The 143,130-nt window shown below is 42.8% G+C and overlaps 8 protein-coding genes across 15 annotated transcripts; 4 read left to right on the top strand and 4 right to left on the bottom strand.

The window, feature by feature from the left end:
* Positions 1-1,664: 1,664 nt before the first annotated feature.
* On the top strand, positions 1,665-12,735 carry asns (asparagine synthetase). The gene is made up of 12 exons (XM_035621156.2): positions 1,665-1,855; positions 3,405-3,660; positions 5,337-5,574; positions 5,684-5,869; positions 5,950-6,051; positions 6,444-6,571; positions 6,686-6,812; positions 7,934-8,040; positions 8,979-9,079; positions 11,332-11,413; positions 11,525-11,680; positions 12,178-12,735. Exons 2-12 carry the CDS (start codon positions 3,412-3,414, stop codon positions 12,385-12,387), a joined length of 1,686 nt encoding a protein of 561 aa, XP_035477049.1. The 5' UTR covers positions 1,665-1,855; positions 3,405-3,411; the 3' UTR covers positions 12,388-12,735.
* A 1,114-nt stretch (positions 12,736-13,849) lies between these two features.
* Positions 13,850-18,784, bottom strand: tac1 (tachykinin precursor 1). Its single transcript, XM_035620981.2, has 5 exons — positions 18,298-18,784; positions 16,816-16,918; positions 16,695-16,718; positions 14,552-14,608; positions 13,850-14,449 (listed from the first exon to the last, which is right to left on the bottom strand). Exons 1-5 carry the CDS (start codon positions 18,412-18,414, stop codon positions 14,403-14,405), a joined length of 348 nt encoding a protein of 115 aa, XP_035476874.1. The 5' UTR covers positions 18,415-18,784; the 3' UTR covers positions 13,850-14,402.
* A 37,109-nt stretch (positions 18,785-55,893) lies between these two features.
* On the bottom strand, positions 55,894-62,275 carry sdhaf3 (succinate dehydrogenase complex assembly factor 3). Its single transcript, XM_035620980.2, has 2 exons — positions 61,948-62,275; positions 55,894-56,677 (listed from the first exon to the last, which is right to left on the bottom strand). Exons 1-2 carry the CDS (start codon positions 62,122-62,124, stop codon positions 56,483-56,485), a joined length of 372 nt encoding a protein of 123 aa, XP_035476873.1. The 5' UTR covers positions 62,125-62,275; the 3' UTR covers positions 55,894-56,482.
* Positions 62,276-63,508: 1,233 nt separating this feature from the next.
* On the top strand, positions 63,509-67,341 carry si:dkey-202e17.1 (uncharacterized protein LOC555344 homolog). 2 transcript variants are annotated; one of them, XM_035619993.2, is made up of 4 exons: positions 63,509-63,694; positions 63,834-64,038; positions 65,029-65,693; positions 66,927-67,341. In XM_035619993.2, exons 2-4 carry the CDS (start codon positions 63,855-63,857, stop codon positions 67,077-67,079), a joined length of 1,002 nt encoding a protein of 333 aa, XP_035475886.2. In that variant the 5' UTR covers positions 63,509-63,694; positions 63,834-63,854; the 3' UTR covers positions 67,080-67,341. The 2 variants fall into 2 exon arrangements, with proteins under 2 accessions (XP_035475886.2, XP_035475885.2); XM_035619992.2 differs by having other exon boundaries at positions 63,515-63,694; positions 63,842-64,038.
* Positions 67,342-69,101: 1,760 nt separating this feature from the next.
* col28a1a (collagen, type XXVIII, alpha 1a) lies at positions 69,102-100,326 on the bottom strand. Of its 3 annotated transcripts, XM_035619986.2 has the most exons (38): positions 100,196-100,326; positions 99,653-99,885; positions 97,136-97,367; positions 92,553-92,734; positions 91,358-91,515; positions 89,504-90,069; positions 88,768-88,788; positions 88,515-88,574; positions 87,725-87,778; positions 87,583-87,627; positions 85,913-85,939; positions 85,566-85,610; positions 85,418-85,462; positions 82,475-82,528; positions 82,312-82,380; positions 82,150-82,218; positions 81,270-81,338; positions 81,098-81,166; positions 80,922-80,990; positions 80,764-80,832; positions 79,989-80,057; positions 79,829-79,900; positions 79,307-79,375; positions 78,904-78,975; positions 78,493-78,561; positions 77,233-77,301; positions 76,911-76,979; positions 76,755-76,823; positions 76,318-76,386; positions 76,123-76,191; positions 75,784-75,852; positions 75,606-75,686; positions 74,884-74,919; positions 74,748-74,784; positions 73,917-74,471; positions 72,912-73,060; positions 71,661-71,940; positions 69,102-70,526 (listed from the first exon to the last, which is right to left on the bottom strand). In XM_035619986.2, exons 5-38 carry the CDS (start codon positions 91,485-91,487, stop codon positions 70,354-70,356), a joined length of 3,537 nt encoding a protein of 1,178 aa, XP_035475879.2. In that variant the 5' UTR covers positions 91,488-91,515; positions 92,553-92,734; positions 97,136-97,367; positions 99,653-99,885; positions 100,196-100,326; the 3' UTR covers positions 69,102-70,353. The 3 variants fall into 3 exon arrangements, with proteins under 3 accessions (XP_035475879.2, XP_047186139.1, XP_047186138.1); XM_047330183.1 differs by lacking the exon at positions 100,196-100,326 and having other exon boundaries at positions 72,918-73,060; positions 99,653-99,962; XM_047330182.1 differs by lacking the exon at positions 100,196-100,326 and having other exon boundaries at positions 97,136-97,280; positions 99,653-99,961.
* Positions 100,327-101,665: 1,339 nt separating this feature from the next.
* On the bottom strand, positions 101,666-104,441 carry rpa3 (replication protein A3). The gene is made up of 4 exons (XM_035619995.2): positions 104,241-104,441; positions 104,053-104,127; positions 101,970-102,081; positions 101,666-101,881 (listed from the first exon to the last, which is right to left on the bottom strand). The coding sequence occupies exons 1-4, from the start codon at positions 104,337-104,339 to the stop codon at positions 101,799-101,801; spliced, it is 369 nt and encodes a 122-aa protein (XP_035475888.2). The 5' UTR covers positions 104,340-104,441; the 3' UTR covers positions 101,666-101,798.
* A 193-nt stretch (positions 104,442-104,634) lies between these two features.
* umad1 (UBAP1-MVB12-associated (UMA) domain containing 1) lies at positions 104,635-112,596 on the top strand. Its single transcript, XM_035619994.2, has 4 exons — positions 104,635-104,935; positions 105,287-105,377; positions 107,821-107,906; positions 109,460-112,596. Exons 2-4 carry the CDS (start codon positions 105,296-105,298, stop codon positions 109,730-109,732), a joined length of 441 nt encoding a protein of 146 aa, XP_035475887.1. The 5' UTR covers positions 104,635-104,935; positions 105,287-105,295; the 3' UTR covers positions 109,733-112,596.
* A 512-nt stretch (positions 112,597-113,108) lies between these two features.
* Positions 113,109-131,037, top strand: glcci1a (glucocorticoid induced 1a). 5 transcript variants are annotated; one of them, XM_035619987.2, is made up of 8 exons: positions 113,109-113,862; positions 120,783-120,934; positions 122,650-122,739; positions 125,169-125,324; positions 126,238-126,390; positions 126,496-126,706; positions 127,680-127,800; positions 127,874-131,037. In XM_035619987.2, the coding sequence occupies exons 1-8, from the start codon at positions 113,490-113,492 to the stop codon at positions 128,193-128,195; spliced, it is 1,578 nt and encodes a 525-aa protein (XP_035475880.2). In that variant the 5' UTR covers positions 113,109-113,489; the 3' UTR covers positions 128,196-131,037. The 5 variants fall into 5 exon arrangements, with proteins under 5 accessions (XP_035475880.2, XP_035475884.2, XP_035475883.2 ...); XM_035619988.2 differs by having other exon boundaries at positions 113,110-113,862; positions 125,172-125,324; XM_035619989.2 differs by having other exon boundaries at positions 113,110-113,862; positions 127,877-131,037.
* The last annotated feature ends 12,093 nt before the right edge of the window (positions 131,038-143,130 follow it).

Below are 143,130 nucleotides of genomic sequence, written 5' to 3'. Positions count from 1 at the left end.
GTATGAAGTGACTTGATTTTAAGGCGTAGAGCTCAGTTAAAGACACAAAAAAAGGCAGAACAACCACAAAGTCTGTACTATGGACTCGTCATCGGCAATTGCAAAGATCACGTCCTGGTTACCATCATTCTGATCCTTGGGAAATGAATTTTGATTCATTTTTCAAATCAAATATCTTAATCCACATGAATGCATCTCATGAAAACACATGGTTCTGCGGGGTTGTAGAAATACAAGTTGCGCAAGTTGTGCAATGTGTTGCTGAGATTTACAGCTGTGCAGGATCTTCAGGAGAAGATCGCCATCCTGCTATGGTGGGGTAGGGGGGCATTGCTGTGGGCTTTTTTTGGGGGGGTGGGGGGGTGTGAGCTGGAGAGTGGAGTCATGGGGGATGGTTTCAGGAGTGTCGCACTAGTCTTTTAAAGCGATAGTAAAACTCACGGGTGAATTTTTTATGGAGCAGGGGGGCCTTAGGTTTGAAGTTTATGATCTGTCTGAGCCCCTTCCAGACAGGAGCAGAGTCGTTAGCTGAGAACTGTTTTTGTAGTTTTTAGTCGCAGTTCCTCAGGTCCAACATGTTAACTAGTCTGCGGCATGCAAACAGGATACGACAAAATCCTCAGTCCACATTGGTTGGCATCTTTTATTTTGAATTTCAAAGCCAATACAAAAGGTCAATGCATGCTTCTCCCCCACCTCCTCATTAGCATTTTTTGCACTAGTGAAAGTTTTGAGGTCCACTTATTCAACTAGTAAACACTTTTAGTAGTAGTAGTTAACTAGTGATGTCAGAAAGCACTCAAACCAGTTAACCAGTAGGCATTTTGTCTTCCACTAGTTTTACTAGTAAACATTTTTTTTGCTCTCACTAGTGAACCAGTATAGATAGTTGTATGTCAGTAGTCAACTGGTGGATATGTGCTTGACTAGTTGACATGTTAGAGCTTTTGCATCTCATCGCATTTGATTTTGCTGCAGTACCACGCGTGGCCACTGCTAAAAAGAATTGCAAGGCTGAAGCGGCGGTACGGCGTCCAGTTCATGTAATAACGCTGGATGTCCACTGGATGCGGAACGGCTGCGAAACGGCCGCGCAGGGTGTCGGTTGCGTGTTTCGCCGTCCGCCAATCCCCACCGCCTCCGCCACAGTGGTGCGCTGCGGTGCGGCCATGACGTCACGAGGACCCACGAGATCTCGCGAATTCACGTGTGATCGTGAATATAGCGATATAACAGGGTGTAGTTTCTATAAAGAGAATCACAAACCAACAAGTTATTTCCATCATAAATGATTTGGTGATTTTGGACTTGAATGATCAGCATCTCCTCATCCATGGTGTCAACGGGGTGAACTGGTCGGTGAAAACCTCTGACCTGTTGACTTCAGGGCTGTCTCCGCCCATTATGAGGATTTCAAGGTGTAGTGCAGGGAAATATGATCCGCCGTGAGCACGGTGTATTTTATTTTGACAGTTAAAGTATGTTTTATTTTTGTTTCTGTGCTCGACTTCCTGTCCCGCACGACCTGTTTTGTGCTGAATTGCAGCGTGTGTGCCCTGGTTTGTGATTCTCTTTATAGAAACTACACCCTGTTATATCGCGCGATCACACGCGAATTCGCGAGATCTCGTGGGTCCTCGTGACGTCATGGCCGCACAGCAGCGCATCACTGTGGCGGAGGCGCCGGGGATTGGCGGACGGCGAGACACGCAACCGACACGCTGCGCCGCCGTTCCGCAACCAGTGGAAATCCTTTACATCCACGACTCCCCCCTCATCCGGCAGAGCTGTTGCATCAGTTGCCAGTGCAACGAGTAGGGCCGCCACAAGTGCCGGGAAGCATTCGAAGGAAAAGGTGAGTGACTGAGCTCGGCAAAAAAACACACCTGTTCACCGTTTCTCTTTTAACTTCGGTCATTGGTAAAATAAAAAGAAACAAATGAAAGAAAAGAAAAAGCACTAGCACATAGAGTATGGCGCTTCAGATAACTCGGCATGTGTATAATAATAATAATAATAATCATTATCATTATCATTATCATTATCATTACCATTATCATCATTATTATTATCATCTTCGAACGCATTATCTGGCAGGCTGTTTCGTCCATCACATCGCTGACCCCTCCGACAGGTCCGCCGTGACACCCCGACGATCAGCCGCCGGATACTTCCGGAGCAACAGCTGCTCAAGTCGTCTGTGCCGAGTCGAACAATGCAACGTAACACGTTGTGAGCGTGCCACCCGTTTTAATTTAAATCTATGCGTGCCACTCGAGGTGGCATAGTCGCGGGGAGATGACGACATTAGCCGGAGCTAACCACACTACAGAGACCGGGGATGGGCAGACTATCTTGGGAACCTGCTCTCAGAATAAATACTTCTGCTTAAGACATCCACGGATTCCGTCTTTCCTGAATCTGCATCCACTCCATCAATTATTCTATTTCAATTAACCCTTACCCCCCCCCCCAATTTAAAAAAATAAAATAAAATAAATAATAATAATAATTGACCGCAACCTTTGAGGAATTATTTCCGACCACCCTCGAAGAAAAATGCCCTGTTATTCTCCATTATAATTCGAAATTCCACGTATTCTATTTTTAATCTCGTTATCTTCAGTTTATTGCTGACTGTTTGTTTTGTTCTGTAATACTTGTATTTTGCGCTTTGACAATAAGGTTTATCAACCCCAAAAAAAAATCGAGAAAGAAAAAAACAAACAAGAATCCCTGAAGTGTACAGGGATATGTCTTAATTCCATCACAGCACACAGTTTTCTAGTTCAAAGTAAACAGAACTTTATTTGACTTTCAATGGTTCAACGTCTAATATATGAGCAGCTTGTGCCGGGTGCCCTTACCAGTTTCTTTTCCCTTCTTTCTCCCCAGTTTGAAAATCCACAGTACCGCTGTGTTATTTAGGAGCCTCTCCCTGGGCGTCTCATGTAATGGAATGTGGCTGTGTGTTACCCCCTGGGTCAGCCCCTTTCTCTTTCACAGATTTAGTACCTGTTAAGACTCTTTTTTTTGGTCGTGGGAAATAGACCCTTCAGCTAACTGGAGCCAGCTGGGACAGGATGTCTCTGCAGAATAGAGTCCTCCCTCTGTAATGAACCTGCTGTAGAACAGGAGTAACCACCCCGCTCACTGTGGTCCCCTTACTGTTGCTTTAACCCCTCATGGTAACGCTGACAGTAGCTCTTTGGTTCAACCATCCCTGGCTGGGGGGTCTCACTATTCCGATTTGTTTTACAGCAGGTTTGAGACATCCTTATTTTTCCGTTTTTTTGGTACTGGTCTCCAGTTAGTTCGTATGCCACTGTTAATTTAAATGTCACATTGTTATTATTATTATTGTTATGACACTTAATATGACTCTTTCTGTCCGTCCTCCACAGCTTTGAGATGTGTGGTATCTGGGCTTTGTTTGGCAGCGATGACTGCCTGTCAGTTCAGTGCACCAGTGCCATGAAAATTGCTCACCGGGGCCCCGATGCCTTCCGCTTTGAGAACGTCAACGGCTTCACCAACTGCTGCTTCGGCTTCCACCGGCTGGCCATCGTGGACCAGCTGCACGGCATGCAGCCCTTGCGTATCAAGAAGTTTCCTTTCCTGTGGCTCTGCTACAATGGAGAAATTTACAACCATCACACGGTAAGGATGTGCTACAGCTACAGGGCGTTTCTGCTCAATTCCACAGTTGACACCTTGACACTGTTGAGTAACAGAGATTATAATTTATACTATGTCAAATGGTGTTAAGTGCTCTTAATTTGTGGGAAAAGGTGATACACAGTAGATGATGATGAGCAAACGGTTTTTAGCACTTTTGTTGGTGTCATTTAGAGCTGCAACAGTTAATCGATTAATCCATCAGTAATCGACTACTAAATTAATTGCCAACTATTTTGGGATTTGATTAATCGCTTTAAGTGTTTTTTTATGGAAAAAAAAGTCTTTTTTTTTATTTCAGCCTGTTAAATGGATATTAAATTTGATATTGTCTGGTTTCTTTGCTCTTCTATCACAGTCAACTAAATATCTTTGGTGTGTGGACAAAAAAAATCAACCCACCATCTCAGGGTTTGCAAAACACGATCGCCATTCTTCACCATTTTATGGACCAAACAACTAAGCGATTAATCGAGAAAATAATTGACAGATTAATCGATAATGAAACTATTCGTTAGTTGCAGCTCTAGTGTCATTGCTGATACAAGCCTAGATTTTAGGCGCACAGTGGTAGAGATGAAAAGGTGTGACAATTAATATCATGTTGTCATTATTATGGTATTATTGAAAAGTATTAAACATTTTCATAAAGTTCTAGTATGCACAATTGAATATATTCATTATTATTTGTTTTCTCTCACTGCTATATCTTGTGTTGCATGTGCAATGTCCCTATGCACAGTTTATACAAATACAAATGAGTAAGAAGTGAATGGTCAGCACTGTTGCCTCACAGCAAGAAGGTTCAATTCAATTTTATTTGTATAGCCCCAAATCACCACATATATTGTCTCGAGTCACTTTAGATACTAATGTTGAGTCCTAATAATGTTACGGAGATACCCAACAGTTCCCACAGCGAGAAAGCAGTTGAGCAGCGACTGTCGAGAAAAAAAACAAGAACTTCTTTTTAACTGGGAGAAATTCCGAGCAGAACCGGACTCGGTTGTTGGGGTGAGAGGAGAAAAAATGTGGGTGGAAAGAAGGGGAGAGAAGAGGGAGAGACCAGGAACAGTTGTGTAACCGTTGTGTTTGAAACTCAGTCAGATTAGACTTTAAAAGAATCCCTGAATTTTCCTTGGTGTCATTTGTCAGGTCAAAATATAAATTTGTTTAATGACCAATTACCTGCAACACTAAATCTTTATGTGCATTAAAGCTTTTATTATGGAGTTTCTTTCATAATGAGGGTATCAGTTCTTCATTTCCCATTCCGATTTTGTAATGTTTTCCCTCTCCCTTACACAGCCCCCCGCTCTCGTGCCGATTTGAATAAATAATCTTCGCCAAAATGAAAGGCCAATGAAGAATATAAAGATGGAAAAAAAAACTCCATATCTCCCTCCGTTGTTCATTCGGCTGAATCAACATGATTTTTGCATTTGAAAAGATTTCACATTTGAATTAAGGGGGTTTAATCTATCATTGGAAAACAAAGAATCAGCTTTTGCCCTGACACCACACTATAGAGAGAATGTGGTGTGACAGGGCACATGTCTGGGTTTGATCTAATCCAGTGTTATGTCAGAGATACAGTAGAGAGGGATGAACTTTCTCTGTGAAGAAACCAATGTCTCAATGTCTCTTCCTCGTTTCAGCTGAAGCAGCAGTTTGAGTTTGATCACCAGACCAAAGTGGACGGTGAAGTTTTGCTCCATCTGTATGACCGCTTTGGCATCCAGAAGATGGCTTCCCTGCTGGATGGCGTGTTTGCTTTCGTTCTGCTGGACACTGCCAACAAAAAAGTCTTTCTGGGACGGGACACGTACGGCGTGCGGCCTCTGTTCAAACTCCTCACAGATGATGGATTCCTTGCGGTCTGCTCAGAGGCTAAAGGTCATGGAATAGTTTATTACACCCCCCCCCCCCCCCCCCCCCTTCAACCTGTGTCTTTTATACTCTAATGAGAAAGCGCTGCTTAACTTGTTATTATTCCAAACCACAGGCCTGACAGACGTTACCCATGCAATGGCCAGCCCTGCCGACATTGTCCCGTTTCTCCCTGGGCACTTTGAGGTCTTTGATTTGAAGCAGAATGGCAAAGTTCAGTCTATTCAGATGGAGCAGTTCCACTGCTGCACACAGGAGCCTGCTCACGCCATCTACGACACCGCGGAGAGACTGCCTACAAGTACGTCATTGGTCATTGTCGCTCGATGTTAATTTGGCCCTATTCGTTGCAAATTTTAAAACCGGTCGGTGTCTCCGCAGGCTTCAACGAGGAAACCGTGAAGAGCAACATCAGAACCCTGTTCGAGAGTGCCGTGAGGAAACGTCTCATGGCTCAGAGGAGAATCGGATGTCTCCTGTCAGGTAATTTAAAATGCTGCCATTCACAGTGTGAACGGGAGCACGAGTGGCTGTTTGTCACATGAACGACCTGCAGATACACTTTGCAGGGCATCCGCACGCTCCGCTTGATTTCACACACACGCACAGACCTGATCGTTCCATAGTGGTTTTCCTGCACGTGTGAAATCACACCTACTGTGACAGCTTCCTGCACAACACTACCAAAGTATTCATCAGCTTGTGTGATGTTGCTGTTGGTCAGACCTTGCGCTTTTCACTACACGTCACAGTCCAGCTGTTGTCATCAACTTTGCCCGAATCTGGACATTTCTTTAAAGGTGTGTTTGCTGAAACGTGTAGGATTGGTTGTGGTCTGTGTTAATGACCCTCCTCCATGCTGCGTGTTGTTCAAGGTGGCCTGGACTCCAGTTTGGTCGCCGCTACACTGGTGAAACTGGCCAAAGAGGAGAAGCTGCAGTATCCCATTCAGACGTTCTCAATCGGCTCGGAGGACAGTCCAGACGTCATAGCTGCTCGCAAGGTCTCTCGGGTCATGTTGCATCCCCCAGCACCAATGTGAAAGGGTCTCTTGGTATGAGAAACCTGGAATTCGATTTTTAATTTTTTTTTGTCATCGTTGTTTTGTGCCCTTCAGGTTGCGGCTCACATTGGCAGCGAACACCATGAAGTGAACTTCAGCGTGGAAGAAGGCATCCAGGCAGTGGAGGAAGTCATCTTCCACCTGGAGACCTATGACATCACCACCATACGTGCCTCTGTTGGTGAGTGCAGCGTGAGAGGCACTGAAGAAAATGTGCGGCTTTGTTTAGAATGTAAATGAAACAGTCACGCTAAACTGCTGCTGGGCAAACGGGAATTGTAAACTGTGTCCATGTTGCTGGACACATTTGAAGTCAAATGTATTTAATGTGAAGCAGTTGTGAAAAACAACAGGTCTGTTATGTTGCGTCATACAGCACCGTACAGGTTTACTTCACCAACTGGCGCTGTATGTGATAACTGGATTTATCATGTGCACTTTGGTCCCTCACAAATCTATGAAATTATCACACCAAATAATAAATATATAGTATCTTCAAATAAAAATGACCACAATCAAGTGATATGATAATGTTCCACCACAAACCTTGTATTTTAAAAAACAATTATTGGTTTAAAGGTACTTTAAACATTATTTACCATCTTAACATTGTGTAACCTATATGTGGTGTCTCCTCAGGCTTGTGCTTTTCTTCCCAGTGCTATTTTTTCAGCAGAGCTTCTCTCCTGACACAACTACTCACTCACCTTTGTTATATTTGATGTGGGTCCATATATGATCTGTTTTGTTCTTTTTCCCATCTCATACAGTGATAGAGTTTAAGTGCATAGCTAGGTCCAGTCTAACACTGGAGAGAGGTTTTTTAAATTTTTTTAAACAATATTTTAGTCTCATATTTTTTCCATCAATGATGGTGCATGTTGATGTAGTCAGTTATTGTTTGATGATGTGCCATACCTAATTTATGACACAAATCATATCCAAAAGACTAATAAATACTGAGAGATCATTTATAGATTTAAAATTGATCAATTGAATGATTCACATTCTGGTTTTATAATTTAATATGGATATTTGTTATTTGAGGTTGCGATCATATTATTGGATTTTTGATTTCAAATTCACCATTTTATTATCCGTTGCTGGAATTTGCCAGAGAAAGTGCTTTATATGAGCGTTGGTTGTAATGTGTGGCTCTCTCAAAACATCCTAAAAAAAACAACTAGCCACCTTTCAGAGAATCCTTTAAGCCCTACATATGCACTAGCTTTCTAATAAGCTCATTTTGTGTGCTGCTGCCTGCTTGTAATGAAACCTCTCCTTCTGTATGTTCCACTGTAGGGATGTACTTGGTTTCAAAGTTCATCAAGGAGAAGTCAGACAGTGTGGTGATCTTCTCTGGTGAGGGTTCCGATGAGCTGACTCAGGGATACATTTACTTCCACAAGGCAAGTCCTCAGTAACTGAACCAGTCAAACAAAGGTTTGATTCATGTCTTTCGTTGTTGTTTTGCAAGGCAATGATTTCAATTGTGAGGACTCGACTGTACAACTCAAACAAAAGGAGTAAAAAGTTTAAAACAGTTTACCTGGCAGTGGTTGGCAGCAGGCAGGGAGCTCCCCCCCAAAAATGGTAAGAGGTCAAAACAGACAGAAAAAAATGGATGTAAGGATGTAAAGTCACAGCTGGGATGCTGGGATTTAAGTTCTTTGGCCTTGTGATGTCAGTAGGTGGCAGTATTTGGCTGTGAATTCACTAAGAACCAGCATAAGTGTTGGTGAGCAAAGAACCGTCCATGGCTCTGGAAACCGGCCACTACATTCACTCACTGCTCTTTACACCTGTCTCCAGGTCAGCGATAATGTAAAAGCAGAAACAACATGAAACTCATATAAAAATGTTGAGCAACTGTATCATTGGTTTTACGATTGCGGTTTGTTAAAATTGTGTTGAAGTAAAGTAAGCCGTTTAATGGCTGATGGAGTTCCTCTAGTGTTGGTTGTGACAACACTAGGGGAACTCTACTTCTATTAATTAAGAAAAAGTCTTTTTGTATGTCGTTTGCCACTGGATCTGTACTTTGGCACCAAACCAATAACCAATCAGTTAACTTCTTAGATAGGCGTGGAGTCGCCCTCTGCTGGTCTTTTCAGGGAATACAGGCCTTCAGGCGCGTCCATTTTTAAAAACAGCCTATGGTTGCGGTGAAAGTGATACAGAAATGCCATAAGGTCCGAGCTAGTAAGATTGTTGTCATGCGTGCGACTTGGCTGTTAATTCAGAGAAGCCGGCAGATACGTTTCCGTCACATCAACTCGAAGGGTTGTGTGTCTGCAAGGGGCTGTGATAAAGTGTAAATACTCATAGATGTGTGCTCCTCCCCCAGGCTCCAACTCCCAAAGCAGCGGCAGAGGACAGTGTTCGACTGATGAAGGAACTCTACCTGTTTGACGTTCTCCGCGCTGATCGCACCACTTCTGCACATGGGTAAGCATCAGACGAGAAACTGGTTTATAACTCATTCGTTAGGGAAGGGCACAGTGGTGTCAATCAGAGAATTCATCAACAGACCTCAGAGTTATTTAATTTGCAGTGTTATACATTAATGAAAAGTAAATACATGGAAAAATAAATAATTTTTTGAATTTTTGCCTGATTGAACAACCAATAAGCTGTTTGAACTTCTGTTGATTAACTAATTGATCTACAAATTGTTTCAGCTCTGTTGAAATGTAGTATACTCTGTCTATAAACTGCTGGTGAAAACCAAAAAACATTTAATTCAATTATTTTGGTTTTGTCATAATGAAAAAATGATTTTTCATGGCTGAATCTCTGTACTCAGATTATGCGCCATCAGTGCAATTTTTTTTTCTGTTTTTAATTAGGAAGTCAATCAGAATTTGGGCAAAAACCCCACACAATTAATGGACTAATGTTAGAAATCAAGCAAATTAGTTAACAATACATCTACTGATGCACAGACTTGGACACATCATCAGTGTTGTTTCCTGGAGTCACTGTGTGTTTCGGGTCTTACAACAGACACCCTCCTCCAGGCGACCCGACCGAGGCTGATCAGACCCCGGCCTGTGTCCAAGTGGCATTCTACTGCCCCCACTGCTCTCCCCTCTTCAACCAGAGCCCCCACTGCTCTCCCCTCTTCAACCAGAGCCCCCACTGCTCTCCCCTCTTCAACCAGAGCCATCTGGAGGCTTTTTCCGCTGCCTCCACGTTGTTGCCTATGGCTCTTCTTCGGTTTGCACCTCTTATTCCCAGTGTGCTGTGGGCTTTGCTCAGGGAGTGACTGGCAAACCCCCGACTGCCCACCTCCACTGGCACACACCTGGTCTTCCACCCGTTCCTCCGACAATCCTCCACCAGCTCATGGTACTTCTCCCTCTTTCTTTCTTGAGCCTGCTCCATCCTCTCCTCCCATGGAACCGTCAGCTCCAGCAAGAAGAGTTGTTTTGTGGCCTCTGAGACCAAGATGATGTCGGGTCTCAATCTGGACTGGGTGATGTGTGGTGGAATATTCAGCTGTTTCTCAAGGTCAACTGACATCACCCAGTCTTGGGCCATGGGGAGCAAAACAGCAGAGCGGTTCTTTGGTGTTTTCTCCGGCCTTTGTCCTTCCTTGACAAAGTGAATGACCTTAGCTGTGGCTTGGGTGTGTCGGCTGCCCTTGATCCCCTTGCTGATTGCTTCAGCGATGGACTTGAGGACGTGGTCGTGCCTCCGTCGATACCGGCCCTCACCCAGCGCCTTGGAGCGGCTGCTCAGGATGTGTTCCAGTGTTCCTATCTTGGAACACAGGGGGCATGCAGGTGTTTCTGCTTTGCCCCATAGGCACAGGTTGGATGGGCTCGGGAGGACATCATCACCTGAATCAAGAACTCGATCCTCTGGGGGTTCCACTGCCAGATATCCTTCCAGGTGACACTCCGCTCCATCTCCTGCTCCCACTTCATCCAGGCGCCCTGCTGCCGCATGGTCACTGCTCTGCTGGTTCGCTCTGCCTCGACTGAAGCTCGCACCTCCTCCTGCACCAACCTTTGCCTCTCCCTTCCGCTGGCAGAGTCATATCGGGCCGCTGCTAGGCTCCCAAGTCCGGCTCTGCCTTGCGCCACTGTTCCAAGGATGGCCTTGTGCTTCAGTCGAGTTTCTGCTTGCTGGACTGCATCCGCTGCCCTCCACTTCCTCCCTGTCCTCACAACAATCCCTGCCCCGGACACTTTGGCGTCTCTGGATACAGAGTACTGCAGATGTTCCCGTGCTCGTGCCGCGATGAACTCCTCCCTGACTGAGCTGAAGGGGAGCCTGAGCTTATTGGTGTTCCCGCACAGTACGGGTAATATTGTGCAACAGCTTTTAGAAATGTAAATCTTCAGTAGACCTGATGAAACACCTGAGATCTCGCTTTCAGTTTATCCACAGAAAGGCAAATCCGTCATAAGATGGAAAAGACAAAGTGGTATTAAAAAATATAATCTATTGTAGTAAAAATTGCGATATAATCACAGCACAATGTGAGTGAAATCCTCAAAAATCCATAAGGTATATATTGTGGTGTATATAAATAACATCATTTAAGTACTGTTAGTTTTGTTGGTTTGACAATGGAAAACTGAATGTTCTTTATCCTATACCCATATGCCCAGCGGTCATCATCCCACCTCTTTATCTACAGAGATCACATAGTGAGTTAATGACTTTGTGAACGTCTTTCCGCCCCAAAGTCTGGAGCTCCGAGTGCCCTTTCTGGACCACAGATTCACAGCATACTACATGTCCCTGCCTGAGGAGATGAGGATTGCTAAGGTCAGTTGTCGGGACCGAGAGGGCGATGTGTCCAAAATGTTATCAAAATTCATTCATTCAATCATTCTGTCATTTTAAAATGTAATGGTGTGGTGTATCCTGTGTGAGCAGCATGGAGTGGAGAAGCACCTTCTGAGGGATTCCTTCAAAGGTCTCGACTTGATCCCCGATGAGATCCTGTGGAGGCGCAAAGAAGCCTTCAGCGATGGCATGATGTCGCTGAAGAAGTCCTGGTACACCTGCCTGCAGGAACACCTAGGATCCGTGGTATGTACTTCGGGACCAAGACAGATGATGCAGTGGCTGATGATGGTGTTTAATTAACAACCTTTCATGTCGAGAAGAGGAGGAATATTTTGAGCCAAATCAGTACAAACGTTTTCAAGGAGATTTTAAGTCCGTATTGGCTTTCAAACTGAGCCTGCCTGTCATTAGTTCAGTTTGGACCGTGGAAACAAAGGTTGACAGAACAAAAATCGCCTCAGAGGTTATTTGTGCAATTTTCACCGTCACTCGATGTCACACTGGCACCGGCATCTCCGATTGCTTAATCGGCCACGCCTCCTTCTCCATTCGTGTTGTCGGCAGTTGTTGCCTGTACAGTCTATGTGTGTTATGAATCCCACTGAAAGTGGGTCCTAAACACACAACCAGGAGCACAACTGAATAGGAATCACACCGTGTACAGAAGAGCCCCCCCCCCCCCCCCAATTAAAAACCCCAAATCCAGACTGGTGAAAGATCTGCTATCTGTGTTCCCTCAGGTGAACGACGACCAGATGGAGAAGGCTCACAAGACCTTCCGTCACTTGCCTCCGTGCACCAAAGAGGCCTACTACTTCAGACAGGTGTTCGAGAAGCACTTCCCAGGCCGGGCTGAGTGGCTCTCCCATTACTGGATGCCTCGCTGGATCAACGCCACCGACCCGTCAGCCCGAACGCTGTCCATCTATAAACCACATAAAGACCAGTGATCGACTGTGTCTGTCAGTCAGCTATAGGATGGCCTCCATATTCAATTTGTCATTCATAGCGTGAACTTGGTTGAATTCGGATCCAATTGAACTTAGTAGGATTTAGCTTGTGTTGCCTTACTGTACATGTCGCTCGTCAATACCATGATTGAGTTTGTCACACTGTCTGATAAAGCTGTACTCTGTCAGACCCACTGATTTCTCATCTGATTTTGGGACGTGTCACAGCTTTTAAGACATTTGAAGGCAGCGAGGCCGACGTATGAGCTCCATCTGCAGCCTGTCATTTCAGAACTGTAATGCATTTCTATTGATTTGTACAACCTATTAAAGGCTTTTTCAAACAAAGTTCACAAAGTGTTTTCACATTCATGTATAGTACATAGATACATAAATCAGAGATCAGAAAGAAAGATTTTTTTTTTAAACACACCCAAGCCGGAACAACAACTTTAAAACTCGGGATCTGTTTCATTTTTTACCTACTGCAACAGCTGCCTTCGGATCTCAGCCCACAAAAAAATCAAACCCCAAATTATTATAAATATCTTACATTAATAATTTCCTCTCCATAAAACTCAATTGGAAGGAAAAGGCTTAACGTGATTCGATGTGCCAAAGCAATGATCGATTAGCACCAAATTTCTCTCGGATATGTTGAACGCGTAAGATAACGTCCATAATTATAGGATTTTGGGTTTACGTAAGAAATGCGATAATCAGATAATCTGACCATGTACCTTCGATTGCGAGCAACTTCCTTTTTCACGGCGAACTGAAAGTAGATGTGGCCTTGCTTGAAGACAGCTGATAAATATGTACATCCTTACCTCAAAGACTTTGACCTAAGGAAATAAGCTCCATAACTACAAATCTACTTTGCTGCCAAAGAAAAGACGTTGATCGTAAGTATTTAAACAACACGGCTGACGTCATTATGAAGCTCCTTGAACAGTAGTATTCTAACTTTTTTTTTTAACATTCATTTTGCTGATGCTTTTGTCCAAGGTGACTTACAATCATACATCTTTGACTCAGATCAGAGGTGGGCAGGTCGCATTAAGGGCCACACTAGATTTTAGCCAAGCCCTGACCGCTTGCTTATGGCAGTCCATCGATTTCGATGATGACGTTGCTCCAAATTAAATGCATGGACAGTACCCTGACCTTCTGTACCAAAGTCAGCAGTGTGAGCCATTAAAACAGACTCTGTGTCTTCCTATATTTCTTCCATTTGTACAATGTGAGCAGACACAGTCAGAACGCGGGTCAATTGAAATAAATTACGTCATCATTCCTCATCAGGCATTGGTTAATTATCCAACCTCATAACTGATAATGACTCACTTTACTTTCTTTCTCCCTGTATATTAATCATGGCTTCAGTGCTGGGAGTAGCCCTGCACACACACACACACACACACACACACAGTAAAGGAATCCACAACTTGCAAGCGGAAGATGAACCAGTAAAGAAAATAATTTTAATATTTGTCAAACAATCAAAACACACAGGTATCCTGTCATGTCAAATCACATGTGCAGGTGTAGAACGCGACGGCTGGTCTGAAGTCACTCGAAAGCCAAAAAATGAGAGCCCGTCCCAGTGTGTTGTAGTTATAGAACAATCAGCTGCAATCAAACAGTTATGAGGCACTATACAGTGACTTTGGCAGTGCAATTTTCAGCATACCGTGGGGTACAGCCTTGCTTTGATGCTCCACAACAACATGTAGTCTTTGCGGCGAAAACACTCACAGAAAGCACCGACACTGATAAGGAACCATCCCCCCCCCCCCCCCCCCCCCCTTATCTTACCCCAATCTGCTGGGACAAATGAAACTGGCACAGGTACATCAATGCTACGTCACTACAATGTGGAAACAGAATCATTTTTAATTTCACTGATAGCTAAACACAGTCCGGAGAATCTGTCAGGGGCCCCTCCCCCCCCCCTCCCCTCCCGTGGATGAGGAACGGCTAGATGGCGAGCAGGCAGGTGGAGAGGTGACTGTTCAGCGGCGCCTGTCATACGTCTGTATCGTGCTCCACTCGTACGAGTCTGCAGAGGGAGAGAGCCTGTTAGCTTCAGCACTCAGTTTACTGTTCGCGACGGCGTCATGAAGTCAACGCTACCAGAGGAGTTTGATCCAACGTCACTTACCTGGCTCCTCTTGGCTTCTTTTTCCCATCAGTCCAACGAAAGAGTTGACTTTATGCCCTTCAAAGAAATGATATTTTAGTTTGAAACCACAAGTATCATTTAGTTTACTACAACCAGGGCCCTCGATTATAGGACTACTGAGGTCAACAGTTACCCCAGCACAACCCCACCCCGACAAACGTTACGGGAAAAATCGGATCCCTTTTTTATTACCTTATTTATTTTAGTGATCATTTCATGAGATATTTTATATTTTATATTTATTTCTCAATTTATTAATTGTCTTGTTGTCAAGTTAATTAATTAATGAACTTGTATTCTCGCCTGCTTGTAGGTTCTGGAGATGTGATGATGAGGCCAGCTTTCTAATTGAACTTGTCAGCTGATGGTTACAATGTGAGACGTCCTTCACAAGGTATGCTTGGCGTTCAGGTGGTCATGTTGAAGTAAAAAAACTGATCCAAGGCAACGGCAACATGGATGCTAATATGACATTGCTGTCAGGTAACAACGCGAATGCAGGTAACAAATCAAAGACATATTGGCAGCAAGAAAAGAGGAGACTGTTGGAATATCATCGGTTGCATCGCAGATTGACCGGGGCTCCTGTCAGTTGCCGTTAATGGACAGTGAAATGAGCATGGCGACGGGTAGGGGGGTTGGCAGTATTGGGCTTGAGTGCTATGAAGCTATGGAGAGCCCTGAGGGAATATTTTAGAATACAAACATCAATATTTGCATTAGACTGATTAGAGTACACTGTAAATATGTAGAATACGCCCTTCTCACTCAACCCCCCCCCCCCCAACCTTGAATGTACAGGAGAGATATAACATGAAACATGAGTCTTCCCTTGTTTGTCTTATTTTTTATATGTTGTCTAACAAATTGTAAGGGTTGAAGCCTGTGAAGCCTCCTTGGTGGGAGTCCTCGCTGTAGGTGAAGGGTAAAATATGTTGCTCCCTCAATCCATCACAGACGTAAACAATCCAATTTACCTCTCACGTCCTTGGGGCACTGATCCCAGCACTCTCCCTTTTCCCTAACGATGAGTGACTTATACTCGTGCCTACATAAGGGGAATACATTAGATGTATGCCTACTTACTATGCTGCACGGTGTTGCATCACTTGGACAAAAGGAAAACCCTGACAGAGAAGAGGGAAAATCTCCTCCCCCTCACCTCCCTTTTTTTCCCCTCCAATCTTTATCTCTTCCCTCTTTATCACACACAGACGTCTGCTCGGCACCGCCGACGGCATGCTGACAAATTAATGTGGTCCCGCATTCAAAAGAGCAGCACAAACGGTGACGCAACACTCTGCTGTCGGTTAATTAAAAACCCTGTGAATTCCTTTGCCCTCTCCAATTTGAACAAATATAAATATCCATATATATCATATCAGTTAGTAAAAATGTGGGCAAAATCTGTAAGCATTTGTTGTTTCCCATTGTGCCTTACACTATCTGTTGGAATGGAGCAGTTTAATCCAAATGGCCTCTTTTAGTGGGAATGAGTTTTTGATCTTACAAGGCTTTAATAGTGCACAATGTGCCCCCGAACACCCGCCATTGATTTCAGTTAAACTCTAATCACCCTGAAAGCCCACATTCTCATTCCATTGAAATAATATGGCTCTTCTCATGAACAAGACAAGAGTGGGCTCGTAGTTTGTCAATTGTCATTGTCACTGCTGGTTTATGCTCCAGCACAAAGCGATTTAGATAATTCACTAGGTTAGTTTGAAGTGTAGCAACCAATGAGACTTTATTTCTAATTGACTTTATTTCAAATTTTAGAAGTTTGGATGTTTAAGTGACCTGGTGGGGGTTTGCATTGCGTGTTGATTATTTCATAGAGTTAATATTTTTTTTTAATATTTTACTACTTTTCGGCTGAAAAAAATAATGAATTTAGTGTGGAGAAGACTTTGAGACAGCACCTAAAGAACAAAGCTGGGGAGTAAAGAAAAACACGGGGCCACAGCACATCTCAAATCCTGGCTATGGCCCTGCACATAATTCCTTGAATCCGGTAGAGAGCCTTTAAAACAGCTGGTGTTACAAAAAAGTGCCGGCAATGTCTTTGGAGAAAAAAAAAGAGAAGAAGATTGATTGAGTGTGATACGTCTGCAGTACTTACTTTTGCGGGTGATCTGTGAATTTGCTGTACAAGGAAAGACAAGGCAAAGTTAGAAAAAAAAAACTGGACAACAGAAGGACACAAAAGCTGTATGATGTTGGCACTGAGAGCGAGCTCTTACCCATAGAGCGCTTCCCCATCAGACCGATGAACTGATGCGGCCGAGGCTTTCTCCTCATCCTCAGGAGGATTTCTCTGAAGGGATCACTGGAAAGCCAGCCGTCCTGAGGGGGGGGGGGGGGAAACTCAATGAATCTTCACGGAGACCCAGGCTGGCAAAGATGTATCACCGTACAGTACCGGTGTCTAATGTACTGTAGTGCGGAGTCTTTTTCGACATCTTGTTTATATGAACATATAGAGTTTCTATGGTCTTGATTCTTGCTCTTAGGCTGATTAACTGGAAAAATGCCAGATATCCGACTCGAGCATAAAATTGTCATTTTCTGAAAAATGATGCCACATTAGCCTTGAATTTCCAACTTTCATTTAATGTTTCTACTTCCATCTCAGGGGATGTTTCTAAAGTGTGCACTAGTCTGCCTGAGATGTGCTCCCGGGGGGCACACCAAGTTGGAAGGATTTATAGTGGATTCATTCATCTGCAAAATGGCGGCCGGTCTACAGTCTATAGGTATAAGCTGGGGAGCTTGGCTCGTCTCCAGCTCACAATGTCAAACACAGGATGGAGACGGTTTGGGCTTCACTTTCATACTGTACTGTGCACGCCAGGGGCTTACTTCAGTTCCTACTAGAGGAATGCAACAATCGTCTGCAGATCGGCCATTACTGACTCTTAAAACCCTATTTTTCTTTTACTAGGTTTCACCTGATTGGTTATGCAAGTCAGAAAGTCATAATTGTCTACAGTCAAAATCATTATTGCATTGAGAGTCTGTTGACGCGTTCGTCTTCTGGATTCTGTGTATCTCAATGTACTGACACGCATCTGGGTAAAACATTAGGACAGAATGATAGCCTGCTGCTGGCAGATGCAGTGTGTTTTTTGGTGTCAGCCTTTAGCCCTGAGGGTTGAAAATGGAAACTCAAAATTCAATCAAAGGGTCGACTTGAGTGCGATTTATCGTCGTGGCAGATCGAGTGCACGTCTGCTCCTAAGTCTTTTACTTTTTACTCAGCGGGCATGCTCAGTTCAATATGATGGCGAATGGAGAGAGTAAAGAACGAGCACAAATGGCCCAAAGCCATCTTAAAAAACAACAAGTGTTCCTAACAAGTTGACATCTAACCTGCAGTGTCTAACAGCCATATGTCTATCATCACCGTCATTGCTCCACTTCATGTACAGAAACGCGAATGTAATGGAAATGTATTCGATTCTGCGATTTCCACTTCAGATGCACTGCTCCTGAAGCGGTTTGTGCATCCTGCGTGTGGGTTGAACCTTAACCTCGGTGAACTGACATCCATCACATCAACAGGGCGTCTTTCCTACTTTGGTTAAACAAAACTTATAGAGCAAAAGACGTTCAGCCAACTTTCATCCAAAGAGAGACAGACACTCATAGTCTATCAGCCTGACTCCAATACTCAAACTTTTATGAATGATGGAGGGGATGGTTGAGGAGACTGTCCCACCTACCTGCATTTGATTACTACTCGTCCAGTAGTCCGCCTCTTCTTTTGGCGCGTTGTCTTCGCAAAAGACTTGGGCGACTGCGAAAACAGCCATTACGACTGGTAAAAGCAGCAGCTTCATGGTGCCGAGCGTGCGCGTGCGTGCGTGTGGCCGCGGTGCAATTCAGTCAGATTCACTGTTTGAAAAAAAAAACTCAACTTTATGAAAATGAAAAGTCAACTGGTGAGGTTTTAGGCACGGGCAGCAGCTGCACTGCACTGTACTGTGCGCGCACGGACTCTCCCCCGTTTACAGAGCCCGGTCACTGTCGTAGTCCATAGCGCGCGCGCGTGCGTGAGTTGTGCTGCGTCGGGCTCCGGTGGCCAGTCGTCTCCAAAGCTCGCGCGCTCCGCCTCTGCAGCAGACTTCTTCTGCTCTCACGCGCGCCCTCCTGTCCACAGACGCATCCCCGGCGCTCCTATATAGCAGCGTGCGGCACGGTTGCCCTGGCAACGACGCCACGGCGGCGCGAGTGCTCTCGGCCAATCACAAGTGCGCCGGAGGTAACGGTACTTTAAGGTTAGTTAACGGTCAGTGGCGCCGCCCGCAGAGTTGCATGTAGCATTATGCATAATATGCTACACGGTGGTGAAATGCTTCTATCTGATATTTTACATTGGGGACTGTACATTTAAATCAATTTAGTATATTTTTATAATAGTTAAATAGTATAGATAGGTCTAAGTACAATAGTAAATAAAAACAAATGCAGCCAGCCCAGCAGCTTGTATTTGATATATACAAGAGCAGCAGAATTATAGTAAATTCTGCTTTTAACTGACATTTCCCTTTGGATAAAATATATTTTACATTAGTTACTATACATTTCAACCAATAAAGTATATTTTTTATAATAGTTAAATAGTATAGCTAGGTTTAAGTGTCACGGGTTAGTAGGAGCAGGACCCAAATGAAGGTAAGAAGGAAAAGGAGTATTTAATAACTAAGGTAACAAAAAATAGACTCAAATAAACAAAATCCAACTCTCCAAACCTCAAATTGAAAACTCCAAAATATATTACAACGGCATAGTATAATTCCTCAAATTTAGTTATGGCTCACCCCATCTCTAATTCAGTGGAGCAGCCTCATGAAGGGTGGGGCATGTATGCAAGCTAGTTATTGCTGTATTCATGATAGTATTTGGATTTTTTGATTTTATTACGTGAGTTCAAATTTTAGAGCAAAAATGAAAGTTGCATCACTAAATGGGAAATCAATATGACTCTATCATCATCATCATCATCAACATCCTCATTTTTGATTATTAAATTGTATTCTGTTGAAATCTTAAAAGTAGAAAAAATCCGCATCAAGTCTGTGATGACGCATGTGCAGCTTTAACGTTAAACTTATTTAAGGTCTGCAAACCCGTTTGAACCGAGATGTCATTCATTGTATCGGATTTTTGCATTTGTTTTGGTCATATGTCAAAGTCCACAGTCGCTGCCTTTCATATTGGGTTACGTGATTTCCTACAGCTCAGAGAGAACAGTGTATGCACCGCCCTCGTATCAAAGGCTGAATGAGAGGGAGAGGGGGGCCTGTGACCCCGGGGTGCCACTGATTTCCATTAGAAAAGCTGTGTTCTTTAGCTGTGGGATGCTGCGGATGAATAGAGGACTGCGCTGCCACACCAAGTTCAGCGTCGACGCACCTCAACGAGTGCTCGATTTGCCTGAGTGCCTTTATTCCATCAACAATAAGTCCATTTTTATTTACTCATGTGCTACTGGCAAATGCAAATGTTTTCCTTGGGCTGGGAAGGGTGGGACGTCTGTCCGTCTTCTACAGCAAGCATTATTCATCGGTTTCGTGGAATCGATCCAAGGTGCAACCGCAATTTACATGAACAGGCATATATTTGAAGGGATGCTCTGCATTGACTGGCTCCATTTGACCTGGACGTTCTGTGCATTTTGTTATCGTATTTTCTGAGAGCACAGAGCATCGAATTCAAACCCCCGGAACGAGATTATATTTCCTTTTCTAAATTCCCTTCGAGTCTGATTCTATAATTCTCACGACGCATTAAGCGAAGAGGTCCAGTTGAACTCCTCCTGTGCAGGTGAAGGGACTGTGGATAGATTTACGCCAGAAATTCATTGCTTATCTTTACCAGGGGGTGCTGCGTGGTCACGGGAGCACTCTGGACTGGAACTTAATCATCGTCACAACTGCGACAGCTCATCCGATTAACAGATGGAAGGGGGAGGTGAGGAGAGAGAGCTGGGAAAGAGAGAGACCATGAGAGGGAGTTACCACGAAGGAGGAGGATCGAGGAGGAAGGAAGACGTAGGAGGTGACGAGAGCAGGGCACCATTGAAGTTGAGGCCCGGAGATTAACATATATGCAGGGGGGGGGGGGGGGGGGGGGGGGGGGGGGCACATATAGGACATCAGTCCGCTGTGGCCAGAAGGCGTTCGTTTCTGCTGCACGGGTAATGCGATCAGCTGGATGGTGTCGTGGGACACCCAGGGCACTAACTTTGATAAGGCATCCATCCAGCAGCCAATGGGACTCTGACATGCTGACACGAGGCAAGAATACATTGGGGCACGAGTCCATTTCATGCATGGAATGAATCCAAAGCAGACCATTTGTTGGAGGAGCGACACTGTGCCAGTGGTTGATGCACGAGCTTGAATGAGGAAGATCCGATACATTTCAATTAAAACGGCCTAGGAGATTCTAAATAAAAACAAGAGTTGTTAAAATATTTAACAGTGTGGTCAGGATATTATAGCAAGGCTTTTTTTTGTTTAATCCTCAGTTAAAATCTACTCAGAAGATAAGGCCTAGTTTCTTGGTTAAACTGCAACACTTGCCTCGTACTGTACGCAACGTAATGTGTCACATTGCCAAACGAGAGATGGAGGCAATTCATTTTATTGTAATTACACTGTCTGGCAATTAATGTGGTAATAATTTATTGATGTTAGAAACATGGAGCCATTACCCAACTCCGTGAGACTTGCTACAGACTTTCAGAGCACACACATCTTTTTTTTTTTTTTTTTTTTTTTTCATTCTCTCAAATTAAAGATGCTGGGATAATTTACGGTCGGGTCACATGTTGATTTACTCTGCGGGCGTGACGTGCTCTGCAGATTTGTCCCAGCAGGAGCTCAAGCAGTTTGTCTTCCAGCGGGAGAACCTGCTGGCGGGTGATTGATACAGTATGAGCTGAAACGAGAGTGTAATGCAGATGTGCCAGACCAAACAAGACACTATATGATACAAATCTGTCACGACGTTCCAAAAATGACCCAACTGAATAACAGTAGTGTCTTCTATAATGCATGTGACCAGTACAAATCTCATCAATGTGTGAGGTTTTTAGTCATTAATTACTGGGTTTAAGGGAGGGGCAGACAAATCTGTTGAATGTACTGGAGGACAGTATATGTACACTCTATTCAGTATTTCCATTTTGTGCAATATTATGCTTCTACTTCGTTACAGTTCAGAGGGAAATGTTGGAATTGTCTGCAGCTCCATCAGATGGACATTTCAATTCAAGTCACATTTGACGCAATTTACTTAGCCCCAATATCACACTTTACCTCAAGATGCTTAATCTGTACAGCATGTGCAACACCCTCGGTCCTTAGACCCCTGAACTCGACAGGGAAAAACTCGTCCCCAAAAAAACACGAAAACAACGCAAACAACCAGTGGAAGAAACCCGAGGAAGAACAACAAGGGAGGCATCCCACGTCCCGGAGGGTCAGACATGCAATATATGTCGTTTGCACAGAGTAGAGCGACAGAGCAGATTTATGGTATCGGGAAACAATCAGGGTGACAACTTTATAGGTCGTATACATTGTGAAGGTAATCTGGAATGATCTGGGATGACATCATGCAACTTCCAGGTGCCATCCACCATGAAGACCCATGGAATAAGAGCACCATGCAGGACAACGTGATATTGGACTGAGCTGGCTTTATTGCTCAGTAAAACTATACCTTCCAGAACCATGTGGCTAACATTTTATATATACAATTTTTTATAGGTTTGCTAAGCACACACATGCTCTGTCCCATTATTATTTACTTTATTCTGCATTCATAAAACGGATGTGTGTTCACATCTCGGTGCTAGCCGGTTCAGCTCCTGCTGGTGGCCACTCAGGAGCCTTTAATTAAAATGACAAGTGAGGTTCCTTTCTCCTGTGGTTCACACACTGGTGTGCATGCGTCGCCAGGGACTAAGTCTCCAAGCAAAAGATTAATCAAATCTCACTACTGTTCAATTCCCCACGTTTGGTTGTATTACTGTAGATCCCGGGAGCACAAATATCAGATAAATGTCAGAAATGACCTGGTTCAGCAGCACAAAGTGAGAATGTTTACGATTCACTGGAATGGACTGATCACATTTGTGCGCTGCTGCTGCCGCTGGTCTGACATGAGATCTGCTGTGGATGTCAATGGTCCCCAATGGAACGCTCGCAATATTCCTGGTGAGCTTGTGATCAATGGTATTGCGACACAGTCTGGATAAGATTCTTACGTGTGAAACCTGCGTACGAGTCTGTGCCAACAAAATACTCCTATTATCCTTCTCATACGTGGGATCCTATGCTACATATGTCACACACAGATGTAAGCATTGTTTATGTGAGCTTTGAAACTCAAAGCTGCGGAAAACTGACCAACGACAGCTGAACCAGATGAGGAAGGACCGGAGCTAAAGCACATCTTGTGATGGAAACTGTTAAGTCTTAAAATGGGGTGCTCAGCATAACAAGCTGAGTCTACAATGTCCCATAAGCTGGTATATTATTGTTATGGCACGTCACTCCCCATAAGGTTTTAAGGTGGACTCTAATGGCTGAACACAGGAGCGCAGTTAAAAAGGTTCAATAAACAAAAGGAGTGACAGAATGAAGGCGTCAAATACTGAGAATGTGCTGGAGTCTCTGATTCCAACAGGATGCTCTGCAGATCCAGATCCAGTATGGAGAAATGCAGAGTGAAATGATGATGATAAAGATTTGTTACAATCATTTTAAGCCACAAGTGCGACCCAGTTCAAGATGGAAGCCATTTAGTCTAATAATTTGTGCATGTAAAAACCACGCACGCGCATTTGACAGGAGTTGTGCAATACCTGCTCACGAGTATGGTTTTGCGCTTGCGGATACAGTTCTGTCAATCACACATTTTTTCGGCTAACCTCCCGTTTCCGCTTTTCTCTGTTTGCTCCCAAACATCTGTATGTCATTAATTTGCATTAAAGTTTTAAAGCTACAAAAAGTAGTGTTCACCAGCTTGTTCAGAATGAAGTTTCTTCCTGTACTTAAAAAAAAAAAAGGGCCTGTGATCAAGTTTGGATTATGAACAAAACCTTCTCTGTTCCTTTGTGGCAGAATTGCTTTCTACGCTTAGGGTTCGGTCGCATGAACAATACTGCGACCTTCTGATGGAGTTGGCCCCCTGGGCTCCATCTAGGTAATGGATACTCACTAGTGGGCGATTGGCTGATGTGAATGGAATATTGATAACTGTCTGAGATAAGGAGGAAATGAGCTTCACCATAGAAACTAATGTTAAACTTGTTGCTCAGGACAGGTGTAGGGTTACCTTTTCTGTTAGAAAGTATAACTTGCAAGACGAAACCACCCTATGATGCTTAAAGAGGAAGTTACAAGAAGGTGATGAGAAAATCTGAAAGGATACAGTATTACAGCAAATTAGCACAGTGATCATCGTCCTGCTGTAGGTACTGCAGTGAAAACAAAACACAATATGATTAATGAAAATGGATGTACAGTATGATCTCTAGCCTGACTCACACTGCAGGTTGAGGGGGGCACTTATTGACTGCATGGACACCTTCCAAATCAGGAAACCCATAGCTCATTTTTCTTACTTTGAGGTGCAGGTTTCTAAATGTCTGAACTCCATCCCAGGGTGAAGAAACCTAATTTCAACAACCAGAATTCACAATCTGACACTTCCAGTATTCAGTCGTGACAGCTGTGATGCAAGTCAGCATCTGAGATCTTCACCGTCAGACCCAGCTCCCTCTACCAACCAACCAACCAAAAAACTTAAAAACACTTAAAAACTAACTGACGCCCTTTAAAAATCTGAAAACATGAGGATATGGTATGGCTGATTAGGGCCTTTCAGCACCGTCATGCCCATTCGTACAGTTGGTCACATTTGTGCTGTGACGGCAGGCTTCAAGTTTTAAAACCTAGGGGTTTTTTTAAGATGTCAACTTCTCTGTGGATCTGGATTGTTGGTGCGAAGGTTTCCCCCTCGGAACTGGCAGACCAGGTCTCCTTCCAAAAGTTCTAGACAAGTTGTACAACGACAAGTTGCAGTAACTAACTTGGCTCTTTGCTAACTCAACTCATCAGTCTCCTCATACCATTCCTGAAGCTCCCTCTTGTCAGCGTCTGTCTGAAACACACGGGGCGCCGTCGAAATGTCCTTCCTATCTACTACTCCTTCACCTCAGTGGAAAACGTCATGAGGTCAAGGACAGGTGTATAGGAGGACTGATAGGACTTAGGAAAAGCCAACAGCGGTCTTCAGACAATGCACCCTGACTTTCACCATACTATGTCATCACGCGACGGCGGAGGTTATTGACGTGCGTCTGCCGTGGTGAAACTACAATTTTCCGAAGATGGACTACAAAAAACGCAGCGGCTCCATCAGCATGTTTCAGTGCGTTTCACCACCGTGTGATATCAGATATAAATGATTCATATGTAACAGTAACTTACATGATGACGTGCATCTCTTCAGGGACATATTCATACTCTTCTACTTCTTCTTCTACTTACATTTGCGCATGGCGCGTCACGTTAAATATCGCTGCAGCAATGAATTGTGGGGCGTCTATATCTCCTTTCCTTTCGCATAGGAAGGTCCAGTATAGCCTATGCTAAAGGAGATAGGACAGGAAGCATTGAGGAGGAGCTCACTTTACTGCAGACTTTTGGCTTTTTAACCTTGCAAACCTTTTACACACTCACAAAAAATAAACCTAGGGAAAAAATGTAAAAAGCCTAATGTGTCTCCTTTAAACATTTTAACCCACAGACTTAGATTCAATTACACAACTTTCCATAACCACGATTGAACAATGTTCCCCAAACTTAAAAAAAAAACCCACCCTCCCACAAGTCATGACTTTTGTAAAAGTCAAGTGATGCAACGTGAAGTGACTGTGCTCAGCCGACAAGCACTTAGCAGCGCCAGGAGCCTGAGAGGCGGTTGAACAAACCGATGAACAATTGTCATCTGTACTCGACACCGTCAACTTCAGTTCGCGATTGTTATCCGCTAAATGCCAAGTACACTGCAGGATGAAAGCAGCAGTGGGGGGAACGACATCATGTTGTGTGCGGAGAAAAACCATTTTTTTCCAACTCGTTCAAAAGTGGACACAAACGTGCTGTACACGCAGAGAGCACAACGCACAACTTCAAGTTTGAAGGTTGTGAGGATGTTTTATTTGTCTTGGGCGCTACAAGAGTGTGACATCTGTCCCATTGTCAGCTGTAGCCACAAACGGTGTCTCAGGACCTGTGTCCGAGACTTTACAGTGGGTGTCCATCTTTCTGGTTCCTGGAATTAAATGAGGTGTACAAAGAGTTGTGCTTAGTGAGTAAAAAGCTGAGCAGTATATTGATCTCAAAGGTTTTATTGGTCTCCATTTAATTATTGATGATTATGTGTTACCAATATTTCTGAACTGAACCTGTAATAGTGTATTTGATATTACTGTATACACACACATGCTGTATACAATATGTATGAATATTTTAATCATTTAACAAGTCGAACACAAATTGAGACTGGTTTGTAGAACAATATTCTCTGTGTTGCGGTCACTGGACTGCACATAATCCTGTTATATATGCTCCATGGCACTTCATGGGTTGTGTGTTGTCTTTTAACACACACACACACACCCTCGTGTTTTTTAAGAGTGCATAAGTGCATCCACATTGACAATTACAGTATGGCAACATGCTGTGCATTATTAGTTCCTGGATGGTGCAAACAGTCAAAAGTTGATTTTAAAATGCTGACGCGCAACAGTCGCCATCATGGCAAAGGGAGGGACCACCAGAACAGGTAGAAAAGAAGGAGGCCGAGGAAGAAGGACACGTCACTGGCGCTGGTGGTGGTGCAACTTCCATCTCTTGTGAAACAGAGGTCACAAAGTTTAGCGAGCAAAGCAGCTGGCAGACATTTTAGCGGGCGACAATTGCGGTCACATGTTGCAATTTTCAGTCAGTGCACGAGAGCAGTGTTTGATTTGGGACTTGTCAGAATTCACACTCACTGAGCATATGGCGTGTACACTGTGTGTCAGATTTGAGATACTGCTAGGCATGCAAGGTTTGGTGAGGCGGCATGGAGATATTTTACTATCTTTATTCAAGAGCGTGGTCTTTCGGTTTGAGCGCAATTATTTACTGATTTCACATTCAGATTTGTCCTTCTTTCCTTCAAACTCTGCCCTCGCGCTCAAATAGCTCCTTCTTGTGCTCCAATATTTTCTTCTTGCATATTCACATTTATTCTGCTTCTGCTCAAACTGTACGCTTGTGCGCGAATATATTGTTGCTCGATTTCTGCTGCGCGCTTGGATTTTGTGTGTGACAACCCTATCAAAAATCATCAACCGATAGGATTCCAGGTGTAGTGTCAGTTAAGGGCTGTGACTTTTGGAACACCTTCCAAATGTACAGTAAACATGCAAAATGCTGAACACATTACCGATATCTGAGTATGAATAAAATTAAGATTTTTGGTAAACAGAAACAGCAGCTTATATTTCCTGTAGAAATTAACATCACACAGTAAGTGACGAGAGTCATTCCTGCTTCGGTGACTCACAATGTTCCTGCAGTTTTGAATGACTGCACCGCTGAGTGAAGTCACTTCAGTTGTTTCTGTGAGCAATGACGACGAGGACAAAGCCCAGACATTATCAATCCCACTCAGACAGGGAAATACGCAGGAGCTCCCCTGGCACCACTGCCACTACAGTGAGGACAGCGAGCGTAAGAGGGAGGGCGCGGTCCTCATTCAGCACCTCGCTGTCGCAGTCTTTAACTCAATTGATAGAAAGAAAAAAGAAAAAAGCCCTCCTGCGTCAGAATGTCTAAGTGTTCCTGTAACGGCATTTGACGACCACTTTTTGTGTCTTTTGCTTCTGTATACTTAAAGGAAGCGGGAGAATGCTGGTTCACTCTCTGACGCTTCCACAGTATCGAACCCCGTCGGGCCAGGATGAAACACGCACTGCATACCAAGAACACTGTGTCCAATCTGGGTAATGAATTTCATACTGCTGCAGTCCACTTTTCAGAATGAATGCCAATGCATTTTTTGTTGTTGTTATATTGTCCTGAAGGATTTCAATGGGGCTTTTACGTATTGAAATACTCACTTTGATTTACTCGTACTTGCATTCATTCAGTAAGTCATCATTTCTAGTGCAGCCACTCTCTAGTAGCCTCGCAGTAAAATGTAACTTCCTGATGTTTAACAGATGCAAGGACTCTATCAACAGCCTGATGTTTTTGTGCTTCTTCAGAGCGCTTCTCTCAAGCGCATATCGTCGACATTGGTTGCAAAAGACGTCGTCAATAGCGCCCCCGCATTCCCTCGCTGTGAACATCGAGTCTTTCCAGTTTGCTTCACAAAGATGACCTCAAACGAGGGAAGGATATCATATCCTGTGACAGAAGACTCTCACCTGACATCCCGACAGACGTGGCAACACCCCACCCCGCGCTTGATTTACAATATTGATTCATGGTAACCCTTCAATGCCTGTGGACACAGTCCCTTAATGAGGTCGTGAATATCTGTGACGTGGACTGACAGCCATTGTTGACAGTGGTTTTTGTCTTGAGTCCTGCTCCATTCGTAATTTTAATTGTTCAGTGAGAGAGAAGTGACATTGACAAGCTCTGTGTTCCGAAAGGGCCGTAAAATCAAAACCATGGGCTAAAAGGTGGTTAAAAAACAGCAGAGTTGGAAGATAATATTATCTTTTGAGTGATCCATTAGTCATCTGACCAATTGTTATTAGATTAATATTAATTCCTCCCTTCAGGTTCGCAATCTGAAGTGGAGGAGAATACATGTCTGTCCTGTGGTTCGTGAACTTGATGACGATGACCGGTGATGAAATGAGATCTGGAATACAAGTGGTGGAAATGAGTTTCCCCAGTAGAGGTGGCTGGGCTCGTCCTTTATAGATAGTGTAAGAAGCTCGGACATGCAGTGCTGCTCCTTTGCGTCCAAGGCCAGTTGAAGTGGTTTGGGCGTCTGATCATTTGAGGGTTTCTGGACATGTTCAACTGGCAGGAGACCCCATGCAGGGAAGACCCGGAACACACTGGAGAGACACTGGCATCCGGCCCCGGGAACACCATGGGCACCTCCAGGAACAAATGGTCCACATTGGAGAGGAGAGAGGGACATCTGACTCGTGCAACCGTGTCCCAACTCTGGATCAGTCGCAGAAACTTTGTGGATGGATGGAGAAACACCAGACTTAAACTGATATCATATTCTTTGTTTTGAAAAAAAAATATGGATATTGAGAACCCTTTTTAGGTTCTATATGATGGAGAGAACAAAATGAAATATAACATAAATCATTGATCATATTTTTAATTTGTACTTAAAAGATCAATATGTGGTAGACTGATTATTCATGAACAAATTGCAACTGATCAATGCAGCGCTTAATTCAATTACGCACATCACATGCATTCAATTCATCAATTAATAGCCTGCTGCCCTTGGTCGTCAAGGACATCCACCCACATGCCACTACAGATACTACACGGTTTTCTACTTTTTACACGTGCTATCTCCTGCTTGCTCTTTTCTTTGTGCGGACACAGGACAAGGTTCCCCCTCTGGAGTATTTTTGCCTTGACTGTCAATACGTGAATGAACACGCTGCCGGGTCTCTGGCTCCAGAATTATTCCCTCTGCAAGTTTTTTCTGTCAAGACCACATGTTTACATTCTATGAAAACATTTTTCAAAAGGCCGCAGCTTGACTGTAATTTCCAGAGGTGCCTTCCACGGGCAGGTTTTGTAGTTTGGAGCCAATCTCTGCATTTATCTTGTTTGATGACTTTTAAGGTGAACGGTTTGAACGTTCATGTCAATATGTCGGTATGAAAAGGTCTTGCTAAGTCTCATCATATCGTACGGTTTGAAATGTTCATCTGTGTTTCAATTTCCTGCCTCCTGATGTTTTATCATCGTACATCTCAGCCACTAATTAAAAATAATATTGGAGTTCTGTGTGAAAACAGGTGACACACAATTTAAATACTATTATAATACTATTATATTATATCGATGACTCATTTAAACTTTAATAATTGTTGCTTTTGTTTACCTTCAGATTAGCTCTTGTGCTGCTTCTGACAGTGTCAGCAAGTCTACGTTTTCAGACTAAAAGAACAACAACCCTGTATGCATAAAATGATGTAATTAATATGCAGATGCCACCATATGTGATTAAAGGAACACTGTCACAAATGCTTGTTGCATTCCTACGCAGAGTCTGTGTCTGGTGGCTGCTGATAGGTCAGGTCTCATCTTGCAATGTGTTGAAAGTGCAAGAAAAATGTCTCTATATTTTACACTCAGTGGGTTAACCCCCCCCCCCCCCCCCCCCCACTGTCCCTAACTTTAAACAAAATTGCAATAGATAAAACACAAAAAGCTCAAAAGGTGTTGACATGATGATGTCCTGAAAATGGTGGGATATTTATATGCAATCCCATGATATTAAGGAGTGAACAATGTCACGTCCTTGGAGCTTGGAGCGTTGCCATGGTTCTCTTTGCCACGGTGCTAACTGGATGTGTGCAGAGTGGGTCTGTGCTATTTTCATATCGCATGAAGTGTTACCAGGGCCCGGTGGACATTTTGGGAGAGTCTATATGAACAATTTTTGATGCAAATGGAAGAAACAGCTGACGAATGAGCCACCAATAGTGAAGCATGAAGGAAGCAGTCAACCGATGCAAGTGAAGCTGACGCCATTTTTTTTTGTGCCAGTCCATGTGTGCTCAGACTGAAAAACAGCTCTGAGGTGAAAAGGTTTGTGCACCAATAGAATTATATTACAAATATTTAGAAAGAGAGAGAGAGAAAGAAAAATTTAGAATGTTTCAACATTTTTACCAGGCCCTCTACATTTCCACTCCAGCGGCGCAACCAGCTCCTGACGTTAATGTTCTCATCAGTTGCATGTGTCGAAATTAATGTTTTATTTACAAGAATAAATGGATTAGCCATATAAATGAATGACAATCACGTCTCTGATATGGCAGAATCGCCATCCATTGTGCAGGATTAACAGAAAATGGTTTTCTCTGAAGGCTGAGTGATTGTCAGTGGCACCTCAGTGGGCCCCAGACAGGAGGCCTGATCTGCTGTTGGCTCCAGGGGTATTTTTTCAAAATATTGACATAAAAACCTTAATTTCCTGGTCGCATGATGATGTGGAACAGAAGGTAGCGGCACAGGTCTTCTGAACAAATACCGCTCACGAACTTTATAGTTTAGTCTGGAACCTGCAAAATGATTCCCAGGGGAGATAAAGGGAGGCGAGATGGGTAAAGTTAATTTATGACTATAATGAGGACTTCTATCACTCATAAAAAAGTTTATCCCTTCACAACGGAAATTGCGGTCCTTGTTTAACTATGTATTTATCATTTGTTGGGTCATTATGATGGTAATTAGATCTTAGATTTACCATCCATGGTAAAACCCCTTCATCTGGTCTACGCGAGGATGTGTTCCATTTACTGTGCTGTACCTCGGCTGCAAGAACAAGAGACACGACAAACGAATCGTGATATCTACTTAACACTTTGAAAAACAACCTTTGCACTCTCTATCAAAATGTAAATTAATCAGAATCAGTCGCAGTGTCTTCTAAAACTGCAAAACTGCACCAGTGCTATTGTACTGTGCGCACCGCATTCACCACGTTTGATCATGATCATGGCTCTAAGAGCTGCTGGTGAGCTCTTGTTGTTTCCATCAAATAAATCTACAATACACTTTACCAGCAGCCGTCACAGAAGTGGTGTCAAGAAAAATAATTTAAGGTGTCAAGTAAAGTGCTCACACTCCCATTTAGCAAACCAGCGAGCTTCAGTTCAGCACATGAAGTATTGGCCATTAATTGACTCATGTGCACATGTGAATGTTCATCATGGAAAATAAAAAAGAGAAAGATGAAAAAAGAAAAGAAAAGTGCATGACAGCCGCTGAAACGGTGCCGCTGCAAATCTCTAACCTGGGAGAAGACTAAATCTGTCACATCACATGAATATTCATGACTTCAGTAAGTCAGTATCGTGCCCAACTAATGCTGTGGATCAGGATCTCGATGTGGCCTCTTCTACTTTGCTAATGAGAGGCTTTAGTGTCTCTGACGGACTGCTATTCTCCATGATCCTCGTTGTGTTCTGGGGAGACTAGAATGCATCATTTCACTCTTACGGGACTTCTGAGTATGACGAAACGCTTGTTTTTAGAACTGTTTGTATACAGGAACACAACGTTTTTTAATACGCTCACTCTGGTGTACACATAAATGTGAAAAAAAGCATGGGTACTGCATGCATGAGGAGAGCAGACGCGCTGTCACAAGGTTTAACGATAGTGGCAACTTATTAACATGTAAAAAAAAAAATGTCCTGAGCACTTTCATAACCAATACACGGAAAGAAGTTTGCATGTGTTTTTTCGGTCCCAACACCAAAACAAAAAAGGACTAGATAATAAAATAAGATAATAAAATGAAAAAGAGATGTGAAAAGGATAAAGATAAAAGATATCCATGCATCCATCCATCAGCTGGAATTGCCTCCCCCATAAGCCAGTCCCAGCAAATGGATGGAAGAGCTCTCCCTCCCTCGTCTCCATCTTTGTCTCTCAGTCCCCCTCATCTTGTCCCGTATCTCTTCTCCTCCCAAAGCTGAGCCTTTGCTAATTCACTCAAGTGACACTAACTAGCCTGGATCATGATCGACAGCCACTATTTTACGTAGCACGACGACACACTGGGCTTGATTGTCAGGCGGCATCTGGGGGATGAAAGGCATCGAACTACAAAGAACCACCGCGTCGAGTCAACCCACGCACAAGCCACGATGTCGTGATCCGATGAGAAAGTCAATTATCTTTCTCCTGTAAAGTATCTTTGCAGCAATAAAGCAAAGTTATTTTCGGGCAAACCTTGTGAAAAACGTACCAAGGTCCGGACCTGGACGGTGGATACGGCCATAGAGTCCAAAACATCGAATAGGTGTTTGGTTATTTGTGGACGGTCACACAGTGACTTGGGAGAAATAGAGACAGGTGAGGTGAGACCACTTTGGAACAACTGGAAGAGAATCTGGTTGCATCAAGAGGCAACCCAACTTGACCTCACCTGTTGGTTTGTGGGCTGCCGTTTCGAAGCCTCGGGTTTCACATATTGACCAGCGCCATATTGGTTTTCTTCACAGCGGACGCAGAACCGAGGGCGGGTCTGACTGAGAGCCCGCCCAAACCTACACCTGCAATGGACCAGCTGTCAATCATGCTGTATCCGCGCTACTGTACTATGGGTTAAATATGGTTAAATATGCACTGATAGTGTTAATGAAGTGGCAGGTCAGTGGCAGACACTGAGAAGATGTTTTCAACAAATGTATCCATGAAAATAGTTATTAGTGTAATAGCTATACTTATCACCTAGATCCCTCTTTCCTCTAAAACTATTTTAGCAGCTTGGAACAGCTACTCTCCCATTTCCCACTTCTCCATGTCTCAGTCTCTTTGACTCACTCTCAGGTATTTAATCTGCTAAAATCCATCCCTAACCTCTAGTTGGCCACCTCACTTTGCCCCCCTCCACTTTATTTTTGATAGATTCTGGATGCACTGTGATGCTTCATCATTAAGCTGAATTGAAATGTTCCTTTACCCACAGACATGTCCAGACGTAAATGCAATCTTCATATACTGTGTTGTTGGTTTTCTATTTTTACCTCTCTATTCTATTCTATTCTATTCTATATGTCTATCCTCTATGGAACTCCTGAGAAGAAACACGAAGGAGAAGAGCATTGCCTTGGTGAAGATGTACTGTAATTAAAGTGTGGATGAGAGTCTCTTCAAAAGCTTGGGAAAGAGAGGCAGGTAACCTGGAAATGTTCTGGAGATGGAAGAAGGCTGCTTTGGTTTTTTGATATCAAAACAGATGAGGGGAGACTGGTATAGTACCTTAAATGAAGCAACGACGCCAGGACTCAGGACTTTGCGAAGCATGGCTGGGGAGGAAATGAGGATGGCTTCAGATTTGGTCATCTGAGTATTGATAACATTTTAACAGAGGGTTTTGTTGTGAATGGGATATTTTACACAGGTTTTTCTGTATCACATATATGACATCATGGAATCTGAGATCATTGCTAAAGACAAAATCCCGTTTTCACAGCCTGCATGAAGACAAAAGGATCATGAGCATCGCTGTGTTCTTGACTTGAGATCGGATTCAGAGTGGATACTGTAATTTCTGCTGTTGAGCGCCACTAAATTTATTACAATTACATCCCTTACAGAGGAGTACACTGTGTACTGACAGCAAAAGAGCTGTCACGACCTGCGCTCACTTCACAACAGTATAATTACTGTGACAAGAAAACAAATGGGAGTGCCCTGCTATTTTTGGCTCCACGCGGCATTCACAGGGAAGTCACGAAGTCCAAAGGTGAAGAATGAATCAGACTCTGTAACATTGCCTCGCGGAAGAACAATCCATTCCTTGCAATTTTCTGAGAGCACTCCTACCTCTAAGTTGGCTAAATGGTTTAATAAAAACAGTGACGGGACTCACTGTATCCCAGGCGGATTGTATAATGATATACAGAGTTCCCACACCATCTTGAACAACACATTTCCAGGCCCAATTGCGTTGAGTTCAGGGGCCCCACACGGCATAGTTTGAGCCAAAACACTAAGAACTAAGTAACAGGATTTTTAAAGAAGCTCACAGGCAACAATTAAATAGAGTAGGAGAGACTTGAATGCGAGATCACTTGTCGTGTTACAGTGACACAGACTGTTTGTTGTCCTGCCTCCTCGAACACAACACACCGTATATTCAACTAATTGTGTAAGTTGGGAAATGGACATGGTGACTTTATTTATGCGTTGAAATATGTGAGACGGAGGGAAACGGGCAGTGGCATGAAGCCTCTTTGTAAATCTCAAGTAAAACGATTTTTATTTTAATTGACCTGTCTTGATTTCTTTTCTCAAATCCCCAAACTTTCAATGATTTCAAGGACCCCTGGGAACCCTGGATATAAATTACAATACAACACAGAAGTTGAGAAATTGTCAAAGTATGCACATTTCAATTACTATCAGACTCAGTGGAGATAGTCTCAGAAGAAAAAAAGAAACGAGGAACATCTTTCCATTCATTACGAAAATGTTTCTTTAATCCTGTTACAATATTGCTACTGCAATGACCCACTTTCCCTGCAGAGACCATTATAGGCTGATGTAATTTAATTTAATGTAATCCCTTTTGTTTTACTTAAAGGATCAACTCACACATGCCACAACCAAACATATTTCCCTCTTGTAGATAGTTTCAGCTTCTGAAAGGCTCTGACGTTCGCAACATATCCAGTAGAGTGATGGATGGAAATGGAAATGAATGTGTTATTTTTGCACTAGAGAGGCAGCGGAAATAAAAACCAAAGCCACCCTTGAGATCTCCAATGCAGCACTGGGGGATTCACGACTGGCTGTTGAAAACAAAATAAATGAATGAATGAATAAATAAATTTGATGCAGCAGAACCAGAGATAACATCTTTTTTTACTCCACACATTTTTCTTCCTTGTCAAAATCTTGCACCTGCTTCACCCAGTTCACTGGGAGATACAGGTGTGCGTTGCTATCTGGTAAGGAGAAGGGTAAAGAGGTCACGTGTGACTAACTCCACACTCCCAGGGTTTTTTTTGTTGTTGTCAATTTTCAAACTTGTAATGTTCAGCAACGACCGATGCTGACATGGCTCCCCCTCGGAGCCACAAAAAGCTTAAACTACTTTTATACGCAACAGAAATCCAGATGGCGTGTAAACAGATTCTGATGTTTAATCTGTGGACTTCTCCTTTACCTTGTGTTCAACTGAACCTGTAACCTCACCCAACGGGGATGTCTATACTGTATACTGGCCATGATGCACAACAGCCTCTCTGGGTCCATGAATAGCACTGCGTGTATTAGACAATAAAAAAAGAGGGTAACTGTATACACACAACCCAGGTTTAAAAGCGACGGCTGCCACTGCCAAAAGCAGGGTAAGCCCAAAAAAAAGGAAAAAAATGTTTTTATTGTAACTTTAAAATTCTTCTAAAGCACATAGGCCGACACATTGAAGGGCACTGTGTAGAGCACATACCTCCACCAAGGCCCAACAGTCCCCTTAAAATCCATCAAGGCAAATTGCACACACTCATCGATACCAGTCCCCTAAATATGAGAGATGTTTTTTCATCAAGAATCAGAATTTCTGAAAATGTCTGTAAAACAAACAAATGAACTAATACGAAAAAAGCCTCCATTTTCTTGTGCGATACACAAACCTGCTGCTTGAGGAATGACTTGTATTATCATAGTAGCGGGGAGAGGGGTCCATGAATGCTTCTGGTTGGGTTGGCACGTAGAATGCATGGCAAATGACTCCCGCCACTCTAATCCTCACGAGTTGGTGGTTGATGACACAGAGGCATTCAAAATGGAGTGGAATGAAAAGATTCTCGGTTTAATTGAGGAACTCGAAATCTTTTCTTCTGGCAAGCGAGTTTCTCACACCATCTTCATTTAAATAGCTCGGCATTGTCAGTGCATGTCCAAGGCTGTGCGCCGTACACCAGCATAACTTTGAGGTGCGCTCCACGTCCTCACTGTCAATACCAATCCTACCCACTCCACAATCCTACGCAATAGAACCCCTCCACGCTGGGCGTTCACCAAGGCCGCGGCCTTGATCTCAGTTTTTGCGAGTGAAAACGTGGAGCCGCATGCGGAAACAAAACCCAGTTCACCTGGGGTTGCTTCACAGAGTTGGTTCGCAATTATTTCACCTGAACACTAATTGGAATTCTGTTGAGAGTACATGCGAAAATAAGATCACAAAACTGTTTGGAAAGAACCTGACAAAGAGAGGAATGTAAAATGGACCTGCAATGAGAATCAACATATAGTTTCAACAAGGACAGCTGCGGCCCAGGAGGTAGAGCGCGTCGTCCACTTACTAGAAAAGCCGCCAAATTTTCGGCTCGGCTCCTGTGATGATGGAACAATCGACACCCCATTGACCCTGACGGCTGTGCCGGCAGAGTGTGAGCAGTGTGTGAATGGGTGAATGTGACTCGATAAGACTAGAAAAAACTGCCATAAAAATACTGTCCGTTTTCCATTTACCATAATCACAGACCATAACTAAGTAGTCTCCACTAGTAAATTTAATATTGGCCTGTGACTAAGCAAGACATGATTCCAAGTGAATGGTAAGGTTGCCCCATGAGGACCATTTGGTGCTTCAGTATCTTGCCAACGGACGCTTCGACATGCAGACTGGCTTCGGGCAACAGTTTCCTTTGGTTGTTGATTTTTTTTTTTTTACCCCAAACTCAAGCAGAGAGAAGAGAGATAGAGGAGCAGGTTACCCTACAGGTAGGAGTTGTGTGTTTGTCTAAAAACAACTCTTCATTAAAAGTTCAAGTGATGGGATTAAACAGTTTCTGGGGACAGAGTGTACCCATTATATTGCTCAACTCATTTTGAATTCATGGCAGTCTTATTAAAAGCAGAGGACAAGAGGCCCTGTCAAGCGTGAGTCATTGTAGCGGAGACTTATTTTTACTCCCTAAAGAGTTTAACACTGAAGACATCTTATTAAAAATGTAAGGCTTGTCTTTTTGGACATCCTTCGTGATGACAGATGACACAATCCGATAAGTAAGTGATATTTTAAAAAGTCTGGAGGCACAGCAATGGTGGAGAGTAAGAGCAGGGATTTGATTTCCTGGAGCGACGATGAAATTGAACCGTGTTAGTAAATGCTTGTATCTAGATATGGCTTGATACAGTATGTAGTGTCTCCATTGTAATCTGATCAGCAAAAATGCATTTTCATGTCAGGTGTACACGGGGTAAGAGAATTGAGAAAAAAAGCGAGTGCTATTTTTCAGAGCAAAGACAAAAAAAAGCTCACACCAGTCATACCAGCTGTGAGCAAAGTGAGGAAGCAGCAGACGGGTTTCCTCTGTTGCATTGAGATTATTATAAATCATACCAGCACATATGCAACAAAGAGAGATTTCAAGATTTCAAGAAGATCTCAAGATCTTTGTTTGGTATCTTGGTATCTATCTATTTGGTAGCACTTTAGAATATAGCCTACAATGTACATTGTAACTGAATGTGATTCATTCAGACCAGTAACGTGCAGTGCATGCTTCAAGCAGTATGCCATCCATCCTCCCCGCAACTCTGCTGTGGTTCAATCCTCTGCTCCTCCTGACCACATATCAAAGTGTCCAGGAGCAAAGACTCGGAATGGCCTCCAGCACCCCGCTCCTGGCAAATCTGGGGAAAGTGGGTCGTTCTTTGTGTAACCAGTACAAGGACAATGCCATCCATTTTCCCAAGCAGCCCCCCCCCCCCCCCCTTCACCTATCAGATATCTCACACAAGATAAGGGTGCAGATAAAAAGGGATTGATGAGATGTTTCATTGTAACACCGAAAGTTCCTGCATATCCCCAAAAAAATGTAAACCCAGGACAGTCTCTCTTCACTCAGCCTTACAGGGCGTGCTGACATCTACTGTAGGTCAGACTGGGCCCTCGCCCATCCTTCTTCATACTGGGTAGGGGAGGAGCATGAGGATGAACCCAGTGTATATTCGGAAACGCACACTCACTCCGTCTAATCTGGCTCCAGTTGTGCGTCAGCCACAGACAGTGTCAGCCAATGTATTTTGTACACTTAGCTTTATTGGCTATCCGGTCTCTGGCTGGCCAGTCACTATAAATTAATAATGATGTCATCAAAAACCTTTGTTTTTTTATGTTTTTAATTAAAACTCGGTTAAATGAGAACAATAGTGCAGGAGCTCCTATCGAATCAGCTCCCTCAAACTCAATTTCATCAGTGCGACGAGAGCACATATAGGAAAGGAGGTGAAGTGGACACTGTACAATAAATATTTTCTAACAGTGCAAACAGTGGTGATATGGAAAGTAAAGCTCGTATGGATATGTTACGATGTAGATGAGATCCTCCTGTCGTGATATTAGCAACCCCAATATATCACGCAACTCTATCTGTTGACTTTGCTGCGTGTATTGGTTTCAACTGCGGGGGTTATAGTGGGTGATTTTAATATTCATATTGTTGAGCCCAATGTTGGCAGGGCTAAAGAACTTTTGTACCTCCTGGATAACCGTGGACTTCCCCCAGCACGTGACACACTCCACACATAATAAGGAACATAATTTAGGCCTTAATTATTTCCAAAAAGGTCTGCACATTTCTGAGGTTGCGGTAAACGACTTTGGCCTTTTGAGATCATTACTGTGTTCCCTCTCTGCTGACACCGGGAGAATTAAAAACAGAGGTTACCAGAAAGGAATATATGCGTGGAAATACCTGTACTTTATTCACACAGGCTTTGACACACATCGGAGTCAAAGCTGCCTTCAGTTTCACAGTCATCAATGTTATTGGTGCCATTGACCCCATGGAAATCTCTGGTCGGGAAAAACAAGCAAACAAACTCCAGGTCCATTATGACGTCTATTACTACATCCACGGTACATAGGTTTTACTTTCAAAATGCATCACATTTTCATTTGAAAAACTCCACGACTGCATGATAGTATGGACGGGCAAAAACATGGACATTTGGACACGATAACGCAGTTCCCCGCATTCGCTCCCTGATTGGTTCTTATCAACTGACTGTCAGTAACGCTTCCACCTTGCTGTTGATCCTTCGTCTTCCATTCACCACCGCTGTTTTCATTCCTTTGTTGTACTCTCTGTAACCACTAAGTCACCAACTGCAGAGTAGACAGTTGTCCTAGGCACACACACGCACACACACACACGTCATGTGTACACGAATGGTCTTGTGATATGCATCTTCAGGTGCGTTAGTTTGGACAGGGAGTGTTGATGATACGGAGCTAGATACGCGTAGATGGAGATTGTTTTAGATCTTAAAATGCAGAGACACTTCTATCTATAACTTGGAACTGAAAAAGGCGAGGCAGTCCCGTTTCTCTGAGACTACTTGTGCAAAAGGGCCATAAAGCATGCACCTCATTTGCTCTCGGGGATCAATTTCTTGAACTCAATTCTTATCCACCAAATACGCCCAGTGACTTTGCATCTTTCGTCCCAAATACAAGACGAAGGATGAGACAACCAGTCTGCTGCTTTATCTCTGTACCTCTTTGCATAAGACCCCTAGTTAATTTGGCACATTTTGACCCCCTGGATTATGCAGCCCTGACAGAAATTGTTCAGCACCTTAGGTCTACTACCTGCTGCTTTGACACTCTGTCGGCAATTGTGAAAAAAAACAAAAAAGTTTAAAACTGCATAGCATTAGATGAACTGAGTCAATAATTCTCCTCATTCAGGCATTTTTCCGAGGGCCCTGTCATTGCACCTCTTTTAACAAATCTACTCTGGATTCCCTCAGTGATAAACAACTAAAAGGGGGTGTAAAACCATGTCTTCAACATGTTCATGTCTGAATTTAGACAATAACACTGACACTGCACCTGTTATTCCTGTTACCATTCATCAGAGACGAGATGCATCAAAAGTTTTAGTTTTGAGCATTACGCAATCCGAGTGCTGCATTCGACATGTGCGGCCGCCATGCTGTGCGCTCTCCTCTCCTCACCTCTCCACCCTCCGCGTTCCTTAGACTTGATACAGCACTTGATGTAGCACTGAGTCGCACTTGGACGCTCTCTCCAATTAGCCTCTCAATAAAAACCGGAGGAGAGTTACAGCCTGCGTCTACCCAGACTGCGATGGGCAGGTTACTCCTCTAACTCCTTGTTGAAAAGGAGGCTGATGATGCATGCTGTTTCTTTTGGCCTAACTCAATCTACTTGTGTCTGTTGTTTCTGTTGCAGGTAGATCTGCCTCTTCTGAGAAGCTCGCTCTCTGTTGACATTTTATTTCTAGTTAATCAACAAAATGATCACTTTCCCACATAGTGTATCTTACCATAATGTGTACAAGATTGTCATTAGCCTGCGCACTGTCAGAACTGAATGTATTCTTTCTTTTTTGCAAGCATTCAAAAACACATTCTAACGGGTTTGAGGACATCTTCAGATGTCCACTCTTTGTATTCTTCTGTTACGGTGACAGCAACATAACAGCTACGTAGCACTGAGTGGGTGACCACGTTTCTGTAGTATTCTGTGTCAAAGCACACATTTCGTCTCCCCGCTCGCCTATTGCACACAAGCTGACGTGGAAGTGAGCCAGGGAGAGATGCTGTGAGAACCCTATACTGGTGTACAGCACCCTGAGCCCCAGCATGCTTTGACGCTAGAAATATGCCTTTCTATTCCTTCAGCGCCATTTAGCTCTGCTCAGTCTGTTGGGAGGGCTAAAGTAAGCCAAAGAACAGATGAATTTCAGTCATCAGAAACAGAAATAGAGAGAACACAGGTGGAACGCAAGATGCTCGCCCAGAATTGCAAAGTCCAAAAAGCTCTTGACTCCCAATGACACATTTGTGCTTTCCCATCTCTTGATTCTCACTTTGCTGCAGATTGCAGAATTTCTGTCTCATAATTTATGAAGAAATGAATAAAACTCAGATTATGGCATCATGTGCACTTGTTCCCTATCTCTATCCTCTCATTCCTATGCACGCTTGCACATGATGAGCAAATCTGCTATGTAATCCCAAAGCAAGGAAAACTTACAAGAAATGCAATCATGTACATTGTGTGCTGCACTGTTCGAACCAACTATCGGCTGTGAGCTGATATCAAAACTGCAGAGATTCTGCTCAATCGGGGAACTCAGAAAATGAATATATGATGGACAGAATAATGAGAATTACATCTAAAGTACATGCGCATGACCATTCATGGTAGCTTTGAAAAATCTGGAGTAAAAAACAAGACTAGTCTATGTCCTGCAGCGATTGCTTTTCTGTATTTGTGACGTATCAAATCTAGCTTGCCAGGATTCGTTTGAACTTCAAATTGCAGAAGTGCACAGAAATCTCCTCCTCCAGGAGAGGAATGTGAAAAACACCTCTATAGTTACAAAATTTGCTCAGATACAAGTCCACATTGTCAATGTCAGACATTTTAGAGGACAGAAACAGAAGAAAAACACTTTTTTGAGTGGAGGGGGACTATAAGAATCAAAACACACACACACACACACACACACACACACACACACACACACACACACACACACACACACACACACACACACACACACACAGAAGGACATATGAGTGCTGAGGTCATCATCAACATCATGTTCATTAATTAGTACATAAAATTCTGTAAAGGATCATATTGACACTATCCTGTTTAGGTTCTGTGTTTTGTTTGGACTCTAAAACAATGTTGCTGTCCACGCTGTGTGCATTTTTCCAGTCTGCACTCGGGTACATCTTTTGTAGTACCGTTGGGGCTGTAGATCACTGTAATGTCATCTCTGCCCAGTAACATATACAGTACGTGCGAGTGTCATTCCGATGAACAGATCCTCCTGTGAGAGCCAAAGCAGTTACACGGGACCTTTTATCTACATTTCAAGCCTCTGTTTGTGGGATCGAATCTGACCTTTGCATAAATCTCATCCTCCTTCATGTGCTAATCCATAATGTGAGACCACGGCACCTGTGGGGATTGAGCAATTATCATGAAGATGGCACGGGAAGGGGGTGGGTGGTGTGTGTGTGGGGGGGGGGGGGGGGGGGGGGGGGGGGGGGGGGGTCCCTGTCCTGTCATAGGACTGAATGTGTAAATGGGAAAATGCTGCACTGCATTAAGTATTGGCCACAAAATCAAACAGAGAGAATCTCTGAAATCTCCATATCTGCTAGAGGTACACTGTTTCTCATCTCTGTCCGATTCATGCAGCAGCACAGATTTGAGAATACCGTCAGAAAGGAGGTGTGGATGCTGCCTTATTTGATTTATTTTATCATATTGGCAGGAGGGTCCTTTTTTGAATGTTTTCCACAATGAGTTCCCGCATGTATGTTCTAATTTATGTTTCCATAAAAAGTACAACAATATGGTTGGCTGCGGCTCAGGAGACAGAGAGGGTCGTCCGCGAACCATAAAGGCTGACGGCTCAATCCCCGGCTGGGGGTGCCTGGTCACGGTGAGTCATACTTTCGCCGTCCAATGTTTGAACATAAAAGTACATTTTTAGAAATCAGAAATGAATCAATAAAAGAAAATGAAAATAGATTTGGTTGCTGGGTGTTCGGTATTTTGCACAGCATTCCGCAGCGCCGGGTATGACAGCACATGGTGACAGCAGCGTGTCACACTTTCATTCACCCAGGTTTAATTTTCCAATCAATCAATTATTCCCATCACAATGATTGTCTTATACAGTACCAAGCGGCTGGCTGACATGCTGCCTGTCAACTTGACTGAAAGCCATCAGCAATGTTTATGTCATTCAATTTCTGGCGACAGCGAGTGGGTGCTCACGTCTGGAGTCTGTGGAAATCCCCCCCCCCCCCCCCCCCCCCCCCCCCCCATTCTCAGAGCTCGTCATAAATCAAATATTGATTGAACATAAACTGAGAGAAAAACCATCACATCACTGATGATAATCAGCTCCTTCAAAGTTCCCACAGTGAAATGCCTCGGTGGCTCTTTCTGAGTGAATGATGTGAACGATGACAATGCATTGACAGACATGTACTGTATCTATAGCTTGTGTGAGATCTTTCAGACTGTCGGTTTTGCGCAGGATCTGTCATCACACAATGCTGCACATATCTCCGATGCAGGTGCTCTTGAGTGGGTTACACTAATGGCATTCGTCGCAACAAAGAGGGTTTCTACGAGTTAATTAGTCTCCATGGGTTTTCGGTGGCTGCCCAGATACCAGGGCGAGTGTCTCCGATGGGCTCGGCTCCTACTGAGGCCTGACCTGTGACACGGCTTCGGGCCCACGTCCGATGACAATTTTAGGTGTTTTTGCTAATAAGGGGTGGAGTGGCAGATATATGAGTAAAAAGGAAATCTAAAACTGTTGCTTTTGCATCCACCAACAGTCTTCTTGACAGCCAAGTGCTCCAGTTGTGCTAAGGTGGTCCCACACCGCTGAGGTATATATATATATATATATATATAATTCCTCCACTGTGATTTGGGTCCTCCCAGCTCCCCCCGAGCTGCATGTGAGCAGAATGGCTCCAGACATCTCGAACCACCTCAGCTGGCTTCTTTCAACGCAGAGGAGCAGAGGTGCCACTTAGTGTTAATTCCTTTCATGAGAATTGTGATTAAAACATATTCATCGAGGACCTTTTTTTTCTTAACAAGAAATTGCAGGAATTAAACTGACGTCTGTAAACAATAACCGCGGTATGGATGGCGTTCAAAATAGACACAAATGAATTAAAAATCTAGAAATTTACTAGACAACTGTCCCTCAGTAGAGCGCAGACCCCTGACGAGGTCGTACGACCTTCTTTAACCCCGTCCCTTGCGCACCTACGCCATGCATATTAGATCTTTAAAAAAAGAGCCCTTCTTCTCTTTCTGGATGTCTGAACTCTTCACTCCTCAGAGTGAGTCCAGACAACCTGAGAGGGATGAGGACCGCTGCCACTGTTACGTTCACTACCATAACACAATAGATTTCATCGAATCATGAGTTCATCTCCGTATTTATTCAAGAGTTTCGGGGACTGCACAGCCCCTTAACATTTATGTGCATATAGAGAATTTAATGTTTCCATTTTATAATTTAGCCGAAGAAAAAATAAACAGTCAACTAATCTAAAAAGTACCAAAAGTACCCAATAAGCAAACGCAAACCATTCAAATGCAACTGTCAAGACAAACACAGATGACGTATTCCTCCTTCAAAATCAAGCCAACCCCAGATGTCCTCGGACGATGTCCAATGTGTAAAGTTTTCTCTGTGCGACACACAGCATCTTTGAGCTCCTTCGGCGGTTATTTGTTACGAAACTCTCCGTACTCGTTCTCAGCTCTGACCAGTGGTGTGAAGGAGTCAGAGATGTGTGCGAACACAATACCATAGCCACAATTCTCACGATGTGACGTGTGACATCTTTTGTGTGTCTCTGGAGCTCGAAAGAAATTGTGTGATGTGCCGCGAGTGAACACGTGGGAGTGGTACCGAGCGCGTTGCTCGTGGGCGCTCCGCTGCAGCCGCGTCGCTGTGTTAAGCTGGCGGAAAACATGCCCAGATGAAATGTCACGCCTTTTGACAGAGGTGTCACTCAAAGGACTGACTCTATTCTCTCTGCTGCCTCTTCGAATTAGATTCCTGATTACTGTTACACTGACTGACCCTTGCTGCTGCTGCGCATCCCCAGGAACACAAATACCACGTCAGAGTCTCTCTCGGGGACAAGAGGTCATCCACAAATCAATAGCAATGAGACTTTCAATCCGAGGAGGCAAGGACACGTTGTCTTCTATTTCATATTATAATCTGTCAAGATTCGCTCTTTCCGCGAAACAAAATGGCTGAGGTTCGATGGCAGCGCAAGGGTGCTGCTAACAAACCAAAAAAATGGGACTACATGAGACTAATGAGGAGCCAGGGTCATTATCCCAGTCGGTGTTACAAATCAGTTATAAGACGAGTCACACTTGCCGGAGCATGTGCTGTAGGTCTGAAGGCAAGTAGCCAGTGCAATATGATGAAATTAAGAAACTGTCTCTGACTCATTCGCAGCATGAATTACATTCTCTAGCGCACAAGATATAATATAATGTGAAGAGGAATTAATCATAGATTAATTATATTTCTGCGTTTAAGGGAGGCAGCCGGATTGGGCTTGCATTAAAAATATCATTTTCTGACCTTGTCAGAAACCAGAACTTTTTGTTTTGTTTTTGTTTTATTGATATAGCTGGCTTGTTTTTGTTTTCCTGATTTAGTGTTATTTTACTGTTTTTAGTTTTAATTGGTTTCTGTCTGGACCCCAGGGAGACTAGCGACCACTTTTTGTAAGGAAATATGGATCATAATAAAGAATGAAAAATGCTTATTTAGATATAATCTTTCCAAGATTGGAAAGATGTGTTCATATACTTTAGGAATAAATAAAAAAAGTAGCCTTTAGCGTTTAATGTGTGTTTATAAAACAATTATTTTGCTGGTAGTTGCATGAATGCCAGTTTCTTAGCGAACACTTTTTTTGGTCTCCACCAACTCCTGAGAAGCGAAGCTGCTAAACACCCCACTATGTTCACCAGCTGGTTGTCTATATGTCAAAACATGTTCATGTACGATAATTCCCTGTGAGATGATTGCTTTATTCACACACATTTGACCACTGCAGCTGGACGTGTTTACTTCATTTGCCACAGATGAGCTGTTCGCTGTAGCCGTAAACGCACCAACTGTGTGTGCGGCGGGTGATAATGTGCGACGGCTCAGACTTTGTCTAGCCTACAGGATGACTTATCTCCATTTTGTTACCCGTGTCTACTTTTTTTAGGTTCATGAAAAAGCATACCAAAGTGAAGTTGGAACATCTCCATCTTTCACAAATGTCTTTTTAATTTGTGTCAACTTGCATCTTTTCATTCCATTCCATCTCTGGTATGCACTCACTGTCAGTCCAAATCCACCTTGAGAGCCTGGGTGTGCTTCAAACAAAATGCTTTCTGATGGAGGTTCATGATCCAACAAGCACTTTGTTTGAAATGTCCATTTTTGTTCTTTAACATTTCTTGCGTGGTAATTTCTGAAAGGTGAAACACTATGACTCATCCTCTGGGGATAATTGATACAACACATTTCATTTCAGCAATAATAAGGTATTTGAAACCTTGTCATTTATCAAAGCGCCGGTCACGTGGAACATTTGTCAACCAGTTTTGACGTGGACCTTTAGCAAAGGTCAGTGGCGAACTAAATCAATAGGAATCTGCAGCTCATGAATAACTGCAACATCTTTCATATTTGGCGAGAAAACTTGCTTTTGAACATAAATGTTGAAATGCAACAGATTCAAGTCAGTCTACCACTCAAATAAACAAATTATTGATATTGAATACAAGAGGGGAAAGGTTCCTATTAAATGATAAGTCACTTAATGGATAAGACCTTTTCATTCCTCTTCATTGTCAACGTTCTTCCACTTCTAGCATCCATGCGTGGGTTTGCTCTTTGCTTTCAGGGATGTGCAGGAGACATTTTAAGATGTGTCAAAATAATAAAATTGTTGGTTTGAAAATATCCTTTTTTTCCATCGAAGAGATGCCATCTATCATAAGAATGATGCCGGTCCTCGAGGCATTTAAATATCAAAGCTGAGATTGGAACTTTAAGACTCTCTGGTACTTCTCTTGCCAGATGTTATTGCGGACCCGCTCCCGCAGAGCATGTTTTATTTTAATGAAGATTTAAGAGCAAGCACAAAGTCTTTTCAATTGGAAAACAAAGAGTTATCATCTCACACAGTGTGGTATTAACACAAAAGCATAATGGAGATGACAGACAAAGACAAGAGTGTTATGTGTGTTGTGTTTGATGGACTGAAAGGTTTCTAATTGTTTTTTATGTGACTATCATGAGGAACAGATTTCCAGAACTATAGATTCCTGCGGCAGGCTGCAGACACCGTCCACTGGGTCTCAGAAAGAAAGAAAAAAAACAAAACATTGAGTAATCGACTTTGAATAATTGATGCTCTCCCCAGCTCCCTAATAATTTTCAAAGACTATGAGGTGAATGTTGAAGAGGGAAGAGATTAGGTTTTGGTTTTATCACTGCTCACAGGAATTATGATGACATACCTTTTGTCATTTTATTTTCAAAGCCATGATGATGGGGCAGTAATTGTTCTTTAGGCTGAAGGAACTAATGTGGATTTGAAGTAGGAGTCGTGGACATCATCAAAATACCCTTTTGTCATCTCCGTCGCTGAGTCAACTGTGTGACAGAAAGCATGTCACAAGTCCACACCACCTAAAGCCATCTGCTCACTGCGTCAGCGAGACGAACTCAGAAGATACGGATTGCAAGGGGAGTCATGAAACAAAGTTAACCTACGCTCAAAGGTCAGATAAAGGGTACAGTACTCCTTTTCACATCGTAAGAATAGCGGTGTGACAGAATGTTGAGCTGCGTCTGGTGTGGCATTCGTTTTGCGGTGTCTGCGGCCGAGCTGGTTCCCGAGGGGTCGGTCCGCCTGCGTTATGAATCATAGGCGAAGTATAGGCGCAAGTAAACAAACCAGCTTCACTAAGTGGTGAGACGCATTCAGAGCCTATGCTCAGGTCAAAGGAGCAAAAACCGCCATTGGAAAAAATGTTGCGCAATGTCCTGCAATCAGGATCTCGCTGAAAACCTGGTGTCAATTTTAACTATGACTAATATGACACAAGGAGACGGTTGCCAACACTGTTCAACACGAACGTTGTGACTCAACGTGCGCTGTCGTTCATGAACAGAGACAAGAGGAAAATGTATATCGAAAATAGAATACCTCTCCAAAAACCAAACGTAAGTACAAAAATGGGCCACTGCTTCATGACCTGCGGATGAAGATATCATCTCACTGAGAGTCAGTAGCCCAGTCAGCTATGTTGACCAACTTCATGCTGAGGACAGGTTTGTTTGTTTGAGTCTATCAAACATGCAATTTATGTTAGAGCATACACAACTTGAAGAGATAGTTCAGTGATTTTGAAGTGGGGGTTGGATGAGTTACTTATGCATAGTTAATATGTTCACTTATGGATATGGTGATCAGCGACGTCATTTAATGGAATTGGAGGGGAAATGGAAGTAGCGTGAGTCTGAGTCCCACTGTTGCAGAGGGGACCACCGATCACATTTTAAAACGTTACCTTAAGAAAAAAAAAATCCGTTCAATTGTACGTCTAAGGACGTAATTTTTTCACTGCTTTAGTTTGCCGCCAGACAGCTGTTTAAGTTTGCATCGCCGATCACCATCTCCATGAGGTAACATTAACTATGCATAAGCAACTCATACAACCCCACTTCAAAATCACTGAACTATCCCTCTAAGTGCCATTCCCATTTCCTGTCTTGTTGATTTTGAATTGATCCATGCCGCTAAATGTAATTTATTTGTGACGTCTGCTGGTTATTGAAATGCATATCATGTAGAAGATTGTTGAAGTCGGTTGGGCAGCAGTTACTGTAGCTGTCTATGACAATTGTTTTGCTTTGTGTCCAAATACATTTAAACAAAAAAGGTAGTTCACGACATATTTTGTTAAAAAACAGATGGATCAAATCTTATGTGAAAGCATTTCACTAAACTTAGACTAGAGGTTCATTGTTGGTCTGGACTAAAACTAGACTGAAATGTTTCTGTATTAAATGTGGACTAAAAGCAAAAAGGGTGACGTTGTTTAGATGTGACTAAAACACAGGCATTTATCTCAGGGCTAAGAATAAGACTAAACCTAAGAAAAGCTGACAAAATAAACACTATACTTAAACCCAGGCCACTTTTTTTGCCACAAAAAAAAAGTGAACACAACATTGACTATGGCTAGAGCAACATTAGCCTCATGTTTCTCTCCACTGGTGAGACCAATATTCCCCGTCTTTTTAGTTCTGTCTCTGTCTCCATAAACTCCTGCAAAGTCCCTTCTTTCATTTTCATCTTTAATTTCTTTGCTATAAGCAGAAGTGTTTCGGTAATATTAATTATCTGGCTCAAGATGCAATAATAGTAGGAGCTTATCAGTTAGAGGTTATGTGTAATAGTCACAGTTTTCAGCCATTGACAGATGGAGCTTGAAGAGGGTGACGTGGAGAGGAACAGCACCTCAAGGCTTATGGGTCCAGGACTGAATTATGTTCAATATGGCAAAGGCATGAAAACACTGGATGCACTCTCAGTCTGACAGGATCAACAGGGCATGTCGCACCAGCAGTCAGACATCTGTCACAACTGAGCCGGATGTGGCGCGTCATCACTCCAGTTATACGCAGTTCAACATCGCAGCACCGGTGCGGCCAAACAATCAAACCAGGGTTCTATTACTCTGCCAAAAATGGAAATGTCCGTTCTAATATAATCTAGGAAACGAATGAGTAAAATGGGATAGTTCACGGTAGGATATGTTGGTCTGCTGGTCTATCCAACACTTTGGGAAATCCCAGAGAATAAATCGCACTGGTCCACATGATGGTGACATTCTTGTGTGTCGATGAAATAACTAAAAATGACTCTAGGAAAATTATTCCTAATAACTTCTCATATTTTCTCCAGCCTCACTATCAGGTCAAAGTTTACACCTATCTACTTGAAAGACAAACCTTCATAATTCCAAACGATGTATCCTAATGACTAGAGACTAAATGTGTTAAGACATGTCTGGAAGAATATGACTTTTACCTTGTATTTGTGTTCATGACCATACCTGTAAAAAAGAAAAATCCTTCACCATCAACTTAACTTGTGTGTTTGTGCTCCGCCAAAAGAGGAGAATGCATTCAGACAATATTAAGCTTTAGTTTATATGGAGACACAACTTTCACAACTGTCCAGAATTGTTGTAGGTCAGTTTGCTGCGTGTTGTCACCGTCAGTAAATATTTCCAAGCTGCAGGCTACTGGAGCTGTTTCGCTAATTCCAGAAGTACAGTGATGTGCCAACCTACCAGACCAATAAGGTTGAAATATGCACACAGATGCATCATTCGCAGTATGTTCATGAAAGCCACCGTTGTTCAAGCTGCATATTGAATTAGCACAGACTTTGTATAGAGTGTGGAGCTGCATATTAAATTTGAAAACTCATATTGGGTTTTGAAAGTCACTGCAGTAACATTTGGAAAGTGAAAGAGCCAGACGTTTAGCCACAATATAATTGCTCCATTCTCAAAATATCCCTGTCTTCGTTTTTCTCATAAAATCATAAAATTATTGTTGAAAAACAGTATATTTTACATTACACAGTATTACATTTTTTTGTAATATTATGACTTTGTTCTTGAAATCTCACCTTTTTCCTTTTTTCTCAGGGCATAATCGATTCTGTGAAGTTCAACCAGTGTTAAATGTGACTGACTTTGCTGCTTCCACTGTTGCATTATTACGTTATGTTGGTTAGAACCAGTAATACATAAATCTATTGCGTCACAGGTTTTCAAATCACAACTCTTGATGTGATGCTTTGGAGAAAAACACCATACAGTGAACACACCAGTATCCAGCCGTACAAAAAAAATATAAACACCAGTACCGTACATGATGTTCCTGAAGACTGTGGGCTGAGTTGTAGGGTTGTTGAGGGGGTGGTGACACACACACACACACACACACACACACAGCTGTTCAGCCTACATCATTTTCTGAGCAGGTAGGCCGAGTGAGTCACTGCTGACCATATGGACCTGTGACACTTCAAGCGAACACCGAGGGCATTGAAAACAGCAGGGGTCCTGTGTTACAGCAAATCACTACAGGTAATTGGACCACTCCATTTAACCAACGCTGGCTTTTCCAAAGTGGTGTGGAGAGTCTCGAGTCGACCCGGCTCTGAGGGCGGCCGCGTCACTTCGCACAATAAATTCTCTGCGTTTTATAATACTGCACATAGTTCAATCGAAAGTAGCTGGGCGAACAAAGTGCGTGTGGTTTTATACTGATACTGTATATCTAGGAACTTATGTTGAATTATTTGCAATACTGAATATGTTTACATTTGAATTGAGTTTGGCCTGGAGGTGATAGATGAGGTGTAACTGGTGTAGAAGTGTGACGGAAAAAAAGATGAGGTATAGCTGATGGGGTGATTTGGAAGTCTACATTTTACATTTCATTAGAATTTTGTCGTTATAAAAGTGTCTCCCTACCTATGTTATGACCAGGCTTTAAATATAATATAAGCTGACTGCAATCTATTGAGACATCTCAGTACCTATTCATAATAGCATTGTGAGCTTAGTATGACATATTGACAATTTTGAAATATTGTACACTATGGTAAAATAGGGACTGACAGACATATTTCATAAAATTCTTAATCTTTGGTTAATTCAACACAGATTAGAAGCTTTACATGGCCACACATGTCCTGTTATGAGTCAAATTCTGTGATTATGGGTGGATATAAGATGGTCCATAAGAAACCTTTAGCTCAGTGTATGATTCTAATATTGTCTGTGTTTCTGGTCCTCTCTGGGTCATTGTCTGTTTATCATTCAACGGTCACTTTCCTTCTGTATTCAGATGCGGGTGTCAGTGACTTACTTTCATTTATCATCACTATGTTTTTTTGATCCAGTGTCTATGTACTGTTTTTAACTGTACCAATTTTGACTGGTTTGTATACCACTGATACTATTTAACCGACTTAAAAATTATTTGTGACACAGCCCGGTTTCTGTTACACACGAGAAGCCACTTCCACGTCCACCCTCACAGTACAATATATCATATCTATCAAACCTGTTTGTTATATTCGTATATATATATATCATATTATAGTATTCTGTCATGAAGCAAAGTATTGGACATAAGGGAATTTTGATATAATGATGGCAGTAGATGAAAAGTCAGCCATTGCACAAAATCAGTTCCACTCATACTGAGAACCATATGAATGTGAGTAAGAAAATTTAATGTCAGTCCGTCAGAACATACCCAAAGGAATTGATTCCCCAACCAACAGGCCTACATCACCATACTGAGAAGTGTGGGGAGAAATGAGTCTCTATAATGGAAGCAAACATAGGCGCTGATTGTGTGTCAGCTGAATTTACACACACACACACACACACACACACACATATATGGGTGATGAGAAGAAAACTTAAGTTGAAGAAAAGAAGCTTGTTGCTTTGGTTGCTGCTACACATAAGTCAATCATTTCTCTTTGTCCGCCACGGTCTTTGTTTGCCACGACCCTTATTTCACACTTATAACACAGTAATAATTGATTCATCAGGAGCTCCTGACTGTGGATCTGGCCCTCTTCAGATAAGCCCGCCCTTGTAATTCCACTATGTGCACGGCTGACACAGTATAATGCAACATTCAAAAGACACTTAAACTATCATTTCAAAGTCTTTTATTAACGTCTCTATACGTTGTTTTTTTTCATTACCGTCCTATCTAGGTAGAAAAGGTTACACTTCTTTAAAACCTCAAGGTTTAAAATGTCTTTATATTAAAGCTGCACTAAATGACCACATGTAATGTGACAATGGTTGCCGGGAAGCTTTTGCAGTGCAGTGATAAGGTTCGGATAAACTCACAGTGCAACTGTGTGTCTCACCAAATGTGAGACACGCAATGTTGGCAAGTAGCGCGTGAACATGACGGATCGTCTAGATCTCATCTAATTATTTCAAGACAAAGTATGTACTTAATTAGAAAGAAACGACTCTTCTTCTTCTACTACTAAGTGCCACTTGTTTTTATCGCCACCACACACTTTGAGTGATGTCGAGTCATCCGACACAATATGGCCTGACCCCAGCCCAGTTTGGCTCCGCCTCGACCTCAGCACGACCACTGTTTGGCCCCCGACTGCGGTTTCTCCAAATGAATTCAAATTGATCCGCGGGTTAACGCTGTGGGCGTTATTCCTCCGCGTGCATTCAGCTCACGCGATGCTGCAAATGAAGTGCTGTTGTGGGTGTATTGATTTTGTTGCTCTCCTACTGCGCGCACATCGAGACACGAGACACTTTTATGGTGAAGGAGTAGTGAGGTTAATTGACCAGTCCCCAGTACAGAGCCTCCGCATGTCCCGGTGGAGACGTACAACTTTTTTCATCTCGTTCAACGTGTACTCAGTCAGGTGGTTTCCTTTGTCTGGGTGTGTATCGACCCACTTGTGTGTTGCTACACCTCAATTAAGGCCACTGCGCTTCCAATTTGTGCCCTGTCTCGTGCAAAGTGCAGATGAATCTTAAAAAAAAATAAGATTTTGACAAAGTGACAAGGTGTAATATACTTAGCATAGGGTCTTGTTTGGCTGCTGGTGTGGGATGATAGACGCCGACTTCTTGTCACACAGTGGTGAGAAGTGGGGTTATGTAGTGGTCTGGATGTATCGAAGGAGCTACAGTACCTCTCGCTGCGAGAACGGTTACTGGTGGGTGACAAGGTGATAACGTAGGGATAGCAAAAAAAACCTAGAGAGAGTTGCGCTCTGCCTGGGATGTGTAGTCTTTTCCCCTTTTTCTCTGACACTGGATGGCTCATAAAAACAGGAAGTGGTTTGAATGGTGGCGCTTCAACGGTGATGACGTTTCTGCGAGGGTATCAAAGCACCAGGCATGTAAATAAATCCTGCTTCAATGTGAGAATTTATTACTTTGGTCCAGACCACTACACCTCAAAGTCCAGAAAGTGATCAAATTCAGAATCTCATAGCCATCAGTGTCCTAATTCCAAAAAGTTTGTTGAACACAATTGATAACTTTACTATGAAAAAAAAAAAAGGTTTTGAATTTAGTAAGTATTTTCCGTACAGTAGGTACTGTGAACAGTTGTATATTGACACACTGATCATTTAACATCATCTACAGCAAAGCCACCTTCGGGGACACTTTTTAAACATATTTTCCATATTTTATGCCTATTCTTTGCAGCTCTCCAGTACCGAGGACTGTAATGAATGCCGCTGCCCCGGGCAGAGCTCTCGGTGGCTCCCGATAGTCTCTTAACAGAGCCCTCGTTAACTTTCTCCTTGAGTGAAACCCCGTCCCGTCGCCATTAGAAGTGCTGCTCAATTACCTGAGTGGATTTCATGAGATCGATTCTTAAAAGGTCCACGGGGGAAGCTGGAGAACTGCAAGGACCGCGTGTCACTGTTTAACAATCAGGGAAAGTTCCCTGCACAGAGCTTCGCGCTTTATCAGCAGCCACTTGGTGACATACGGTGCTGCCCATTTCCAGGTGCCACGGGGGAAGTGATGGAGGTCATGTTGAAGAATTAGTGAACCCATCATCCTGCTTATTATCCCTCCATCAATTACAGCCACAGTTTATTATGGCTGATATTAATCACTGATTTAATTAAGAGATTGGACTGGATTAACTCAGTGGGATTTACATCTCACACTACGGCAGTATAATCACAAACTGATTAAAAATTGTCCCCTTCTTAACTCAACTCTTGAGTAATTTTATATGAAATTTATTTTAAGAAGTATAGTGTATATAATATATTCTACTTAAGAAGCACTGATGCGCACACGCGCACAGGCGCGCACACACACACACACACACACGAATATTTTATATATATATATATGTATGCCTTGTCTGCTAATTGGGGAAGCAGAATCTGTCTTGGTAATTTGACTTTATGGCATTTTATTGAACTGTGTTTTATAATGCCATTGGTTTTTATTGCTCGAATTTCTTTTTTATTTTCTTCTTTAATGTGTTCTGTTTTATTGTAAAGCACTTTGCAATTGTTTTTCTGAAAAGTGCTATACACACAGACACGCGCATGTCAACAAATTTTGAATATCGTGGGATAAAAACATTTTGTATTCTAATTCTGAAAATGTTTCTAGATTAATTACATGTGAAGTAAAATATTTCAAGCCTTTTTTCGTTTTACTTTCAAAGAAAAAAATGCTTGAAACATTTTAGTTTTCATGATATGGAAAATTTCTGAGATGCACCTGTATATAAAGTCACGATCTTCATAAACTGGTTATTTTTTGCCATGTTATTATTTTTTCAGTTCTTACATCCCTGTAAACTGTTGATCTGTGCCAAATTGTCCATGAATTTAAGAGTAAGTGGCTGCTGAAATCTAGTCAACTGCAATTCCAGTTCACTTGGCAGCAGCAGCCTGTTTTTTTTGTCAAACTTTTCAACAACAACTTTACTGTGTTAAAGTGCTTTACAGTAGAACAGAAGTCATTAAAAAAGCAAAGAGAATAAAACAAACTAAGAGCAATAAAGACTAATGGCATTATAAAACATAGAGAGAAATAAAGTAAAATGCCATCAAGTCAAATCATATATATGATTTATATATATATATATACACACATTCATAAGAACAAACATTAAGTAACAGACGACACCGACTGTCTGAAAGAGGCTTTGGCGTGTCGCAGGCAGAAGAGAATGGCTAATTGTCAGAATGCCTCTTTCATTTAGGGCCTCATGAAGAATAGAAGGCATGAGGTATTCTCAAGGACGTTGAGAAGATCTACAGAACAGAAAGTGAGAAATCGGTAGGAGGCAGGCGTTCAAAGCAGTGGCAGCTTTATTCAGAATGATGTTGGACTTCTGTCGGCACATTTGTATGGTGCATGACTGATTCCTGTTCATTGACGTGATGTCTGTGAGAGGGGAAATGGCAAATCAACGACCGTGGGATGACTTCTGTAAAAGCTCTAACCCCCTCCTCAACACAATTCGTGGCTCTTGTGAAGGTTTTGGATTCGACAGTGCATAATTCCACATGGACAATGAAATGTGGGTTTCATCCCATCAATGGGATCACCACTGAGGCTAACAGAATACATTACTGATGTGAGCATGTGCAGAAGAGCCTTTCCTTCACAGCCATGAGCTCACAATGGTATTCATATGAAAAAGAAAAAAAAAAACAGTTGACAGAAGAAACTATTTAGTGCCATCTTAATGCACGTGCGTGGCAGCACGAGTAACTTCTTCTTATCGTTGCAGTAAACGAGACAAGCACAGGAACACGGAGATACTACTGCAGCACTTAAATATAATCAAATATTCTTAAAAGCCTCCACTCGGCCTTTGAGGAGCGCTCTTCGTCTGAAGCACTCAGAGGGGAATATCGTTGGGTCTGAATGGCAGCTTCACTTGCCGTCCTCCTGGATGTCAAACTGTCTGTTGGGTTTGGTGGACTCCAGCATGAGTTCGTACAGCTGGCCTATCTGGTCCTCCTGGAAGTCGCTGAGTTTCCTGTCGGAGAGATCGGCTCCGAACTTGACGGCGCCGAGCCGCTCCCCCGCCGACTCCAGCACCTGAGTCTGCAGGGTGTCCTTGTATTGCTGCGGGGTGGAGGGGGGTGGGGGATGTGGGGCACACAGACCACTTTAAACACAGATGGAAGGAGCATCTCCACTTTTTGATTCATTAATCACATCTAGGGCTGCAACTAACGATTATTTTCATAATCGATTAATTGAATAGTTGTTTGGTCCATAACATGTGTTAAAACTAAAGATATTTCGTTTACTGTCATAAAGGAGCAAAGAAACCAGACCTTTAAGAACCTGAAATCTGAGAATTATGACTTTTTTTCTATAAAAACTACTTGTCAAAATAGTTGGCGCTTAATTTCGTAATCCATTACTAATGGATTAATGGATTAACTTCACTACGCACAAACATCACTAGGGACAGAAATATGTCACTAGAAACTGTTTTCCTGGCAACGACACTCTGCTCTGCCTGCAGAAACCAGCTGTCATCATCACTACAATCTGACATCAGACACGTCACCAAAGAGAAGCAGTTTCATACATATTAAGAGTAAGTCCCCCGAAGGAGGTTATATAAATTGAAATATACCCGTGGTTGGAAAACGGTTCCTCAGCCCAGTTGTAAACATACTAAAACTTTTACCAGATTATCAAAATCAAAGTAAACACGCCTGAAATAATCCTCAATAATCTATCATTGTATAGAATATAAAAGAAGAATGTGATAACAAATATAGGACTTCAAGTTTGAAGGAAAAAATATAGGACCTTACAATGACCTCTGGCTTTTTTAACTTTTTACTCCATTTCTTCCCCTTGTAAGGTCAGACAGATGCGGTGTGAGTAAAAGCAACGTGACAGTTGAGGCTGACTGAGGAGACCACAGATCGCAGATCCACCTACAGGAAGAAAAAAAAACCTGGCACAAATCTCATTCTAACCTTAATTATTACAGTGGGTCCTTGAATGGAAAAATTAATAAGGTAATGTTTACTGCTTGGTCAATGTTCTTATATGAGTCCGGGCCAATCAAAGAGTCGTCTTCTTCCCAAAGGAATGAACGGGCCTAGTGAATTTCAGCCCGTGTGTGATGAGTCAAAGCCGTCAGTCAGAGGTGCATTTGAATCATCCCGAGCTCCACAGCCTCCTCCGTACACGTCACTTCTAAAAAAATATATCCCTCAATCGTCTGCACAAAGAGCACACAGTTGATGTCTGGTGCTTTCCCATTCACAAAGCATCTTGGGTTTTTGGAACGCTCCCCCTGTAGGCAATAACGGGCCATTTATCCGATAGGCTTTTTCTTGCACATAATGTAATTACATTGAACATTTGCCAAGGGAAGAAATATCCTCCCTGAAGTGAGAGGTTACACATCAAAGTAATACTCCAGTATGGTACGTGCTTTTGGTTTTGTGGTAAATAAATGTGTGCGATCTTCTCTCTAGTCCCCATTAAAATAGTGAAACAAAAGCAAGTCAGGTGTTCCAGTTGACCCCCTGCCACGCCTCTCTCCAGGCCAAGCTAACAGAGCACAGAGCCCGGCTCACCAGCTTCACCGACCCCCCGCCGCCTCTCAGGCAGGATCCGGTCATCACGACAGATATTCCACAAAGCAATATTTCTGCCATAAAATGAGACAGCGTGTCAGCCCAAAAGAAAGTCATTCACGTCTACTCGAACACGGCTCGACTGGCTGTCATTTATTTCATCAGTTACAGAACATGAGTTCATGCAGCATTCTGGGCTCAGCACTAAGCACTTGCCCACTACAATGCGGCGTATCATTTTCGTGAGATACAAAATGAAAATTCTCTGAGAGATTTAAGGAAGGTTTTCGTGAAAAGGTTACAGTCAGTCTGTAATCCAGCTCTGTCTTACTGGTCTTCGGCAGAAAAATAAATTCATAGGCTGTTTAAACATACGATTGATGAGTTTAACAGATTATTGGAAGATTTGTCCTACATGGTTATTTAATCCTTCCCTCAAGAACATTCCACTTAACTACAGACTGTATGGCATTTCTTTTGGTAATGAAGTTGTCATAGATACGGTGCGTTGAAATTGTGAAACTCTTTTCTATACCTAATGGTTACTCTTTCAGCTCAGCATGAACAATGAAATGAATTCAATTGGCCTGGGACCAAAAAACAAACAAACTATTAAATCTCTTGCCTTGAGAGTTTTTCTATTCACAGTGGGCCAGCAATCTACCTCTCAGGTCCCACTAAAAGGTGTTTCTCACTGATATATCACAGACGTGTCTGGCTTTATGTCGCTTTGGTTTGGCCAGAGGAAACAACAATTAGACAGAGACCTTAATGCTTTTTTGTTGTTGTTTTTTCCCTCAGCACATTTACAACCCAATCCAGACATGGATGTTTCCCTGTAGTTTTGGCCAAACTAATTTTCACTCTAAATGCTTTCATTTGAAATACAGCCAGGGTAAACAAATGACTCGTGGGCCTTGGTTAGGACAGATTCAGATGGACTCTGGGTTTGAAAACAACGCATACTTGATATCGTGAGGTGTAATGAGATGTAATGGAAATGGCTGCCCCCCCCATCCCCAAATGACAAAGATACCTCTCAGGATTTCAGCTGCAATCACCATCCATCTTTTTATAGAAATGACCTGCAAATGGGTGATTTACCATTCTCCAGCAGTGTTTAATTGTGCTGGCAAACATTGTCTCTCCCCCCCAGTGACAAAAAAACAGACCTGGCACACCCACAACATTGTGATTATTGTGGGAAACATGCAGGACAATTCTCCATCAGGGCATGACTATTCAGTGTATTAATGACTGTGAAATTTTACAATCTATAATCAACATACTGTAGATACATCCGCCCTATTTTACCCGCACAAGCACAAGGCAGGACGTCCTGTGTGCATGGACTGTGATGGGCGTCACCAAGGCCCTGCTATTTCGGTTCATGAAGGTGCAGCGGGCTGAGGGGGAGTAGAAATCAGAGGATGTGGTGATCCAGACATATGGCTGGTCTCGTCGCTCCAAAAATCGCTGACGCACGCCAATAGCGGCTCCACAAATGTTAAGAGGCTTCGACAGGAAATTAGGTTGTGTATATGACCACAGCCGCGCAATGCTCACGTCACATTGTTAAATGTGACACCGGTCTGTTATCACCACCTGAGCCTGATTCAGAGTGGGTTAAAAGTGCAGTACCAAGAGTTAAACCTGAATTCACCTCGATAACTGCACATTGTGCTTCATGGCACAGGCCCCTGGCATCAGTTATCACTACACACCAGGACGGGTGACAGGTTATATTTAATACCGTTAAATTGTTTAAATTGAAATTCCAGAGATCTGACTTGCCTCAATCTCAGAGTCTTACTGTACTTCTACACAAATGTTTCCCTGAGAATCTGAGAATCTGAGAATGACAACTAATTCTTTGCAGGTTCAAAGTTCATGTGTCACCTAAGAGTCCCTCTGATCTAATAACAACGGGCAGGGCGGGGGCAGCTTACAACCCAACTCTAATTGTTGAGTTTATGTAAATCCACTGCCATGGTCTCTTAATGTTGCCTCACTGTTCACAGGAGCTGCTCTGCCATCATGTGGTGAGGGGCTGACATTATACAAGCAATAAGCCATCTAGAAATGACAGCATAAACCAGAGGCTATATTTGGTGCAGATTGATTTTGTAACAAAGTGAGTCATATTAACTGGAATAAAGAAACATTTGCAGAATGGCAATAAAAAGTGCAGTACCTAAACAACAGGAGATGCAATTTTGATGTGCCACTACTTAGCATCACAAATAAACCACAACGGTGCTACAGAGATGCCCCCGGCTGGCAATGGATCAGGATGTAGAGCGGTTCGTCCACTAACCATTACGGTTGCTGGTTCGATCCCCGACTCCTCCAGTGCGGGCAAACCCTAATTTTCCGCCTGATGGCAATGCTGGCACTGTGTGAATGGTGTGTGATATAAAAAAGTGCTGCACACAGAAGCACTGTGAATGTGTATGACTCTGACTTAAACTGAAAGTTGTGAGAGGATGTCCCAGACACGAGAGACGGTCCGATGTCATTAAATTCATAAATGAGTGAGCTATTTAAAAAGAAACTTGAAATATGCATATTAAAGTAAAATGCTCACAGATGAGGATGCTGAGGCCTTTTCACAAACGAACAGCTGTGAAAGTTGTGAGAGGATGTCACAGACACACGAGAGGTTGGTTTGACATTAAATTCATAAATGACTGAGCTATTGAAAATGCAAACTTTGAAATGTGCATAATAGAGCAAAATGCTCACTGATATATATATATATAAAAAATGTAAACTCTCAGCTGTGAAATACTAAATGGGACAGATCGAGGATAAGACGCGGAGCTAATGAAGATAACATTAGGCTACACATGTGGCACATGATTAAAGCCTTAAATAGAAACTACGGATGCACCGATTGTGAAATTCTGGGCCGATGCAAATGTTTGCAGTAATAATTTGGTCGATAGCCATTACCGATGTTTTTTGTTCGGGTTTGTCCATTTGGAATGGAATGGACTGTATTTATATAGCGCTTTTCTAGTCATGTAGACCACTCAAAGCGCTTTACAGGAAGGTCACATTCACCCATTCACACACATTCATACAGCGATGCTGTTTACCACGCATTTTTCTGTCACATTCATACTCATTCATGCCTCATAACTTGCCTCTGACGGAAGAGCCGTCTGACGGAAGAGCCGTCAGAGGCAAGTTAGGGTTAAGTGTCTTGCCCAAGGACACAACGGCATGTGTACTGGCGAGAGGTGGGATCGAACCGCCAACCCTTCGGGTTGGTGGACGAACGACTCTACGTCCTGAGCCACAGCCGCCCCATTTCGTTTTTGTGGTTATTCATTGCCCCTTTCGCAAGGGTAAACAACGTAACGGAATCTTCATTATAAAATAACTTACAAATAATGTGTTTCTTCTATATTTACTGGTTGGGGGGGGGGGGGGTTAGGTTTCACAAATCATCAAGTTTCACCCACAACCTTTTATACAGGAATGAGGAATAAGGTGTATGAGGAAAGTCACCTTAAATGACATTATCTGTAAAATAGATAATGTCCAATTCAATGGTAGGGGGAACACTGAGCACTAACACTAACACTAACCACACACACACACACACGCACGCGCACGCACACACACACACACACACACACACACACACACACACACACACACACACACACACACACACACACACACACACACACACAAAAGACCAGTAAATATAGGGGGAACACTGATTACTAAAGGAACTATTCCCCCCCCCCGGTTGTTTGCTACGTGCGCCGTTACCTGCCACTCCGCCACGAAGCCCTTCGCCTCCGCGGCCGACGCGCCTCGGTGTCTCCTGAACTCGTCCTTCACGTACTGGTCACCGAGCGCTCGCAGGTCTATCGGCAGGAACCGGTGCAGGACCAGAATCCTCTTGTACAACGAGCGGACGCCGGAGACGTGGGCGGACGCCGCCATTCGGGGACAATGTCGGAACTCGAGCACAATTCACGGAGAGCGAGCGACAGGACGGCGTCCGAAGCTCGTGGGGACAGACGCCAGCTTCCACAAGGAGAGTTATTTAACACATGTTCTTGTTTATACCGGAAATCGTTCTTCTTCGCCTTCGTCGTGGTGGCAAGAGAAGCGCAATACCGCCACCTACTGTACCGGAGCATGTCTGCAGGAAAAAACATCTTCCTCTTGTTCTTCTTGTTCTTCTTGTTCTTCTTGTTCTTCTTGTTCTTCTTGTTCTTGTTCTTGTTCTTCTTCTTTTTCTTCTTCCTCTTGTTCTTGTTCTTCTTCTTTTTCTTCTTCCTCTTGTTCTTGTTCTTTTTCTTCTTCCTCTTGTTCTTGTTCTTGTTCTTGTTCTTCTTCTTTTTCTTCTTCCTCTTGTTCTTGTTCTTGTTCTTTTTCTTCTTCCTCTTGTTCTTGTTCTTCTTCTTTTTCTTCTTCCTCTTGTTCTTGTTCTTTTTCTTCTTCCTCTTGTTCTTGTTCTTGTTCTTTTTCTCCTTCATCTTCAGGCAGGTCCTGTGCTCACCGGGGGAGGACGGCTCTCTTGTGCTAAACTTTTAGCAGTATTAGCATTTGTAGTGGATTGAACCAGTGTGAATGTACCAGGTTTTTGTTTTGTGGTTGTTTGTTTTTATTAGTTTGTTTTGAGGTGGGTTTTTTAAAAGGATATTTAAATATGTGCAATAAATAAAGTTGCGTTAAAAGTCAAAAGTCTTCTTCAAATTAGTCATCTTAGTGGACTTTTCATACATTTGCCCACACGAAGCTACAGCGAACACTGAAAGACCATCACTACAATGAGAAAACAGCTTAACAAGAAAAACAACTACAACAACACTAATGAAATAATTTAATCATAACAAAAACATTTATCTTCTTCATTCCTAATAGAATGATGAGTAATTATTACAATTCGTTATCTATTAGTTGTTTAATTGACTCTTTTATATGTATTTTTGATACTGAAGATGAACATATTGATGTGAGAGATCCTTCTTCTTCTGGTGTTTTTTCATTAGGGTGTACACTGCAAAGCATAACTCTCCCTCCACAGACGACAGTTTTTGCTGTTTATCTTTTTAAATACCCATCAGTTTAGTGAAGACATTTTAAGACTGCTCTTGAAAAAAATGTGTTGCTTTTCACTTCTCTTCACTTCTGACATTTATTTGAGGCTGAGGATATCGTTATATTTTGACTAAATGGATACAATGTGACTGTTGAAAACTATTTTGAACACACTGTCACGCTGCCGAATTGCTCTGCAGCAGATTCCAAGCTGTTCAATGATGCATGCTTGCGTTTATTTCCCTTCCTGGTGCACGTGCACATGTTGTCCTACTTCATCCTCCACTTCCTCCCTGTGTGCTCGTCTGTGCGCAGTGTTGGTTTTAGCTCCGCCCCGGCCTGAATGTGAATGGGAGTCATGATCAGAGTTGTAGCAGAAACACCTGTGTGGGAGAGAGAAGCTCTGACTCTTTGTTCCTGTGACAGAAGGAGCAGAGACGTGTGACTCGGCCTCATCCCGGACCAGGTAAAATCCTTACACATGGAAATGTGTCACACTGATAAGCAGTGTATCGTCTGCTCCCAGTTGATTTACTTAAAGATGCTTCACTTGTGGAGATTACTACATGTAAATGGAGCCAGTGGTTGAACAACTAATTGTCCAGTTTCACAGGTGAACGGAGAGGATGAAGAAGACCCTGTCTAATCGTCTAAAGTTCACCACGGGACTGCTGATTGGATTCCTCTGGGTTCGCTTTATGCTGGACCTGAAGATTTCAACAGAGCAGGTCATTTATTTTTCGAGGGGTATGGAGCACAATGTCAAAAAGGGAGACGAAATACAACATCATGATCATCATCATCATTCAGGTGGGAATTTTATGAAATTTTAAAATCTTCATTTGTTGCATATATGTGGCTAAACACTTAATAATATTTGCCCACAAATTATATTCTAATCTACAATCATAGGATTTGAATGGAATTAATCTTTTGCCATTTTTAGCCCGTCTTACTTCAGTCAGTATCAGCCTTAGACTTAGACTTGCTGGTTAAATGGACTGTAGAGTGATGCTCACAGGCAACGTGTCATTTGTCATGTTATTTGCATAATCGACTACCTGTATATAAGCATACGGGTAATAAAGTCCAGCTGCGTCCTCTGTGCTCCACGGTGGGGTATGTGATGGCGAGAGGGCGCTAATAAAATATCGAGAATAATTTGATGATTTACGATTCAAAGCAAACACGGACTTAGCTGCAGTTGACAATGCCTCTGAAAACGTTGGTGAGTCATGACAGTCAAAAATAAAACCTCCCTGTGTTAGTCACACCTGTCGCACCTGTGCATTCCCTGCTCTATTTCAAAACTGTCACTGCACTGGCTAACAGTTTTTGAAAACAAAAATTCAGATCCTTTAAGTAAAATTCAAAGGTTTACTTGCCTTAAAGGTCAGAAGTATTAGCAGCAACATATAGCTATAAAGAGATAAGTGCTTGGCCCTACGAGATGGTCGATATTTAAGTATTACGTGTACCCAGCATTTTAATCATTTTTAATGTAAAATCACAAAAAGTAAAGGTACAGAAGCAATCAGTGAAATTGAACCACTTTCCCAGAATATTACAAATCCAGAGGTTTTCCCAGAGACTGGTGGTTACACCACATTAACAATCATGCCAGCAAGGGCGTCTTGACTCAGGCAAGGAAAATGTCCTCACTCGATCTCTCTTGACAGACGCTAACACTCGTAGGAACAAGTCAGGCCAAAAGGTAAACCACATGTTCAAATAACCTGAAGTCAGGGCTGAAATGTCCAAGCAGCACCTTTTGATATTATGTGCTTGTCATACCTCCAGGTGAGAACCGGAGCTCAGCAGCTAGTTCTTCTCAACCAACACGCATCTTATGCTGGATCATGACTGGACCCAAGTACCTGGAATCCCGAACCAAGCACATCAAAGGCACGTGGGCCAAGCACTGCGACAAAGTGCTGTACATGAGCTCTGTGAAGACGGACTTCCCCACTGTGGGGCTGAACGTGAGCGAGGGGAGGGACAACCTGTACTGGAAGACCATCCGGGCGTTCCAGTACATCCACCAGCACCACCTGGACGAAGCCGACTGGTTCATTAAGGCAGACGATGACACGTTTGTGGTCATAGAGAATCTGCGCTACACCTTGTCCAAATTCGATACAGAGAAGCCGTTGTACCTTGGCAGACGATTCGCCCCTTTCTTCCGTCAAGGCTATATGAGCGGAGGAGCAGGTTATGTACTCAGCAAGGAAGCACTGCGAAGATTCGTCAGTGGTTTCAGTTCGGGGAAATGTACCCACTTCTCCGACATAGAGGACATGGCTTTGGGACAATGTATGGAGAAGATGCAGGTGGAGGCGGCAGACACAAGAGACGTGAAGAATAGACAAACATTTCATGCTTTCCCACCAGAGCTGCACCTGGTCAGACAACCCCCAAGACCACTGCCTTGGTATCTGCTTTACGAATACTACAATGTTGTAGAGGTAAGCAATGCTATACACAAAAACCCAAGATTCTGGATTTAGAGTAGTCTCAGTAAAGTTACATTTTCCAGTAGTTAATGATTTGTCCGTGTCTGCGACGCGTCTTTTCCGAATCAGGGCCCTGTACTATGAAGCAAGGTTAATGTACTCCGAATTGACGCGGGGTTAACCGAGGTTAATCCTCGAGGTTGTCAAAATCTGGCTGCCTGACTTTGAGTTAAACGGTACTACAAAGGTGGTCTTGATGTCGGTCTGTTAAGTCGGCATTAACTGAAGTGGGCGTGGAAGAGCGCGAGGTTAAAGGGGCCGTGTTTGGGCAGCGCAAGTCCGTGCAGCGTATTCCTCAGAGGAAGAGTGCACAGGGATTCTGAGGAGATACAAGAGTTTCAATCAACTTTAACGGTGTAGTGTGACTATGTGGCAGCAGATAACAAAAAGTAATCGTGTCAGTTTAAATACAATATGATTGTGTTCTCCTGTAGGGGCTTCAATGGGGGGATATGTGAGCAATAGTCAGAGCACGAATAGTAGAATAATAGTCAACAGCACAAATCATAATCGGGAATCCTTTAGAATATACATTCACCGGACACTTTATTAGGTACATCTTGCTAGTAAAAGGTTGGACCCCCTTTTGCCTTCAGAACTGCCTTAATTCTTCGTGGCATGCTTTCAACAAGGTGTTGGAAACATTCCTCAGAGATTTTGGTCCATATTGACATGATAGCAACACGCAGTTGCTGCAGATTTGTCAGAAAATACCAGTAGATCAACAGTTTCTGAAATACTCAGAGCAGCCCGTCTGGCACCAACAACCATACCACGTTCAAAGTCACTTAAATTCCCTTTCTTCCCCATTCTGATGCTCGGTTTGAATTTCAGCAAGTTGTCTTCACCACCTCTACATGCCTAAATGCATTGAATTGCAGCCATGTGATTGGCTGATTAGCTATTTGTGATAACAAGCAATTGAACATACAGGTAATCGCAGAGATCAAGAGTAAATTGCCATGGTAACATGCCACGAGCCAAACCTATCCATCTTCCGTAGTACCGGTTTACCAGGAAGTTCCCCCGACGTCCCAAACTCACTCCTGTACTTAAGTAACCTCCCGTCGTAGTACAGGCCCCAGGCGTGTGCGAGTCATCCAACGTACAAACCTGTGCTGTCTTAAAATACACATTTCATAGCGCTGATCTCTAAAGTGCTTTTCTATCCCTCTTTCTCTACAGGGTCCAGGTTGCTGCTCAGATTTTGTCGTGTCCTTCCATTATATTTCCGCCGACCAGCTGTATGTTTTGGACTACCTGACGTACCATCTGCGGCCATATGGATACAAATACAGATTTAATCCTGATGAAAAAACTGAACTCGCCGCCGCATGACATCCTCGGCAGTAACTGGAGGAGAGGTTGTGTTTGTCAGCACACTTCAGTGCCAAGATGACTTTATTCAACGTAAGATTTTCTAAGACCATCATTTTTATAGCTTTTTTTCTGGTTACAGACCTGTGGATGTCCTCGGGTCTTCCTGCAAAGGTCTGATGTCAACTGTGAAAACTGTTTTCATGATGTTCGGGAGTACGAGTGGGTGTGTGTTATTGAGCTGAAATTAAGAAATGCGACTAATAATCACATTTTAAGCTGCCTTCAGTCTGCTTTCCTCATTGTTGTGCAAATTCGCTTAACACTCGAAGGCCGTCTTTCTCTCATACCAACATTGCCACTTAGTACTTACCTCACGCTCTCCCTACTGTACAGACAAGTTAGTGCTGTCCCCCAGTTGCGAGGAAATTTCGATGAAAGTGTCTGCTGATGACAAGTAAATGTAATGTATAGCCTGCCAGCAAGAAGGATAAACCACAGTAAGTAATGGAGGCAGATTCATCATGGGAGTATTGTTGTTTTCTGTTCTGTGTGTCCCTTAATAATTGTCTTGCCTTGTTAAGTGTCATTCAGGTAAGATAAGTTTCCAGCCAGGCGGTGTTCAGCCTTCCCATCAGGTATTTTGATTATTATTTTTTTTTGCCTTTGTTGTTTTAGCAACAATCCGATTGGCATTTCAGAGCTCCGGCCACTGGAGTTCACCCATTCAAGTTTTCCCGAGCCTGGCACAATCTGAGAAGCCAGGCCGGTAAAGTTTGGGTTTGCACTCTGAGATACTGATGAGTTTGAGGCTTTCCTCTGGAGTCCTAAACATAACGATGTTTCCTCACGGTTACCCTACAGCGGTTCCAGTAAGCCATATTCACCCTCAAGTTGTTGCCTGGTAGCACAATCTCAAAAAACCTTGAATAAAGGGATTCAGACTCTGGAAGTTACAGGCTTTGACATGGGCCATGTCTGGTTTGTGCAGGAACCATAGAAATCTGGTTTGAAGCACAGTTCAAACGTGAGCAAGTCTATCAAGATTATTCCAAGGCACCTCCAGGGACCTTGGTACCGCAGCTATACTCCACCAGGCTCCAACTGATGTCCAAAGTGCAAGATGGCGACTCCCTGTGCAGGATATTTTGGCTCCATTTTTGTATAACTGAAAAGAAGTGGAGACGTCGTCCATCTTTATATACAGTCTACGGGACAATTTTTTGTCCCTGTGTTGCACTTCGGAAACGGGTTATTGAAATTGGCAAATTTTAAGAAATTATATTTCATTTATTGAAAAAAAGATTTTCTTTTGTTAACATGTTCAGAGTTAGTTCCTTCTGGTACTTTTACAGTGTTAAAAAATAAAAGAATATATATAATATATACAATCAAGTGTCTCTTCACACAACATTCATCACATAATGGTGGTTAAATGATTTTTGTTAAGATCAACTACAAAGCTAAAGCTTGAGAAATAAACACAAGAAGCTACAACACTATATAATACCATTAATGGGTTTAGAGCAGTCTGAGGCCCAAAAGGCACCACTGCATTGTGCACAGACTCTTACTCACGATCCCTGACCCACAAAAACAATACGTAACTAAACAAAATCCCCGAATTTAATGTCATGTATTTCATTAGCTGAGGGAGCAGATTGAGATCTATTTGACAAAAGAGGAGTTCACAGGAGAAGTAGAACAGGTTGTTTTTTTACCTGACACCACTGAATGATGGTGTTGGCATCTACCAGGAACTTGGATGATAAAGGGAAACAGAAGCCATTATGAGACCTTGGAAAAAACGAGCAACTGAATCTTGGCTGGTTTATGTCTCAGTAATTGATTGAGATCAATTCAGTATTTCAATTCAACAGACCCCCACCTCCTTTTGCATTTTATTTATTTTTAAATGTCTGTCTAAATGGGATATTAAATCAATTACAATATTATTACTAATTAATGCAGTATAACTGTTAGGACTCCAACAATTAATGCCATAAATGTACAAGACAAAGTCATCATTCCATTAAAATCAACTTGTTCTGTTGTAAAACGTTTTTTTACTCTTTAATTTAAATGCTTTAAAAGTGTAAAATCTAAGAAAATATGTGAGGTGTTACATCGTTGCCCGCCAACTCTTGAATTCCAGGAGACGTGACAACATGCATACGCGAAGCGGTGGACCAATGAACAAGCTCATGATTATCTGGTTCTTGGTACCGTGTTCTCCGTGGCAGCCGATCAACTGTTGACAAATCAGATTACTAGAAATCATTGTTCCTACAAGATCCTGCACTGTTATCTTAAACACACATTTCAGTCAGATATACCTCATCAGGCATTAACGTCTTCAGTTTTTTTAATTGATTCAAAATTTTGTCAAATTTTATCTTATATAAAAGTAAGTTTATTTTTAGAATCAAAAGTAATTAGAGAATAAATGAACAATTATTTGTTCACAATCTGTTTATTTTCCCATAATTATTTGGAGCTTTGGTACTATTAATATTGGGATATTCTTTGTGCTCTTATTGCTATTTTGTTCATGGTGCATTATCACATTGTGTAACTTTCCTCATGTAATATTATAGTCACTATGCTACTCATGGTACTGAGGTGGAATGCGATGGCTTGTTACAACCCTGGCCCTTAGAAACCTGTTGCTGTCAGTTATCCAGCATCACCAGTGTTTGGCACAGTGATGCCACATAAGTCAAAGGGTGACAGACTACATCACAGACATGTTTCCCTGTCATTGTCCACAAAGCTGTCTTAACACGCCCCGAACCATATGTATCTGCTCCAACTCTATTTTCCTGTGCAATCCACATGCAAGTGATTGTGTTCTGAACGCGGTTGACCTACAACTAAATATTGTGGACTGAACGTCTTTGCCAGGAGGAAAACTAGACAACAATGGAAAGAAAGTGAAAGTGGAAATCAAAATAACAATCTTTTCGATGGTCCTATAAGCTTGCCCTAGTTATATATTTGGTTTACATCCTTGACAGATAGAACTACTCCAAAATGAATCGACAGCTAATGTTGTGTGCAGAAGTTGACAACTGAACAGGAGCGGCCGCAGTGTGAATGTAGCAGGAAAGACAACAGGGAGGTCAAAGTCAGGACTCCATTATCTCACTCCACGTCCAAGGGTGTGATCACAGCAGCTAGTGGCCTGAGCTCTGTTCAAGCAGTGAAGCCTGCTTCATCAGTGCATATCTGTTCCTCAGTGACGCGGATGGAGCATGTCAGCTTCGCACACGCCCTTTTCTCCTAGCACAGCCTGTTACGTGTAGATGCAGGAATCCTTGCAGTCATCTTCGGCCTCAAAGTTGTTTGCGTTCCCCTCGCAGCCACCGTACCAGAACTGGGCACAGGCGTTGGCCTCGGGGTCATAGTACCACTTGACCACGTACTGCCGACAGGGACCTGGATCTAGAGGCCGACTGCACCCTTCACCTGAAAGGACAGGAAGGGTGCAATGAGTGAATAGTTTTGCTTGGATCAATAAATGACGGATGACAATATGAAAATGGTGGAATTTTATTATAAATTATTACATTTGATCATTACAACTGATGTATTCAGATGAAACTAGCTTTTACTGTCGTAATTGATCGAGATGAAGCTTAAATACTGTAATAACTTTATATACTGTTGGGTGGTTCAATCTATAGAAAAAAAATACATGTTGAAGTTCGTATAAGGTTGAGTGTTGTATGTTAAATCAAAGTGGTCATTAGACAAAATTGTGTACATTTACAGAAGCACAGTACAGTGGTCGACTAATTTATAAAAATACAAGAGAAGGGATCAGTTCTATACCTAGAACATAACATAACATCACATAACATAACTTTCTGTGAAACTCTGTCTTCCTGACAGCTGAAATAATTACACATACTGCGTACGACAACAAATAAATCGCAGCTAACCGTAATCGTTGCTGCCTCATGCTATTCCCTGTTTTTGTCTTCTCTCTGTGTTTGTGTTGAACACATTTTGAATCAGTGCTAAAATAAATACACGTATGTTGGATTTAGGCACAATGTTTGTTTTTTCTCATACATCTGTTTTCGACTGGGTCTCTGCAACACTTCAGAAGAAGCCAATAAAGTGTCAGTCCAAAACACAACAAGATGCATAAAATTGTTACATAAATTCAAATAAAAAGCAAATCAGCATACAGAGGACGAAGATTTGAAATGCTGCAAATAAACATAACCACAGTGATATACCTTTTACTTTTACGGGTAAAAGGTCTGGATGTAAACATTTCCTCAGGGATCATATTAGTGGATCACTGTTATTGATGCACTAACATTTTAGCAGCACTGTAATACTGTTGCTGGTCAAGTTCAAGATTGTTGTCAAGTTGAAGTTTGGGTTGCGAAGGAGGCAACAAGATTTCCAAACTAAAACAGACGTAAAATGTTATGAGCAGATGACGTGTTGCACAACTTTCAAAGTCCCATTGTTAATTTGTGTCGCGTGTCTGTTATGCAGAAAGGCAACATTCTATAAAAACAAGCTGTATCAGAGGTGTGGCTGTGGAACTGTCACTGTTAATCAACTGGTGTTCTCCTTGTTTACCTGACACTGACGACTCCGTCAGGGGTGGAGGAGGAGGGCTGACCGGAGCCTGTGTGCTCTTTGCCTCACGTAGCCTGGAGGATGTTGGAGGCTGGGGGCCCACCACAGAGGTCACCCCGGTGTCCTGCTTCCCCTTGCCACCAGGAGAGGCAAATGTGACGCCTGGAAGCCGGTTCCAGGGCTCCACCGACAGTTCACTGTCAACCAGGTTCTCATCAGGCCACTCGGACTCTGGGGGCCGTTGGGTCGGGGCTTTCACCGTCTCCACTGTGAGTTCATGCTGGGGTGTAGAAGATGAGCTCAGATTGGGTCAAGCAAACCAGATCTTCATATTCTTATGTAGGAATGTAAGCATTGAGGACAAACTTCCACATTTTCTGTTCATTGATCTAATTTTGGTTTGGATGAACCCGTTGTCCAATTGTGATATACACTGTACATTACACTGAAAGAGGACAATTGATTACCAACCTAAATTAATTACTTCAGTTAGTAACACACAAAGGAGTTAAGTTTAAGTTAGGACAATTGGAAACTTGACTTTGAAAGTAATTGTAATTTAAGTAATTTTTATTATTTTTTGCAGCGCATCAATTCCGAATGTTGCATGCAACTAACCTCAAAGTATGTGTAAGTATTCCTTTGATACATACTGTATTTTACGGTTAGAGCCTAAAACGCCATGCTAATGTGGCAACATCAGTCTATAGCCATGCTATGTAACTCTAGTACTAATGTTAGCACTCTACCATTCTAATGATGACAATGTTAATGACGATTAGCTCCACAATGTTTGTTTAGTGTGTTTGTATGCTAACATTTGCTAAATAGCACTAAACACAAATTACAGCTGATGGGCTGCAGTGTTAGTAAGTCCCTCTAAACCCAAAAATGTTAAACCTCATGGTGGCATTAGAGGAAAAACCATTAGGCTTAATGCTCTGAGGGCCATGGATGTCTGCAGTCTCCACATTTGTCGTGATATTTCAGTCTGTCCAACGAACAGACAACTGACATCCCTGATGATAAAATCCCATGGAACTTTTTGCCTCTGAGCCGTGGACAGCGGCGAAAAAGAACAGCTGCCTTGTGCTGGTGGCAGCCTGACCAGAGTATTTTAAATGTGAGGACAGATGTTTTTAGTGTAGGAGTCATTTAGATTTTTTGATATATTCACCAGCTGTAAATTGAGGTCGACAATATAAGTTCAATCTAGCAAGTTTCCACGAGATGAGATCAAAGCAGCGTTACTTGTACGTTTTCTTCCTCTGGGAACTCTTTGGAGTGGCCGTCTTCTCGAACGTCTGGGAGCATTTCCACGGCTGGAAAGACAGAGTTTGGTAGAGAGGCCGTCGTGGCATCCTGCTCACAAATCCGACTCAGTACTATGCTTTCCAGAGCTGTGCCAAAACAAGCAAAGACGTAACGACAGTTCAAAATGGTTAGAAGTTGTACTCATCACATAAGACGACAGAGACTACATCAATAATAAACTCAAGAAAATTTAGTGTGCGACTTGTTTAACATTGTCATGACACTCAAAGATGGTCTCTATCATCATAGGTGGTTCTTATCACACTGGTGTATGTTCAAGTGTTCATGTTTCCGATAAATTTGCATTTACATGATGCAATAAAAACGGGCTCAGGCGTCATGATTGACAGCTGAGACTGGCTCGCGATTGGTCGAGCATATGTATCAGCGGGGCCGAGTGTTACGAAACACACGGCATGCAAATGAGCTGTTGGAGTTGTTGCAACTCTTTCACTTGTGAGAAAGCAGTGTCCTTAAACACATCCCGGATATTTGTTCTGCACAAATGGAGGCGTGACTGGATTGTCAACTCAGACATTACTCACAGAAAAAAAGAAAAAAATGTGCTTAAATTCTCCATTGTTCTTTCATTTAAAGTAGTCCATGGCTTAGTATTCAACACTTTTGCCATTATTGGTATAAGTGTGGTTTGGACACAGCTTCCATCTTTGCCTTTCCGGTACTTTTTTGGGTTAATGTATTTATCTGATCTCCAACACTTTGTCTTACTGAATAGATTCAGCACTTAGTGATTACTTCAAGCTCTCACACTGTACTGATGCTTTACTGTAGTGAACCCCAGTTATGAGTAAAAGCTTTAAACCACGGCTGTTATTGCTGGGATGTTTTTACAGGCTTTTGCCATACAGCACTGTATATATTAATATCATTCTGCATGTGGATAGATAGAGGAAAGTCATGGTTTACCCAGTGTTTACTTACAGGGAAGTGTCCTGAAGTTATCTATAAAGTAGACGTACTCTTCATCTGGATCAGAGGCAATAACATTCATCTCAGCCTGGAAATCTTCATAGAGACGCTCTGTCTTGTTCATGACTCCTACGACAAAGATCTCGATCCCCTGAGCATGGGCCTCCGTGGCTGTTTCTTCAAACTGCTTGATGTCACGGGGGTCGGCCTGTCCGTCCGTTAAAACCACAGCCACTTTCCTCACACCAGGCCGCGAGGCCCGGAACAGCTCGCTGGCTCGATGGATGGCGCTGCCGGTAAAGGTGCCCTCACCCAGGTAGGGCATCTTCCTGATGGCAGCCTTGACATCGCCCTGGCTCATCGGCTGCTCAAGATGGACCACCACCATGTCGACATGACTAAAGAGCACCACGCCTATCCGGCTAGCCTCTCTGCTCACCGACAGCCGGTCAATGAGAGCATTCACAAAGTCCTTCACCAACTCAAAGTTTTCTGGCCCCACGCTCTCAGAGCTGTCTATTACAAACACCAGCTCCAGTGGGCTTTCTCTGCACTTCAGCCCACAGCCTGGATAACAGACGCAACAGATACAAACACATTAGAAAGCATCACTCTATCAACATACAATAATATAATATAATTATAATCTTGCCCGTTGGAATTAAATATACTGCAATAATAACCCTTAAATAAATATTACATCACTTCAAAACTTCACTTAATACCCATTTTAATTTACATTCACAAGAAACATTAGGCCCAAGATCTAAGCAACACCAAAGCTTATTAATGATTGATGGGTAAAGTGCAGAAAAACCTGACCATAAAGAAAGTGTCATTTACCACAGATTTCCCTTATAATTCTGATGACTTCTTCTCTCTGCATTTGGTAAAAAAAAGGAGAATTGAAAGAATTACACATTAAATCCTAGAGTTAAAATGTGCATCTTGTACCATTTTTGTCAGTCTCTGTACTCACTGTCAGTCCTCGTTCACCCTTTTCTCCGGGTCTGCCCTGTAATTAAATTCAGATTAAGTGATAATAGTGTTTTGGAATCATCTCCTCATCATTATACACACACAACCATGATTTTGCAAACAGAGCTGAGGGAATTTACATTAAATACATGGGTTGTATCTGTTCCCCCACAGTTAAACTCCTCCTCCTATATCTTTAAAGGTGTGGTGAAACTGATTTATTCTTGTTCAGCTGTCACCCACTGTTTAGAAATACTATATACTGTAACAATACAAGCATATCTCTTACATGCACATGCAAATAGTAATTTCCAACAAATGAACAAACAAAAAGTAATATGTATATATACATATATATATATATACATATATATATATATATATATATATATATATAAACACCACAATTGTATGTGAATGCAGGTTATTTTAAAATCTTAACTGTTGTATAGCTGCATTTCCCCCTTTGTTCCCCTGTTATGAAGAACATGAACCCTTTTTCAGCATCCTGCACAGTCAGTCAAAAGCGCATTTCATTTTTTTCCAAAACAGTATAATTTCATAAGCTCATCGTCATCAATGAACTGCTCCCCTCCCATGTGCACACGTCTGAACACAAACTCCACCTGCTTTGACTAGCGGGTCTAAATGTAGTTGTTGTTGTTTTGTTTAGGGAGATTGTCATATAAAACTTCTAAGCATTTTAAATATTCAGAAGATTACCATTGGTCCAGTAGATCCAGGTACTCCATAATCGCCCTTATCTCCTTTCTTTCCCCGGTCTCCAGGAATGCCTCTACCACCCTGTGTGTGTGTGAGAGTGTGTGAAAGTCGATAATTAGAGGTAATGTGAGACAGGCCATGCTACCATTGGCACATAGAGTAACTGAATTGTCCGTACCTTCTCCCCTGGAAGGCCGTCCCCTTGTGCCCCCCGAGGTCCCACTGGCCCTTGAAACCCAGGCTCTCCCTAAGGATGAAGAATGATGAATTGGTAAGAGTGACACGGGTATCATCAGCATATAAACGTGTCTTAAAGTCCTGTACTCGTTGAGTGAAATCTCTTGCAATGTTCCTTGCAAGAAGGGATATTGGATCAACATGGTCAGCTCCGCCATAGGTAGGTACTGAACAAGTACCTTGTCTACTTGAACAACCTGATTAAGCTGGAATACATTCATGGACCCCATTGTCTTGACCGACACTACACTGGCATTGTCAAGTGTTTTCTCCTGCCCACCTTTGGTCCCTGGATGCCCTCTCCTGGAAGCCCTGGGAGGCCTAGTTGACCAGGCTGCCCTGTAGAACCCTGGGAATACAATTAGTTACAGCAATTGTCAAGGTGTGAGGCTGGCATTATGATTTCCTGAGGAAATAATTAATGAAGATAACAGAAACTGCTCATCTCCCTCATGCTGCATATTGACTCACTGACCTTTGGTCCGTAAAGTCCAATGCCAGGAGAACCTGATGCGCCCGGGATCCCCCGTAAGCCTCTGTCACCCTGACATTCAGAATAAACAGATCAAACTTGGAAAGAAATCTCTACTAGTTATCCATCTCAAGCAGCCTAACCCGTGCTTTGTTTCCATTCCTGCCTTTGTAAATTCAACAGTTGTATCAGCTGGTATGGTGTACACACATCCACATAATGAGGAGGTCATATGATTTTTACTTTGTTGGATGTGGAAGCTCATATCCAGCAGTTAAAACATATTCGTTATAACTTTAGAGTTATAATATACATTGCATACAAATAGTTCAGTTTTGAATGCAGACTGGTGCAATAGTTCCCATTCAGCCTCAGCAAATATGCCTCTTAGACCTTGGAGGCTTCCCTACACTATTTATGACTTGGCACTTTTGCCTCACCTTAGGTCCAGGTAGTCCTTTTCCTTCAGCTCCAGTCTCTCCTTGCACTCCTGGTAAGCCAGGCAGTCCCTGTTGATCGCAGACAAGATTCTTGTCATTCGTAATTCGTATGCATTGAAGACTAGGATAATTTAATTGTACCCTGTTCCCTCTTACCTGTGGTCCTGGGACTCCATCACCCTTCATCCCTGGTGGCCCAACAGGCCCAGGATTTCCTTTATTACCCTGAAAAGGCAACATGGGGACAGTAGAGATGATTTGAGGGACAAACACAGTGAGAAAACCAATACATTGACCATTGTAGGTTTGGTATATTGCACATTTCTTGTAAGGAAAAAAAAAGCATACATGATGGTATTAACATATCAAGAAGCATTCTTTTCATTAAGGTATGAAAAATCAGTCTTATTAATAAGGTTACATAGTGTACTGTATCGTGTAAAATATTGCTGACAATTATAGTGTGTGTTTGTGTTACCTTCGGCCCAATGATTCCTATTCCAGGTTCTCCTACAGGTCCAGTTGGTCCCACTGGCCCAGGTTCTCCCTGTTATTTTGACAAGTGAACAACTATCTAATTTACAATATTCATATTCAAGGGTACTGACCGAACAAATAATAATAATAATAATAATATATTGAATTCATAAAGCGCTCAAATAAGGCTTACAGAATGTGCCGAGCATTCAAAATTAATATATTTTTTTGGTACAGATTAAAACCCTCCAACCGAGGTCATTGTTCGGAATCAGCGATCAGCTTAAAGCAACCGGACCAACAACAGAAAATCTTTGCACAATGTTAATGTGTAAGGTGACTCAGTTTCATTAAATGGTTAAAATAACCCAAGATTAACCAAGCAGGATTAATGTTGAATAACTTCTGTCCTCAGGTTTGTTTTTAAGAGATAATCACTGATGAGCAATGTAGTTTCCTCTATAGTAAATAAACAATCTTTGCGATTTAATCTGTGCTCACAGACAGTGAGCAAACAGTGTTTCTCAGCTGGTCTAGCCTAAAGACCCACCTTTTTACAAATGCTCGAGAGTGCGTGTTACTGTGACGCATGCGCACTTGCTGCAAAAACGTGTCCTCCAAAATGAAAGCGCTGCATCAAAGATGTTTTTCTTTAATGTTATCCCGTAGATTTGTTGAGTTTTGCGGTTCATGTTATTCATGATAATTTTTTTTTTGTCTTGTGAAATTTAATTTGAAAAAATGGCCGTTTGGAATCACTGCTTTAGAATATGTAAAGTAACTCTGAAAAACATTTATTTCAGAAAGACAGATGAAAAATATGACTTACTGAAGCTAGTGGAAGTAGAACTTTTTTTCAAGCGTACTTCTGCCATGTATTTCTGCACAAACTCGCGGTAGCTTGATCACCATCTCCATGAGGTATCATATTAACTATGCATAAGTAACTCATACAACCCCACTTGAAAATCACTGAACTATGATTTTAAAGGTCCAGTGTGTAGCATTTGGGGGCGTTCAGAAGGGGATGCAGCTGGAGGTCTTTCCTGAGCCACCTCCACCCTCACATACCCCCGTCGCCACCTTCAGGCCAGGGAGCCATCTTGTCTTACATTGTTACACACACATGAAAGTGAAATTCAGCAATTTGACCATAATGTTGACTCTAGTCCCTTAGCGCTTTGAATTACTGTGTGCACACAGTGACAGTGATCACTAAAAGGTGTGTGTACGTGTGTGAGTATGTAATAGGTGTCTTCACCTTTGGTCCTGGTAAACCCCGCCCAGCAGGTCCGGGTAGGCCAGACATTCCTGCGCTGCCAGGTTCCCCCTGAACAACAGAGTAAGTTGAAAGGTTCAACACCAGTTACACCCTTCTCATCAAACTTGATTCCAGCAGCTTGTTTCCATACTGCTATCATGTTGCCCATGGCTACAGACTGGAAGTAAAACTGTCACACTGGCATGCCCTCTTCTTTTCCACTCAATTGTACACTTCAGAAGTGGAGGTTTCATGTGGGACCATACATTAATACTTTGTAGAGGTCCAAGACTGCACTAAACATGGCCTGATCTTAAACCTATAGCTCTGAGTTAGCTGCTGAATCGTAACAGCGAGCAGACATACAGTATGAACCTGACAGTGCTTATTAGTAACTTGTATGTAACAGACCTTAGCTCCAGCAGGGCCAACCGGGCCTGGAGCCCCTGAAAGGCCCCTTGCCCCACGGTCACCTCTATCTCCCTGTGGAAGAACACACACACACACACACACACACACACACACACACACACACACACACACACACACACACACACACACACACACACACACACACACACACACACACACACACACACACACACACACACACACAAACACAGATACAACTGAATGTAGTGATTCACTGAAGCATTGTCAGGTATGTAAATATGTACTCAAACCACCCTAATGTGCAAGCAAGGGCTATTACAACATAGCGACATCTGTTTATGTTGGACGTATAGCAATCAATATCCTCTTGGAGGCTGGGACTTAATAATTCGTGGGCAGCAGGTGCACTGTGGGTGATTACCTTTTCTCCAGGGATACCTTTCCCCGGTGCGCCCTCTAGGCCTCGCAGACCTGGCAACCCCATCTCTCCCTAGATCAGACAACACATGAACCAGCATGACATGATTAAACTCGGTGATGTGTTTTCAAGTGACACAAGACCCACTGTGCACTGAAAGTATGTAAGAGTACATGGCAGAAAAATTCATTGCAATTATTATAATTAATTATAGCTAATGTCGAAGACTACTATGCTGGAATTATGAACCACATAGTTACTGCAGTTCAGTGTCTTCCTAAGGACACTTCAGCATGCGGACTGGAGGAGCAGGGAATCAAACAGCCGACCTTCAGGTAAGTGGACAAACCGGTCTAACTCCTTTGCCACATCCTGTACATATTACACTTATTGTAAATACCTGGATATCGTGACAGCCGTAAGAGGAAGTACGGTTTGGCAAGTGGCTGTGTTCAGTGTCTGAACCCCAAACTGGACCTTGTAAGTTTACTAAACGTGACCTTTGACCTGCACTCACTGGCTCACCTTAGGCCCAGCAGCTCCATCCTCACCAGGAATACCAGGTATCCCTGCAGTCCCATCCGGCCCTGGCTGACCCTGGAAAACCACACACAAACATGAACTCAAAACATCTGGTGTGCTAAATTTCAACATGTTTTATTCAAGAGGAGTGTGCTTGTATTACCTTTGGTCCTGGTTCACCAACACCCCTCTCCCCCTGTGATCCAGGTTCTCCAGGGAAACCTTGGTCACCCTTGGAGGTTGAGACGTATTGTAAAGAAGTCCCCAGGAAGGCAAAATGAAGGCAACCGGTAAAACAATTTCTCAAATTGTCTATTGAACACATCCTCAAAGTTCACCTCCCTGCACTATAGGTGTGTTGTTATTATTACACACATTTGGATGTACTTATATTTTCAGTTTCACCATCTTACTTTCAGTCTAAGTGATTCAGATAATGTAACTGTTGGTTTGTTATCAACCTTGACATTGAAATGCTCATTCATGTTATATATAGATGTATTTTTCTTTTCTATTTATAGTCATTCATAATAAAGTTGATGGTTAAAGTGTAAAATATCAAGCCTCAATTATACATTTTGCTGCTTATACTTTTGTGCTATAACTCAAGTAAAATCAGAGCATTTTTACATTGTGGTTTTGCTTCTCTTACTTACAGTAAGTAAAGGAAACAAGTATTTTCTTCTAACACTGACGGTAAAAGTTAAAAATGTTGTTTTTAATCACCAAACTCACTGATATTTATACTAACTTTAGCTAACATTAGCTAATGGGTATGCATTTAATTGAGCAACGGTAATTTCTTCTTTAAATGTTACACAGTCTTGCATTAAACAGGTGTATTACACTGTGTATTTACTGTATATTTCTAATGAATGTCAAATATAGATTACTTGATGCTTGTTTCACATATATATCATCACACCTCTGCTACTTACCTTTGGTCCAACTATACCCAGTCCAGGAGGTCCCCTGGGTCCAGATGGCCCAGCGGGCCCGTGGTCCCCCTAAAGCCAGAAAAAAAAAGGTTTTATGAATACAGGATAACAAAGGGAAGCAAACTCCTATCATTTTCAATTGAGTCCATTGGCCCTGCCTTTTCCCCTTGGTTGCCTGCCCCTGGAAACCCCACCAAACCTGGCAGCCCTGGGGCTCCTGTGTTTCCCTGAGGGTGAGACAGGTGAGAGGTCAGACAGGTCATCCTTTACAGCTTCACAAGTTTGCAGTATACATGCATCTGTGATTCCAACCCCGTTAAACTGTGAACCGTACCTTATCACCTTTGTAGCCAAACCCTGGAGTTCCACGGCTGCCCTTAGGACCCTCGTACCCTCTGTCGCCCTGCAAGAAACACAAATGAGGAAGGTCTAGAAAGATCGTAAGAGTCAAACAACAGGTCACCAGAGGAGTCTGCATTTTTTGTGTAGTTTGTCTGGGAATTTACCTTGGATCCTGGGAGACCCTCGCCAGGAAATCCTGGAGATCCTTGAATCCCTGCTGGCCCTGCTGGACCCTAAATCCATCAGCACAAATGTAGCAAATGTTAAATATTGAATTAACAGATTTTACATTTGCTGTCACTGTACTGAGTGTTTAGTAACATTAGATTATAATTCCTTTGGAAGCAAAGTGAATGCCCAATGGTAATTCAAGTCATTTCATAGGATTGAAATATTTTACTTACTAATTTACTTAATCTGAATATCACCATTTTAATTTTCCTGATTCAGGACTAAATGCAAAAAATTCAAGTCAGAGTTTGCTTCTCTGCTTGTTTTAAATTGCATTAAACTCAGACACAGAACTCGTCCTATTGATCACATGATCCAAGAAAAGCAGAGCAGATGATTGACCAGGAACCTGAAAAATGGAAGATTGCACTTGTATCAACCATTTTTGGAAGAGAGGCATGGAAAGAGTGGAAGTCCAACACAAAAGGAATACATTCATTAAATCAAAAACATTCAAAGAGATGGTTTTGAAAGTACAGTGCAGCGCAATAAATTCAACATTTGTTATTTAGCAGTCATTCAATTTCAGAATTAGGTATGGCTTATGAATATTCTAATATTTTCTTTTCTTCCATAAACTTCTTCCACCAACAACCAGTCTAAGTGCTTTTTGCTGGAACACAACACTTAAGGCTTAACACAACAGGTTTATAATGTTAATTACCAATGCATACTGACACGGATATTTTGTAATAATATTTACGGCAAATAATGTTTCTTTGTTAGCGACTGAAGTAGCCCACAGCTATGGATTCATGCTATGCCTTCAAATATATCAGTCCCTGTAGTTTCACTCAGTTTTTGAAAACTTACCATCATCCCTGGTTCACCCACACCCAGTGGTCCAGGTGAACCTGGTCTTCCCTGGTTCCCCTTGTCACCCTGAAAGAGGTGTGGAGGATAGAGATGACACACAGGACATCCTGCCTTCTTGCAGATATATACGTTTCATAATTTAACCCATCACAAATGTACCTTGGGACCAGGGAACCCAATGCCATTATCTCCCGAAGGTCCAGGCGCACCCCTCGGTCCTCGCTCGCCCTGTAAAGGAATGGGAGACAGTGAGAACGTGCCCACAGCTTTAACCTTGGAAACACTTTGTGCGTGTCCAACGTGATTGCCGTTGTTGTCTTACTTTAGAGCCAGGCGGCCCCTCTGCCCCCTGGTCTCCAGATCCTCCTGTGGCTCCCTGATATAGGAGCAACATAGGAAAGAGCAAGTAATAACTTTTGGTCCAATAAACGACAACACATAAAATGAATTTACATGAATAACCACAAGATTATCAAGGAATACCAATCAAGACATTAACCATCTTTGGAAAACTTTCCCACCGACCAACAGAGCAGTGAGAGGCTGAACCCTGGTGCCTGTGGGGGGGGGGGGTTCTGAGCGTGAATGTGAACCCGGTTATTATACCAACTAGACAGACATTATTTTTTTCATTTTCCATTCTTTTCAAACTGGACATTAGAGGGTCTTGAAACTATGGCTGAGGTTGTCTTCCCTGAACTGTTTAATCACGCATGAGAGACGTATCTGACGGGTAGAACGGTGGGATGGATGCCGGTGAACTGAGACTGCCCTCTGCTGGAGTCTCTGAGGAGCTGACTTATTAATAGGAATATCTAATTCACATGAAACTTTTGAGATAAAATGCTATTTTCAGATCACAGAAATTTAACATTGCATCATGAAAAAGCAACAAGTATGCTTATGATTCATTCAACTGTAGTGTTATTTCTGGGCTTTTATCAACGAGATGGACAATCTTAGGTTATTAAGACAGTTTGTTTTATCACACATTGTGAATCATTTTTGAAATATCATAATCCTGATGACTTGTTCTTTGCTTTTTATGCTCCAATATTGTGGATATTTCAAATCTTCCTGAGCTGTCAAGTGCATGGCAATGCACTGCATTACCCACAATACTGTGCCTTAAGCTGACATGATGTTAACTGTGATTGATTAGCTGACTCAAGAGGAGCTCTTGGAAGAAGACAGTTCTCCTCCTCCTCAAACTAGACCAGTTTAATTATAATCATGTCCTGTACTACAAGCTAACTTGGTCTTCTGTAGTACCTCGAAAAGTTGGATTTGGAAAAGAGAGAATAAAACAGGTGTGATTTGTAGTGAATGGGCCAAAAAGTCTGGTACTTTGAGTTGAGACCGTCTGAAGTATAAATGTCAGCTTACCTGCGCACACTCACTGTATGTATACTGTATATAAGGACTGGGTTTCGATCACCACACAATTATCTTCTGGTACTTAAACGTTGGCCGCGAGAATCCTGTTTGTTTTTCAAAAGTCTTGTTTTCGTGCCCGTCTGCGTCCTCACCACCGTTCTGTGTTTGCTCAGTATCATCCGCCACCCAGTCATCTGGCAAGGTCACGTTCCTCTGCCGTTCAGTGAATCTCCATGCTTTATCTACCCCACGTCTCTTTTGCTGCAATTTGAGTCCCACTGTGTACTGTGCAAATCCTCACGGTGTTAGGTGCATTTCATGGGAACTGGAGAGCGATCAGGTGGCTGTGAAACCTACCGGGTCTCTGACGATAGCTGCTGTTGTTCTACCGATGCGGAAGGGGGCAACAAGCATTTAAGGAGAGAGGGAAGGGATCAATGTGCCCAAATCCTAATCCTCTGGGACAACGCCTGCCCAAAGACCACAACCATTGCATTCCCCGCTATAGAAAGGCTACATTAGGAAGGGGATAAGACCTAATCCGCAGCTCACATTCCACAAGTTCAGAGCAGGAGATGGACTCGAGTGTGTGGCTTTCACCGGAGCGCTGATTGTTTCAGTGTGGATATGAGGGGGGGGCATACAGGAATCTTTCAATTTGACCAGACACCCATTTAGATGTAAAGACTCTTACGAACATGGCTGCTTCATAGGTGTGCTGCATGATGGGCGATATCAGGTTTTTGAAACCAACACTGAAGCTTGTTGCCGGCCACACACACCTACAGTACACACACACACACACACACACACACACACACACACACACACACACACACACACACACACACACACACACACACACACACACACACACACACACACACACACACTTTGGTGATAATTTCTTGAAGGAATAGTTCAACATTTTTTGATAAATGCATTGTTCACTTTCTTTCTGATGTGAGACGAGAAGACTGGTATCAATCTCATGTCTGTGTGTCCGGCACAGAGCTGGAGACAGGATGGTGTAAGCCTAGCTTAGCATAAAAAGACTGAAAGCAAGGGGGAAACGGTGACACCGGTCCTGTCCAAAGTTCAAAACAGGCCCAGATGAACACCTCCAATGCTGACAGAACTAATGAACACAAAGCATCGTATTCGCAAACAGCAACAGGATGGACCAAGTCCTTGACGAACAGCAGTTTATTCAACCACCCAGTGCTTCTCAAAACTATCACTGCTCGACGCGCATGTTGCCAGATTTTGGTCTGGTCAGTTGCCAGGTTTTGGTGTCTGTACAAGCACGATGGTAGCACTGGCAACTTAACTGTAACAACAAGATTTCGGGATGCGGTGCAAATTCACGGCGTCTGGCTGTTGTTCGGCACTGTTCAACCAGTCCTCTGCCTAAAACCACTTTTTTTTTTCCTGTTTTCTGTCTGTGGACAGATTAAACTCATGACACAGAATGTGTGACCTGGTGAGTGAGATTTAGATGTGTCTGTAGACACATTTTTCAACTTTGGACGGAGCAAGGCTAGCCGCTCTGCTATCCTGCTTTCGAGTTGTTCTCCACATTAAATGTTACTTCAGCTAAGCTACTGTGGTGACAGGCATCTGTTGTTCATTATCTATATGTGAGGAAAGCTGGTGAGATAATTTTATGAATCTGAATTATATACTGTATGACTGTATGTTAATGAGACTGGTCACCAAAACTGAATCCATGTCATTCCCAGTGATTTGTGGTCAGAGTGAGCTAAGACTTATGGTTGATCAGCTGTCGTGTGGAACTACAATTAACACAAGGGTCTGTGTGAAATAGAATGTCAATATACAGCCCAGCCATTCAAGTTGTCCAAAAAATGAAAAAAAACCACTTTACCTGCTCTCCTCTGGGGCCTCTGGGGCCAAGAGGTCCATCTGCACCCTAAGGAAAAACCTTAATACATCATCACTACATTTACAAACAGTATCTGGTCACAGCAACAGTAACCATGACAATGATTAAAAAAAGGAAGAAAGAAACCTACTTGTTCTCCCTTTGTACCAGGGGCACCGCATTCACCCTGTTCTCCCTGAAAAATATGACCAGTGAGGATACAGGTAAGTGAAGCTTAAAGCATCATCTTTGTAATACATGAACAAAGTCAAGCTGAAGTTCTGCACGCTGAAGGGAAATTATGACCACTGACATTGTGCATCAGATTTCATACACTAGATATTGTACCTACAAACGTGGATAGAAACAGACATGTAAAGAGATACACCCATATATGTTAAAGAATCTGAGTGATCTTAATGACCTTTGAATTCAGAGACATATGTAAAATAATTACCATTAAAGAATGAGTAGAATGAAGGTAATAACAACACATACCTTCTCTCCGTCGATGCCGGTTTTACCCTATAGAAAGGGGAAGAATTAATTAAAGGTGAAATAATGTGCAAAAATCACTTTTTCAGTGTTTGTGTACATAAATGTGTGGATCTGTGGAGCCTGCTGGCCCACAAACTGTGAAAAAATATGTTATTTTTTGTTAGCTGGCTAAACCCTACAGCCTGGCTCGGAACAACTGGTTCAGATATCTCTCCCATTGTGATGTCACAGTTGGACTCTTTAGGGGTAACCCCACCTGCAATCTGAGAATTTGACATCGGTTGACCAATCATAACAGACTGGGCCAGCTGGCCAATCAGAGCAGGGTCTATCAAGAGGCGGGGCTAAATGAAATCAAGGTGTTTTAGACAGAGGGTCTAAAGAGGAGCTGCAGGATTGGGCACTATGAGAACACTGATGCCTTTTCTGAACATAAACCTTTTCAAGTGGTAACCCAAATTAAAAGTATGAACCTGAACATGAGCATAATATGTCGCCTTTAAACTTTCCAAAGTTTACAACAGACAGTTGAAAAAACCTCAGCCAATCCACATGAGCAGAAAGAGTCTGACGCCTTATGGACTTCCATGTCACAGGAATTACTTTTATATACATTTACTTTATTATGTGAAACTTTGTCTATGATTAGTATTGAACAGTTGACACTACAAAATGATATATTTGACAGAAAAAAATAGAAATAGCATAATTGGTCCTCTTTAAAAAAAATCAGACCTGTGAACTACATGGATTTATTCACATTTAAAAATAGAAATGTATTAATATGAAAATAAGACTTCTTGAACAATTTGGAACAAAAACGAAGGAGAAGACATTCACCAGAAAATAAACAATGGGGTTCAGTGATTGGTCATTAGGTAGGCACATTTTGGTCATTGTGTCCCAATCCACTTTTGTCACTTTGTCAGTTGTACTTGCCAGGTAGGAAGAGATAATGTTGGTCTGCAGAGGAAACAGATCTGCTCGTGCACAAAGTGAAAGCGGATCACCTGTGTGCAGAACAAGCAGAGTATACTTGCGTCGCACACCCATATGGGTGCATATTTATCTATGACTTATCCACTAACTATCCCCAGAATACACTCTTAAAATTGACATTCAAATCAATCATTTAGCAGATGCTTTTATCCAAAGCGACTTACAAATGGGGGACAACACTAAAGCTTCTTGGAATAACTGCAGCATTGACTTCAGACCAGGTTGTTGTTGGTCAAAAGCGCAATCATTTTAAGACCAGCACGCCCGTGGACACATGGACGACGGCGTCTCACTTCCTGCTGCTTTGCGCCAGTGTTTCTTTCTTGATTGGTCGGCAGAGGTCAGCCCCCACGTGAGAGCACATTCCCTGAGAAATGTTGGCAATTCTCTCAAAGACAGACGAAATAAGACCAATAGGAGTAACTGAGATGCCGACATCTACTAAGGCTCGACCAGTGGTTTACCTTGTAAGAGGTGTCAATATGATGTTGAACAAGTGACAGATTTATTGCCTTACCGCAACATATAATGCACAGCTCTGTACATGTTTACACAAAATCGTTTTATTCTTCTACCATGCTTCTCAAAATACAATGTAGCTTAAATGGCATGGCAGCTTGAAAGCCCTGTAAACTCAGCATGGAAAAACACAAACAACATTCGGTTCTCACCTCAAGGCCCTCCATTCCTGGACGTCCATTAATACCAGGTTCCCCCTACAGTGACCGAACCCAGACAAAACAGCACATCAAACGACACTTCATGAATTCTCTCTGTTAACAGCACCGGATTATGGAGACAATAGACACTTACGCGAGAACCCTTTGGGCCCGGCGCTCCGTCAGAGCCCTGCTCCCCCGGTTTCCCCTAGATGAAAGTCAACGGAGAGATTGTGCAGAATGAGAATGTTTGGGCCCCCTTGCAGCTTGAGCTCTGTGTGTGCATAAGCAAAGGTGAGGATGGGTATTCTCAGTGTGACCTGTCTGTAACCCCCGTCTAACACAAACCACCACCTCGGATTCTCAGATCACCGCGGCCGCTGTGTTTGCTTAAGCCTAATCTTCCGTCCTTGACCTTTGCTTTTTTCCAAGGGCCTCCCTTCAGCAGCGCTGCCAGTGAAAACACCCCTTCCAGCTGGCCATCTCGCCACCTGCTACACTTGCATTGTGGGAAACATTTCCTGCTCTTCCACATCTTTTCCCTGTGGTGCTTTGGATGCGGGCCAGACACACCTGCTGGCAGACGCTGCCTGCCTGGGTGCCGGGGCCAAGAGAATTCCCGCCTGTGCAGGGACAGCAAGCCACTGTGCGAGGTTCACTGGACTCTGTGGCCCTTTATTCTACTTTATTCTAATTTTCAAATGAGACGATTAGCAAACTGTCCTCATTCACTGTAAAGTGATCACGTTTCATGTTACATGAGGAACACAATGCAAGATGTGCAACAATACAGCATTTTACAGGAGTGGTGAGTAAATTAAGATAATATGAGAATATGAGTGTGAGGTGCCAGCAGAGATCTCACACTATATTTGCTCAGAATGATGCTGAGATAGACCATATGAACAGTATGTAATGATTCAGATCAACATGATGGTACTCACTGGAGATCCAGGGTGACCCCTTTCTCCCTTTCCACACAGGCAGGACTTTGGATGTGGGCACTAAAATAAAATCATTAAAAAAAATTGCCAAATATGAACCAAAGTCAGTAGTGTGCATTATTAGGGATAGAGGGGGGAAAAATTAAATGAGCAGGGCAAAAGACAGACATCACAAGATTACCATAGAGACTCTGGTATCAAGTACATGAATAATCACGGGGATGATATTCTTCATGAATGTCATATTACTCACCCCGGTTTTCACAACTGCATTCTAAAAGAAACAGAGACAGAATTACTCAGCAAATAAATCTAGTGAATTTTACTGTAGAAGTAAATATAGTCATATTCAGTTATCTGTATTACCCTGTGGAGTTTAACAAATACAGGTCAATACAAGAGGCCTTTCTAACTGCAGATAATTTGACTCGTGACAGTGAGTGGTTAGACAGAAGCCTCTCTGAGTACAATGCATGTAACCGCTTGCCTCGAGTTTGATAAACAGATATTGCCTTGTATTTAACAGACAGATACAGTATGAGAGTGGTGTCAATTACTGGATCTAACTGCAACAGTACTTCTCTACTTTTAAGGCAGTAAAAACATTTAAAAGGATTTACTACCTCATAATTTTAATGTTTTGCCAGACAAGCTGTTTTTTTGTTGTTGTTGTTAATACAGTAACTTCTGCTCCAACTTAGTGGCCTGGCTGGAACAAATGTCAAACTGGTACGTCATTTTTTGGTATGTCTGTATTTGCCACGACATCAATCCAGACTGTTTCCTGTACACATTATCCTACATTCTCTATGAATTTGCATTTTTCATTAATGTTGTCATCTTATCTGATCTGGTTGTTTTTATTCTCGAGTAGCCTTCGTATCTAGTTCTTCAGTGTTTTTGTGAATGCGCCACAAAGGGACTGTTGATCGTTCACGTCAATGTCAGCCTCACACATGAGCAGACACATGAACGCGCGCACAACTGACCAGTTCGCTGAAGAGTCTGTCGTCCAGCTGGCTGTCAGTGAGGCCGAGGACGTGCTGCTGTGGGGGGGCGCTGGCGATGGAGCGCAGCTTTGTGCCCACGGCACCTTCCTTGGTCAGGCCCGACAGCCTGATGACGAAGACCCTTATGTTGTGCTGTTTGGCCACGGCAGCAGCCGTCACTGCGTTGGGGCTGCGAGGGTGGTCCGCTCCGTCCGTCATCAGCAGCGCCACCCTCAGGCTGCTGGAGGACGTCTCGCGGCCAAACACCTGGGTGGCGTTGGTGAGGGCATAGGCGGAGTAGGTGCCGTGGCCGATGAAGGTCATGGCAGCCACCCGGCTCTGGAACACGTCCACATCCTGCCAGTCTCTGAAGTTGTGCTCCACTGAAACAGTGCTGCTGTACTGCAGGGCGGCCAGCCGGAGCCGCATCCGCCAGCCCTCAGAGTGGAGCTGCATGAGCTTGGTGCTGAAGCGCAGGACGAACGCCTTCTGTCGCTCAAACAGCAGAGCTTTGGCCTTCTCCGAGCTGTCCACCATGAACATAATCTCCACTGGGCAGATCAGGGCTAGGCAGCAACAAACAGCAGGAAAAAAGTTAGGCTTCATCATTCCAGATCACAGGCCATGTTTTTATTAAATGTGGTATGAATTATAAAGGTGAACAGAGAAGTGATACAAGTGAGTTAATTGCGTCCAGAGACAACCCTTTTAATGAACAAAAGAAAAAAAGATCTTGAAAAATTATACGTGGATTTTCCCCAAAAGAATCCAGCCAAATGGCTTATGACGGATCTCTTAGTATCGGCACATATTGTATATTTTAGATAAGTTACATCTCGTTTGCAATGTTTTTGTTATCTGTTTATATATAATAAAAAATGTGTAGATAAACTGTATCATTATCAGATTGTTTTGTACCGTCAAAGATGAAAATGGGTAGCAATGGAGGGGCACTAGTTTTCAACAAATTTGAGATGACTGATCATGGTCCCCAGTGGATTCAAATACATTATTTGTCCCAACATGTTTCAGTACGTTTGTATGCATATGACACTATTCTACATGCCACCGGCTCTAATCATTTTTATACTTCCAATTAACAAGGCGATGTTTTTATCAGTTAGATCAAATGGGATGACCTATAACAAATCTGAAATTACATTAACATATTTCACTGGATCATTTTAATGTGTCGTATGTATATTTGCAATCACAGTTGCACATGCTTTTCTTAAATGTGACAATGTAAAAACTGTGCCTGTCAATTATCCATGTCTGTGTTTAAAATACATATTTTTGTATTGTTTTGTTTATTTTTGTATGCAGGACTCTGAGAGATCCCTCTCAATTAGACCGTTTAGATAAAAGGTTTAAACAAAACATATTGGTGATATTATCAAGGTTCTTGTTGCTTCATGAAGCTCGCAAATGTAATGGAGGTTAAGCACAATAATCATGAGTGACATTAGGGCCACAGTGTGGCAGTTAATGAAATGATTAGTGCTCCAACAGTGTCAACTCTCCTCCACTCTGCATTCAGTCATTCGCACAGTTCAGTATATAATATTTAAAAAGCCAGTGCAGATCAACACTTCTAGACTGAATGCCACTCTTTTTTTTTTTTTTTTATAATTCTGTCATCACAAGGTACATGAAGCCATTTCACATATAACACACTTAATACTTACAACAAGACACGCGGTTTAGAGTTCAGAGAGTAAAAGACTATCAAGTTGAGATAATCAGACTTCATCAGCGCCTATGAAGTCTGATTATGTTCAAAGTTACTGCGTTTAAGTTACTGGCCTTAAACGCAGCAACTTTGAACATATGACAGTGATACATCACACTTACCTTTGGCCTCATTGACGGTGACCTGGTTGTCTTCTCTCTGCCCTTTCCTCCTCCTGCTTTGGCCCCTGGTCGAGTTTGACAGGGTCAAGGCCACGATGAAAACCGTCAGCGCTAACCGTGACCACGGCATGGTCCGTCCTTTGGTGCAGCGGCTCAGCCTGCCGAAATGTCAGAGTGAGGCAGCACTTCAAATCCAAGAGACGCAAACGCCTGCAGTGATTTCACATCAACAGCAGAGGGTGACGACTGCAGCAGACTGCTCAGTCGAATTCCCTTCAGCCTCCTGTGACAATGGTTATGTACTGGACAGTCTGTGGGGCTCACAGGCCACACACACACCTCTGAGTTATAGCCGAGGTCACATTTTTACACAGCTGCTCTTTCACTTTATCACTTTAACCACTACTACTACTACTACTACTATCTTCTGTTACCAACTACTCATATTAATACACAGCATGCTACAGTTGTACTAGTGATCTTATTAATGCTTCAGCCATATCTATTGCTCTAACTACTGTACTCGACTGCGACTAATAACACTACCACGGCTACTGTACCCGCTAACATTACCGCAGACCCATGCTGCATCTTATGATACTATACTATTACCTTTTTGCATATTACCGCTGGGCAATACTGATGAGACAACATCCATTTGTCAATTTAGATTTTGAATTAGATTTCTTTTTTTAATGATTAAACCCATCAGTGAAATCAAATACTTTGATTAGTCAGAAATGAATCAAACACTCCTGGCTGGTTATTTTATCTATCTTATCTTAGCAATTGCTCAATTGTTTTTCCAGTGAAATGTCTTTTTTATTACAATATCAATATTGTACAAAATTGCATATAATGTAGGTTCAATTTTACATCTGCTACTACTGCAATTACTAATTATGCTGCAGCCAAAAATAATAATGCTCATAATACGATTACTGCTAAATGCTATATTTAATTGATCCATTAAAGACAATACACTACACAGAATACACACACTCAACAACATCATCTTTTCACGGTAACATTTCCTGACCTGTGAAAGGGTTAATTGAACTACAACAACCTGACCTATTTGAGAATAAACTACAATAAGTTACATGGTCTTTGCACATAAAGTCTGTGTCCCCTCATTGTCATGCCCCTGAGAGTTTGACCAATTATCAGACATTATGTAAATATAGGGACGTACCTGTGTATTAATAGAATGACAGCTCCGGGTTAATTGATCAGTAAGATGAAGTGTCGCGGTGCAGAGTCCCTGCCTCTGGCTCCACTGTCAAGCCAGCAGCACCGAAGGTCCCGACACACCGGTGACGAGGCCGCCGTACTTCAGCGAGTACAGAGTCCGGGTTTCACCTTCACAATAAAACCCTATATGAGACATGAAGCAATTTGTGATTATTTTTGCACCTTTTATTTGATTTTAAACAGTAACAGCTGTCTGTCCTTTTCTCGTATGATAGTTTCATCTTGTTATTGGGAGAACATATCTATAGCTATTCTATAGTGGTTCTGCATTGCTCCCAATTTTCCATCGATGACAGATTCCCTGCTTTTATTTTGAAAACATATCATTTTCTTCGGTATCTGCAGCAACACACTACCACACTTTCAATCCCAGACAGGTTTTCTGCTTGTCTTCTGTTTGAACTAATAAATGGGTAAACTTCAGTCAATCATCATCAAAAACACTGACTCTGGTTTAATGAATTAATTTTTCCCCCTTTTCAATTTAATTCAATCTTTAATTTCCTGAAGTTTTAAACGGCTTGCTATGATTTTTATTCAGTTCACAAAATTAAGAACTGTTCATTGGGTTCATTCTTCTTCCATCCAGGATCATGTGCAGAAACACATACAGCCTGTCAAAATACAGTGGTGGAAAAAGTATTCAGATCCTTTTTCTTGAGAATATTAAATTACTCCTTTACAACTAAAAGTCCTGCGTTTGATAATAAAAAGAAAAGGGGAAGTAATTATAATCATATCAATGCTGTATAGCTTTTTGAGGTGGAATCTGTTTTAGCTACTTAGTTTAGTCTTTATCAATATATCACACATCCCATAAGAAATTCATTTTTAGGATGGGAATTAGCAATAGCTGTCAAGTCAAAGCAATGGAATGAAAAGAATATATCTTAGAGAAATTTAAGTTGAAATAAAAAAAGCAGTATAAAATGATAAGTTGGGATGTTAACCAAATTACACATTCAGGAGACACATAAGAGCATTAGCATCCATCCTCAGTCAATTTTCTCCCACTCTGCTTTGGTCTCCACCGACGCCTGAGACAAATATCTGGTCCCTTAGCTGCAACATGCTCCTCTCGGTTCACTTGCCGGCTGCAACTTTTGTCTGCCTGCTGTGTGGTGCTGGGCAGGTAATGTACAGGGATTTTCACAGAGCTGTTTTAGTGAAAATAGCAGAGCGCAGCTTCAGCTGGGGACAGCGTTGATATCATAATTTTCTTTGGGTTTGTCACTTATATAGTCACGTTATCCATGAACCAAAATATTGACAAAATATTCCAGGAGCACCAGAATTACTTACATTTGTTTCTTTCAAAACAATATTTCCTTCATTGTTGTTTCCTCGTTGCAGCAAGTCCAACTTAAAAAATAAATTAAAATAAAGCTGACTAAGAAGTAGGCTACTACCAATGATTGTACGCAGAGATGGATCCACCTCTTGTGGCTGGCTGGTCATAAACCTCACCTCCTATATGTTAGTGGACGGGACAGGGACCAAACTAAAAAAGTCCAAGTAGATACATAAAAAAAAAAGTTTTTCCAAAGAGGGTCTCTGTCATTTTTGGTTGTTTTTATCACACGGATGTACGTTCAAGTGTTCATGCTTCTGATAAGTTTGGTTTTAATCAGTTATTTGATGCAAATAAAACAGGCACCGTGACTGACAGCTGAGATTGACTTGTGATTGGTCAGGTGGGTACACAGCAGGACATCGACACCGCGGCTCCACTCCGCGTTCATTACAGCACAGAATCTGGCTCCAAATCAGGTCACTCGTGCAACATGGCAGCAGCCTAATGCAGCACATTTTGGCTTAACCTCCACACTGAGAAAACATTTTAAAAAAAACATTAGTACCACTGTCTTCCACTAATGAAGAAGGAAAACAGGAGCCATTGCCTGTATGTCAGACATTGGGTCCAACACAAAACCAATTATTATTACTACCATGTTATTTGAAGTAGGCCAGTGTCTGGGGCGAGACTGAAATCCAACCGGGTTGGGGGAAGAGAAAAGGGAACATTCAGGATGTTTTAAATTTAATCATTTATGGCAGCTTGAGAAAACCGGGTGGGTCTGAGAAACTGTACCTGGAGGATGTTAGGATGAGAAACTTCTATTAGCTGCTCCCATAATTCATACAGACAGGCTCAGATAAGGCCTCATGCCCAGTTCCTTACATAAATCATGACTGTATGTCAGAGACCTGCCGCTTTTCCCTGCAAAGTTACCGATCAAGATCCCTTCAAAGAGCCTCTCTTTACATAACATATTAAATTACCACTGCTTAGAATAAACTCTCCCAACCCCTGTGAAGACTTCTGGACTAACCGATCTGCATAATATAGTGATACATGTCTGTGTCTGTTGTTGCAAATTAGGCTAGAGTAGTTTACATCCAGGACTGTGAATCATCCAGTCGAAACCTTCATGATAGAATACTGACATATTTTGCACAAAACAAAAAATAAAAAAAGAGAGAAACATAGAAAGAACCAGAAATTTGGTAATGAATGCACCTTAGACAGGGACGCTGGAAGTCAGTCAGATTCTGGGGTGTTGAGAGAAATTTTGAAATGAAGTCATGTTAAATGCATTTTAACAACACAGCATTCATGAGGGGTATTCATTTGAATGGCCAGCAACATTTTACACCAGTTTTAGAACATATTACGCAGCAACAGAATGCAGACCTGAACACCAACCCGATGCGCGTCAAAGCAGCATAGTAACATATTCTGCTGTGGTCAGTTTATTTGAGATTTATTATCGAGTCAGAGGTCTCGCCTAACATTATCTACATCATGCTCTACATTTGTGGGTCAGATAAGCTACACAAAAAAACCCACTGAATATTTTGAAAGTGAAATGCTATAAAAAAAAATAAATGTGCCTATTAGTTACAGCCCTTTTACCAGTGGCGGGCGCTGCAGCCCCCTCAGCACCCCTGCAACCAGTGAACTTGACATTATCCATTTCTTTGCCAAAAAAAGAAGAAAATGTTGATAAATCTACATATATTGCACTTTAAGTTGCATCAACTCGTTTTCTGGGAGCCACTTGGATCAAGCTGGAGCCAAACGGTGACACATTTTGATCTTAAACAGTTGTTATCAAACACTTGCGAGCAGCAGACACGGGGCAACTTTATGATTCATTTAGAATCATGTGTGCGGCCACACAACAAATCTACGGCCAATAATCTTTCTCCCGATAGCTCTGTTTTCGGTCTCCACCAAACTTCTGAGGAAATGAATCCAAACAATGTGCTGAGAGAGGCGAAAACTTCAATGGATCTCACTTCTCATTAGATCCGTCGCTAATATAAGAAGAGTGGGCTGCGTATACGGAGCGACAGTGGTGAGAATGTATGTGGAGAAGCGAGCCTGGCAGCCTGATGCTGCTGGGTGTATGGGAAGAGACTGGTGCCAAACGCTGGTTGTGGCACACTGTCTGCAGACGGCGCTGTGTAAAGACAACACAGCCGTACAGCAGCAACACCAACAACTGGGCTGGGAGTTTAGAGAGCGCTTCCTGCTGCACTTGAACATATTTTGATGAGGCCAACGGGCTTTCTTTTTTTTCAGCACACGGCTGCACACTCAAGACCCTCTCTGGACACAAGCATGGAAAGCTACTAACGGTGGCCGAGAGATGTGCCACCGCATCGCCGCCCCCGAATGAGCACGAGTTAGGAGTGAGGAGGCGCAATGTTGAAAGTTACGTGAAAGGGCAGGTACGTGGACCTTGAATTAAGTTTATTTTGGAAAAGTGTTAAAGGACCACGGTGACGCTTTGGGGAAAATGGCTTATTCATAATTTCACATCCCTTAAATGACCAGGAGCAAAAATGTGAAATCGCAAAATAACGTGAAAAACATGAAACCATTTACTCCGTTATCAGCAGTCATTTCTGAAATATTGAACGAAACAACATAGCTTCAAAAGTAATCTGTCACTTCGCAAAATATATGTATATGAAAAGCAAAGAAGATATGCATTTGAACGTAGAAATACCTTGAGGCCATAATCAGGCATCAGCACAGTGTCAAAAACACGGAGGATTCCATCAGGTAAGAAGTGGAGTCCGCGGAGAAAAAGATGAACTTTGCAAAAATGTTGCCACAATACAAGAAGGCGCCATCTGGCAACACAGTGATACTCGCTGTGTGACAATAATGGTGTAATTTGACCGTTCACATTGTTCTATATCTGTGAACTTACTGAAAACACTGCAGTCAATAGCAATGAAGATATTGGTTTGGGGATGTAGCATTAGAAACGCGGAGCACAATGGGTGATGCGTTCACTTACTGACGTGCATCTGAACAGTGACCTGTTCACTTACTGTTGTGTCCTTGACTGCGTTCGAGCCGCCGCTGTGCCTAAGGCCGACAAACCCATACTCACTTTGGCCGAGCTGAACTCAATTTGGTAAAACACTTTTTAAAGGAGAAAAATGGCTTACAGGTGACTTCCATCTCTGCTGCACTACGTGGTTTCAGGGCAGGTGAGTGCTTACTGTACACGAGATGAGGCGCTTCCAGGTATGATGTCTTGTTGAACCCGGCGTGCATGGATCATTGTTGAAGCTCCCTGTGGCGCTTCAGACTTTGGCAGGACCTGACAGCTTCATATTGTCGGTCCAAAAGCCCCACTCCGGGGCCCTGGTAGGCATGTGGTAGATATGCAGAGGTTGTTTTAGACATGTTGGCTCACATTGCATGAAGAGGAGCTGCTGCGTTCGCGGCCAGCTTCAGAGTTAAAAATGAAGAAAAAAAAATCAGTGTCCACCTTGGTATGTGGAATATGAACTAATAACTTATCGAGGTATGATAATGGGCTTTAAAAGGCAGAGCACTTTACGAGGTCCACAGCCCAGTCAGCAGTTATTGTGGTCATTGTAGGGTTAACAGGCAGAACAGAATGGCATCATAAACATGCAGCCCCTCCAAAAAAAAAAAAAAAAGGGTTCAGTGGGACTAACCCGAAGATTGGAAATTGACATGATTGTGACAGATGATGACATACACTGTCCGACGGGGGCAAACAAATAAACGGAGACCGACATGGACTGACACACAAGTGTGATGATGAATTAGGTGGATAACAGCTTTTTAAAGACAAACTGTTCTTTGCCAGCGAGGACCCACCAACAGGATGAAGGGGACCATTTTATTTGACGGTTTCAGAAGTGTCAGTCTGTAAAAACCGGCAGTGAAACCTGCCGCATTCTGCATACGGAGCTGTTAACTCATTGAAAGAATTTCACTCCAAGTGTCACATTGGACCACTAAATAATCTAATGGAGCTATATCTTTTAATTCTGAACTTTATATATATAAAAATATTGGCGGATTTCTTTCTTACCCCATAAACATTATACTTTGGGCCATTCATTCGCGAGCAACCTGGAAGTTTTTTGCGTGAAAGTTCTCCCCATATTGGAAATTCTCTCTGGTTGGGCTCGTGTTCTTCAGCGGACCAGAAACACGACTTAAAATATATGTCAGCGGGATAAGTAGTAAACAAGAAAAGTGTTTTCGCAAATTTAAAAGTGTGATATCAGGTCAGTATGTTGAGCTCAGCTTGTCCTATTGCCCCCCAAGTGGATAAAAAATAATCATTTATTGAACTATCAGCTTTTGTCTCTTCAAAAATTTGTATTGGTCTTTGTTTCCAAATAATACAGTTAAGACACAGGTCTTTTCATTACATTTTTTCTTTGGTAATATATTATTTGTTTAGTATATGAAATGTACTTGCAAAATTACTGGTCACTTTTTCCCCAGAGCACAAGGTCAAGTCTTCAAGTTAAAGCCTTATAAAAAATGTATATGCATCACCTCAAACATAACTTTTCGCCTTCAGGCGCTGAAATGTCATTTGACTGATCGGCTCATAGGCCAATTTACAGGTTGGTCTTCACTTTAAATGTTGCAAAAAAATGCAAATGACAGCAAAGCAACAAATCTGTCAGACCGAACAAAATGTTTGTCGGGTTTCTGGATGAATGATGTAATGTACAATTTTTTCATTGATTTTTTTTATTTAATCTAAACTAATTAAGTGGTGTTGTTTTTATGGTTTAAGGTTTTTTTGAGCCACATTGTGTGTGTGTTTGACAGAGATGAGCAGCGGCAGGAAGATGAATATGTTTCCCTGACAAAGTGTGTGAGATGGGGCGATAGTGTCAGTGGGTGGAGGCAGATGGAGCAGATGCTGCAACAGAAACCAGTCGGTGCCCCGACATGCTGGACACGGCAGCTGCTCTCCTCCAGGCTACTCCTCTCCCACCCATTAACTGACTGAGTGTGGCAGGCGTATACTTAGTTCTTTTTACAGCAGTTGACATTATCACCCCCGCCTCCTTGGTAATGATACTCACGTGAACTGTTTTCATGCCAGAAAGCTATATTTTACACTGATAATTTCCTCCTTGATTGCACTTTCATGTCACTGAAACTGATGGGGCTGGTATTAATCATTCTGTGGAAGCAGATAAAGTCAAATCCATTCAACATGTTCTCTCCGCCCAAGGGCCCTGGGAGTGTGTCACAGCACTGATTCATGACAAGGTGAAATTTATCTGATGATCTTGATGATTAGATTTTTTTTCTAAAAAGTGCGGGCAGTTTATTCAAATAATGCTGGCTCAACATCTTAATAAATACGTGGACTCATCTTTTTCACTTCAACCTTACATTTTTTGTTTGTTTTCATGGTGAGAAGATATTTAACTTGTCAGTGGTGGAAAATGTGTCTACATGAATTTAAAAAATGTAATTATGATAATTTATTTTTAATTATGTACTTTCTTTAGAAAATGTTTGCACTGAATGAGTTTAATTTTTTTTAAAAAGCAAAAGATGCACTTCCATACAGAAAATTAAACTATCTTCTGTCTTTAGCCTCTTCATTGCCCTGATGAAGACAGGACTGACCACACTCAGGCTTTTATTTGTTTTATGAAATTCTATAGAAAAATTTGTTCGATGACAAGATTCATGTCTTAAGTTCAAACCAGCAGTGGACTTACCTTTGTTTACAGCGGTAGAGAAGATCTGTTGCGGTACGATCAGTCCAAACATGTTTCATAGGTGACTGACCCTTCAAACCTGTTGGAACTGACCGTGCGGTGCATTGCGTTCTAAAGGAGATGGGGCAAAAAGAATCATAATGGTACAAAGAATTTTGATGAGTATTATATGGCATCGTGAGTAGACTGTGTGTTTGTTGTTAAAAGGATATAGGGCAACATCAAAGACGTGTCTGTGGGAGAAAAGCAGAGACGGCAAAGCTGAGAAAAGACCAAAAAAAATGAATCATTGCACAAACGCTGGACATAAATAACCCAACCTACAGTATGTCTCGCAGCTTAATACTGACCAGACGGAGGTAATGACTATTGGCCCAGACACAGTCAATGCCAACACCTTAAAGCATCTGGGCTCTCGGTTCCAAAACATGCGATACGGACGTAAAGATCTTGATGTCACCTTCCATAACGGCCTCACCTTGAACAATCACGTCAGGAAACGCTCTCTGATCAACCTCGTTTTTATCCAGGAGAAAAACCTACCCTGTTTCACATGCTTTTATTTCCCCATGATTGGATACGTGCAGATCTCTCTTCGCCTGCCCGAGCCAACAGAGTTTGCATAACTCACAGGTTGTCCAAACTGCAGCAGACAAGACTTCTCACCAAAACCACTGAAAGAGAGCACATCACAGTACCCCCATTTTAGCTTCTCTTCATCGGCGTCAAGGTAAATTTGAAAGAATACATTTGAAGATTTTATTGTTGAGTTTAAGTCCCATTCTGGACTTGCACCCAAGTACATTTCAGACCCTTTGATACCATATGTGCCGAGACCCTTGGTAGCCATTCCAGAGTCCCGGCTGACGACCAAGGGTCACGGGGCCTTTACTGTTAGGGCCCCACACCCCGCTTCGGAAGAATCTCCCTGAAGAGATCAGTCGGATGAGCTCTTTATCTTCTTTTAAATCTCTCTTAAAGACACTTTAAAAGTGCTTTCTCAGGACTTGGCTTCTCAATTTGTTTAATTCCTTATTTTTTCTCTTTCTCTGATCTGACTTTTTTTTTAACATGTTTTATGTTTTCTCTTCTCATCTGTAACATTTTCCACTCTTAATTAATACATCTAATATTAATGATTAATCATTGAGCCGAGGAAATAAAAATATTCACTGTTTTCTTCATTATGGAGATCATCCCGTTGTGTGTAACACATTTTAATACATAAACTGGAGTTCCATTCAAGGTAACAAATTCACTTGGTTATGAATGAGAAGTTATTTTTATCCGTGCCTTACAGTAGGTTTTCTGTCAGCATGTTTGCTCATACTGCCCCCTGCTGCCCGATATAGTCCATGTTCACAGCAGATATCAATTCTGCCACCTACATTTAAAATCCTAAGAACTATCCAGCTTTCCACACTGACACCAATCGCTTCACAGGGCTACTGTTTCTTCTGTGCATTATGTATTGTTTTGATGTAAACAGACAGTGGCCAGATAAAGTAGCTAAAGTAGCGACTGTACAACACTGACTAAATATTATGACATAAATGCCCATACTGAAAAAAAAGTCAGGTGCTGTTATAGTGGGCATGTTTAAGGGGGTCTCACATCATATTCATAATTAAGAAAAATTACTTGTCAAAAATAAAATCACTTTGATAGAGATATTTGTTACCATCAATAATTAATTGTTCGTTTTTCCAACCCCGTCAGAGTTGACTGGGGTGAAAATTAAAAGTTGTTCCAGCGTCGACTTGACAGATGCTCTATAAAATATAACTTTCAATGCAGTAATATTCAGTGGAATGGAACAAACACACGATTTGACCAACAAATGTCAACAAGTGAAATTTTGAAGTTGTGGTATTAACTATTTAGGATATAGCTTTTACTGCAGCCGTACTGTTTTCTATACAGTATTTGAAGTTCTTACATCAAAAGTTGGGTTTTTATAGGAGAATATCTCATGCTGAAAATTTAGAAGAAAAAACAAGGCAAAAACTTCCACACTTCTTACAGGGTTTTAATTTTTTTTTGCAAAAACTTACTTGACATTGGAACTTTGAGAAAATGTTTTTCTTTCGACAGAAACCAGGCACAAAAAACAACATAGAGTGAACAAATCTTCAAACGTGCGTGCTCATCCACTTGAAGCCACTTCGAATGGGTAGTGCTGGGGGAAATCGTGGACGACCTTCAGGGCTTCGTTGTAGAGCTCCAGATCTGTGGGACAGAACGCACCGCGAGTCACGACTGATGAATGCTACTGTATTACAGATGGTTCATTGTTCATCAAATAAAAAAAAGCTACCAAAGGAGATGCCTTTTTCCTCTCGTAGCATGTTGTATGTTGTGGCCATTATTCCTCCTTTGTTGGACACCATACCGATCACCTCCACCACGCCGCTCATCTCCTCTTCCAGCTGGAAGAATTTGTAGATAATAATACATAAATAACATGATTTAAATACCCTTATCTTATTGAATCTAGGTTTAGACGTCATCACTACCTTTTCTCAATGTCAAAAATGTTTGCTGGGATAGTTTATACATAGATGTTTTGTTAATGGGATCAATATCCTTTTTCCTCAGCTTAAATACAAGACTGCAGCGATACTGTACCTATCCTTTACAGTTGTGTCACTCCCTCAAAGTGCACTGTTCCAGATGTGTTGAAGCTTTTATCAAATGAAGAACACCATGTTGACAATGACGTCAGAGAGAGCTCCTCGCAGTTCAGTTTGAAAAGTTTTTAGCTAAACTGTGTGATGGGACATTAATGTAATAATGAGAGAAGAATACTGAGCAGGAGGCCACTGGTTGTGCTGCTAAACACACAAAGTTCTGTCTCAAAAAAGTAAAACATTCCTAAATAGCAAAATATTGTTCTGTAGGAACTAAGAGAGTGACATTTGGCCTCTGCTGGACAGTGCGACCACTTTCCCCATTTACACCCGGCAGCAAAATGCATTTTGGGTAATTGGATTGAAATCCGATAGAGTTTGACCACATAAAATTATCAAATTATGATCCAATTGGCAAGGCCCCTCCATAGGTGGCCAGGGAAGTACTGGGACAACATAGAACACAAGTGTAAATGTAGTTAATTTTTCAGTCCACATACGACGACTACATGGGTGGAAATAATAATCCACGTGAGATAACAGCAGCTAGGCAGCTGTTAGCCAGTAAACACAGGAAAAAAGTCATAAAATGAGAGGAGGATGTGACGTGACCTGCAAAGATAGATCTGACCTCAATGTGGACACTGGAGACACACATGATGTCCTAGTGTCTCAATGTAACTTGGGAGCCGGGGGTAAAGTGAATCAAGAGGAATGAGCATTTAAAAGGAGGACGGGGAGAATCCAAATGTAAATCTGGATAAGGTTGCGTCTGCAAACTGATCATGATGTCATTAAAGATAATTACACTACCGAGCTCACACATAAACAGATGAATGTCGTAAAGCGTCTTGTGGTGCGTGACATCATTGATACTTACAGAAAAGAATTTCATTTTAATCGAAAACGGAACTAATCTAATCTAATTGGAACTGCAGCAGCATATCTATTGTTTTTCTACCCCTTGTAGGGCTGCAACTAACTATTATTTTCATTATCGATTAATCTGTCGGTTATTTTCTCGATTAATCGATTAGTTGTTTGGTCCATAAAATGTCATAAAACAGTGAGAAATGTCGATCGTGTTTTGTTTAGTCCACACACCAAGGATATTTAGTTTACTGTTACAGAGAGGCAAAGAAACCAGAAATATATTCACATTTAAGAAGCTGAATCAAATACTTTTTACCTTTTTTTCATAAAAATTAATTGCACCGGTTAATCGATTATTGAAATAGTTGGCGATTCATTTGGTAGTCGATTACTAATCGATCAACTGTTGCAGCTCTGACCCCTTGTATCGAAAACAGCTCTCCCTGCCTCCATTCACTCTGGACTGCCTCGCGGGCGCCCCCTACACAACCCGGAAGTAGTGAGAGTGGACGTTCTCCCTATATTAGAGATTCCCTGGTTAGTTAAGAAAATAACTATAACAATATAAAATATCTATATAGGCCATTTCAACAGCAAACCAATTTTTAGCTAATCATTTTTATTCCAAGTCAAACAAACTTTTCGAAGACCTGCCGTGGAGCTGCCATATTTATTTATAGATCAGATTAGTTTGGAGACTTGAATGTATTGGGGGTACAGTGACCAGTCACACCAATAATGTTGCTCTGGGGCTTGTGAACCAGCAGTCACACCGTGGGCCTGAATTAAATCAAATGACTCATCACGAGAATCCTCAGTGACTAAAGACCAATGACCTCACTCCACCTACTCTCATTGATGTCAGATTAAAAAGCGTGATGAGGTTGATGTACTCACGGGATCGTTGAGTTCAACTGTTGCAATCTTGCCTTCGCCATCCGACAACGTGAACGTCTTCCCTGTCGGGTGAACCTGACAACGCACACACATGAAGACTGGTTGTCACGGGCATTCAACAGAGCAACGTTGATGACTCGCGGGAAAACGGACATTTGAATTGTGAGCTAGCTGCGGACAACACCGACCTTTTCAACGCGCCCGACGAAGCACACCGGTTTGTTGATGTGCTGCGACAGCATAGAGCAGTTTATTCTCGTTTTGGGGACATCCAGTATTGCTGCCATGTTCACAGTCTCTTGGCTGTTGCTCTACTGAACTCGGGGACAAAGCTGCACAGCGCGGGAAATGTTTCGCCGTGTGCTTTTATGTTACGGGGCAGCACGAACGGGTGGGGTGTACAATAATGACGTTGAAACCCGCCCCGGCTTGCGAGTGAGGCGAACCGTGTGGTTAAAATCGAACGCCCCACGCACTCCCTACGACATATCCTCTGTGCTCTAACAAATAATTCCCCGGAAACATCCGAAAATAAGTTCCGACTCGTGTTTCTGACACATTTGCAGCGGAACCCCCAATGCGACAGTTACAGTTTCTACACGAACATGGGCAGATGTTGAGGCTAGTGACTTTAACACAACAGACAGAGGAGGTTATATTTAGTGCTTTACAAAACGTCAGCGAAGTGAACTCCTCAGCATTGAACTGAAACTAACCGATTCGAACCAAACCGAACGAAAGTAAAACGTTATGGAACCAGGAAGTGACTTCATGGTTTTATTCCGAACTTAATGTCACGGGACAACGACAGCCGTTCATCACATTCGCTTCGTACCTTTCTGGGAGCATAGTTTCGTTTTACCATAAAAGGAGTTTGAAAAAGGTAAAGTGTTGTGGTTTTGTTATCATGTTATACTAAATGCTGGTTTTAATTTAAAATAAATTCGTCGTCCTTGCTGCAGGCGCATTATAAAGTCGTAATAAACGTTTTAGTCCCAACATTTGATTACCAGTATTTAGTGTCTGATTTTTCGAGAGGGGATTTATATTTTTGACCCTTGATCCATTGTAGTTGTCATATATTACGTTTTCCTAATGTGAGTTTGTGATATTTCAGTGAGGGGATCCTTTCAGTCTACATTGTTTTCGAACACATGACACTTTGTAAAATAAACCAGTCAACTCTCATGCTGTAACTGCTGCTGCTCTCACCTTTCCTCTCTTCTGTTGACAGAGGCCCGTCATGTTCAGTTTCCTCGGCCTGCGTAAAGACTCCAAGAAGTCCACCTCGGACAAGGAGGCAGATGGAGGCTTTGTTATCATCGGTGAGAGACATCGGCTCACACGGACCTGACGTATTGGTGTTTTCAGCAACACCACGTCTGGTTCACTAACTTTCCCCACGTCTGACGATGGTAGAGAGCGGCGAGAAACATCAAGTGTATCTAGATGGATGGTTTGATGCAGGTTACAGACTGACTTCTACTAAATTGGTAAACGTCTGTGTAGATACAATATTTGATCCACCATTCCCTATAGACAGTGCATTGTTAAACTGACAATGTTTGGAGTCTGGTGTGATGCTTCCTTCATTAGTTTCTACCCAGTAAATGAAAAGGTGAATTCAGCTGGTTGGTAGCTGCTGTTGAATTTATGACATTCAAAATATTACAGTTGAAACACTTATGTAATATGTACCATATAATATAGTCAACCAGCATTTAGAGAGACCCGAAGTGTTACACAGGTTATTCATCATTCTGAGCTTTTACAGAGGTGATGTGACCAAGAAGGTGTTTATGGAAAAGGAAATATGATTTCAGGAAGCTCACAGTCTTTCCTTGTTGCGCTCGTGATCCTCCTTCACTGTGTGACGAAATCCCGAAATATCATAGATTTTTACAACTTCCTCAGATTGCGTTACTTGCAACATAGTGAGCACAGTTTTTCTTAAAGTCTGTTGTTTGTTGTTTGTTGTTTGTTGACCTTGGAAACAGTAATTTGATTAATAGCTTCTCGTGCCTTCATCCCCGGGTCCTCATTAGTATATGGGGATCTTGACATTACCCCCATATTTGACCAGCTTATTATTAAATGGCCTATGTTTCATGCATTGGTCACATGAGGACAACTGATACATCTCAATTATCATGAAATGCGACTAAAACCCCCAGAAAAAAAGCAAATAAGAAGACCTTAAGTCGAGAAAGTTGTCAAAACAATCGTTTCTTGTTCATGATCATATTGTGATGTCGTGCAAAAATCAAAGGATTATCTTGACACACAAGTTGAGGCAGCAGACATTAGACAAACCCTGAATTAAAATGTTGTTACTATTGCATGAAACTGATTGTGTACATAAGGAGTTCATCAGCGGCTGTGGCTCAGGTGGTGGAGCAGGTCATCCACTAATCAGAAGGTCGATGGTTCGATCCCTGGGTCCGCATGCCGAAGTGTCCTTGGTCAAGGCCTTGAATGCAACCTAAACTGCTACTGATGGATCTATCGGCAGTGTATGGATGATTTGTGATAGAAAAAGCACTGTGTATAGAAGTGTTATGTGAATGATCGATGAAACTTGGAAAAACACAAACGTAAACACTTGTAAATACAGTCTTTAAGATAAGAAAGTCATCTAGCAGAGAAGTGCAGTATTATCTGCTGTTTATCCTTCTCATGGCTTTGATTGGTGAAGCTGGTGGAGCTGACACAGATGGTCAGGGGATGCATGCTGCATCTTTGGCAGAGGAGAGTGAGTGGTCAGAGCCAGGTTTCTCATTCAGATGGAGGCAACCAACTGAGCTCGCAGACATTCACTGCAAACTCCCTGCTTCTACTATATATACATGTGCATGGTTCTCCACTGTGGGGAGAGAAGGATAACAGCATTATCTTGTCACTTTCTTCTCCCATCAGCCCCCTCTACTCACCCGGTGACCAACCTTGAAATAGGCAGAGATGTGGACTAATGATACATGATGGTCCAAGATGATTTATATATGTAGCCTTTTTTCTTTTCTTTTTTTTACAAAGTTGTTATGACCTGTATATTCAGGTTATACCAAGCATTTTATCAGGAACACCACACTAATGCTGGGTAGGTCCATGACCTTTCACGGTTGCCTCGCAGCAAAAAGGTTCTTGGTCCAAATCCCGGTTCAAACCACAAACCCAGGGCATTTCTGTGTGGAGTTGGAATGTTCTCCCCATGTCTGCATGGGTTCTCTCTGGGTTCTCCGGCTTCCTCCCACAGTCCAAAGAGGTTATGTAGATCAAAGGTATGAATGGTTGCCTTTGTTTGCCATGTGATACGTTGGCAACTCAACCGGCTCCGGGTGAGCTTGCAGAGATCTGGAAGTGTCCAGTTGTTCGCTGTCATTTTGGACTCCTTGAGATCTGAAGACTGACTACATGTGCTGACGGTCCAGACACCTGAAGGGACTTTCACTTGTCATTGTCCAATTTGATTTAGTAGCGTCTAGTGTTGTGCAATGCACCTGGGCTAAGTTGTCATCAGATATAGCCGTATGTTCAAAAAAAGAGAAACGTGGTTCTGTAGCAAAGAAACTCCTATCCCTAATACACATGAATCTCTTGGTCAATGTGGACAAAGTCAAGAAAAAAAAAAAAACCTGGAATTGCCAACACTGTGCTTGTCCATATAAATTGGCTGTTTTTGTTTAACTGAATCCTGAAATACTGTAATTTTACCTCCACATCTCCATTTTCCGATTTTGGTTAACGATATCTGCCTTATTTGCTCTGCAGGAGAGACGGTTGAAGAACAGAGGAGAAAGATGCAGAGCATTAACATCGCACACCCATCAACAAACGTCATAGTTCAGCCATCAAGGGTGAGCGTGCTGGAAGTATTGTCTTTTTTTCCTTTTCTAAGCGATCCACCCTTCAGACCAGCTCACACAGAACCGTCTCCACTGCTGTGATAGCAGGTGCTGAGCTGCTGTGCCAAAATGTCCTTCTACCAGTCACCACACTGGCTTCAAACCCGAGCTGAGACAGAAGCAGACAAACGTCTCTGCTGGGCCTTCTATTTCTTCGTACATTAACTTTATGAATCTTAAGACTTGCTGCATGTCCCACAATTAGTGAGCGGCTCATCCCTCCAGTCTTAATAATACGTGGCAACAGGAAACACTGCAATGCAAAAACACTGTAACCACACACACAAATATGCACACATGCTTCCAGAACCTACTGATCTGAACAAGGCTCAGTCAATTTAAAATATCTGAACATTCCTCTGAACGGGATTTGAATTACAGGAAGACCAGCGCAGGTTTGCTGAAAACAGTAGTTAATGACGACAGCTGTAATGTTACCACCACATAGCCACCAAATATATATGGGTGTGTTAAGATGTATGCACTCTGCAGGCTGATTTGAAAAAGCTCAGTTTTGAAGTGAGAAAAACTCTGTCTCAGTCAAGACAGGCACCTTAAATATAAAGTAAAGATGTGTTTTTACAAAAGTAACCAGCTTAATGTGCGCATACTCTTGAGTCTGCTTGTGTGACAGATTGTTACAACCACACTCTGCCATCTGCATTTGCTGCCTCATATACATGGTAGTATTGAACTTGATACAAATATTTCCCAGACCAAATTTCTGTAGAGAAAATAGTCTCAAAATGGTCTAAAAGTGAAAAATAAGAAATGCGTACAATGATCTGTATGTAAATTTGAACAAATTGATACATCACGACGCCACCAGTGGACAAAAACTCCCTGAGGTACCTACGCATGACTAGTGCTTCAAAAACTCATTCCTCCTTTCCCCCTTTTTCTGAAACATTGGGAAATTATAAATAGAGTCTCTGTTGCTAAAGTCGTTCCCATGGTGGAGGATCTTCGTGTTGTGCTTTGTTTAATAGAAACTCTGCAGGAGAGCACAACAGAAAACCTCCTCTGTTCAGAATGAGTGAAACCAACTGTACTCACAACAACTTACCACCGATGACCGCCACGGAAAATATTAAAATTTAGCTCCACTTCTTGAGATTATACATATAACTCCTATTTCGCAAATGTGTGGGCTTCCGTAACAAAGAGCTGTTCTTCAATAAATGGTAAATGTATTTATATAGCGCTTTTCTAGTCATACAGGAAAGTCACATTCACCCATTCACACACATTCATACAGCGCTGCTATTTACCACGCATTTTTCTGTCACATTCATACACTGTCGGAAGAGCCGTCAGAGGCAAGTTAGGGTTAAGTGTGTACTGGCAGAAGCTGGGATCGAACGACTCTATGTCCTGAGCCACAGCCACCAATAAAGGATGGAAGGATGTTTATTTTTTAGGTTCCAAGGACAACACCTTGAATTGAACTGACTCTGTTAAAACAGTGTACACTGAATAAAACTGTGTCCCCCTTTTCCTCACAGTCATCCTACACCCTTCCAGCTCCACCCTCCAACAGCATCCATACAGCTATGCCCACCACGGGGCAGGTAGCTGGGCCCTCATCGGCGGAAGCTGCTTCAAGTCTTCCGGATGTACTCGGGGACATCCCCTTCACTTTGGCCCCTCACGTCCTAACCATGCAGACAGGATTCCAGCTCATTCCCGACGTGCTGCTGTCCCGGGACATTAACTACAACCTGGCCAATTTTCAGTACGACTTCACTTTGGAGAACTCTGTGCTCCATAATGCCTAGTTTGTCTGAATGTCAACATCCTGGCTGTCAGCAGGGGTTCACACTGTGGCAAAAATTAGCAGAGTGTTGGTTATGTGAGACCCAGCTCTTCAATTTACTGAACCAGCAAAATGTGTTTCGGTAGGATTATGAGGAAATACAATCTCACTCAAATTACATATAACAAAGTTTTAGAACTGCAAAGCAGCCTTTCTCTAATCAACTACCCTTTAGATTAATTTCAAACTATGGCTGTGGAAATTAAATGAAATTGAAAGGAAGCAAGGAAGCAAGGAAGCACGGCAATCTCCCTGATGATGATGATGACTCATTCTAAATGAATTGCTTTGTCGGAACACAATGAACTTGTGCTTGAGTTGTTCCTTGTTGTGTTACTCCCAGTGTGAACATAATAAGGAACAGAGGAGTACAGTGTGTTATGATGATGTTATCCAAATGGACAGCATAATTATGGGTTATTACAATGTGGGTTGATAACAATGCACTCAGCAAGACGTTTGTCGAGATCTGGGGACGCTGCTGCACAGAGGTCAGCGTGGTCAAGCCAAAAATAAATACGCCGCAAATGTTGGTGGCAGTCTATCATTGCCCATAACTACTGTAGGTATGATAGGTCATAGTTGAACCAAGACGTTAGTCAATAAACTGTGATGGATGTTTTACAGTATGTAGTGTTATGTTACAGTTCACCTTTCATTTCTCTTTCAGTTAGGTTTGACTAACCTGGTGATATTGTTTACAACCTATCTGCTTGTTTGAATCCTTTTTTTTTATGAGAATACTTCGACACACCCTGAATCTGACAGGTCCAGACAAAGTATCAGGGTTGCGTCCTTTTCATTTTTTAAAGTTCTGGGCTTGGGTTTGGTTTGTGTTTGATTATTTTTTTTAAATTCAGACGTCTCTTTCCAACGATACCAATAGTCTTTTGTTGCAGGTAGATACTCTAAGCCCAGAGACAGTAGAGAGAGAGAGAGAGAGAGAGTTGTAGCCATTTTAGCTTGAAAAGCTAACTGTAGTACAAAGACTTTATACAAAGATGGATTCTCTCCACTTAAAAAAATATCTTGGTTACGAGTGTTACCGTGTTGTGTTGGTGACTTTGTTTGGAGTCTGCGCCGTAATGATGGTGGAGTGGAGCCACATTGTCAAGGTCTCACTGGTGCACCTGCCCGACCATCACGAGCCAATCTTATTCAGGAGTAGTCAGGTCTACATAAAACTGGCTTGTAAAAACATGTGTTGGGGCTGGGTTCACATCCCAGTCCAAACCACAAAAAAGTTGTACAAAATTGAAATTATCTTTCAGGTCAAGGTATACTACTAATGCTATGAGCTAGGTATTGTTCATATTAGGTTGCCAATTCCTAAAGCAACGAAATTTATTCGACCTCATTTGAGCATTTGGCTCCCCAATGATGATGCAATAACTATTGAAAACTTGGTCTTAAAAAGAATCACTTGATAGAAAGTAATAATTCATGAATCTTTTGAATCATCTGTTTATGTTGGAGCTAAAAACAAGTAAAGATTGTCAGAATGATAAAGTGAAAATGTACAGTAAGAATATTTTTTAATTGCTACGGCTCTTATGTCAAAATGCCATTGCATACATCCCTTTGTGCAGCAGTTAATGTTTTGAGTATTGTACACCTGTTATTCTCTGCAAATGACCATCGTGTCTGAATCTTGCTTCCTGGCCTTCCATTTGGCCCCGCATATTTGTCCTCGCATCATTAATTAACTCCATCATTTATCCAATCTGTATTTGTTCTTTAGTCTCTGCTGTCTTGTGTTTACAGAAACACATTTTTCATTAGGTTGCAGTCACATATACTGTACGCGTCATTAGTTATGGCTTTGATCAGTATACTGGTGTACACAGTGAATACCTCAGAGGTTAAACTGTACAACAAATTTTTACACGTTGAAACACCGAGAGATGTGAAGGGCGCGAGCCGTGTCTCTTTTCACCGATACAGAACATTAATGCTAATCAGGTGAAAAAATCACTCGCTGTTGTTTGTTTTAAGTTTTCCACAAACTGTTTTGTCCTTAAAATCATTGAACCTTTGTGGATTTGAGAAGAAAAGTCAAAGCCTCATCTGTTTTTGAAAACAGACATTTGTGTAGATAGACATGATTAATTGAAAGTGCTTGAATTTATACATTTTTGGCAAAAATATAATTTCTTGTGAAATTTATTTTTAACCCAACATTATTGAAATGGACTTTGTGCTGCTGTCAGCATGTCTCCCGCCATCTCGTGTGCTGTGTTGGAGCTTTTGTTTTTTGTTCATGGTAATTGCATAAATCATATTGTATCCCTTGTGCTTTGTAACCGGTAAACACTATAGAATCCAGGCTGTCTCACTTACCCAGTAATCCAGCTTTACAGTTTTTGCTTTGAGTACTGTTGTCTTGGACTGATGCGTACTTCCTGGTTTGAATCATGGTCCCAGCAGGGTCCATGAAGCTGGATGGACCTACTGTATGTCATTACCTGGGGTGATGTCCAATTTGGTGTTAGGTTATTTTGAGAAATACATTTATTTACATCCCGAATTTCCCCGTTGTGGGACGAATAAAGGTACATCTTATCTTACATAGTCATGAATTTACCCAGGAATGCTGTAATTTTACCTCTGGTCGTTTGTAACTTGGTCTCTTTAAAAACCTGTTGTGCCTTTTACACAGTATGCAGCCCACATGCCTTTCAGATTGTACCTTTCCCTCTCACTAAAGTGTATTTTTCATGAACCAAGCTGTTCCCTGGTTTAAAGCATATGTTGATGATGGTGTGGTGTTTTCTCGGTTGTGACTGTGGATGTAAACTTACTTTACAAATAAATGGGATGACTGTGTGGTGTTTTATCATCAAATGAGAAACAAGGGTCACTCATGTCACTTGATCGATTCAACACTGCCTTTAATTGTGAATCACATGTTGTTATTATGTAATAATGCTCAAATGCACATTAAGGTTATGTATTACGTTCATAATAGAGAAAGAGGTGTGTAGCCACAGTCCTAATGGCATTCGGATTTGTCAGTGTTTTGAAGTATAGTTTCATTCCATGCTTGGTGAACGTTGGGTTTCCTTTGAGACCATATATTTAAGAATAGATGCAATTCACAATGTATTAAAAGAGAGCATTTGAAGTAAAGGCACGCCTTCTATCGACAGCATCCTTCAAATGTATGTTTTCCCCCAAATCACATCAAATACATGGGTCGACGTCCATCCAAAAGAATTAACATACTGGTCGAAGCCTCCACATATGACCATCAACCCATTGACTCGTCCAGGAAGTGGTCGAGGGCCAATCAGAGAGCGCACGTAGTAATTTGGTCCCACCCGCAGTTCAGCCTCTTCTGCCAGGAGCTGTTGCAGCCAATGACTGCCGCCCGTGGACACCGCGGTGCCAAACAAGAAGAAGAACAACCAAGTAAAGCGATAAAAACGAGTGTGTGGACAGAAAGTTGACTCATTTCACAGGTGAGCTGTGTTACTTTGGACTTTTGGAGAATGACGAGGCGTTGCCTCCCCAAGTGTCGCTGTCGCTGCCCTCGAAGGAGTGGGAGTGACCTGACCTGAGCTGACCTGCGGAGTTTGATACAAAACAAAAAAACAGTTTGTATGTCCAAATAGGACACCGCGAGTTTAGGGCGTGTGGCCTGTTCGACTGCCTGGACACAAGTGTTTTTAACTCGCCCACATATATTCAACTTCGTCGGGAGACAGCTGCGGACCACCATGTCAGCGTCGACGGCAGCGGCCGCCGGCCCGTCCCAGCAGCGGGTGGCGCACAGCCGCTCCCCCTCCGCCTCCCGCTGCCCCGCGTGCGCCAGCAACGCCGGCACGCTCCGGTCACAGCCCGTGCGCGCCACGGTGCCGTACCAGCTCTTGCGTGGAAATCAGCACAGCCCAACCCGCTCCGCCTCCTCCTCCTCCTCCTCCTTCTCCTCAGCAGCCGGGAGCAACACAGGACCGACGACGTCCCGTTGCTCCAGTCCCGCCAACCCGAGTGGAAGCGGCTCGGACGGCAGGCCGCTCCGCAGGCAGAGGCTTTCACCGCCGGACGGCCGAGGCTCGCCCGAGCGCGCCCCCCACCCGCCGCCTGCCAAAGGTAATGACATCCCTCGGAAGTGGATGAACTCCGTCTCCGATGTGCGCAGATAGCTCGGCGTGCTAAGTGTCGCTCCCCGTCCCTTCGGGGCTGCGACCGTCGCGCCGAACTGGCTTTAACAAAATGCCAACATCCATTGTTTTGGTGATGAATGAAGACAACGCCTGCGTCTCGAGATGGACAGCCAGTCGCGTTCAACAGATACCCCACAGCGCTTCCATTCGGCTCAAGTCCATCCATCATAACGCCTAAATATAATCCGAATTTTGATCATTTCGCCCGTCATCGGCCAGCAAGCGCGTCACGTCGTGTTTTGGTGCGAGAGGCCATTGGAAATAGAAGGCGTAGCAGCACAAAATATCGCAATATTTCACAAATCAGCACGTTTTTTTATGAATTACACGTATGCCGAATAGTAAAGCCGGCTGTCATCATCCAGACAGGCACTGTGGGAAATCTCCTTAAGCCTAAATAACTGCCTCAGTAAACCAGAGCGCCAGGAATTGTCAAGTTTTCCAATGCTACTTCCGCGTAGCGAGCCGGTCCCTCTGTAGCTTCGCTTTGAACCGGCCACACCGCGACATTACGCACATGCTAGGCTAATTGGCTAGCGTTCTAATTGGGTCATAACCCTTTTTTTGGGGGGGGGGGGTGGGGGCATTTTGACGTTTGACGTTGCCACTCATCGAGAAGGTTCGTATAAATCGTTGTATTTTCCACGTCAAGGTTTGGCAAAACAACGTTCCGGTCTCCATCACGGCGTCAGTCATTTTGTAGCGCAGCGCAGCGCACGTCGAGGCTGTCACGGCGCTGTTATGAGCGTGTTCACGACGGCGTCTTTGAATGGATTCATCCGATATGAGGGAAATGCAATGGTTTCATGTCACTGCCATATGCCCCCCCCCCCCCCCCCCCCTCGCTCAGTTGTAACACGACAGGACACGGATGCCAGTGTGTGTGTGTGTGTGTGTGTGTGTGGTGGTGATGCAGCCGCTCTGTCGCAGATCAACAGGGGCCCAGCGGGCTCCATGGCACCGATGACCAGCCGGATTGTCATACAGACGCCGTGCGCACCGAACAGTTTATTACCATTAATTCCATTTGTTTTGCCGTCGAGAAGACACGTCGTCCGCCGGTGAGCACCGTGGCTCCTACTACAGTAGATTGGCAACACCGGGGCCTAGCAGTCCGTGAGGGTTATAAACAGAGCCCTCCGGGGCAAAGCAGGCCAGCATCTGCAACTGCACGCACACAAAGAAGAAGACAGTTCTCCTTTTTTTTTTGCAAACGAGCATTACACCGTGCATCCGAGTACAAGGGTGATACAGTGTCACCGCGTGTACACGACCTTGTGTATATTTAAATAAAATAAGTCAAAATAGAGCTTGCGTCGTGTCTGTTAACTTGGGTCTCTGCATTTTTGGAGAAGCCTTAATCTTGTCATTACAGGCTATTAAACAGTCACCTTGCGCTTTATTAGGAACACCCCGTACACCTTCTCCTTCCTGCACTTATCCGATCAGCCAATCAGGTCAGGAGCTCCAGTTGACGTTCACATCAAGCATCGGAGTGGAGGAAAATTGTGATCTCGGTGAGATCGACTGTGGAATGGTGTCAGACCGGCCGGTTTGAGTATTTCTGAAACAGGGATTCTCACATGCGCACAGACGCACGCACACAAACACACACACACACACACACACACGGAGTATCTAGAGTTTTTCTTTGGAAAGGAGAGATAAACAGAAAACATCCAGTGAGAAGCAGTTCTGTGTTGAAGAGAAAGGTCAGACTGGTTGTAGCTGACAGAAAAGCAAGAGAGAAACTCTTTATAACTGTGTTGAGCAGAGAAGCATTTCAGAACGATGAAAACATCCGGCCATGAGGCGGAGGGGTCCACAACAGCAGAAGGCCCATGTAAGGCTCCACTCCTGTCCGCCAAGAAACAGAAATCCGAGGCTGCAGTGAACTCAGACTCGCCAACGCTCGACGCCTAGTTTGACAAGTCTGGATTTTCCCGCGGAGGCTGCTGATGGTCAACTCAGAATCTGGCTTCAACAGCATGAATCTGTGGAGCGAGCCGGCCTTGTGTCAAACAGTCCAGGCTGCTGCGGTGGTGATGTTGGTGTGGGTCGCAAAAGTGAATGCGATACTACACTTTATGATTTCTTTTTTGTCTTCAAGGCAATTTCATGAGGATGTCATTGCTACCATATGATCATAAAGGATTTTTCAATCTGTATAATAAGCCTTAGATATTGTCCACTGGATGTAGAGATACAAGCGAGCAGTCCCCCTGTCTCCACTTTTTGTAGCTCAGCAAATATCGGAATGTATTTTTGGGTCAATGCAAGTGACTCAGTGAGAGCAGACCACAGTGCTCTATGTTATATAACATTACTGTCATACTGTATTATGTAGTATTACAGTGTATTACACAGCTGCAAATGCTAGCTAGCTAAAGTCACGTACTAGTTGGGTGTCCCCTGGCATACCGTGGAGAATATGACCACTTGGTGGTGCTGAAGTAATGGTTCTTCTTCTCGGGGCTATCCCTGGCACTTGGCCGGGCTGCACAACTAAGGTAACATCTCTGTCACTGCATTTCTGGGGTGAAATGCTTGAACCACAAGTTATGAATTTAACTAAATAGCCTAGTAATGAGTGGCTCAAAATCGTGAAGACGCACAGTATTTTTGTTGTAGTCGATTGTTTGTGATATTCACTTGTTTCGGGGGGCAATTCAATGTCTCCTCCACTTGCCCTACACAAAATTCAACTGTTCCCAGACAAATGGATGAGGTTTAATATTGAGCCTTTGTAAAGTACTTGTTGACCATAGGCAACCTTAATTCACATCTTTAAACTTTTAAGCTGCTTTGACACATGCACTGCAACCCTGAACTTCTCTAGATATTACCCAGAGGAGCCGTGTATGAAGTTTTTGTAAAACCTTTCAAGGGTCGTACTAAAATATTGAACACATATGACACCAACCTCAATAATTGCTCCTCTTTTGTGAGGGGACTGGTGTCGGATGGTAGTGTTGATGATCATCACAGCTGGTTTTCCAGGTTTAGGTCAGTCAATCATGAGCTGAGCCCAGTTATGCAGGAATCAGTTTTGGAAAGAACTGCTCACAGGAGAGATTTGTCCCGAACAGACAAAAACATCAGAACATGTTTCCTCGGGAATGAAAAATCCTCAGGACGTATATACAGTTTATAGAACTCGGGCTGAGGGAGGTTGCTGGACTGAGCTTTGAGCTCGTCACTTTGCAGCTCAATGTGTTAGGTCAGGCACATCAGCTCGTTCCACATTAAATGGCTTAGCAAATATATTCAGTTCCTTTTGTTTACATTTCATGTCCTGAAACCTCTCGCCAAATGCCTGGAGGAGTTTTTCAACAGATAACCTGCCGCTCTTCTATTCGACTCAAGTCCATCCATCATTACACCTAAATATAATCCCAATTTTAACAATTTTGCCCATCATTGGCCAACAAGCGTCACGTCATGTTTTGGTGCGAGAAGCCATTGGAAATAGAAGGTGTAGCAGCACAAAATATAGCATTATTTCACAAATCAGCACGTTTTTATAAATTAGATATATACCGAATAGTAAATCTGACTGTTATTATTCAGATAGGGATTGTGGAAATCTTCTTAAGCGTAAATAACTACCTCAGTAAACCAGAGCGCCAGGAATTGGCTTTCTAATTGGGTCATAATCATTTTGGAGACTTGATGTTTGACGCTAACACTCATCGAGAAGATTCATATAAAAAGTTTCGCAACACAACGTTTACAAGTTTCCATCACAACGTCAGTCATTTTGTAGCGCACCACATTTATGGCTGTCACAGTGTTGTATTAATGTGTTACGACGCCATTTTAAATGGAATCATTTGATATGAGGAAATGAAATGTCCTGAAACTGCTCGCCAAATGCCTGGAGGAGTTTTGTAAACCTCCTATGAAATCATATTCAGATTTCCAAGGAATCTTTTGGTCTTGCAGTATGGGGGAAACGCAGTGTCACCCATTTCTAGGAATAGCATGCATGGCTCGCAAAAACAGCAATTCCTCCCTTTTATCAAACCTGGTTGTTATCGAATTTTGGAGTTTCTTTCCTATCTTAGTCCACCTCGCTACCTGTTTGGTGCAGATTTGCTTTGCTCCTGGTCAAAGTTGGCGGCCTGCATTCAGATATATTGCTGCTACCACGCTTTTAGCTTGCTCACTACAACACATACCTGATTAACAGTGACCCATGTTCACATGTAGTATTAACATCCATCCTGAGAGATCGGATCACAAGTGAATAGCTCTAAATTCGTCTGTCCACACCTGGCATAAAAATGTGTCCTCAATGTGTGATCTGATCTCACCTCACTGCTCCATGTGCAAATATACACGTACATCGTTTCTGTCCTTGAAGACCAAATTATGTTGTTTTTTTGCCAGTGTGACTATACAGATGTGTCCACTGATGACGTGTTTGTGTGTGTCGGTGTGAGAGGGAGAGATATAGAGAGCAGAGCCGAGAGGCACTGTTCAAATCAATGCATGTACCTTTTAGGTAAATCATCATTGTGTTGCGGTCAATGTTAATATTGTGGTGGTGGCCACAAATAAATCAATATATGGGCTCGGAGTGTAAAAATACTTTTAGTTCATTATAAAACTGTAGCGGGTTTAGAGCACTTCAGCTGTGGAAAGCGGTCCTTCAAATGTGGCACAGAACACAACACATCATCAGATTTGTTGGGAAGTGGTGGATAAAGTCGGCTGGCGTTGCACAGGTGTTATTTTTGAACTCATGGCCTGACAGAGGAAAAATCCTGCACACCTTTACAGAGGAGGAGAAGAATGTGGAGCTGAGGTGGAGACCATCTTGAACTCAATTCCACTCAAGACTCAATCAATGATTAGAGCCGGCTGGTCAGATGGTAAGAAAGGACTGGCTCCCCCCCTTGCTGTAGTGTTTGATACTTCAAAGTAAGAAATTGCTGAGCCAGTCTGTCAGAGCCACACACAAATGCAGAGAAGAGATCCGGATGAAAATTGGTTTGGCCAAAAAAAAATCATTTTAAATATTCATACTTTAATGGGGCATAAATATTTCAAATAATAATTATCCAAAAACCTACTTCATCACAACATTCAGGGTGAAGGTGTTTGTTTTATCACGGCTTCTATTTCTGTAGTTGTCGAGAGTCGCTTTGGGGGAAAAACGGCTTCCAAATAAATAAATAAATGTAAGTAAAGTGGAAGTTACAAGCACACGTCTACTGGACCACCACTGGTGCCTCCCTGTGGAGATAATAGACACTTGCAGTTCCTATCAATAGTTATATAGTGTGTTCTTCATGACAGTACATTGGCTAAATTATGAAGAACTAACCCTAACCCTAACCCACTGAAGTGTAGGTCTAGAAATGTACCGTGTTAGGGAGAGGTATCCTTCCTGTGATTCTCCTTTGGTTCCTCGTTGAGCTACTTAACACAGTTAAAATATCTCGGTCTAGTCTAATTTTAGTCCCACGAGTGTACCTGTAATCCTGTGGATTTATAGCAAAGGATCTTGCCCTCTACCTCGTGTAATAGGATTCTCTATTGTTGGACCAAATGCTAAGACACCAACAGGAACATTGGCCAGATGAGGCGTATGAACATGCATAGGGTTACTAGATGTGGTCTTTGTGCTTGTAGCTGTCAGAGCATCATTTCACTGCCAGACAGGGCTTCAGAATTCAGGGACACTCACATCAGTGTAGCCATTACAACATTAATTTGAAAAAAAAACCCACATTGTTTTTCCACTGTACACTTGGACATTAAGTAAGCACAAAGTAATCTTTAACCGTGAAAGATCCACTATAGACAGACTCAGCAACATGATAAGGCTGCAAACAACCCATAATGCTACTCCCTAAAGAAGTCAAACAATCACCAACATGCTTGTTGCACATATACAGTCAATTTAAATTGTCGGCTTAACAAGTGTTTTTATATCTCACTTGATGATTCAGGCATAGTTTCTAGAATTCAGTCAGTTTTGTAGAGACTTTAGCCCAACTGATGTATAACTTGGCTAATTATGCTATTGGCTGATATGAGCCTTAAATCGTTTGGCGATGTGAAAGCTTTTATTTAACAGAATAAACGATGCAGTTTACATTTTACTTAAAATAAATTATTTTATCTAATTCCTAAATACAAGTTATAAAAACGACATCTTGGGTTTTATTGCCAATTTTTTATTTTTCATATATGTATATTAGTATCTGATTTTTTTTCCCACTCCCTTATATCTGTGTCAGTATCAGCATTGACATTGGCCCCCAAAAATCCATATCTGTTGGGCTCTAGTAGAGACAGTAGCAGCCAGTTTTCCTTTCAGGTTTCTGAGTTCCTTTTCAAAAGCCTTGGTGTGTATTCCTTATACGTTTTATATTGTTGACACAGATACGGGCCCATAAAGATGGACCTTGCCTTTGTAGGGCTAAAAGGTAAGCAGGGTAGAAATGCTACTGCCCCTGATGTACAAACCTACACACAGTCTGCACATACTGTACAGAGAGATGCCCTGTCAGGGAATACACAAGCCTTGTCCTGGTTCCTGGGGTCTACTAGCAGTCAGTGTGTTAGTGTGATATATTTTTTTTTATATCAGGTTTAGTGCAAACAACAGCTACAGTGTTGAGGCCAGTGGAGAAGTCCCTTAGCTTTCCAGTTGCTGAACTACATTCACCTGCCAGTTGCTCAATGTTTGTGCAGTTTGGTGCTGGTCAGGTGTTGGACGGTGGGTGTGGGCGGAAAATGACTGTTTGCAGGTTTGGGTGAAAACTCTGTCACAGTGTTTTATTTAAATTGAACTGACGTTGTTCCATCTCTCTTGTGTTTTCATCTGTGAAGGCGAAAGGACCAACTCACAGCAGGTGTGCAGTTTGGGGGCCATTGGGTGGACTTCCGCCTTTTGTACCATCACCGGGCCCTATCTCACTGGACAGTGGCCTTGTGACCCCCACGTGCTCTACCCATCTTGTATGAAAGATAAATCCACACAGGTAAGCGCAACCCACACACTGTCTTTTCCCTGCAAGGTGTCACGCTGTGTTTGCTCCTCCACAGAGATGAAGTCATTCACCATTTTGTGAAGGAAAGCGCTGGTGATTAGCATCTACTATACAAATCATCTTAGTTTTTTGTTTCTATAATAACATCCATCAGCAGCACCAGGAGAAATCCAGTGTTGGTGGGCCCTCAAAGCATCCATAAAGATTTTTACCATCCTCGCCAAGAGGGCTTGTCGAATTATTGGCTGTAGGTGTGCAGGTTGCTGCGAGGATCATGCAGGTTTTAGCAACCAGGGAGGCCGTGGTCTCTTACCTTTCACCCCCACCTCTATTGCCGCGTGCCTAGCTACTGCCACAGATTGATTTTATTCCGTGGGAAACACTGAGCACTGTAAGGGTGTGAGGTTATACTCCGTCATTTACATTTTTTGTGAGTCTGGCTGTTTAGTGGTTCATGTGCAACCTGCATGTTGTGCCATAGACCTGCTGTCAACCTTGGGTTGATGAAGTGTTGGCTGGGTACGTCTGTTGCCCACTCATCATCTCTGCTTCAGCACTCCTGGAAACACTAGCTGTTACTATAATAACACAGCCGGATCTCGGTCAGTCGAACTGTGGGCGGTCAAGCTGCATTGTGGGTTTCTTGGAAAAATGCGGGGGAATATCTGACAGACCCATTTCTGCTGATTAAAAAACATTCCACTCTAATGTCTGTGACGTGCAATCAATAGGATTTTACTAAACAAAGAAAATTTTTTGAGTGTAGTCAATGCTCAAGTTTCCTGTAATGAGCAGTCATTATTTCACTTGCGTAGGCCCTTCATAAGATCGGAGAGCTGCCAGCTCTGGCTTGTGCCATTAAAGTGGAGGATGTTTGTCGTCATCTTCAATTTCACCATCTGCAACCTGAGTGAGGACTGTATGAGTCACCACTGTCAGTCTGTGTAGGTCACACATCTACCACCAGTGGAGCTGTGGAGGATTGAGAAACATTGTGAGACGGGGTGTTTTTTGACATTGTCATAGATTTCCTAGGGAATAATAATGCATGGATTTTGATGAAAAACATCAGGAATATTTAGGGTGAAAGTTGACTTTCCTGTAAAGCACTATGAGTGGTCTATATGACTAGAAAAGCGCTATATAAATACATTCCATTTACCATTTACACCGCTATATACATCCTGTTTCTTTTGGGTTGTGTGACATTTTCTGCCCAGGCATCTCTGCGGCTTCAAAAGCCAGACGACCTCTTTGCTCTTAGTTTATTATTAACTCTCAAAGTGAGACTAAGGCATGATTGTGAGTGTGTGTGAGTTGACACATCGCAGGAAGTGTTCAGACCAATTCACCGGGACTATAGAAACTACATCAGAATGAACTTGCGCTATTGATTCGACTATACTTTGCTGACTGGCAGTGCCCTCACAGATCAGAAAACGTATTCGCTGAACATTGAATCATAGATCACATGAAGGATGGAATATGTGAGTAACAGAGACCAGCACAGCTGATGGCTCTTTTCTGCTCTATTTGTGGATTTCATGTTTAGTCAAGAGCGCTGCTTGTGAACAGGATTGTGTGGAGCATTGCTCACGCATGACGTTGTATGTGCACGTAAACATAGAGTTAATTGATTAGATCACTCCTATTGATCAGCCCTGTTGTCACTGGTGAACCATCCATCCCTGTGGTGTTGTTTTCAGACTCCTGGATGTTGGAGTGAAGAAGCGGGAGAGCGGAGGAGCACCCACCAGCGCTCTGCGTCCTGGGGCAGTGCCGACCAGCTCAGAGAGGCACGTCACTAACATGGACACACACACGCACGCACGCACGCACGCACGCACGCACGCACGCGTCAGGATGGGCGTCAAGATGGGCGTCAGGATGGGCCTCAGGCCGTTAGCCGAGCTACGGCTGATGTGTGCTCAGCTTGTTTTGCTTAAAAACTAAAGATCTAGATGTCTGATAACTGAAAACCTTCATCCATTTAAATTTTGTAGTCATAACATCAGAACTTTATAAAAAGTGATGGTGACATAACTTAAAACCGTTAGAAAGTAGTCAGCTGGAAAGGTTTTAATGTCCAGCTCTCTGCTGGATGGATAAGTACAATATATACAAGTGCTATATGAATGAGTGTGTGAATGCGACTATTTAAATGATCACTAAGACTAGATTAGCGCTATGTAAAAGCAGACAATTTATGTTCACACATACACGCAGTTTAGAGTTGCAAATTAATTATGAATGAGGGTGTGTGATGAGGCATGGCAGCTGCAGACTGCACTTAACATTTGGCAAAAATCCATTGGCTTTGACTTCAGCTTCTGTTGAATTTTGAGTTCCTGAACGTGCAATTTGAAAACATAATTGGCATATGCATATATACAAAAATGACAAAAGAGTTCATCTTATACAATCAGACAAGAATGGTGTCTTAAAGGTGAACTCTGAGGTGAATTTTACACTCGTACATATGTTAAGACGGTTGTATAAAAATGTTATTCTTAGAGACAGCACTGCTAAATTAACGGAGAGCTCTTTTAATGGTCAGATTAATTACATGTATGCACCAACCTCTTCCATTTTAGGAAATGCAGGTTATATATATATATATATATATATATATATATGTATAGCAAATATGATTCCCAGGAGGGTTAGGGTTAGGGTTAAAACTCAATCTGCTTTACATGAAGACTGAGAAGAAGAATGGTGGAATACAAAGAGGGAGAATTAATATGATAATGATAATAAAAATACTACTACAAATGATGATGATGATAACAATAGTGACAGAAATAATAGATGTTTTATATCAAAGCATTCTGAGACCTCTGAACCGCTGACATTGCAGCTGTGTGCGTGTTCCCTCCTTTGTGCTGGTCTGCAGCACAGAGCTGGATGAAGTGATCCGATTGTGTCGCATGAACATGTCAGCTCAGTTTTCACTGGTACACTGGACCTTCGACAGACACACAGTCACTGGAGAGGACTCATTATTATTAGCCGCAGTATCAATAAGTCCTGGCGTGGTCAGTTCTGCTGTCGGCACTGGAGAAATTTTAGGGAAATAAATGTCCTATTTATTGCTGCAACATTAAAAGTGATCTTGCACATTTTATCTCACCAACTCTGTGTCCGAACAAGTCAAATTCTCGCTTTGCCCAATCCCAGAATAGGATGGGATCAGCAAAGGGCGTCTTTAAATTTTGACATTTCCCAAATTAAAAGTTCTCTTTTTCGTACTTTACAAAAGTCACATTTTGCTGTTTGACCTCTTTAAAGCCAGTGTTATCACTCTGTATGTGACGTCTTGTAACAGAGTAGGTAGTTATACTTTGTGGTGAATTCCTTTAAAGGAGTGTCAGACCTACAGATTTTCTTTGCGTAGTGAAGAAACAATAGTCCAGTTGCTGTAACTGACGTTTTCCTCAGGCTGTGACATCACAGGTGCCTTATACGTGGCTTTATGGTGCCGATGGTGTAAGGCCATAAAAAACACTCACATCCTCTGAGGCTGCAGCCCACTGATACTAGGCAGCGGCAGAGACATGCCAGATAACGCCGCCGCACACTTCACAACTGTATTTCCTCCCTTTGCACTGGCTATAACCCGCCGCGATTTATGGTCAGCTGAGCCCCCGGCTGGCTCCTCTCCGCCTCCTGCAGCAAAAGGAACAATACGGGCTGAGAGTGGATGTCATCTGCTCTCACTAATGTGTGCACAGGCACGTTACTGAGTTACGGGGCTGCAGAGGAGGTGCGAGCTCCGACGGCGACTCCCACACATGTCAATAGATGAGGTACAAGGAGGAAGGAGGAGAGGGGTGCAGCTGCTTTGAACAGCAACACCAGAAAAGTAAGCCGTGTGCACCAGAGTCGTCGGTCCCATCCTGCTTGTGTCTGATTTACAGTCCAGGCGGACAGAGGCGGCCACTAACATGTCTTTTTATTTTTACATTTATTACTAATATACACCATGAAATACTGATGTTTCCTTGAGCTATCAAAGCCAAAGGTGACTGCCGCAGCCTGACAATCCCTGTTTGAATTGCGATCCATATTTTTTCATACTTTCACCGTTTGCAACTGACCAGGTTGAGGTCTGACACTGACAGGCCGCAGTATTGAGCAGAATAGAATTTCAGTACTTATTGACCCTGTGTAATCTTTGTGTTCCTCCTCCCTCATCCACCGCACTGCTCCTCCTCTGATCCAGCAGATAGCGAAGCTTCGGCAGCAGCTCCAGCGCGGCAAACCAGGAGGACGCCACAGTAAAGACAAGGACCGACTGTCCCCGCTCCAGTACAACACCGTCACCTACACCACCCTCACCAGCACCACCAACCACACCTCCACTGTTGGACACGTTCAGGTAGCGTACTGCCGGAAAACCTTTCTTTTTGTCCTCAAGGTGGTCAGAGTAAGCTAAAACTGATACCAGTGGGTTTTTTTATCCATTCATAATTCATTCATTAATTTCAAAATGTTCCATTACAGAAGTAGCAGGACCTGGAACTGAAACAATACCCTCAACTGAAATCTGAATCTAAAATAAGAGTCAGTATTTAATAGAAAATTGGTTTGATGAGAGAATGTTGGACTCTAATTTCTGATACTTTTAGCTTTTCTAATGAAGCCGAATACAGAGCTGTGGAACCGGGCACAACAGTGTAGAAGGCGACGGTGGTGTGACGCCTGTGTGGCAGACGCACATCCACGGAGACAGAGTTGAGAAACACTTCCCTGCAACAACTCCATTTCTTTCTTTCTTTTTGGGGTTGAAGTCGCTGATTTTACTGAGTTTGAAGGAGTACAACAGAGTTCTGAGCCTCAGAAAATAAAACCTTTTTAAATACGGACATAGTAGGATGAAAAATTGTCCTGATGTAATGTTGGAATCTGATATCTGGCACTGCAGTTATGAAGAATAATACAGTGGCGTCAGGAAGAATTTTCATCATCCTGGGGTGTTCGGAAAAACAAATTGGCATTTTTCACCATTTTATGACTTTTTGGGACTAAACAACTCATCGATTAATCGAGAAAATAATCGACAGAGTAATCGATTATGAAAATAATCGTTAGTTGCAGCCCTATTATGGTTAAAGGTCCAAGTTAGTTTTAGGGTTAAGTTTAAGGTTAGAAATGGACATGTAATAGTTAAAGTTCAGGGTGAAGAGCTATGGAATGCGCTTCATAAATGAGTTGTGCCCCACAGGGATGAAACAAATCATAAAATTGTATGCATGTGTTTGTGTGTGTGTTTTTGTGTGTGTGTGTTGCAGCACTTCTCCATGTCGAAGTCGGCCCAGATGCCGCTGTCCAACATCACAGTGCCAAAGCCCTCCATCTCGAGGGTGCCCAGCAGCATGGAGGGCATCAACCATGAGCTGGAGAAGGTCTTCATCAAAGACAACGGGGAGAAGGAGGAGCTGAAGGTGAGTTTACTGAGACAAGCTGTGATCGACCCAGGGGTCTCAGATCCCGTTGACCGACTGGCTTTGTCCCGATTGGTGTTGTCTGTCTCCTCTGGGCCTCTGCAGTCGCTGGAGGTCCCCGACGGGCGGCGAGCGCCTTTCCCCCCCCAGCAGCGCAGCGGCAGCAGCCGAAGCGTGGACACCCAGACTCCTTCAGCCCCCGGCCGGTCCAGCAGCTGCTCCAGTCTGTCACCCTGCCCCTCACCAGCTTGCCCACCGGGATCGCACGACGGCAGTCCCTACTCCACAGAGGATCTACTGTACGACCGGGACAAAGGTGACGAACACCGAGCACTTGTCCTGGCCACTTTGGGGTCACCGGGTTTGCGTCGTTGCACCATTTGTAAACCATGTATCTGCTTGGTCCTTGAGATCTCTGCAATTTTAGAAAGGAATGCGTTAAATTAAATTTGGAGCAGACGGATCGGCCCAGGTATTATCAAAAATATTTTTTATGTTATATCCGACAACAGTGATTTCCTCTGTTCGTTTGTTATTTTTACATTTATAACCCACATTCTTAAAGCAGGTAACACGACCTAACAAAACCCACTCGCGTCTGAGTGACATGACATCCTGCTCACGTGCCTCCACAGTCAAACCTGACTATCAGGTTATTCAAATTTCCATAAACAGCTTCACTGTTCTTGATCATTTTTTTCCATTCATGGTGTTGCAAGAGTAAAACCACCAACCCACTGCAGTTCCCCTCAGCTCATAGTTTTTCTTATTAACCTTGTCGGGACAGTGAGCTGTGAAGCTCCCGGTCCTCCTTTAAATCAGAACAGTGCCCATTCTATTATTCACTGTGGCACAACCCGCTATCTGCTCCTTCAGATATACAGTACAGTAAGTCGAGACATCTGCTGTTAGTTTGGCTGTGCTTGCTGCAGTCTTCATTACATCTTCAGTAGGAGGCAGTGCGCTCGGGGCCGAATGACACAGACGGGGCAGGGAGGTCATGAACGATGAGTAAATCATTGCTGGATTTGTTCTTTTCATTGGATTTGTTGACAGCATCAAAGATATAGTCTAACAAGTCTTGTACATCAAAGTTTAATCTGTTGGGACTCAGATATTCTCCCTTGTTGATTTCTGTTGTGGAGACGTCAGGAGACGGTAAGAACTTGTTTTCAGTCGTCATTAATCCGTTTCTGTTTCCTTCAGGAACTTGAAGCAAAAATTGCTGCAGAAACCCTTTTTTAAAATGCTGTTTTTAATTGCTCTCAACATTGTATCTCTGTTCACAGACAGTGGAAGCAGCTCACCACTGCCCAAATTCGCCTCTTCGCCCAAACCCAACAACAGCTACATGTTCAAGCGAGAGCCGCCAGAAGGCTGCGAGAAGATTAAAGCTTTTGAGGAGATGAGGTATGGACGGATACTTGTGTTGAATTTACCGCGTCAATGTGTGAACCTCACCGACGCCACTTGTGTTTCTCAGCAGCAGCTCGAGGCAGTCCACGTCGGCATCGGCCCCCCTCTTCTCCTGCCCCGACAAAAACAAGGTCAACTTCATTCCAACAGGCTCAGCGTTCTGCCCAGTCAGACTCCCCGGCTCTTTGCTCCTCACGCCGGCCTCGGAGCCAGAGGAGGACGAGGACAGCGCCGCGGCGGGCCCGGGCTCAGAGCCCCAGTGGGCTACGTCGGCCTACGGCGCCCCCTCTCAGGTCTCCACGAGCACCAGCACAGACGACCCTCCGGAGGAGCCCGGCTCACCTTCAGAGACTGCAGACCCCCCGACAGACAGCCCCGCCATCAGCTAGGCCTGAGCAGAGCTGGCCTCTGGCTCTGGGATCAACGCTAGCGACCACCTGCCATCACCACTAACTGTCCCACTCATACCTCCCTCTGCTCTGCCAGGGGAGTCTGCCACTCTCTGTGCTGACCCCCCCTCCCTCAATCCCCTCCTATCTCTGCATGACGTAGCAACAATGTCCCGATTAACCACCACCGCCACCACAGAGACTCACCACCTTAACGTCCTGTCCTGCATAATGTCTGAGCTGTTGTCGGTAGAGAGGAACTTGATGGTGAAAGGTTAAAGGTTGAAGGTTGTCTTATGCAGGCATCAGAGGGAGGAACGGAGCACTTTGGATGAAGGGGGGGAGGGCATGCATTTTAAACTGGTATTCCGGTTAGATTATGTGTTGTGTTGTTTCAACAATCACAGTATGAATAAGCTCTATACATATGTGTGTCTCTCTCTATATACACACACACACAACGTATGTGTGAAGATATATAAACAAACACACACACATTTATAAATATTTGTGTGTGTTATGTATTATAAGAAAGACAAATGCTTAAAAAAAGAAATCCAAAACTTTGTATTGCTGTGTTACGTACTGAACAGGAGAAACAGCTGTCTTATGGATTGGATTATGTTTACACTATCCAGGTTACATGATTAAACCCTGTCTCAAAATGCAAAGAGCAAATCATTTGGGCAAAGTCTTAAAAAAAAAAAAATGGCCACAATTAGGTTGCACAGTGTCTGCATCTGGCCTCGCTTCAGGTATTTCACAATCAGAGTCTATACTCAGGTAGTTTGGAATGTATGTCCATACGAATATCTGCAGCTCGACGAAGCAGAGCGGATACACTGTCACGTATTCCTGGTGGTTTTCTGTCATTCCCAGACGAGTCATTCCTCTCCGTTCCAGAGTCCGGTCTGAGACCAGACCTGCGACAGGAGCTGCAGAGGGTGCAGGCTTGAGTCGGTGGGCTTCCCCCCTCGTGGCCGCCCTTTTTTTAATCAACTGGTGGCGGGACACTGAACGGACCGCACACACTGTGACTGTGGCTGATATGACGTGCGTGGCTGTGTGCACTGACGGAAGCGTACTGGACAGAGACTTGGACAGACCTGTGGAGGTAGTCTGTTATTTAAGTCTGACGAGTGACTCTTGTGGACAAGCGGTGAAGTCTGCAGCAGCATCACGTGAAGATGCGCTCACACGGAAGCATCAAGCTCTGTGTACAGTTTGGAGATGGAGTTGTACAAACATTTCTCTGAGGTTGAAATGCCCTTATTTGTTCAAAGATTCAAGAACCAGGTGTAACGTTTAACAGTTTAACCAAACTCCATCGAGACTACAACTCATCTGATACTGGATTTCTGAGGTCCATATCAACATTTGTGAATTTGCTAAATATATATATATCGGCCAATATGTTATGCGGGTCCTCCGCAGTTGGAAGAATTGCAAACGAGATATGAAGAGCACAATGTTTTTTCATTTGAAAAAAAAAAATCTCCCTTCGGTGGCTGACATTTCTTCCACTGCAATTCTCTGGCGAGGAAGCAGGGAGCCGATCATTGCTTTTATAGAATGAACAAGACGTGTTTATGCACTGATATTTTTATTTTTATTTCAATTAGAGAATTTAAATTTTGCCCTCGTCGAGCAAATGTTGGAATAATGAACAGAGAATTCTGTGACGCCGTTCAGATGTCAAGTGTTGCTATGCTGCCCTCAAGTGGCAAATAATCAATGAATGCAGCTTGAACTTGGTAGCAAGCAACACAGATATTTGATGGCTGCATTTGGTACTTGACTTTTAAAAAAATATATATATATATTATCATCTTACAGGCACAAAAATGAATCTTGTTGGATGCCCGGCCGATACGAAGCCCTGAGGAACAGTGGATATAGCCACACAGTCTGGTTAGGTCTGAAAAAAATAAATAAATAAGGTGTAGCCATATCAGATGAATATTTGTACAACTTTTATCTCCATTCAGTTGATACCCAAACTTTAGACTGTTCTGATCATCCAGATAATTGTTGTTTCCATTGAAATATATTCCACGAGACTTCAGCATCCCAGACATAAATAGACTCTCAAACGATTCACTCCTATAATATATCGCTCAGCCTTTCGTTGTGATTGCCGTTAAGAGACAAGCTGCAGCGGTTGGCTGCAGGTACAGTAGCACCTTCATGTTTTGTGATGCACAGATGAAAAAGGGGGTCACGGCCGCCTGTCTCATATCCACCAGGCGCCCGGAGCCTCTTCCTAAACATCTCACGTACTCATGTGCTAAACAACTTCTCCCGCATTTGAGAATCGCCAAGTGTAAATGATCCACCCTCTTTGATTTGCAAGAGTGAAACATAATCCACATTTATTTTGATACCTGGCGTGCTTGTGGAATCCCCTGCATTAAATGTTCCATCCATGTTTTTGCATATATGTGGCTTTTAAAAGAGGCTAAATGCAGTGTCGTGGTTTCTAAAGATGTTTCAGCACCTTACCAAGAGCTATAGCTTTCCCAATGTCCCACATGTACTCGACATTGGTAAACTAGATGTGTGCAATAATAGGGGGAAAAAAGAAAAAGAAAAAAAGGTGTCGTCCCCTGGGGGATGTTGTCCATTGTTCGACTCGTGCGTCTCATCATGCATTCCTTTGGTTTTGAGCGCGGGGGGGGGGTTCGTTGCTAAAGCCATCAACCGATACAAAACCAGCACTGAGAGTGACCAGAGCACATCACTGGCAGGTTAGAGTGTCCATAAACTCACCACATCATACTCCTCGTGTAATCTGCATTGTCAAAGTTCATGCACAATGGCAATAAAAAAAAGATTATTGGTTGGTTTGTCCATTCTTTAGTGTGTGTGCGAGTCTGTGAGCACCACTACTGATAACACAGTGTAACACAACAGCGTCAACAAGGACACAGTTCACGTTCTCTCGGATTTCTGCTGCTAAACGCTTTCCCCCTTCGTTTGAGAACCACTTCACTTCGAATCGCAGAGCCAGTTTTAAAAAGGAAACAATGTCATCAATGCAATTTATAGGTATTGCGCCAACATATACATTATCTCAAGGCACTTTACAGAGTAAGGTAGAGACCTCACAGTATCACAGAGAAAGCCAACAGTTGGCACTTGGTGACAACTTTTAACAGAAGGGACCTCGAGCAGAACACCTGCCTCGACCGGTTGGGGTGAGATGAGAGAGAAAACACGAAGTTAGTGACATATAATGTAAATACATGGGGGCAGAGAGAGCGAGGAGTTTCGCTCAGTGCACGACGACTAATGATTCATCACATTTCCTTCGCGGAAAAAAGCAGCTGTTGTGATGCAGCGGGCCTTGAGCGCAAAATTAACAAGTCCAGTTTCTGTGGTGATAATATTTTCTGACCACGAAAAATATAACTACAGAATCTCTTATCTCATGCCCCTGATTGACCACAAGGCCTGCAAACATCTCCTGTGGACCTTATGAAGATGGAAAACATTTCAAACAATACACGGCAGCTGAATTTGGAACAGTTCGTCCTTTTGTATGAGGTCAGTTCTTTTTTGTCCGCGACATACTAATGCAATAAAAAAATTTAAAAAAACTACAGAATTCTGCGAGGACACATTGCTGACTTTTTGATCACACTGTATCACGGCCAAATGCTAAAAGCTTGAACTGCAATTGATGGTAAATTAATTCCCTTTTAGTTGAGGCAGTTCTGCAATGAAATCAAAAACGTTATCAATCATTTTGATATAGACAGTCAATTTAACTAACAAGCATTTCCCAGACGACATTTCAACGGCAACATAGTTACTCAGCTGTCGTCCCGTGACAACAGATGGTCGTACGCGGGGTCTGCAGGGCCTTCAATAGGATTTTATGAAAGATTACGGATTCAAAATATGAGTGCAAGTTAAAAACATGGAATAGATTTCAATGGGCAGCATCGTACTTATCCGTCTTTCTGAATGGACAGAGTGCTTAACAGTTTGCCTCTCATATTTGCACTCACATGTGAATTTCTGTCCCGCCCATTCGAGTAAATGTCAGCAATTATGAAAAAAAAAAAAATCAAATATAGAAAGTGTGTAGTGTGCAGTGGCTGTAAAAGAGCAGTGCGTCATCTGACTTGTAGCAGTGTTTGCATGCAGCAGATGGCAGTAGGTAACCACGGTGCCGCTGAAGCCGACTCCTGATGAAACTAGAATGTCCCCAGTTTCTAGTGAAACGGGTGGACGGCTGAACTGTGTTTCTTATGTCTCAAACTCCACCCGTTTACTTCAGAGTGCAGTAAATATACGTGAGACATTTATTTCCTCGACCGGAGTTAAGTTAAGACCCTAAAATGCAGATTTTTCTCTAAAGAAGAACACCGTCGTCGCCCCTGTTTCAGCCCCTAATCAGCTTTGTCGCGAACTCGATTCTGCCCGTGTTAATCTCCCCCTCCCAGCACATGCGAAAACTGGGCACACAGAACAAAGGTAAGACTCTTTTAAAATCAAATTACAGAGCACAAAGCCTCTTGTAATCCTCCGTTTTCCAGCCTTCTTAGCGATGCCACCATTTTTCTCCGTTCACGTGCGGCGCCGTGCAAAAATGCTAATCCCCGTTTATCAAAGACAAAAACATAATGGGACACATCAAACCTGGCGCCCAGCAGTTGACACACACACGCGCACGCGCACACACACACACACACACACACACACACACACACGTGTCTGCATGAAGACAGTCCAACGTGTTGTCACAGAGGTGGCTTTGCCCTTCACTCTGAATTTCCCCCTGACCAATCAAGCCTTGAAATTAGCAGCCAGTTAGTGAGAGTTGTCCCCCAATCAGCGGCCCCTCATCCGGCCAATCAGCCCCGCCGACACCGAGGCAGCGCTCACAGGTTGAACACACGGATGAGAACACGGATTGTAGACTACTGGGAAGTTTACGTTTCCTCGAAGGCACGAGACACACGAGTGTGTCCTCAAACCAGCACAAATTAGTTTCTACAGGGAAAGAGATCGGACATTATACTTACAGAATTTTCTTTTTTACGGTTTTATCCAATTCTGGGAGTCACGCGCATACAAATATAACAACAACACGATTTGGAGTTTGTACATATGATCAGAAACAAAGAGGTCTCTGCATTGGCTGTGAGACGGTGGTGCGTTCGTGTGCCGTCAGTGACCATTTAACGAATGTTAACTATGCGGACAAGTCTGACTCCACACATGCAGTGCAGGTGAATATACAGTATAGTGCAATTTAATGGGACACACATTAACACGCTGTATAGGGGGGGAAAAACCAGAAGGACCAGTGGTTAAATACCTGTGGTTCTAATGACACAGAGGTCACGAGTCACAGTCCTTCCTCCACCCACAACACACCACAAAGCTGCTCTCCAAAATATTTTAATAATGTAAATGTTTCATTGTTAGGTGTTGTGTATATGCTGTCCTAATTCTGTCCTGGAAATTTCTTTGAAAGTTAACAAATGCTTATGAACTCAAGTGTCTTGAATTCACTGCGTTTGAGTCAATTTCAATTTGGAGCTCAAAGGTCAAAGGTCACTGACCTCACAAAAGTTTTTTGGCCCAAGAAGTAATGAGCTGAATGGGTCAAATTTTCAAACGAACGGAAATATATTTTATATTTGATACATCACTAGTATGGACACTCATGCACATTTTCCATAACATCAATTTTTTTCTGTTACTTTAACAATTACATTTTGACTGCATTTTGACTCCCAAAAAAAAGTCTTGGTGCAGGTGCTGGTGTGGAGGCATATAAATCCCTTTTTGGTTCCACTGCTCATATTCCCATTAAGGTCATCCTGTGCCTCACATCTGCAGGTCAGTCTTTGTCCAGGGCAGCTCACAGCGTATAGTCAAGTGTTCGTTTATTACAAACAAAGCTCACAGGCATGCTTTCAGCTTTCAGCATGGCTGCATACGGAAACCAAAGGAAAACATGCAGTAAAGTTTGATCCCGCACCTATTCAAATGAGTCTATTCCCTGTCCGGCCGCAGCTCTTCGAACTGAGTCTAATGTGTCAAATCTGTCAAATGTTCAGCACAATGGTGGAGGAGGCTTTTGTGAAGGTGGAGGAGCCGGCGGCCAGCTCGTCCTCTCTGGAGACGGGAGACGGCGGAGTGGACGGACTGTCAGATTCAGCCCCTTTTGTGCGTCCGTCTCGTGGGTCCATTGTGGAGGCTGGACAGGCTGGTCCCACCTCAGGAATCCATCCGTCCTCCCCGCCTTGTGTGCACGTCAGCCTTCGCCCGTCTCCCTGGGAGAGGATTTCATTGTGTGCCGCCCTCCTCCCCCAACTTCCCCTTTCAAATCAGACGCCTTGAATGCTACACTGATCAAGGAAAAAAATAATCAACTGCTCTTTTGTTTTCCCGCCGCCGCTTCAACAGGACAAAATAAACTTATGGTAATGAAGCCTTATCGTGTGCGGTTCAGACGGTGGGTGTGATGTGATTTGCCTTCCGGTGGTGTGGAGCTGTCCAGCCAGGGCTCCCCACTGTGAGCTCAGGCCTGCAGCCAGCTGACGGAGCTCCAGCACATTCTAATGCTCAAGTGCTGCCGCCGCCGCCTCGGCCGCCACCGCTTCTTCCCCTGTTTTCGAAACCCTACACATCTACTCACATCATCTGCTGAGTAATAAGACGTGGAAGTGTGGAGCAAACAATCATCCATCTCTCTCTAGGCTTTTAAAATATCGTTGTGTTTGCCGTTTCATTATCAGTCCTCGATTCACTTTTCTGCCACCAAACACATTTGGTCTTTTCTCATTAAAGCTGCAGCGTGTAACATTTTCAAACACTCTTCTTTTTTTTTTTTTGGAAAGTTAACAAAACGCACCAAAACATATGTACACACGGTGCTGTCAAAGGCTTCTTTGACCCAGTACCCAGCAGTGCACAGTCATTCCCCTGAAATGAGTGAGCCCTCCTCCTTCTGACCAATCAGAGGAGGCCAAAGTCAGTGGCGGGACCTCAGGGCTGTCAATCAGCACGTGCGCACTTCCCTCGCACACGCAAGGCTTCAGGGCTGCAAGACGACGTCACTGTGGCCGACAGCCAGCTTCTGATTCTCTCAGCTTCGACCTGAACTTCAACTCAGTTGGTTGTCAAACATCGCAAGACAACGGTAAAGTAATTAGTCAAAGAACTCAGCGCTTCACTGTCCTGCCTGATGTTCAATTCAAGCAAGATTTCATTTTAAACCCACACACACATATACATATATATACATTTATATATATATACATATACATATATATATACATATATATTTATTGCACACTCAAAAAACAACACAGGCAGTATGCTTTGTTAACTTTTTTTTATCCCTGAGTAATGTCTGCAGGGTTTCCTATCAGGCGGCATACGGCTCAAGGGTAGGGGTAGGGCAGTGTGTATGTAGCTTGATGTGTGCAAAGTACTGCACACACCACTGGCCGCTGCTTTTCAACACAGTGCTGGCTTCGCTCTGAGTGCACTGTTACATCCCATGTCAGCGCCTCTATTGTCTGGATGATGACATCTACCGTTTCACGATCAGACTTTAATCACAAAAATAACGGAGGGAGACTTTTTTTCTGTAAACGTTACTCTCGCTTTCTCTGCTGATGAATATACTGATTTAACGCCATACAAATAAAGTTAATTTTCTGCTTCAAAACTTGTAACGTTTGGTGTGAAAAATAACCAAACTAATTTCGTTCGTGGAGTCTGTGCCAGCAGACAGATTTGTAAGTATTCTAAATTAGGAATAAGTGGGTTGGATAAAAAAACTAAAACAAAAAGAATACCTGCAGATTTATAGAAGTCAGGTGAAAAGCTTCATTTAGGCCCAGTGGAAGACATGATTCATACACAACAATGAGGATGAAACACACTTTTGTCCACTCTGACATCACATTATCAGAACAATGAACACACAGGCCGACACAGAACCGCAATGTTCGAAATGACACGCGTACTTTGCAAAACTACAATCAAATGTAGCAAGAGCAAATGTTTTCCCCAAAACACCACAACTTGTTGTCAAAATGAATATCTTCTGTCTCTCGAGATGCGAGCACATCTCCAATGAACTGGATTCTTTTCTCCCAAGTGACACTGCAGCCCTCTGCGCCTGCACTGCGTTTTGTTTGGGGTTCTTTTTCCCTACACTTTTTGAGATGCTCTGTTGAAATACAGTTTGGAAAAAATGAGACATTTTCTAATAAGTTTTATTCATTTGATTCTTGTCTGACCAGTCGTTAGCGCAACTTTTACATTTCTTCCATTCCCGTGGCTTCTCCGATCCGTGCGTGCAGGGAGCAACGCGGCGTCAGCACCTTTTATACGCGGACAAAGACTGACTGCTGATTGGAGGAGTTGGGTTAACGAGCTGCACGCAGGTGCATTGGATTCACACTAACGCGGGTCGTTTGTACCAGCTGTGAGCAGACGATTCCCTGATGGACCAGTAGAGTTCTGGGTCTTTGTCTCAGGGACTGTTTTCAAAGACGGTGTACAATGTGCACGCGCGTGTGAGCACCAATGAGTGTTGAGCCGGGGCGCACAGCCGTGCGAATTTCAGAAGTGCTGTTTTCAAACTCCAACTCAAACTGTCCGAGGAAATCGTCCGGGATGTGACTTGCCAGAGCTCGGACTAGGCCGATCGCGCTGTGCGCGTGAAACAACGGTCGGCTCCTACGAAAAAGCCCCCCCGAGGCGGAGAAGTTTGTGTTGACCATAGAAGAAGAAAACGCAGACGAGACAGAAAGCAGGCCGTATCTGTGTGCCCAAACCTCCAAAAAGAGGCAAAAAAGAGGAGCCACACAACACACTATATGCCCAATTAACATAATTGATATATATTACAAACAATAACCGTTCAGCAGCGAAGGGACCCTCCATACTAGTGATACGCTCCAACACACTGACTGTTTATTATATTTAATATACTATTCCTTTGTTATCCTCTGGGCCTAATTGACCTTGTTTGCCACTTCACGCAGGCGCAGTCGGGAAAAAGGGCACAGTTTTGTGGAATCGACTCGTTCTGGCTCTGCTTCAACTGTCCGACCCAAACGTCTGACACCCAAATGTCAGAAATTTAATCGGACGTCCGACGGATGGTCGGGAGCCATTGATCGCTACTCGCTGCCCCCTGTACACTGCACGGCAAATGATGCACGACGACGCTGAACATCGTCCGACTCTAAAAAGAGTTGTACGAAATCGGGGCAAAGATGTGCTTAACTCGCACAGTGTATGCCCGGCTTTAGTGTTAAAGCTACAGCGTGTAATATTCAGAAGAACTTATTCACAGAAGTTGTATATATTGTCCATAACTATGTGTTCATGTACGTAGAATCACCTGCAACAAAGGAACCAATGTTTTTGCGTCAACTTTGAACGAGTTAATTACAGTCACATGAGGTGGACCCGGCCTCCGTGGGAGTCGCCATGTTTGCTACGTCGTGTTGAATACGGTTGCAATCGGAAACCGGAAATGGAATTAGCGGTGCGCCACCGTAAAGTGTCCCCTGTCGGGTGCTCAGTTGGTTGTAGGTTTGCAACTTTACCACCAGATGCTGCCAGAAAAGTACAAAAATTACCCACTGGGGCTTTAAGAAAATTGTAAATTTAAAATAGTTTTTTTTTAATAGCATTTCTGTGTTTGGAGCTTATTTTCCCCTTTGTGTTTTTTCTCTTTTGCTTTCTCTCCTCTCTGTGCTCCGTGCACTGTACAAACCGGATAGATCATATTCATCTGTGTCCATTGTTGTACAAAATGTATTCAAATAGACGAAAGTCAAATTACGTGAAAACTGTTAGTATAATAATAAAATGCTGTTAATAGAAATGCAGAATGGTGTTGCATTGGGGAGTGAATCCAATTCTCCCAGAGTGCTCTGCACTGGGTGGGTGTGAGTGTGAGTGTGTGTGTGAGTGTGTGTGTGTGTGTGTGTGTGTGTGTGTGTTGTGATATCTGTGTGTTCGGCGTGTGCCGTGTGCAAGGCCCAGTGTAGGTTACAGCCCGGAGTCACTCAGTGGAAGGGGTGTGTTTGAGCGGGAGAGTGGGGTGACGACCCTGAGAAAAGGCTCATTTAAATGAAGCCGCTACACAATGTGAGATTACACTCGCCGGGTGTGTTGTAGGACACGCTCCGCTCATACGGTGCCAAACCAGCCGAGAAGATAAAGATGAGAAAACGTAGGGAAATTACAGCGCACCTCGCTGCTATCGTCCCTCCGCCGAGCTGGGGGTGAGAGATAGAACTGTAGTAAAAAAAATGCTGGGCGAAAGAAGAATGACCTTTCTCCATATTATCCACAGGCAGCGAGCCGAGCGCCAGCATCTGTCCTCGGCGCTCCGCTTAAATGGCTGTTTTTCTTCAATGTCAGCTCGGTGTGTTTTGCAGTGAAGACGCCACAGAAATGAAAAGAAGCGCCAGCTTAGCTATTTTAAATATTATTAGAGCCACCGTGTTTAGGAAAGGTAGATTTCCTATTTCCCTCAGTGACCCTGAAGGGGCCTCAATAATAGATAATTTTTTATTTTTTTTAAAGCGCAAATACAGCATGAGGCAGACAGTGAGTTACCAAATGGATTCTTGCTTCTATGTACAATCGTACACTCTGTTGTACCACTGAAGGTCTTCAAGCTGCATTCAAGGTTCAAATGACAAGATGTAAAAAGCCTGTTTGCAGTAACAGAGGATTAGCAGCGACTCTGCAGCTTTTTAGCTTTTTTTAGCCCGTCGTATTGTCCTACCGTAAGAATAGTTGTTTTTTATAAATAAAATTGTGAAAATCATCAATGGATTTCATGCTGTTTGCTGATTGTTTAAAATTCTCTGGGACATATTTTCTTTGCAGAATGTAAAACAGTACCAATAATATTTAAAATTTTGGGGAATTGGAGTCAAGATATATGTCTTAACATGAGTTGGTTTTTAAATGAATACTTTTAAACTAGGATAAAACAAAGTTTGAAAATGTATGGAACTGGATTTTCTTGTCTTTTTGAGTGGAAAACACTAACTGAATATACATGAAGGTCTCACGGGCTATTCACGAAATGTCAAATGTTATGCAAATTCATTGATGTTGTTCTTGGTGTCATTTATACGTTGTCATAATTGTATAATTTCTAAGTTGCATTGTATACACATACTAGATAAATTATGCACCACTTTTTGATTCCCAGTCAAATAAATTAATCTAAAATATTGTTCTGATTCATTAGAGATCCAAGCACTTTAATGAAAACTAAATGGCATGAACAGTAACTGTTCACGCCACAGCATTCTGAGCTCATGTGACTTTTAGGGTCTGTGTGTTCATGGCAGCTGGGTCACATCTGGAAATACATATTAACAGGCATGCAACATGTTATCAGCTGTGAACCTTTAACGCTCTACACATTAAGACAGGACACTTACAGATGATCCGGGCAAACAATTACAACAAATATATATATCACCACCAAACTTCCTCTGTTGTTTACTTAGATCAAAACAATTTTTTTTTTTGGAAGTGTTCTGAATTGTTCTTTTTAAATATGCAAATGGTGGCATTCAATAACTGAAGACCTTCAGACACAAACGGACAAAGTGATGTAAAATAGACACTTGAAAGATGTTCTGTTTTATAACTTTCTGCCTGTGGCATCTTGTCATCATCGGACCTCGTGGCTGAGCTGTGCAAGTGTGCGGGACCTCTATCATCTCTGCTAATCGGTGAATACAATAATAGCTGGTGGCCGCACCTGGATCAGCAGTCGAGCGACAGTTCGGTGGCAACTGTCAGAGTCGCTCTAATTCAGTGATGAATCGGAGCAATAGTGTATTTAATGGCGGCCGAAATGAGCAGTGGGCTCGGAGGGGAGCGCCGAGAGGAGCAAACGGCTCATAAACAAGCCCTCAGTGACAGATCAGCCAATTCATGGAAATGTACGGGATGCCATTAGCTCCACTTGTAAAAACCACTGGTGACCTTTAAATAAGTGCAGAGTAGCAGATACAGGCTCTGCCTCTGAAAGATGATTATAGATTCCTCCACTTCCTTTCCCTCCTTCATCTTCATAGGTGCTGGAAAAAGTTCCTGCACTTCACAGGGCATTTTCTAGTATCTGCCGTCTTTGAACGCTGCACCCCCACTCTCTGAGCCGAGAGAGGAGGCCGTTGGAAACCATGTTGAGGTTCAGGAGGACATTAAAACAGTCAAGAAGTAACATTGTAAAAAAAAAGAAGAAGAAGAAATGGACTTTTAATGCATGTTTGATCTGAGGTAAAAGTACACAGGTAGGTAGTCAGTCAAGGGAAACAAAATCCATGAAGCGGGCGAGGCAAAAGACGGGGTTGAAAACACGAGCAGGGTCGAAAACAAAACGACCAAGAAGACGTCACTAGAGGACTGCTGGATGGCTTGCATGGAAACAAGGACAAACTGGCAACGGGACAGGGCACAGAGCACACGGGGTGCGGTCGAAATGTCCTTCCTATCTACTACTCCTTGACCTCAGTGGAAAACGTCATGAGGTCAAGGAAAGGTGTAGAGGAGAACTGATAGGACGTAGGTAAAGCCGACAGCGCTGCTCAGAGAATCCGACTCGACTTTCACTATACTACGCCATCACGCGACGGCGGATGTCATTGACGTGCGCCTGCCGAGGTGAAACTACCACCGAGTGACATCAGATGAAAATGATTCATATGTAACAGTAACTCACATGATGACATGCGTCTCTTCTGGGTCATATTCATACTCTTCTACTTCTACTTCGGGTTGAATCGTTTACGTCCGTGCACGTCACGTCAAATATCGCTGCCGCATTGAATTGTGGGGCGTCTATATCTCCTTTCCTTTCGCATAGGAAAGTTCAGTGCTTATATATATATATATGCTAAAGGAGACAGGAAAGGAAGCATTGCAGCACTTTTCCTATGCATTTAGAGAATCCGAGCAGCTCTTATCATGGCTGCTGATCAATACTTCCAATACAAGATTTAGGAAACTTCCTGCGCAAATGTGCCAATTCGACCGCACCCATAGATTAAATACATATGAGGGTGGAGATAGGGCGGGGCAGACAATCACAGGAGAGGGGAAAAAAACAGTGGCAATGTATATAAATATATATATATATATATCCATCCATCCATCGCCTACCGCTTAATCCACTTAAGGGTCGCGGGGGGGGGGGGGGGGCTGGAGCCAATCCCAGCTGACATTGGGCGAGAGGCGGGGTTCACCCTGGACAGGTCGCCAGCCTATCACAGGGCCACATACACAGACAAACAACCATTCACTCTCACATTCACACCTACGGTCAATTTAGTGTCTCCAATGAACCTAACCCCATTCTGCATGTCTCTGGACTGTGGGAGGAAGACGGAGAACCCGGAGAGAACCCACGCATACACGGGGAGAACATGCAAACTCCACACAGAAAGGCCCTGGTTGGTTTGAAACGGGACTCAAACCCATAAACCTTCTTGTTGTGAGATGACAGCGCTAACCACTACACCACCGTGCAGCCCATATATATATATATATATATATATATATGTGTGTGTGTGTGTTTTAGTTCCTAATACCCATATTGACGTTAACATTTATATGCATCTAATTGACTTTTATGCTGCTTTTTGGTTGAGCTGCATATGTACCAGTAGTTTTCAGGTGTGCTGTAGTATGTTATATCATATTTTTATTAAAATTCACTGAGCATACTCCTGCTCCCCACAGGATGAACGCTCTCCACGTTGAATACTTGATTCCTCTAGCTCCCCCCCCCCCTGGTAAAAATAATCAACTTAACAGCGAATATATTGCCACAGATGAAATCTGCTGAGCACGTTCATGTTCCTCACAGAAACAGACCTTTTAAATTTAGTGGCTACTTGTAATTCATCCATGTAAATTGTCTCAGATCAGCAAACTGCTTGTGTGTGTGTGTGTGTGTGTGTGTGTGTGTGTGTGTGTGTGTGTGTGTGTGTGTGAACCAGAGGAGAGAAAAACAGCCGTAAGTCAAAAAACAGACTCTCGAACACGTGTTTAGGGGTTTCAGGCTGATGTGGACCACCCGTCTCCTCGGGAGCCAATCAGAGGGCCTATTTTTAGAAGGTTGGGAGTGCAGCACTGTTTGGGCAGCAGATGGTATTTTAGAGGGAGTGGGGTGCAATTTACAGTAAACAGATTTTTTATCCCTGGCAGGTCATGGAGAGAGCTACACCACTACACCGATTTAATAAGGGTGCTCTAACAAACTGAGACGGGACGAGACTCCGAGTCAGACAGAGTAACATCAGCGTGACTCTGACATGAGCCCTGGAGACACTGACGTGTTTACTCTGGCAAAGAGTGTATCTTGGGATACACAAGGTGGATTGACAAACTACATATATTTCCAAAGGGCAAAGACAGAAGAAAGCCATCTTCAGACAGACACGATGAATAACAGTATGGAAGAAAAAAGAGAAGAAAAGGAAACATAATGACCAAACATTAAATTGTTTGGAATAAAAAGAAATCCGTGTCTATGTGCTTATGTGAGCACACGTAAAAGTGTTTGCCTGTAAGAGTGGTGAGGCATAAATGATAGTGTTCGACCTCGTGGCACCTGTAGTGTTGGCACGGCAACGCGGATCAGAAAAAAACATTTTGCAACATCTTGACCTCACGCCTGTGAAGTGAACCCCTGATTAAATCACATACTGGGAATTCATATTTACGATGTAAGACGCCAAAAGCAAAGGCAGAAAAAGGCTGTTTTGATGATTGCGTGTGCAGTCTGAGGGCTCAGACGGATTCTCAAGACACCCAACAGATTAGATCAGAATGTTACTTCAAAGAGAGTAATCCTTTGTCCTCGATGGGAATGCTACATTTCAACTGTTCATCAAAATCCTACCATGTT

This window comes from Scophthalmus maximus, chromosome 22, assembly GCF_022379125.1.
Source record: "Scophthalmus maximus strain ysfricsl-2021 chromosome 22, ASM2237912v1, whole genome shotgun sequence".
Lineage (NCBI taxonomy): Eukaryota > Metazoa > Chordata > Actinopteri > Pleuronectiformes > Scophthalmidae > Scophthalmus > Scophthalmus maximus.
Note: the sequence above shows the minus strand (reverse complement) of the source record. Positions and strands in the feature narration are given on the sequence as shown.

Excerpts from the sequence above, each read along its gene's own strand:
- asns (XM_035621156.2), top strand. The coding sequence starts at position 3,412 with ATGTGTGGTATCTGGGCTTTGTTTGGCAGCGATGACTGCCTGTCAGTT. Across the intron at positions 6,052-6,443 it reads AATCGGATGTCTCCTGTCAG|GTGGCCTGGACTCCAGTTTG; the intron begins GTAATTTAAAAT and ends GTGTTGTTCAAG. Across the intron at positions 8,041-8,978 it reads GATACATTTACTTCCACAAG|GCTCCAACTCCCAAAGCAGC; the intron begins GCAAGTCCTCAG and ends CTCCTCCCCCAG.
- tac1 (XM_035620981.2), bottom strand. The coding sequence starts at position 18,414 with ATGAAGCTGCTGCTTTTACCAGTCGTAATGGCTGTTTTCGCAGTCGCC. Across the intron at positions 16,919-18,297 it reads CGAGTAGTAATCAAATGCAG|GACGGCTGGCTTTCCAGTGA; the intron begins GTAGGTGGGACA and ends CCCCCCCCTCAG. Across the intron at positions 14,450-14,551 it reads AAGAAGCCAAGAGGAGCCAG|ACTCGTACGAGTGGAGCACG; the intron begins GTAAGTGACGTT and ends CTCCCTCTGCAG.
- sdhaf3 (XM_035620980.2), bottom strand. The coding sequence starts at position 62,124 with ATGGCGGCGTCCGCCCACGTCTCCGGCGTCCGCTCGTTGTACAAGAGG. Across the intron at positions 56,678-61,947 it reads GCTTCGTGGCGGAGTGGCAG|CAATACAAGGACACCCTGCA; the intron begins GTAACGGCGCAC and ends TCCACCCCGCAG.
- si:dkey-202e17.1 (XM_035619993.2), top strand. The coding sequence starts at position 63,855 with ATGAAGAAGACCCTGTCTAATCGTCTAAAGTTCACCACGGGACTGCTG. Across the intron at positions 64,039-65,028 it reads TGATCATCATCATCATTCAG|GTGAGAACCGGAGCTCAGCA; the intron begins GTGGGAATTTTA and ends TCATACCTCCAG. Across the intron at positions 65,694-66,926 it reads AATACTACAATGTTGTAGAG|GGTCCAGGTTGCTGCTCAGA; the intron begins GTAAGCAATGCT and ends CTTTCTCTACAG.
- col28a1a (XM_035619986.2), bottom strand. The coding sequence starts at position 91,487 with ATGCCGTGGTCACGGTTAGCGCTGACGGTTTTCATCGTGGCCTTGACC. Across the intron at positions 82,219-82,311 it reads TTGGGTTCCCTGGTCCCAAG|GGTGACAAGGGGAACCAGGG; the intron begins GTACATTTGTGA and ends CACCTCTTTCAG. Across the intron at positions 77,302-78,492 it reads GGGGTTTACCAGGACCAAAG|GGAGAACCTGGGCCAGTGGG; the intron begins GTGAAGACACCT and ends TCAAAATAACAG.
- rpa3 (XM_035619995.2), bottom strand. The coding sequence starts at position 104,339 with ATGGCAGCAATACTGGATGTCCCCAAAACGAGAATAAACTGCTCTATG. Across the intron at positions 102,082-104,052 it reads CAGTTGAACTCAACGATCCC|CTGGAAGAGGAGATGAGCGG; the intron begins GTGAGTACATCA and ends AAATTCTTCCAG. Across the intron at positions 101,882-101,969 it reads GGAAAAAGGCATCTCCTTTG|ATCTGGAGCTCTACAACGAA; the intron begins GTAGCTTTTTTT and ends TCTGTCCCACAG.
- umad1 (XM_035619994.2), top strand. The coding sequence starts at position 105,296 with ATGTTCAGTTTCCTCGGCCTGCGTAAAGACTCCAAGAAGTCCACCTCG. Across the intron at positions 105,378-107,820 it reads TGGAGGCTTTGTTATCATCG|GAGAGACGGTTGAAGAACAG; the intron begins GTGAGAGACATC and ends TTTGCTCTGCAG. Across the intron at positions 107,907-109,459 it reads TCATAGTTCAGCCATCAAGG|TCATCCTACACCCTTCCAGC; the intron begins GTGAGCGTGCTG and ends TTTTCCTCACAG.
- glcci1a (XM_035619987.2), top strand. The coding sequence starts at position 113,490 with ATGTCAGCGTCGACGGCAGCGGCCGCCGGCCCGTCCCAGCAGCGGGTG. Across the intron at positions 122,740-125,168 it reads GTGCCGACCAGCTCAGAGAG|CAGATAGCGAAGCTTCGGCA; the intron begins GCACGTCACTAA and ends CCTCTGATCCAG. Across the intron at positions 126,707-127,679 it reads ACTGTACGACCGGGACAAAG|ACAGTGGAAGCAGCTCACCA; the intron begins GTGACGAACACC and ends CTCTGTTCACAG.